This window comes from Hakea prostrata, chromosome 3 (assembly GCF_041222555.1).
Source record: "Hakea prostrata isolate BN-2017 chromosome 3, UWA_Hpros_2, whole genome shotgun sequence".
Lineage (NCBI taxonomy): Eukaryota > Viridiplantae > Streptophyta > Magnoliopsida > Proteales > Proteaceae > Hakea > Hakea prostrata.
Genome location: NC_142602.1, coordinates 28,386,711 through 28,530,889, shown reverse-complemented (window position 1 = coordinate 28,530,889; position 144,179 = coordinate 28,386,711). Strand labels below are relative to the sequence as shown.

General features: G+C 38.2%; 6 protein-coding genes and 2 pseudogenes across 14 annotated transcripts in view; 5 read left to right on the top strand and 3 right to left on the bottom strand.

Moving 5' to 3' along the window:
* Window positions 1-10,286, bottom strand: part of LOC149021992 (serine/threonine-protein kinase GRIK1-like) — a 21,373-nt gene extending 11,087 nt beyond the window's left edge. For 2 of the 6 annotated variants that reach the window (XM_089150201.1, XM_089150196.1), the window contains exons 1-5: window positions 9,950-10,108; window positions 9,638-9,844; window positions 9,043-9,328; window positions 2,221-2,295; window positions 2,095-2,139 (exon numbers count right to left, since the gene is read on the bottom strand). In XM_089150201.1, coding sequence (XP_089006327.1) covers window positions 2,095-2,139; window positions 2,221-2,295; window positions 9,043-9,234 — 312 coding nt within the window. In that variant the 5' untranslated portion in view covers window positions 9,235-9,328; window positions 9,638-9,844; window positions 9,950-10,108. The other 4 variants (XM_089150198.1, XM_089150197.1, XM_089150199.1 and 1 more) reach the window with 4 other exon arrangements.
* Window positions 10,287-28,039: 17,753 nt separating this feature from the next.
* On the bottom strand, window positions 28,040-31,357 carry LOC149021991 (serine/threonine-protein kinase-like protein CCR2). The gene has a single exon (XM_089150195.1). It carries the CDS (start codon window positions 30,700-30,702, stop codon window positions 28,390-28,392), a length of 2,313 nt encoding a protein of 770 aa, XP_089006321.1. The 5' UTR covers window positions 30,703-31,357; the 3' UTR covers window positions 28,040-28,389.
* A 37,956-nt stretch (window positions 31,358-69,313) lies between these two features.
* Window positions 69,314-72,886, top strand: LOC149021990 (cationic peroxidase 1-like; annotated as a pseudogene). Its single transcript, XR_016172388.1, has 3 exons — window positions 69,314-69,716; window positions 69,865-70,056; window positions 70,135-72,886. The product of XR_016172388.1 is annotated as a cationic peroxidase 1-like (transcript).
* Window positions 72,887-73,933: 1,047 nt separating this feature from the next.
* LOC149021989 (ABC transporter F family member 4 pseudogene) lies at window positions 73,934-76,405 on the bottom strand (annotated as a pseudogene).
* Window positions 76,406-80,290: 3,885 nt separating this feature from the next.
* Window positions 80,291-123,014, top strand: ATATH8 (Protein kinase superfamily protein). 2 transcript variants are annotated; one of them, XM_089150192.1, is made up of 16 exons: window positions 80,291-80,845; window positions 82,763-82,938; window positions 88,077-88,242; window positions 88,459-88,511; window positions 88,661-88,804; window positions 88,928-89,032; window positions 89,180-89,305; window positions 92,120-92,320; window positions 92,601-92,707; window positions 92,954-93,116; window positions 93,312-93,377; window positions 93,999-94,092; window positions 101,055-101,167; window positions 119,983-120,065; window positions 122,049-122,202; window positions 122,326-123,014. In XM_089150192.1, exons 1-16 carry the CDS (start codon window positions 80,545-80,547, stop codon window positions 122,764-122,766), a joined length of 2,493 nt encoding a protein of 830 aa, XP_089006318.1. In that variant the 5' UTR covers window positions 80,291-80,544; the 3' UTR covers window positions 122,767-123,014. The 2 variants fall into 2 exon arrangements, with proteins under 2 accessions (XP_089006318.1, XP_089006320.1); XM_089150194.1 differs by having other exon boundaries at window positions 119,983-120,053; window positions 122,326-123,013.
* Window positions 123,015-124,072: 1,058 nt separating this feature from the next.
* On the top strand, window positions 124,073-129,337 carry LOC149021987 (putative pyridoxal 5'-phosphate synthase subunit PDX2). Of its 2 annotated transcripts, XR_016172387.1 has the most exons (8): window positions 124,073-124,290; window positions 124,427-124,554; window positions 124,795-124,882; window positions 125,004-125,077; window positions 125,202-125,393; window positions 126,253-126,350; window positions 126,439-126,990; window positions 127,083-129,337. XR_016172387.1 is itself a non-coding variant. In XM_089150191.1 (7 exons), exons 1-7 carry the CDS (start codon window positions 124,239-124,241, stop codon window positions 126,560-126,562), a joined length of 756 nt encoding a protein of 251 aa, XP_089006317.1. In that variant the 5' UTR covers window positions 124,073-124,238; the 3' UTR covers window positions 126,563-129,337. The 2 variants fall into 2 exon arrangements, 1 of the variants encoding a protein (XP_089006317.1); XM_089150191.1 differs by having other exon boundaries at window positions 126,439-129,337.
* A 2,101-nt stretch (window positions 129,338-131,438) lies between these two features.
* LOC149021986 (uncharacterized) lies at window positions 131,439-133,007 on the top strand. Its single transcript, XM_089147226.1, has 2 exons — window positions 131,439-131,896; window positions 131,988-133,007. The coding sequence occupies exons 1-2, from the start codon at window positions 131,569-131,571 to the stop codon at window positions 132,725-132,727; spliced, it is 1,068 nt and encodes a 355-aa protein (XP_089003352.1). The 5' UTR covers window positions 131,439-131,568; the 3' UTR covers window positions 132,728-133,007.
* An 11,046-nt stretch (window positions 133,008-144,053) lies between these two features.
* Window positions 144,054-144,179, top strand: part of LOC149021985 (uncharacterized) — a 1,489-nt gene continuing 1,363 nt past the window's right edge. Inside the window, exon 1 of the mRNA XM_089147225.1 lies at window positions 144,054-144,179. This exon is cut by the window's right edge and continues 333 nt beyond it. Coding sequence (XP_089003351.1) covers window positions 144,104-144,179 — 76 coding nt within the window. The 5' untranslated portion in view covers window positions 144,054-144,103.

Here is a 144,179-nt window from a genome sequence, read left to right as displayed (position 1 = left end):
ACACATTATGTTCTTTACTTAGCATGATTGTGTTTTAATATTCACTATGCTAGTTGTAGCTCAATACTCTTACCATGCACAGCTGACCAAAGTAAGGTGAAAGGCAATTGTAGGGATGGAACAAATTTCCACCGAAACGGTCGAAATTTTGATCAAGATATCTGCCTTTTTCAAAATCGAAATGAGACCTGTGAGATCTCATTTTGTTACAATGTTTTGCATGAAATGGTCCATAATTTCAACTGAAACAAGTCAAAACCTTGTTTAGACCAGTTTAGGTCAATTATTCCTTATAAAATCCTCTATCTTGGTTGAAACTTGTGATATTTTGCAAGGTTCAACCTTTCTGCCCTGGTTTTGCAACTTAGGTTTTGACCTATATTTCCTAATTTCTCGTCTTTTATGATTTCTACCCCATTTTCACCCACTTTCCACAACTATTTTGCCTTCAAACAGCTCTTTTACTCATCTGCCTTCAAACACCTCTTAAGTCACAACAGTTATTCATGGGCTCAAGCCCAAACTACAAGGGAAACTTCGATGCTCAAAGTGATATAAGGCCTCTACAGGCACAAAGTGTGAAGCATGAGCCCTACCCAACAATTCCAAACTTTCCATTTTTTATTTTTGTTTTGTCAATGCCTTAAATGAGCCGTCATTTGATCTAGTTGGTCATTGTATTTTGTTGACATGTTGTGTATGTAACAATTTTATCAAACAATTCATGTATGTTAATGATTTTATGCTTGTATGCAATATAGTTTGTACTTCTCAAAACCAATCATTTGTTAGTATATTTGAATGATAACTTTACTTTTGATGTATCCTCTAACAATTCTCATTGTGTTTCTTATGATGTTGAATCGGTAGGAGGCAAGAAATCAGATTGAAATGGAGGGCCTATAATCCCCAAATCCATTCTCCCCCTTGATCCTTGTCCTTTGGATCTTTTGTATTGTTCTCGTCTTTTAATTGATTAATTATTCATCCAAAAAAATTCATGTATGTTAATGATTTTATGCTTGTATGCAATATAGTTTGTACTTCTCAAAACCAATCATTTGTTAGTATATTTGAATGATAACTTTTTACAGATTTTTTTTTTTGGCAAACTAACAATTCTATTGTGTTTATTATAATTTAAATAGGTAGGAGGCAAGAAATCAGATGAAATGGAGGGCATATAATCCACTAAATTCTAGGGAAGGAAACGTTTGATTTGAAGAGTCCTATTGTATTCAACCGTTAAGGATTAGATTGAAGGTCAAAACCTCAATTAGGCTTTAATTGGGTAACTGTTGAAAGAGTCCTATTCGAAACCGAAACCTCGAGCCTTGATTGTATGGTGATCTAGAACAAAATTAGAAGAGCCCACTTTTTTTTTTTTATCATTCAGTTCAAGGATCGTACATATTAATTTTGGAGGTTATAACTATGATACAATTCAGTACTCCGTTCAGTTATCTTTTGAGGAATTCATATGTTGCCAATGACATATTTGATGATCGCTCAAATGTGGGAGTGTAAAGGAAGAGAAGTAAAAGGCCACCAGATAATCTATAGATGTATATGTCTTCCTCTGTTATTTGTCAATTATACTTTTCCGCTGTAATTATGATTGCGAAGATAATTTGGTGTTTAAGGAAATATTAACTGTCAGAGTGTCAGGTTCCCAATAGGATTTAAGTGTTCTGGGGCCCATCAGAAAAGACAGTTGGAATGCACTGGCATAATTTGGAATCAAGATGCGAACACTAGGCTTTTGCTTGTTAAGCAATTCACCTTCAAACCCCCTCTCCAACCATGAGGGGAAACTCTTACAAATAAAGCAAAATATTTAATACTAATATTACTCATTCCAAACAGATGGATCAAATTATAAATTATAAATCAACCAAAAATAGAACATAAAATCCAAAATCAACTAGGACATCTAGATGCTGAATTACTTTGATCAAGAAAAATAAGTATAAATGACAAACAACATCAACCAGGCTGAGATAAAGACAACATGAGACATGCCATGCATGATATTTTCATATAACAGAAAACATGAGATACTGCGCATGATTTTGCTTAAAAAAGAAAAATTACCTTAATGGCATAACTCTTACCATCAACATTGCTATGATATAGAACCTGTCAAATTGCAAGGACAGTATTTGTGAGATTTATTCCATTACAAAAGGAAATGTCTGAATTTATTCAAACTATGGTTACCACTTTTCCGTAGCTTCCAGAACCAATCCTACGCACCCGGACGTATTCATTAATCATTCTATTCCCATTCTCATCCTGAAAATGTATCCAGCAATCAGTAGAAGTTACAGAAAATTCCCTATGAACAAGGCTTTAGTTTTAAATGTGCATGTATGCATTACTAACGAACAAGGAAAATGTAGAATGCAGGCTTATTCAGTAAAAAGCAATGCTGTAAACACAGACATATCGAAGAATGACAAACAACAGCATTGAACATGTGCCAATGGTGGCATACCTTAGATATTTTGATAGTCAACATGCTTATTTTAGAGGCCTTATACAAGTAACATACCATGACATGGATCTTAGTAACAGTAATTGAAATTACAAATGTTACTGGTAATATTCACAAGAATCAGCTAATCACGTAAAGGCCAATGCTTAACCCATATCACAAGTCAAACATTGAATGGGACCATGTTGAAGAAGAAATACTTTCACCAGATTTGTTGCTTAGGTTAACATGCAACTAAAGGCCATGTTAAAGGAGATCTCCACATCTTATTGGCCCAATTTCAACCCAGAATGAGCACAATGTGATCTTAAAAAACCTTCTATAATTTGTTAACACTTTGAACCATATTTTTTTTATTTTTTATGATCAATATCAGCCCTATGGGGGGCTGATCCCACATCAGTTACAATTGGATTGGTCTGGGTTGATTGGTATTGGGTTTCCTTTCCTTATAAAACAAATTATGGGGCTGAATTCCCCCAAGGTCTGTATCAGTGGTATCATAGTAGCTGATCCTCAACCGCAAGCCTCTCACAAAAGGAATGACGTGGTGCAGTGGAAGAAGCTGCTAGGAAGGGGTCTCAGTCTGTTGAGGCCGCCATGAATGTCAATCGGAAAGCATGCCGATATGTTAAAACCCACAACAGTCATGTGGGGGGCTTTCTCCCACATTGGTTACGAAGGGGATTTTGTGTGTGTTGATACGGTCTAGGGTTCCGCACCTTATAAGTCAATATGGAGTTTAAATTCTTCATAAGATTCATATTCTGCCAACAATACACACTCATATTGGACAGGACATATGCAAAAAAAAAACCCCAGCCCTAAATTAGGGTTTTGTAGATTATACAAGGATTATGGAAATGGTGAAGACATCTGTAAGATAGGTGTCAACAGAAACTGGATGTTGCATTTTAGCACAGTAATGGAAAACAGCCAGATAGTTGATCCAGCAGCTGCTGTGATTGATGGTAGAGACGATGACAAGAAGGTTTTTTTTTTTTTTTGGGGGAAAGGAATAAATTGAAGAAGAATAATAGTAGGAACATCCACTTAAGGCCACATGAATCCATCGAACACATAGAAGATAATCCACTGTTCAATTGAGGAAATTAATCCAAGACCAACTCAGCCTTTCCCCAACTAAATGGGTTGGCTAACTGAGGAAATTAATCCGCATCTTGCAAAACCCATTTAGCCATAAGAAAGAAGAAAACATCTGAATTTTATTTAGATAAAAATAAATAAATAAATAAATAAAAACCCACCATGTAGTGCAGACCTTAGAGGAGTCTTCTATGGTGGACTTTCACAGAGGGAGAATTAAAAGAGTAGAAAGAAGAGTAAGAAGAAATCACATAAAAAAGACAAGGGAGAAGAGTTCACACAAACACAGCCACTCAGACTCTCTTACATCATATACTCAATCTATCGTACATAATGGGGGATTACATTATATATAAGGCAAATTAAAAGACTTATAAATTAACCAATAATTCAAATAAGGAAACTAAAAAAAAAGAGAGAAACAAAATAGCCTACTAATTCAACTTCTAAAATAACTTAAATAAAATAAACAGAGAAACTATTTCCCTAAATAAAATATTTCCCAATATTCTACCAGACCATGACCCAAACTAGACCAGTTCATCCCTATCTGGAAAACCAGTTGGATTTTGGGCCAAGGCAGTGTATCTGCATCAACTCTCTCAATCAGGAGAAAAACTTGCCCATGAATCCTGTAAAATGAGAGAATCAGCACCATCTGATCTGCATCCACAAATATAAACTCTGATGAGGTGACAATCCAATGCATCCCATGGTCGACTAGTTGATGGTCATTAGCAAACAATATGCCTAGACCAGTTCATCCCTATCTGGAAAACCAGTTGGATTTTGGGCCAAGGCAGTGTATCTGTATCAACTCTCTCGATCAGGAGAAATACTTGCCCATGAATTCTGTGAAAATGAGAGAATCAGCACCATCTGATCTGCATCCACAACTATAAACTCTGATGAGGTGACGATCCAATGCATCCCATGGTCGACTAGTTGATGGTCATCAGCAAACAATATGCCTTCAATGGGAATATGATCATGGAGAATCACAACCGAAATTGGACGACCTAACAATTATTCAATTTCAACTTCGATCAGCCCGTGTGCATCAATTTGATCGTCGCTTTCATGGGTCACAATTTTGTTGACGTCTGATTCCTCTTCCAAAGATTGTAACATGCTTGACATCATGTTATAGAAATTGTTATTAATATTGTGAAGCTAAAAAGAAAAACTGTCAAGCTGGAAAGTTTGGCTTGCTTTTTACGGAACCCATCATGAATCGAAAGGTATAAATTGTCCTAATAAATCTCCATGTATGAAAGCCAATTAGAAAAATTGTTGGGGTAACGTCACGTAGGAAAAATGCCCCATGGGACTCTGCTTGTGCAGAAGAAGCCTTCAGCACTGAGTTTGCCCTTTTAATAAATCCTCCATGTAGCACACTTATAATAACAATGGCAGAATTGTAAATAAGTAAAACAGTGTAAGTGGATCATAGGATAATAAATAATTAAATCTCAATTGGCAGAATGCAGAATTTTCTAATGCAATTAGAAGTCTATAAGGGAATGGCAGATTTGTAATTAAATCAGACTCTATTAGTGAATGGCAGAATTTGTAAATAAGTAGCAGTGTATAAGAGAATGGCAGATTGTACTGAGTTTCAAATAAAACATGATAAGGTCTTTATGTATGAAAGGGGGAGGTAAACTTGGAAACAAGATACAAAATGGGACTAGAAAATAATAAAAAACAGGGGAGATCAGGAAAGAAGAAAACAGAGGAGAAGAAAGAAATAGGAATCATGTGTCAGAAGGGAGTATACTACTGTCTCTGGGGCAGAGAAAAAAAGAGAATGGCCGACTATGGAGATGCATCTGCTACTCCTATGAAAATAGGGAAGATCCAGCGACAGTCTATGATGTAGCCTCAAGTGAATGATGACCAGGTTTCCAAGATCTTCAATGAAACAGCATAAAACCAGACTTCCGAACAAGGCTGTAAAGGGATTTTGGGTATTTCTAATGATTAGATCTAACTAAAACTTTAAGGGATTGGTATGCAGGTCCTAAAAAGGGTATGGTGTAAAAATTGGCTAAATCTGATGGCTAGTTTGAGAGCCCTAAATTAAGTAGAAGTTTTAATCTCAGAAGAACTTCTATGGCTAATGGGCTTAGAGGACATCAATGGAGCTGCAACCTGGGGGAAATGTAGACCTAATATGGGGGAAAAGTTCCTCCAAGTTTGAACCAATTCCAACGGTCAGATTGGCATAGATCTGACTTCAACATTTTGATGCTTAAGGGAATCCGAAAATTCAAGAAAAATAAATAAAAAGGTGAGATAGAAAGGGGATGGATATGTTGGCTGCCACTTACATGGAGGTGGGAGACTTATTCAATATCTTGGAGATGTGGACTAATCTGAATGCAGGCTGAATCCACAGCTGTATAGGTATCTCAGCTTGACTTCAGTAGAGATCCTTACAATCGAGCACCTGGAGATATCTTACCATTGCTGGAGCATGTTATTCTCTGAGAACAACCAACACATAGGTTGCAATAGTTACATTATTAATCATCTGAACTGTATGGCTATACATGCGATGGATGGCTATTTATAGCTTTAGCAAATAGTAGTTCCTAATAAAATAGGAATACTACTTGTACCCTAACTTAACTGAATTTTAAAACAAGCTCTGATTGGATTTGGGTAGTATAGTTCAATCCAACGAAGGCCTGATATCAATATGACTCAACCCTAGGCCTATTCCTAGGAAAAAGAACCTAAGTTGGGGCTGGAACAGCATCAGTCAAACTTCTGAAATCAGGTACATACACCTTTGCTGCTCCTCTCTACTTCTATTCTTCTTTGTTTTTTGGAATTGTATCCATCTTCTTCACTGTTGGGGTCAACTATAGTTTCACAAAGAGAGAGAAAAAGGGAAGGTGGTGGAAGGAGAGGATCATTTGGCACAGATACAAGTTAATGCAAACCTTAGAGGGGTTTGCCATGATGAGCTTTCCCAGAGGAAATCTCATCAAAAGAGAAGAAAGAAAGAAAAAAAAGGGGGAGGGGGGGGGGAGGGGAATTAGCCTTACTCTCTAAGAAACTAATTCAAATTTGGAGACTAAAACTTAATTAGAAACCAAATATTCAAATAATCTAACTCCTAAAATAAATAGAATAAAGTAAACAAAGAAATTATCTCCCCCAATAACATATTTCCGGTAAGTTCTAAACGACCCATGACTTAAATTGAACCCATTCATCTCTACCTAGAAACCTGTTGGGGGCCCAGGGCAGTGTACCAGCACCACCATGTCCTTGAAAGTCAAGGAATAAAGTCTCTTTGTAATATTTCACTAAAGTGAACAACTTCAAAACCAAACTCAACTCCTAGTCATGCAGAATTCTAAGACCAAATAGAAACTCAAATTGGCCTAAACTTTCCTAATTCAGTAAACAACAAGAATAAATGTGCAGCTAAAACCAGAAGTAAGTTTAGCCCCAAAATATCCACAGAACTAACTTAGAAAGTAAGGACACATAGGGTTTCTAGCCAACCCAGATGTGTAAAACCTGATCAAGCTGGGACCAAGAGAATCTTGTAAGCAATTGAGACACTGCTGCAAAATTTGATTCAATTCCACCAGTTGTATTGCAAACATACCATCCACACCAAATAGTAACTAAGTTGCCGCAGACCAAAGTAGCCAGTAGAATGACCCCAAATTAAACTCGAATGATAGCCTGTTCACTTGGAAACCATGCTGCAAATTAGGTTGAATTCTGATGGTTAGGAAAGCAACTATGACAGAGAAGACATTAGAAATTATGGCCTTTCAAGGGGTTTCAATAGGTGAATGAATATACGGGTAGATGATTGAAGGGGAAGTGAGATTGAATCGAAGTTTTAAAACCCAACATAGTTTAATGAGTGGAAGAAAGGTGACGACGATCTAGAGGTTGCAATAGACAACCAAATTCCGAGCAGCAACAACAGCTGATTGAGTGGGGGATCATCAACAATGTCAGGACATCAATTGGTGGTCTGGAGATTAACTAGAGAAGTTTGATGGCATTTTGTAGCAGTAGCCGCAGCAGATTTAATAGAAAGTCAAGCAAATCTGAAACTAGAAAGGACAGATGGATTTAGGATTTGATCCATAACAGCAAGTTTCCTTCAGAATTTAGCCCTCTCAATGAGACCCTGGCCCTTCTTATCACCCAAACATGGACAAGAGAATACGGGAACTCAGAGCAAAGCTTCACTTGATTTAATTCAAAATCACTGAAGGTTGTGAGAGGGCAGTTTACATAGATAAAGAGAAAAGGATTTCATATTTTCTTTCATTTTTCTTGGGGGGTGGGGTTGGAATATGTATTATATGAAGCAAAGGTTTACTCAACAAAAATAGAAACTTTCTACTACTAAAGTAGAAACTAGAGTTTGTGTGAGCTAGTTATCTAAGATATTCTGCAACAACAGAAATATGAACACTAAAATAAAATTAGGGACACTTTGCTTAGAAATATGAATGATTCTCTCAGCATAAGATAGAAACAACCAAATATGGAAATTAAATAAAAAAATTTTACTCTCCAAAGATGCAGTTAAATCCATGTAGGGCCAACTGAGATCTTGTAGGAATATTCTCACCAAATCAAAATATGGGTAGTGACACTGTTCACGTGAGCAGTGTTTCAGCCTCTTTTACTTCACAATTTGTGAACTCTTCTCTTGATACTTCTTGCCAAACAGCTTGGCATCCACATTAATCATAGAAACTAAGAAAGTAATACAATTCCAACCATTTTCCACCCATAATATAGGACAAATGAAGAAGCCCATTGCACTGAAAACACATTAACACGTAAGACCAATGAAAGTACAGTTCACCCCAACACATATTTTTACTAAAATAACTATCTTCTGTGCTGCACTTACACCAGAGACTTGAATCATGAATCAGTACAAACTCTATACCATGGACCCCTTACGTTTACCATTACCTACTAGCTGGAAACTAGTGAATTTTACGAAGTTCACCAACCTCTCTGAAGGTTATATTATCTACTGAAAGGTATCCAAACTTGTATACATTATAATTCTTCACTGTATGCAAGTAAAAAACTTTAGTTCACATCACACAGTACAACAGGTTGCCAAATTTATTTTGTGCGGAAAAACAAATTTGAGGTTTGACCATTTCGAGATTAGATAATATGCATAACAAAATAACCAAAAAAATCTCCATCTGGTTACTAATTGCTTCCATCTAAGCCACTCGACTGTGTTACATGATGGGTTATTTCTCACCAGAAAAATAGAACATGATGGGTTACTTGTTACCTCAGAAAAAACATTAAAGTAATGCAACTTTCAGTGGCACTTTTATATGAAAGCAAATGAAATAGTTCAAGTTCGCAAAAATCTAGAAGTTCAACAGCAAATCTCTCTTTTTGCCCTTTTCTTTTACCTCTGTGCGTACAAGATGATGAGTTTCCTTTACAGGGAACTCCCTGCATATCTTTCCAGTCCCTGCATAGCCATCTTCATGGTTTTCTTCCAGTAAAAACTGTTGAGATAAATGAATTCCTGAGCGAGCCGGAAGTGTCAGTAGTGATCTTTTAGGCTTCCTGGTGAATCCAAAACAACTACAACATCCCATTTCTGAGGCCTTGACAATATAACAGCTCTTCCAAAGTATTAAGATCTTCAACAGCTTCCAAGAAAATAGGAACACAAAGAAGAAAAAGGAACCCCTGAACCATGAAAATCAAAACTAAAAACTCAATCAATGCCTAAATGCTAACGAATTCCAAGTACGACTTAAAGTTCAATTATTTTGTCTGAGAAATAAAATAGAGGGCTGATTGTTAAAATTCGGAATTCCATACGCACCCCTGAAACCTACGATACCCAAATTGAACTAAATGAAGCCCGTTTTGAAGCCAGAAACCATGGTGAACTAAAACAGTAATGAGAATTGGGGCAATGGTGCCTTCTTAAGCGCGAAGATGTGGTGTCACAGTTAATGATAGAGCCTCTAACAATCAGAAGAGAAAAATTACCTGCTTTGGAAGAAGGTAGGGGCATCAAGCCCTAAACACCTTGGTTATTCTAAAGGATGCCATTCACACAACGGAAAAGAGCAGCTGAGAAAATTGATGCCGGTGCGATTCAACGCTAACATCTCGTAAGCTCCAGCTTATAGAAATTGACGTAAGGCCAATCGTCGTCTCCCAGGTAATCCCATCAACTGTTAACAGTACCTTGACCTTCCTCCCCCATCATACGAGAAATCACGAAATTCAATCATCAAAAATAGATAAATTTGGCCTAGATGTACTACAGAAAAAGCCTAAACTTTTTTAGAAACCTACCTGTGATGTACCATTTAATAGAAAAGGTTTTCTGAAGGCATTACTCGGAGAGAGAGAAGAGTGCGCGAACCTACCTGTCAATCAAACCAGCAAATGAGTAGTGCAGCAATCATGAAGACAACGAATAATTCTTAAACTGAACCTCAATAAAAGCGAAATCATGCTACATTGAAAGGAATGCTGACAATATAATACTCGATTCTCGCATATTTTGTGGGAAAAGTGACAGCGACTTCGCATAGAGCGCAAGAAGAGAGAGACAGAAGAGGGTCGGAAGGGGAGACCACAGATTGGAAGGTTAGAATGGCTTGTCACGCATGGGCCGTAGACTGGAAGCTTTGGCCTTTGGGGGTGTTGCACGTGGAGTAGTAGTCGATCCTAGCTGAAGATTGATGGACCATGCTCTATTAAAGTTTAGATAGGATGGGTAGAGGTTTGTGCTTTGTTAAGGCCAGGATGCGAACCAGAGACAAACCGGACACAAATGGGAGATTTTACTGGCGGAACCAGATTCAGAAACGAGATTCACAAATATAAATCGAGATATGGGGGAAACCGAGATTTCACCTATCAAAGCGAAAGATTGAACCAAATCAATAAATATTTTTAAGATAAATCTAGAGATTCATCCAAAATTCAAACCAGAACGAACCAGACCAGAGATTTGAGCGTAGATTTGAAATCTCTAAATTTTTGAAATCTATAGACTCAAGTAACCAAACAGGCCCTTAAACATTTTTATCATACAATCAAAGGATGGGGTCAATGGGGTCAATGGTGTCACCACTAATTCATTTTATTAGCATTCAAAAATAGATTTTACTCAAGTTTGATGTTCAATTCAAATATTTTTTTCTTCCTTCAGAGTGAGTGCTCTTTTTTTCCTCCAGAGTGAGTGTCTTATTTCAAGTTTGCCAGAATCCGATATTTCCCTGGTTTCTCATGGCTCACCTTCGACCTCCGATGAGGGGTAGAGGAAGAGGAAGGACTATTCCACGCCGAGAAACATGGTGAGAAGACTACACTGCAGAAAGTTCTAGCGTGGTTTTCTCTGACGATGAAAGTATCAACGTTGATGATACTATTGAAGAAAGGGCAGCTATTACTAAACTCAACACGCTGGTCGGAAAAGTGTCAACCGGAAAACCATACCGAAAACAGGCATTGTATGAGGCCCTTCTAAGAGTCTGGAATCTAGTGCTACAGGTAGAAATCACCGAAATGGAAACGGATCAATACATGTTTCAGTTCAATCATCATCAAGACATGTTTAATGCTATAGAAGAATCACCTTGGTCGTTGGCCGAGAATATGTTGATGTTAGAACCCGGGAAGGTGAAGGAAACTGGGCGTTTACACATGCTGATTTGTTGTGCCAATTTCATGGTATCCTGATGGAGCTCATAACCCTAGAGTTTGGATTTCATCTTGCAACATTGTTGGGCGAACCCGGAAGTGGTATGATTGTGCGAGGAATGCAAATGGGTGAGCGTGTAAATTATTTTCGTCGCCGGATTACAATGGATTGCCGAAAGCCACTTCACCATAGAATCAATTTGTGCCCTCGCTCAAGTTCACAATCTGAAGCCCTAGTTAAAATAGAGAAATTACCATTATTCTGGCTACACCTGTGGGATTATAGGCCATGAAGAACAGAGATGTCCCAATCTGTTTGAAGAAGCAGTTCGGCAGGGAAGGAGATACCGTTTGGGGCCCCAAGTAAGAGGAAGCATACCAGATGCTCGACTAGTGTACAACGCTCCAACGATGCACTATAGTGAGTCTGACCACTTCAAAACACATTGCAATATGACAGAAAAACACCTGCTAACACCGGCACACCTAGCGAAGAAGGCCCTGCTATGGAACAAAATCCGGCAACTTCCATGATTCCGGTAGCTCAAATTTTTCAGCAGGTGAACCAGAACTTCCATACCGCCTCAAACGGAATCGCCAACAACCCACCTGGGTTTCCTCTGTCAGAAAACCTACAGTGTCAGGCGACCACTCTGCCAGGTCAGAATGTACAGGAAGATATGCTCCCTAACAACCTCCATCCAACACAGCTCCACAACCCTTCGTCTCTGACATACCTTTTGCAACAAAGCCCTCATCTTCCGATCCCCACCTCTCCATCGCCTCCTTCAACCTCAGACATCCACCGCCTTCTACTCTCTCTCCTCCCAAACCTTGCAACAATATCTCTATTAAACCCTAACACCTTAACCCATCCCCCTAACCCAAGTTCCTTTAACCTACACGATACCTCATCTTTGGTCAACTCTTTGATCACCCCAAGCCCAAGCCCACTACCAACATCACCGTTTTATCCCAATAGCCCAACCCACATTCAAAATGGCTCACAAACCCAAACCTATTTAGATTATAGTAATCTAAATATGCAACCCTCACAATCCACGTCCCAAAGCCCAAAACCATTAAACCCATCTTCCCAACTCACCATACACCGCAACTCCCACACCAAAAATCAGGACCCACATGAGACAGGTTGAGCAGGGAGGGGGAAAAAGTTCAAAAAAACGCAGAAGCTTTGAAGCTACCCTTGAAACTGATGATACGAGTATGGAGGCTGAATCTCATTTGCATTTTTTAATGCAGAACCCTGTGGAGGCTGGGGAAGCACGGCCCCACGGGCAGTCATGATCATCACAAGTTGGAATTGTAAAGGTCTTGCGAGCCCCTCTACAATCCACACTCTGAAAAATCTCGTAAAACAGAGGCACTCGGATGTGGTTTTCTTAATGGAAATGAAAATTACCCAAAAGAAGGTGGAGCAAATTCAGAGAAGACTTAAAATGGATCAGCTGTTTTGTAGTAAATCCAGATGGTTTAGCAGGGGGACTAGCTCTGATGTGGAAGGAAAATTTACAAATTCAAATACTATTCTCTTGTCCCAGGTATATTGATGTTGAAATCTATTTTGATAAAACTCATCATGCTTTTGTGACATTGGTTTATGGTGACCCAATTAAGGAGAAAAGACAAGCAGTTTGGGATGAATTGGAACTTTTGGGAGCAGCGGAGAATAGGGGATTGGCTAGCAATAGGGGACTTCAACTGCATCTTATCATGGCAAGAAAAAAGTGGAGGGAATCGTAAAGGAGGGAAGTAGGTCCGAAATTTTCAAAGCATGGTGGAGGCTTGTGGCTATACTGATTTGGGAGCTCAGGGTGCAGCATTTACATGGAGCAACAAACAATTGGGTAGAGGAAATGTGCGAGAACGTTTAGACCGTGCTTTAGCTACAGTCGGATGGATCAACTCCTTTCCAGAATCGGTAGTATATGTAGAAACCGTAACAACCCCCGTAATTCTAACCCGAGATCCGTATTGGAGGTCCGAGAACCCGAAGGTCTAGTCGGGTAAGTTTGTGGAGTGTTCGGATATCCATGATCCATACCCTGAACCCATGGATCTGGATCCTCTGTCTGAAGAGCCTGCCTTGCTTGGTAGTTGGTCTTCTGGAAGACAAGTGTTGTTCGGAGATGTTCGGAATGAAGGCAAGATCTCCCCCATCTCTTCTTTAGGGCTAGGTTGTACTTGGATATCAACCCCCTAGCAAAAGCACCCTTGTATGGCAAATTACATGGGGGCGGTTGCTAGTGGCGGTCGATTAAACCAAGCGACCGCTTGGAGCGACCGCCCAGTCTTTTTTCGGGGTTTTGCCCTATTTTGCCCCCTGACTTCTATAAAAGGTAACCCTCGTCCAACTTACGAATATTTTATTCATGGTTACCGTTTTGGAGGTTAGAAGGCTCCGGAGAAGTGCCGAAAGTGGATCCAAGCTGCGCGGTGATTTGGAGATCGGTCCTTCCCTCAACTGCGGTGGGGTAATGGATTCACCCTTCATCCTTTATCTCCATTGTGTTTAATTTCGTGTTAACCCATTCCCTCATCATTGTGGTTACCCTTTTGATTCATTTGTGACTCTCTTTCCAATCTTCTTGAGGTGATTCATCCTAAAACGAAACCCTGCTTTTGTGAAAAGGATAATCCAGACAAGGGGAGAGCGGTAACAATGATGGTAATTGTTAGCATTCCTTCACCCTTTGGCTTTAGGAGTGTTAGATTCGAGATTTAGGTTATGATCACTCGAAATCCAGATTGAAAATAGGTGATCAGAAGCCTGAGTTTCGGATTGAAACTCTTTGTTTTTGGGGCGATCACTAGTGGCGGTCGCTCAACCTAAGCGACCAGCCCAAGCGACCGGAACAATGACCAAATGACTTTTGGTTTTGATCCACCTTGATTCAATTAACTTATATATTATTGTAACCCCGTGTTTAGGTATACCGTTTGAAAGGAAAGTCTTGTAATAGTTTACGGGTCTCATTTTACGGACAGTTTACTTATATGCAGGTAAGGACATTCAATCCTATCTTATGAATAGACTTGAACATGCTAGTCTAATGTCTGTTAGCATTAGCCTTTCTTTATATATGCTGCTGTAGTCATGTCTTATATATTAATCTTGTTATATTACTGCTTTTTTTCTTGTTTACATATATACTTTGTTGGTTATGATTGTAATATACTGATGATACATAGTGTGAGGTTTTGATGGATGAGGTATCTTAGCTTGGGATATCAGAAGGTTGTGGAATGGGACACATGCCTGCTGATGTCTCCAGCACTGTCATAACTGTTTGATGACATTCTTAGGTAGAGTCTAGAATTGCATGGCTAGGTACCCCATATGCTACTACCCTTTCGGTAGGGGGATTGAAACTGGATGACCCGTGATGACAGTGATGTGACATTGGTCTACTGTTAGTCATATAAATGGTAGGGTTGCATATGTTAGGGTTGGGCTCATGGACGTCCAAGGAACGGACCAGGAGTCGTGAGGAGTCATGAGAGCTTCCGCCCCAATAATATATGGATGACCATAGGGTTAAGGAGTGGAGTCCAACAGGTCGGATCCGTGAGGATTCTCATTCCTAAGTTGAGAAGGATACTGAACCAAGTTGGTTGGTGCCATAGGGGATGTATCTGGACTTCATGTAGACATGTTACATGTATGACCTTGCATTGGATTAGAAACCTCGACATGCGCCAGTAATCATTACCAATGGTCGTGGTGAGAGAGTGTTGACTTAACCCCAGCCATGGTTTGAGAGCCAGGTGTGGACTTTCCCTTTTTGCCCAGGATCCCTACAGAGGTAACTAGTCCTTCCAGGATCAGAGTGACTAGACTTACCCAGAGGAGAGCTGGTGTATATCTTAAAGCATGTCAACTGTTAGAGACTTGCATAGTTAGAAATCATAGTATCATTCATACCTTGCACTCATTCATATCATTTATGCATTTATGCTTTGTTGGATAATTGATGGGAATTGTAATTGTTCTTACTGAGTTCTCTAGAACTCACTCCTTTATTTTGTATATGTTTATTAGCCTGCACAGATGAAGGAATTGTACCGGAAGATGGACTGGTTTCCTATGAAGGAACCATCCCGATGAAGAGGATGTGGCAGCGACGATGGGAAATGGAGATATCTTGTGCGGGAGCTCTGCGGGTGCATGGAGTGCGCTTATCGTACCTATTGATGGTCAGAGACGAAAAGTGGTTAGACAGTTCGCTAGCGAATGGAGAAGAACTGGAGGACACCCTATCTTGAACTTCATGAAAAACACTATTTAACCTTAGAAAAGAAACGGGAAAGAAACTGATATAACTCTTTTGATTGCTTTCACTGAACTTGTATTCATTTTAATTCATTATTCTTTCTTTTATCATTTTTATTGGAGTATTTGGGCTCCTGTAATTCTTTAATTCATTTATTGAACATTTATTGCTCTTGATTGTCTATATTTGTATTTATTATTGTTGATAGACTAAAACCGTGGATCCTATGACGGATCACTCCCACGGGTTGTCGAGCGGGTAATCGAGACCAACGGGTGGGGTGTGACAGAAACAACCCTGATGTCAGATCATGCATCAATCACACTGGATACTGAAGGATTACCATCATCTGGACCAAGGCCATTTCGCTTCGAAGCAATGTGGTTGACAAATACAGGGTGTACATAAATGATTTCAGCTTCATGGAAGAAGGTAACAGATCCTCATGCTCCATCAATTCTCTATAAAAAAATTAAATATTGTTTAGACAGAATTAATTACTTGGAATAAAGAGTGTTTTGAAAATCTGCATCATAAAATTTTTGTACTTCAGAAGGAATTAACATACTTACAAGGACTTCTAGTTCAAGAAAGAACTCAACAGAGAGAAAATGAACTTGCAACTGAGCTTGGTCTTTTGCTAGAATCAAGAAATCTTTTGGAAACAGAAATCCCGAGTGTAGTGGCTAAATGAGGGGGATCAAAACACTGCTTTCCTCCACGCTTCAACATTAGTCCACGCAGAAGAAGAAGCCGTATTTTGAAAATGAAAAGTTCAAATGGTGAGTGGTGTTCACAGGAAGTTGCCATTTACAAATTATTTTCTAAATGCTATGAAGACTTGTTTTAATCTGTGGAGATAGATGATTTAGAACTGGAGAAGGCTTTACACGATCTACCCAAGAAAGTAACCACCTCTGAAAATGAAGCACTGCTTGCAACACCCACTAAGGAGGAAGTTAAGGCTGCCCTCTTTGATATGAGGCCTTTAAAAAGCCCTAGTATTGATGGTTTTCCACCCCTCTTTTTTCAACATTTCTGGGATTTAACTCATGAGGATTTGCATAGATTTGTTGTAAACTTCTTTGATACAGGCTTCTTCCCAAAAGGGTCAAATGATACGTTGGTATGTTTAATACCAAAGAAGGAGCGTCCGGAGCAAGTTGAGGACTTCAGACTGATAAGTGTATGCCTTGTTGCAATCAAGGTAGCTACCAAAGTGATGGCAACAAGACTACATCAGCTCCTCCCATCATTAGTACCAGTGGAGCAATCGGCCTTCGTTAAGGGCAGGGAAATTTCAAATAACATCTTTAAGGCACATGAGGCTTTCCATTACCTGAAGAAAAAGAAGAAAGGTAAGAAAGCCATCCTTGCTATGAAGGTGGACATGAAACGTGCTTATGACCGGGGAGAGTGGAAGTATATTGCTGCTATAATGTCAAAATTGGGTTTCAATATGAAATTGGAGGATCTTATTTTGAATGTTCTATGCTCAGTTCAACATTCTTTTATCATCAATGGAGCAGAGAGATTTTCCATAGTGCCAGAAAGAGGTATAAGGCAAGTGATCCTCTATGTCCTACTTTATTTGTAATTTGTGCACAAGGTCTATCACATTTAATTGCTCAAAAGGAAAAGGAAGGGATAATTCGAGGGATAAGTATCAAGGGCAGAACCCAACCTCTCACTAGCCTCATGTTTGCAGATGATGTTCTCTTATTCTCAAAAGTATGGCTTCAGAGTGTATATGGGTTTAGAGACTGTATTGAGGACTATTTCAAAGTGTCAGGACAAGCCATAAATGAAAAGAAATCCTCCATTAGCTTGAGTCCTAACACACTCCCCAGGATCCGGTGGTGGTTTTCAAAGATCATGAAAGTCAAGTGTAGTGAAGGTCTAGTTCAATATCTAGGTTTACCAACTGACTTTGGGGTTTCCAAGGTAGACATCTTCCATTCTATCAATGATAAAATCGCACACAAATGTGAGGGATGGACAAGCAAGTTGCTGAATCATACCGGAAGAGAGGTGATGCTGAAATCTGTTGCTCTACAAACCTCAAATTACATTGCAACTCATTTCAAGATCCCAACTACGATCCACAAACAAGTAAGATCAAAGGCTGCGAGATTTTTTTGGGGAGGAAAGGATGGGAAGGCAACTATTCATTGGCTATCCTGGAAGAGGCTGGTAAAGCATAAAAGTAAAGGGGGACTAGGACTAAAGGAACCACTTCTATATAATAAAGCAATGTTATGAAAAGTGGCTTGGAAATTATTCTCAAATCTTGAGGTTGATTGGGCAAGATTCTTAAAGCAAATCTACTATCCCAAAGGTAATTTCCTTGAAGCAAAGAAGGAGGCTAGTCCATCTTGGGCTTGGAGAAGTATATTGGAAGGCCGAGAGGTGTTGAAAAAAGGGTTGATATGGAAGATAGGTGATGGCCGAACCATCAAGTTATGGGATGATCCATGGATTTTCGGGCTTCCTCACTCCAAGATCTCAACCAAAAAAGAACAGCAGTGCAGTCTACAGTGGGTGGCTGATATCCTTGATGAAGACACGCGAGAATGGAAAGAGGACATCATTCGACATTGGTTTTCCCCTATAGAAGTAGCTGCAATCTTAAGTATGAAGCTCTCTCTCTTTCCAACAACAGATTCATTAATTTGGGGAGGCAGCTGATAACTCTATGAAATAGAGTTAAGATTTATAACTTTTATACTTGAGATGGCTTGATTTAGGAGTATTTTGTCTTTGTTTTAGTGATAGTATTCATTAGGTGTTGTTTTATTTAGTCTCAACATGTTGCATTTTGTTTAGTTCATTTTTGTCACATTGCATGAATTTCCCTTCTTTTTATGGATGAATTTGACTGTTTCTCTTTCTCTTGAACATGTAGGTGAAGATCATAAAGAACATGTCCCTAACTTGTTGAGAGTTGTGCGCATGCACAACAACGGAGCGAATATTCTCGATCCATTCAAATGGAATTGACCAAAAAGGGCTAACTAAGTGGACTAAATTCTTGTAAATACATGATGGTTTTCAGCCCTTGATCTCAGGAGGAAGGTTCTAATCCTATGGCCAGAATCTAACCTAATGATTGAAGACATTTATGAAAGAAAGAGAAGAGAGGCAAGGAGGAGAGAAGGAGACATCGACCAAGGGTGGAAGAGAAGACTTGGCTGAGAGGAGGGAGGTAGAGAACGAATCCCGGAGCTCTTGTGGAAGCAAGGAGCTGGAATTGTTGAATTGCTGAAGAAGAAAGTGGAGCTCATGTGGAAGCATTGAAGCCTTAGTTTATTCTTGTTTTTATAACTCTATCTTCTTATATTCTAGTCTCATGTCAACTATACTTGGTTTTATGCATTTGAATTCGTATGGGCTAAATCTTAGGTGTTGGGATGATAGTAGTACCTAAACCTGAATTTTGATATGTAATTAATCATGTGTTCTTTAGTTTTATTGCAATCCACTTTATTGTTAATGAATTCAGCATGTTATATTGACTAATTTCAGTTCTTGAATGATCTTTCTTGAATGAATGTTATGATTTCATTAATTGGAAAATTAATGAAGTCTAGGTGTTTGTTGAATTGTGTGAGTTAGCATCATCTTTAATTAGGTTGTGTTAATTAGTAGGTTGGGTAGGAATACCCAATTACCCACATTACCATTGATTGGATTGGGTTTAAATTGCATTCTTAATTCAATTCTTCATAGGAATATGCGATGTTGATTTAGGATGCTAGCTTAGTGTATTGGAAAATACCATATTGCCACATTCCAAGTTCTTGATTTATCTTGGGGTTGTAGTATTGCTTTCGTATTTTTGTTTTAAAATTGGGGAAGGGAAACGATCCAACACACTTGCACCATAAGTTTCTCCATTGCTCAAATCTACATTTTAGTCCTTAGTTTTCTTCCCGCAATTGGTTAATTAGTTAGACAAATACCAATCAACCTTGTTAATTTCATTTAAATCAATTTTACTTTTACATTGAAAGTTAAGGATATAATTCTCCGTGGGATCGATTTTGTACTTATCATTTATTACTTGATTGCGATACGTATACTTGCGTAATATCTTGAGATACAAGCAACAGCAGCAAAAATGGGAAATTTTCTGTTAAAACTGCTTATATACTACAAGAACAAGAAAAAGAGTTAGAAAGTGCAGCAGCTCCCTCCTCATCCTGACTCAAAAAGTGGGAGACCATTGATGCATCTATTTGGAAGGAAATTTGGAAGTGTGACACGCTGCCAAAGGTGAAAAACTTCATGTGGAGAGCAGCAAATGAAGGACTAGCGACAACCCAAGGTCTCACACAAAGAGGTATGCATCTAGATACTTTATGTGGTTTATGTGGAGAGGGGCAGGAATCTATAGAACATGTCTTATTTCATTGTCAATTAGCTCGGCAAGTGTGGTATGGATGTCCTTTAACATGGCGTATTCATGAGGAAGGAGGATACTCGATGGAACAATGGATCAAAGCATGGGGTAAATTTGAGGCAATGGGAGCACATGCAGCAGTGAAATTGAAATGCCTTAGTGCTTTCATTCTATGGCAGCTATGGAGGGCGAGAAATGATAGGGTGGCTGGTAATCAACCATGGACAACAAAGCAAGTCATTCAACAGGCATTAAAAGCCCATGGGGAATATTGGACTCATAAGAAACAACCACCGGTTGCCAAACCCAACTTCAATAGTGCTGTAATTATTGTTACAGCGGAGGGCCATCTTCAGAGGTTAACCATGAATCCCAACTCTATTGTGCTCAATATAGATGCCTCTTGGAGACCAAAAGCAAGAGAAAGTGGTTTGGGAATTCTACTCAAAGGAAGAGATGGGAAGCCGTGTCTAGCTGTCTCTTCACCTCAATGTTTCTCATCACCAATAGAACGTGAAGCATTAGCTATGCGAGCTGGACTTTTGGAAGCATTGGGAGATGGTTATGAATATGTGGAGGTTCACTCAAATTGCAAGGATCTAATTATGTTTGTGGTGAATGGGTCCACCGCTCCCCCATATATTCTTCCGATTCTCCAAGACATACAGTACATTGCTTCAAAATTTTAGCATTTTAGTGCTAGGCACATGTCTAGGAAATCCAATGTAATAGCGGATATCCTTTCCAAGAAGGCATCCAACCTCTCAAACCGGGTAGAATGGCCTATTTCCAGCCAGTGGTTATTAGAGCTTTGCTCGGCCATTCTTCAGGTTTTTGAATAAAGAACTAATTACCAAAAAAAAAAAGATAGATTTTACTCCTATTGTGTGATGAAGAACTGTGAGATGAGCAAGACCTCTATTTTGACTGATAGAAGATCCAGATTTGATCAATAAATGATTCCTTCATTCTCATAATCATAGCCAGACTTGATCAATACATGATCTCTTCATTCACACAATCACAGCTGTTGAATCTTGAAAATGTGATACCATATTAGTTACTATAAGGGTTATATAATCATTTCGATATCGTGTATTAAAACCATCACAAGGTTGCTCGGTTGGTAAGACCAACACCTCTTAGTGAAGGGGTCGTGAGTTCGATTACATGGCTCAACTTCAGTGATGCGTACACGGAGTGGTGCAGGTCGAAATTTCGACCACTCATTCCGCATATATATAGGCAGGTATGATTGAAAAATTAAAAAATAAAAAATAAAACCCAAACGGGTGGTCTAGATTTCGACCTTGACCACTAATTCCATCCTCATTGTATGCAGCTCAGTGATGTGCATTAATTGCGTAGCACTAAAGCTCTTTGCTCAATTATACTCAATGGTAGATTATGTAATACTCATATTTCCAATATATAAATAAATTGTGAATTCCTATATATAAGAAGAATTAGATCAAAATACAAAGAGTTGGGGGTGTTGGATACTACTGCACTGGCTTTGACTTGAGCATTTAAAGGAAGATGAAAGATTTGATTTTATAGTGCTTATCCTAAGTAACTCAGAGCTTTGAAATATCTTTCCAGTTAATCAATAGTGTTCCTAATAAGTAATAAGTAGACCACACACCATGGAACTTAAGCTAAACTCAATTTCTCAAGTCCCCTCCAAGCTCTTGACTTTTGGGAACTAGATCAAGAAGAAGAAGCACAAAGTTTATGACAGCTATAGCTTTTAGTTATGTAATTATTGGAGATGAAGAATTAACAGCGTTGTCTTGCTCATATCACGAGAACCAAGAAACCTGTACTAATCGGCAAAGACTTTAGCATAGGATTTTGCTAGTAACAAATAGAATGCAAGTGTCACTTGGAAAAAAATTGATAATAGTAGATGATAAGGGCATTATAGAATGAACCAAACCGGTTTGGTCCGACCATGTATGGCATGAACCGACCAAACCCTTGGTCGACCAAGAATGGAGTCACGAATGATCTACAAAGTAATCTTCGGAATAATGATTATATTTAAGTTAGGAACTAGAGTCCTAGTCAAGAAGGGAAGCTCAGATTTGTCTCATAGAGTCTGAAATGTACTCAACAGTGGGAGTCCAAGTAAACAACTATATACACGAAAGAGTCCTAGATGAACTCATAAACTACATGGATCGGGTAAGTTTCATTATAAAAGGACATACCCAAGGGAGAAGAAGGTACGCTCAAAAAAGTAATCACTCTAGCTGATTAACTATTTGTTGCAACCTACTATTTCAGTTCCTATTAAGGAGATTTAGTCTAACTTGATCTTCGAAGGTATTACTCGACCAACCCGGTTGAGCACATTCTTGCAGGTACATTTGATCAAGAGGACAAGAAGGATTCTAAAGCAATAATTGGCGCCGTCTGTGGGAAACTAATAAAAAAGTCATCATATAAACCAAATCAGGAAGAGTGGTTGGAGATAATTCCAACAAAGGCGAACCATAAATCAACATGGAAGATGTGCCCCCAGGAATCGCAAGAATTCCTCGTCGTGACATCCCACTAGAACAATCGGATCAATTCGTTACTATGGTTCAATTCAATGAACTCTAGAAGCATATCTTAGACCTTACAAACTTATTAGAGCAAGCATTTGCCAGCAAGTGGCCGTCCCTGGAATAGGTTAGTAGGTTAATACAATTAACCCTAACAAAACCAAGGAAGGTCGAACACAAAAACAAAAGGAGGTTCAAACATCAATACCCGACCACTCAACATGACCATCCCAAAAGAATCAGGAGAAAGGAAAAGAGAAGGTCGGAGAGAAATCTGGACCACCAAGAGAGGCAGCATCTAAGGACCCTCCTCCAAGTGATGACCATGAGGATAGAGAAAGTAGTACTCATTATTCCGACGACCATCAAGGAGAAAATAATAAAGGAGTTCCTACTGAGCAAGCTGACTATGTCAACAAGCAATTCGAAGAACTTGATGAAAAGTTGAAGAAATTGAAGGATTCGGACAAAGATGCTCTATACTTTGTTCTAAAAGAAGATCCCTTCGTTAGAACAATTTCTAAAGCAGAGATGCCAAAGAATTTCAAATGTCCAACCTTCACAATGTTCGATGGAACGAGATGTCCAAGGCATCAAATCATGCACTATAAATCTATCATATCATACAGACATAGTGAAGTTGCCATGTGTAGGATATTTCTTGCTTCATTGATTGGAGTTGCATCTAAGTGGTTCCTTGGACTTCAGAACAGATCAATAAGGAATTTTGACCATCTTGGTTGAGTATTCCTATCACGCTTCCAAAGCGGGGTAAGCACAAAGAAGAGAGAAGACACCTTGTTTTCTATTAAATAAGATCGGACATAATATGTAAGGAGCTATCTTCGGAGATTCAATAACCTAACCATCCAAATATTGAGAATTTATATGAGAAGATAGCTTTCCATGCACTAAACTAGAGGCTTACTCATGAAGGATTGCTTGAACACCTTTTATTGGATATGTTGGAGACATATGTCAAATTTCTCTAACAATGCCATAAGCAGGCAGAGATATAAAAAACGGTAGAGTCTCGATAGAAGGAGCCGACCATAGAAGCAAAGGCAAACAAAGAAAAGCCCCAACAAAGTAGAAATCCAACCACAAATCTAAGCAATAGTGGTTAGCATGATCCAATAAAGCAGTCAGAAGAGGCATATACTCCCTTAAATACTAGGAGTTCAAAAATCCTGATGCAAGTTAAAAACCAAGTGATACTCAAATGGCCAAACAAACTTCACTCCCTATCAGAAGATCGTGATAGAAGCAAATATTGTGAGTTCCATAAAGATCACGGACGTTAGACCGACGACTGCAGGAAATTGAAAATAGAGATTGAGAAATTTAATCTCTCAGGAACAAGTGAAGAAATATGTCCGAGCAAATCAAAGGACGAGGTTGACCAGCAAAGAAAGGCCTCAAAACTCTAGCAGAAGCCAACCAAAGAATGGGGATGATGATAGAAAGTGCTCCCCAATTTATACAGTATTTGGTGGCTCAATAGAAAAATCAAATCGGTAAGCTAAAAGGAAGGCTCAATACATAGGGAATGTTGAACTTGATAAACTAGGAGGGAATCCAACTGGAGAACCGATCACATTTTCTTCAAAAGATATGCAAAGGGTGAGGACTTCTCATGATGATGATCTTGTAATACATGTCATCTTAGCTAGAACAGAAGTCCACAGAGTCTTGGTAGATATTGGTTCTTTGGCAAATATATTGTCACTGGAAGCTTTCATAAAGCTAAAATTAGATGAAGATATGATCATTCCATGTGGAGCTCAACTTTATGGGTTCTCAGGATCTTCAACCCGAGCAAAGGCAACCATCAAGATAGATCTACCGATCGATGAACACCCAAGAGACAGGGTAGTCAATCGAACTTCATGGTTGTTCGAGATTTGTTACTTTATAATGTAATTTTAGGTCGACCAACCCTCTGTGCTGTAGAAGTAGTAGTGTCATCACTACACATGAAGATGAAATTCTTGACCAATAATGGAATTGGGGAATGTAGCATGACCAAAAATCTAGTCGACAGAGCTATGTGAATTATATGAGAACAAATTGAGTTTGAAGATGTTCGAGATCAAGGTAAGAATGCCCATGTGTTGGTTTAAGTTAAGTTAGTGTTGGGGGTCAACCGGTTGAGCAAAGCACCTAAGTATTAAAAAATATTAGAGTGCAGTTGCTTAAGGCGGTTGATTGACCCAACCAACCGCCCCAAACAACCGGCCAGGTCTAATTGTGGGATTTAACCCTAATTTGCCCACGTCCCTCTATAAATAGTCATCCATGACCTAATTTTTGTATTATTTTATTCATGGAGGCTACTGTGGACGGTTAGGAGGTAGAGTACACGTGTTTGGTGGTGAAGAATGCTCAAATCATAGTGAAGCTTTGATTCTTGATCTGTCTTGCGAATCAATTGGAGGTAAGTTAATCACATGCTCTCCCTACTTATCTCTCTTTAGTAGTAATGTGCTTTTCTTCTCTCCATGATTCTATAGATATTGAGTTTGATGGTTAGAATCTTTCCATCGATGAGCACGACTAGATTACACCAGAAGATGGATTCTCACATTTGAATCAAGGGTTGATTTAGTTGAAGGAGATGAAGTGGATTGTAAATCTTCCTCCTTTGTAGTTTAAAGATTGAGATGGACTCTCTAGTATGTTAAGGATGAAATTTGGATTTGGATTATCCCAAAATCAGATTGAGTATGGATGATCAAAAGTTGGAATTTTAGACTTGAGAGTCTGCTTGAAAGGGGGGGGGGGGGTCGGTCAAGGCAGTTGATTGACCCAACCAACCGCCATAAGCGACTGGTTGGGTCACAATAGCTTGGTCTGTCTGAGTTTTGCTCTATTTTGACCTCTGACTTAAATGAATCTTTGTAACCCTAATCTATGTGATCATTGAGGTTTATTGGACTTATTATTTTTGAACTCTGATTGCACTTTCAGTAGTTGTTCCACTTCAACAAGTAAGGTTACATTCTGTATATATGATATGACATGTAATATGATGGACTGTGTATAACTTTGAATGCATAAGTGATTTTATAACTTGCTGTTAAAGTAGTTTGAATGATTCATTGATAATAATATGTTGTGTATGGTAATTAAATGTACTTGAATTACTATATGGTCTTGAATGATGGGATATTGTAATTTGTTACTATGATTGAGGGTATCCTTAGCTTGGGATATCAGGGACTATGGTATGGGGACATTGTTCTCTGATGCCCCCAGCATTATCATGGTTGTCAGATTTCATACCTAGGAGGTTTAGATTGTAGGGTAAGAAACTCATACATGCTACTACCCTTTTTCTAGGGGTATTGAAGCCGAGTGACCCGTGATAATGGCGATGTGACTCTATTTCATCCTACAACGGTATCTAGTCCTTGTAGAGACTCAGTGGTCCGCTGTTGATCATGCATTGGTAGGGTTGCATATGTTAGGGTTGGGTTTCATAGGCGTCAAATAAGCGGCTTGGGAGTCGTGAGGGGACATGAGAGTATTCGCCCCAATAATATGTGGATGACTATAGGGTTAGGGAATGGAGTCCAACAGAGCTAGTCAGTCCGTGGGGATTCTCATTCCTAGGTGAATAAGGATATTGAATCGAGTTGGTTGGTGCCATAGGAGAAGTATTTAGACCACATGTAGTATGTTACTATATGATCTTGCATTGGGTCAAAATCCTTAACATGCACCAATATCATGCTAATGGTTGTGGTGAGAGAGTGTGGACTTATTTGACGAGAACTAGACCCCTTGCCTAGGATCCCAATAAAGGTAACCAATCTATGAGGGATCAGAGTGACTAGACTTACCTAGAGGAGGGTTGGTGTTATATCTTAAAGCATGTTTGTCATACTAAAGACTTGAATGGTTAGCTACTAGATGCATCCATACTTATGCATATCATCTTTCACTTATATTATCTACCACGATATGATGTTGACATGTATATGAGATTTGTAGTTTTATTGAATTCGTTGGAATTCATTCTTTTTGTGGATTATTGTTATATTATTCATATAACAATACTGAAACGAGAGAAATTCCGTATGACTGGGAGGACCCCCATGAAGAGACTCTAGAGGTGTCAGTGGGAGGTAGCAATGTACAACACGAAGCCACCTACGGGTGCATGGAGTGTGCTTAAAACTCCTATTGATGGAAAAAGAATCCAGGTGGCTCACCATTTTGATAAATCAATAAAGGAAGGTTGGATGATCCCGTTCATCAAGAAATTAGAAGAGAAGATCGCCATCCTTGAAAAAGAACAAAAATAACAATTGAACTTTGATTCCTTTTTGCTTCTGCCGAGATACTCTTTTTGGACAATGTTTATTTCCTTTGATTTTGGACACATGTATATCCCTTTTTATTTAACTATTAAACTGTTCTTGCTCTTGATTATTTATTATGTACATTGATTATCACTAATGGGTAAACCATGGATCTTGTGGTTGTGGATCACCCACGGATTGTCGGGAGGGACCATACCGGCGGGTGGAGTGTGACAGGACTGGATCAAGAACCGAGTGAAGAGATAGTGTAAGCATGAAGAACCCAACAATTATAGAAAGAGACGTGATCCCGTCAAATTCGGGTTAGGCAATCATGCTTTACATGGAAACTGTAACTAACTCAGATGGTAGGGGAAAAACCCTACAATCGGATGGCCACAAAGGAAAACTATGAATGAATCTAATGATCGAGAATAAGAGGTGAATCCTATATAAACTAAAGTATCACACAGATTAGAGTTACCCAAATTGTTTCCCTCCATTATTGTTTTCAATTAATCTCTGGCAACTAGCCGAGCTTTGTGGTGATTCACTTGTTGACTTAGCCTTCGGAGGTGGCTTCCCGACCGCTAAGTCGGCCCAAATCTAACGTTGTTTTGCAAGAATCCGAAGGTTGATCAATTTTTGGACGCATCACTATTAAAACTTAGGGCGGGCGCGAACCGAGATTGAAACCGGATCCAAAGGGAGATTACGTTTGGTTGTGTGAATCTAGATTCATGAAACTAGAGATCACATTTCACTAAAACGGAACGAGATTTATGAGATGAGGGAACCAAAGATTCACCCACTATCAAAGCGAAAGATTTGAACCATAATTCAATAAATATTTTTAGGATAAATCTAGAAATTTCTTCCAAAATTAAAACTAACCAACAGTAATTTTAAGAACCATGACTCTAGAGATTTGAAGTCTGTAGATTTGAAATCTCTAAATTTTTGAAATCTACCGACTCAAGTAACCAAACAGGCCCTAAAAGCATGGTTCAAGGTTCTTCTATATTACATAGTAGTAGAGAAGTAACACAGTGGGTAGACTACCTTGGGTTCAAACATAATAAATTGAGTAGCTGGTGGTTTTGGATGCCAAAGTGATGATTCAAGAAACTTCAATGATACAGATACAGTAGGTAAAGCTAGAAAAATCTAAGAGAAGGTTGGCAAAACTTTTATTCAATAAATAGAGAATACATTTTACAGAAGATGTGTCATCTGCAACCATCACAGTGCTGTCACTTTGTGTGAGAAGAAACTTTTACAGATATAACCGAAAAAAATACATTTGGAAAGAGCGAGCTTTCGTGGAATGCCAAGACAAAAAGGCAATAACCCACAAACAGATTCAGAAACTTGACTCAACAATGACCATCTGCTTCACTTTGTGAAGTAGAAAAAAAAATTGAGTAATGAAATATACAACCAGTTCATAAAGAATGTACAGTATAGGAAAAGTAATCTGCAAAAGCTACTCTGGCTCAATCTTCACTTGATCAACCAACATTCACCACTAAAAGGTCAATCCACTTCTCACAAGTTGCTCCAACAACAAAGCTACATCAGACATGGAAGGGCGCTCAGAAGGATCTTCCCTCAATGCAAGCTCTGCAATATCTGCAAGTTTAAGCAAGGGTTCTACATTCCTTAGAAGAGCTATATTCGGGTCAATGATTGCAGCTGCTTTACCCTGTTTAATTAGGGGCACTGCCCATTCAACAATGCCTGCTGGAGTGAAATCATTGTCATAATCTTTCCTCCCACTGAGAATCTCCAAGAGTACTATCCCAAAACTGTAAACATCACTTCTGAAGTCTGAATTTAGGTCCTTGTCACTAGAGGTCAGAAGCCCAAAATCTGCAATTCGTGCAGTCCACTCTGAGTCCAAGAGAATGTTTGAAGTCTTGACATCTCGGTGGACAATGGGAGGTGCAGCATCCTTGTGAAGATATTCAAGCCCCTTGGCAGCTTGCATTGAGATCTTCAATCTGAGGGACCAATTCAAAGGTGAGAGTCCACCATGAAGGTGGTCATGAAGTGTGCCATGGGGCATGAATTCATAGACTAGAAGCCTCTCCCCCATCTCTACACAGTAACCCAGCAAGTTCACAATATTAGGATGTCGAATCTTGCAAAGGATCTCTAGCTCTGCTTCAAAGTCCCTGCTGTTTGTATGGATTATTGTGGCGGCATTAGCCCTCTTGACTGCTACCTGCAACCCATCAGAGAGGACTGCTTTGTAAACAAATCCATAGCTTCCCCTTCCAAGCTCATTGAATTCCTTGAACCCATTAGTAGCATCCTTCAGGTCTGAAAGACGGAACACTTGGGTTGTCCCAATGGATGAAGCTGTGCTCAGAGGGGGTGGTTCATTGTTGATCTCGGGTTCCTCTGCCGGTTTGCTTAACCAGGGCATACATTTGGTCTTCCCCTGGTGTTGCTGTTCATTCTTAGATGCAATAACCCGGTAGAGAAGGAAGCACCCCATTAAGATCAAAATGAGACCCACCACAGAAGAACCAATGCTGATGATCATCAATTTCATCTGGTGGTGCCCATTGTTCTGCTGCGCATCTGAAGATGCAGGGAGGCCACAATCATCCCAACAAGAGCTATTCTGGCAAAGAGAGCAAGCAGTGCACACTCGATCGGCATTCTCGTCACAAAAACTAGACGGGAAGAAGCCCTCTGAACAGTTGGATCGACAAGGCGAGCATATCTTCAGCTCTTTCTTGAGACACAAGCTTGTGACCTCTGGCACATTAAGGATGCTGGCATTGAAAACAAAACTACCCTCTCCACAGGAACTGTCAGTACAGAGACCTGGACTGCAGAGCTGCAATGGAGGGCTGAAATCCGGAGACGACGGGCCATGAACCTCCCAGCAATCAAGTATGAGCTCATCTTCCCTAACACCACAAGTAGTGTAATCAGAAGAAGCAATGGCCAGAAACCCAGAACCTGTAGGAATTGAAGAAGCATCGAAGTGCCCCCAGCACTCGATCCCATGGTCTCTCTCCCGAATCCCGCAAAAATGGCGTGCGCCAGCACTTAAGCTCACAAATCGAGTTTCATTCGGAAATAAACTGAACGAATCAGTTTCGCCCCAACAAAAAACTTCCCCAGAGTCTCGAGAGATCCCACACACAGAATCCCTACCCGAAGCTAGATGCGCGGAAGTATTAGACACTGATGGCATCTTCAAGCTGGAGGCTTTGGGTCCCCAGCAAGTAATTCCCCCTTCTCTTCCTCCACTGCCGCATGTAAAACCTTCCCCAGCAACGATATTCCTCAAAACAAGATTATTAACAGATGGATCTGAAAACGAGGAATTGTAGACAGAAACCAATGTGCCATTCGAACTTGATTGCACTTCCCAACAGTCGACAGAACCCGAATCACTATTCGAGTAATAGGATCCTCTAATGGCACAGATATGATTCTTCCCAGCAGCAATGAGAGAGTATTGAATGTTTCTGTAGTTATTAGGGACAAGATCCGTACCTGAACTGATCGAATTCCAACAGAATGCAAAAGAGGTGTTCGCTTCAAGGCCACACATGAAACCCTCTCCCCCAGTGAGCGCAGCCATTGGAGGTAAAGCACTGAAATACACAGCGTCAGTTAATGAACTGTTCCTCTCCCAGCATACCACATCTTGTTTCCCGCTTGCATCAATCGCACAGAAGAACCCATCTTCTCCGAATGCAGCAGCGATCGGACCCATTGAGCCGAATCCTGCAATTCCAGTTGCCATTGATAGTAGTTGTAGAAACAGAAGCATGGACCATGTTGGCAATGAGCGTGAAAACCCAAAGAACCCCATCTGGAGAAACAACTCTGCTTGCTGGGGGTTTTACTGGGGTTCCTCATTTAATGTTACTAAATACCTCTGGAGATCGACAAGTCTTCTCTCAGAGTGAACTGAATCCAGAAACTCCATTTTTACAGTTCCGGTGGAGACCCAAGTCAATCAAGCTACAGTAAAGAAGCTCAGAGATCATATCCAAAACAAGGTAGTTACTGCAATTGTGAGGCAGTCAAAAGACAGGTAGTTGTGTCGATTTTATTGAAATGGATTGGAAAGGTGATTCAGAGTCATGTGTGTTCATGGGTTGATACAGAACATGGAAAAGAACAGACATGTGTAGATGTTTCCTTATTGGTCAGTAATCAGAATACCAACAAATTCTTTTTCTCTGTATCGACATTTTTATTTGTTGAAGCTCCGTCTTTCCTGTTAAAATGTCAGAGTTGCATTGGAGAATGGGGAGAGATCCAAAGACAGTTCATGCTTCTCGTTCACACTGAGACACGAGCTCTGCACTGTGCAGGGATTGGACAATTACCCTATTATTATGAAATCATCATTCCAACCTGTATTATATCATACGAGAGATCTCCAACTCAAACAAAATCCCATCAGTACTGTACGTTGGACGACTTTCTACGCTATTAAATGTTAATCAACTCTTCCACACACTTCCATCATTATTTATTTTCTTTTTCGAATGAAAGAACACTCCTGAAGAGTGAAGAGCATGCTTTATTATGTAGCTAAGATTGATAATCTAATGGAAAAAAAACTTTGTAATCTTATGGAAAAAAACTTGGTGAAGTGTTGGAGAAGTGAAGAGAGAGAGAGAGAGAGAGAGAGCTTAAATTCGAAGTAAGGTAAGAACAGGCTGGAGAAGCGTTAGGAGAGGTGACATGACCTTAGTAATGCCAAATTCAGAGTGAAGTTAGATCTCCTCCCTTACTTTGTGTTCCCCACCAAGCAAGCACATATGCTAATTAAACAATTGACCTTTTCCTTTATGCTTTTCTGGATTATAGTTTTAGCATTTCTACCAAGAAACGTACATTATAGTTTTAACATATAATATGATTTTGTTTAATTATTTCTTAATTCTTCCTTAAGTTTTTATTTCCCATAAGCTACACCACTAAAAATGAATAACAAAAAAAGAATACAGAGTGTACTAACGATGTCAAGCAGTATGATTTAGATACAATATAATAAATGAATACCTAAAACCAAAACTATACCGTATTTATTTTGTATCTATATTTACAAAAGCATTACGGTATTGTCACGGTATGATACGATTACAGTATAAAAACAGTATAGGTAACTGGTACATATATAGTATTAAACAGTACTGTTATATTGTGACTCGAATTCTTGTACCCGATATCAAGGATGGATCCCACCGACATATTTTGATGGACAACCCAAATAACTCAATTCTGGAGATCCATGATAGATGAAGCATAGGGCTTGGGCCAATAGCCCATCAACGGTACAGTACAACCTAACCAATGGATAGACTAATTTACCCGATTAAAGTCTATATATATGTACCTTATGTTATTCTATGAAGTCATTGAGAGATTTGAGACTTTTGCCTTAGGGTTTGTAACATTGTTTTTTAGTTGAGAAGTCTCTATTTTGTTTTCTTTCTTCATAGTAGAAAATTCTTCTTCTTCAGCCATGGATGCACGTTAAATCTCTGTGTACTTTTGTTTTGTTTCTGTTTCTATCAATGATTTTTTTATGTTGTTCTAACAAGTACAATACAATCGTAGTATATAAACAATATAAACAGTTTTATGCGACTAGAGTTTCAATATATACAACAAAATTGCAATCAAAACTGTCATTGTACTACAATATAAACCATTTTTAAGAACCATTACAAAATCGTTTTGAAACAACCCAAGACAATACAATTTTATATAAGTGATCTCTATTTCAATACCAAATTACACCCTTAGAGGATGTTAGTTCACAATACTTTTGTCACCAAGTCTCTTCTCAATTGACAATTTAAACAAAAAAAAAAAAAAAAAATCTCAACTAAAATAGTCAACACCATATAGATACATCATAAATGTACATTGCAAAATTTATGAGGATTCCAAAGTAGTAAAAATCTTTTTTTATTATTATTTAGTCAAAGCAAGGCACTATTTCCAATCAATTTATTAGTTTACGGTTAATTAATTTCATTTCTAAGGAATCCACCCATTTCTAATTACGTTGAAAAGGATATGATTCACTCTCAATTCCTTTTAGTTGCCTTGACTTCCACTCCTCATTTATTAAAACTTCAGTCAAATCTTCAAAAATCCTCGAGAATCTAAGCCCAATACTAATTTTATTTATTTATTTATTTATATTTTCCCTGACCTTTTTTCTTCTTTGAAGAAAACTTGTCATTAGATCCCCTCCTCTTCATTCTTTGCTCCTTCCTCTTTAAACAAAAATGGCCCAAGAGTTTGGAATGCCATTAGATACTGTTGATACGGAATCTTGCTTCATCCTTCCCTGTTATGTTCCTGCAAAATACTTGTTCAACCTTGGGTAGTTGAGGTATGTCTCCGACGAGCAAGTCAGTACCAATGATATGATCTCAACTATTCAATAGCGAATTCAAGTAATTGATCACACAGAATATGAATGCTTATCCTCTTCTGTTTACCTGAGGTGTTTATATAGTGTTAAGTGGTGGAGTTATATTCGGAACATGACTCTAAGATGAGTTATTATAGGAAAGTAACTCTACCAGGAGTTCTTTACATGACTTGTCTTTCCTTGAAGATGATAGATGATAAGAGTTTTACCTCTGCCAGGTTCCCTAAATACACTAGTTGGACCTACCATTATTCTTATGATCGAGATAACCATAACTGAACCAACTAGTCGGACCGGTCATAGTAAATATGACCATTTTAGTCATTAATAGATACGTTGGAGCTGACCCCTAAAAACATAGTTTTTCGATCCATTGGCAAGGCAATGGATCTTCCACTGCCTTTACTCATGAACCATGGATTTTGGGTATCAAGGGAAATTCTATTCCATTCTCTTTAAAGTTTAAATTCTTCACCTTCTAATTTGCTGGAAACTTTAAGAACTTTCAAATTCTCTCCCCACTTCTAATTTTCTGAAAAAATTGTTGACATCCCTTTGTCCCAGTCTGAGGACTATGGTCATGTCTCCTCTCTCCTTCTGGCAAATTCTCTAACTCAAAAGCTTTCTTGAAGTTGTCCTCTCATGCTTCAATGAATCTTTTAAAAAACTATTCTCCCCAAATATAAGATTTTCTTTTGGAGGCTTCTTCACTTTGGTTTATCTTCCTAATTCAACGAATTCTTTGAAAAAACTATTCTTTTCAGATATAAGATTTTCTTTTGGAGGCTTCTTCACTTTGGTTTATCTTCCTAATTCAACTAATTCTTTTAAAAAACTATTCTTTTCAGATATAAGATTTTCTTTTGGAGGCTTCTTCACTTTGGTTTATCTTCCTTAGGAAGAACTGATATATGGTGGCCTTTGCCCATTTTGTTTTATTGAAAATGAATCATATTGACATCTTTTTATAGCTTGCACTTGGACAAATCATATGAAGCTAAAACGACAAAGAATCAAGGCCAAATATAAAATTGAATTGATAATGGAGAACTTTCTCTTAAAAGTGTCATAAAAAATAACAATATTCTTGCATAGGTCGCACAAGATAAAAAGTTCGAACATTGCGTAGCGGAGGGCGCTAGGTCGCCGCTACTGCATCCCCTCTATTGAAGTACTGCTTACCAAAAAAAAAATTAAAAAAATTACAATATTCAGCTGCCTTAAAAAATATTTTTTACGCCCAAAACATGATTTCATTAGTGCCAAGAACCCTAAAACAAAAAAATTATACAAAATTACAAAAATACCATTAAAAACAGAAAAATGCCCAAAATGTCCTCAAAACGATGTGTCTTTCTCACAAGCTTGTTTCAGGTCAACATGACAAATTTCATCCCATTCCGAGTTTGGGACATTGAGTTACCCACCCCATGTGCATCATCATATTTGGGTAATTGGGTCCCCTTAGTCTTCAGCCTTCTTTTTCCAATGATAGATCTTTGCATCTCTACCTGTGATAGTTACAAATGCATAATTGTTTCTTTAGTGTGTTTTGTTATACCTTGCTACTACTTGTGGGATGCCTATAACACAATCCTAGTCAAGCATGATAAAGTTTTTATAATTTCTGTTCTTCACAAAAGATTTCACCGGCTTGACATTACCAACACCATGTTGGATTTTGGTTTTAAAAATCAAATAATGTAATATAATATAATATGTTATTTAGATAAGTTTCAAAAACATTAAAACTCTATCTTCTTAGCTTTGTTTGAGGACTCTTGTTTAATCTTTACTCTATAGGACTCTTCTGAATGTAAAGATTCAAATCCAAGCATTTTGGTAATTTGGCATATGTAAGGTAATGTAATTTACCATATTCATTTAGTCCCATATCTGATGGAGCTAATTATAATATCGATTATATAACATTGATTACTCCTAAGTGGGGTGTATGCCGGTAGATAATTTAATATGGATCACGCGCATGCGCCGAGTAGGGCCGAGTCAAACGTGGTTGCGGCCGTGGTCTATGGATCTCGATCTGATCAGTCCTTGGGACACTATAATATTATTTGAATAATATTAAGTGTCTTTGATGGGACTTGGGACTTGGATTATGATCCAACCCATTTTTTGGTTTTATTGTAGGGAGGTGACTATATGATCAGTCACAACTCTTTCCCTTCAAAGGTGACCTTACGTACAGATGCCACACTCTCTGATAGATGTGTCCATACGAGTTTAAGAATATATATGAGAAATAAAGACAAGATTCTTCTTCTCTGGTTTTTTGAAGTAAGAAAATTTTGAGTTCTGATAAGTGAGAAATTTTCAGTTTTGTTTTCTTCCTTCCCGTGCTATATACTACTTTCGTATCTCTTCTGCAAGTAGAATCTGTTGAAGTGCTAGCCATCAAAACTAAAGGAGTTATTGTATTTTGGAGGTGAGTATGCCAAGGTCAAACCTGATTTGCACTTAAGGGGGCGTTCAAATACCTTAAGAAAAAGTATTGATGGTACGCTTCAACTCACCTTGTTTTAGTTCGCTCTGTACTGTTTTCGCTTTTCCTATTTCATAAGGATAAGTATTTCTAACAAAAGATTTTATTAATTTGTGAATCTATTTCGTATTGTCCAATATTAGTTTGTCTATACAGTGCCTCTGGAATTTTGATTCAAACACACCACCCTCCCCTTATAGTTTTCAAATGATCACCCTCTCTCTTTCTCTGCTTACTAAAGCAAACTTATTCCCCAATAATTGGACTTTATAAGGCTGATCTCAAATTTGGGTGGCAGACTGGCAGGTTCAGAAGTAGAAAGGACAAAAGGAGGAGGTTGGTATTTTTGTTGGGTTACAAAGGAGCTTCTGTCAGGACCAAAAGTCAAGCACTTTTTCATGGAGATCTACATTTCTAGCCTGTCTTGTTACCCATGGACTTTTTTATGCATGCAGGATCACTTTTTTGAAAAACAGCTTGTAAATATTATATCTAGTTGTCCTAAATTAGAACTCTTGTTTCTCTAAACCAAAAATGACTTGGCATTCGTTACTTAATTCATGATGGATCTTCTACGCTCTTATGGCATGATCCATGGTTGCCGGGTGGTGTGCTTAAAGATGAGAACAGTGTGCTTACTTCAGCTGTTGGTAAAGACCCATTTATGAAGGTTCATGATTTAATCGAGGCGGGAAGTGCATGGGAGAACCACCTTAATGATAATTTGCTTCTGTCACAATGGGGAGATATTTCTCAAACTCGTCGTTTATAAAAGAGTAGTAGTGACCAGGTTGAGTGGATGGCAACCCCAAGTGGAGAGTTCTCTTTAAAAATTGTGATGCAAGCAGTGTGTGGCTCTAAACCGAAAGCTTCCTAGGCTCAAGTGGTGTGGGTAGCAAAGGGTCAAACCACCTTTCTTTGATTTCATGGTTAGCTATCCTCAAAAGACTTTCAACTAAGGACCGTTTAATAGGTTGGGGTATTCAAGTGAAACTCCACTGTACGCTTTGCAAGGTTGGTAATGAGAGTTGTGATCACTTGTTCTTTGAATGTGGCTTCTCCAAAAAGGTTTGGTCAAACATATTGATTGTAATTGGCCATCCTAATCACCATATTAGTCGGTGGTGTGAAGAATTACAGTGGGTTACGTCCCATTTTTTAGGTGACTCAATTATGAAGTGTGAAATGTCTCAATTTTAATGCCACTGTGTACTGCATTTGGAAGGAAAGAAATGACAGTCTCCACAACCAAGGTGAGCAGTCAGTGGAGCAGGTGACTCGACGGATCGTGAGGCAGGTTCAATTACGGTTCATGGAAGAGCAGCCCATAGTGAAGGATTCAACTGCCAATCGGGCGATCTTTGATAGATGGAATATTGGTAGTAGCTTTGTGTTGACCACGACATCAGTACATCATTGGTTGAGACCCCCAGAGAGGATGGTTGGCAATTAACAGTAATGGTTGGGTGGCTGCTGGTAAAGGCGGGTACGGGGCAATTGGGAGAGACCACAAAGGGAAGGTTATATTTGCTATTGTTGCTGATTCGTTGGAGGACAATATTCTCATTTGTGAGTTACTTGGCATCCGAGCTAGGCTTCAAGAAGCAATATGGAGTGGGTTCCATAGTGTGGAGGTTCGATCTGACTCTCTCAATGTTGTCCAGATTGTTTATGGTGAAATCAAGATTCCATGGTATGTTATGAGTGTTGTTGAGGATATTTGGAAGTTGAAGGGTTCATTGGTTGAATTTCACGTGCTTCAACAAGTCCATGAGACGAATTGGTGCGCTAACCTTTTGGCGAGCTTGATTTAAGTGCCTATGGAGATTCCGTTGGATTCGAACGATTTGCCTTACAAGCTTCACAAATTGGTATGTGAAGAGGTGCAAGGTAGACGGTTCTTCGGTTATTAATATTGTAATCCCTTGATTATTATATTTATATTATTCTCGCCTTGGTCCAAAAAAAATGACTTGGCCATACCATCTTATCCTGTCCCTCAACTAAGCTATTAGCTTCTCCGGCCTTGTGCGATATTTCCTCCTCCCCTGTGCTTTATATGGCTAGTCTCACTGCTAAGGCTTTAAACTCTTAGTTATAGAGATCAATATGAGAAGCGTCTATGAATACCTAACTTGAAACCTTGATCCAATGGAAAAATTAATTTTTTCATTCTAAGAGATCAAGTATTTTGTAAAATCATTTTTACAAGTTTCTGTACCGAGAGGTTACTCTTTCTTTGGAAATGAGCATTTGTTAAACCCTTTCAAAAATAATTCTCATCGGGCCTACAACCTGAAAAATCTTATTTTCAAGTAGAGTGGGAAAGAAAGATAAAAAAGGGGGTTGTGAGTAAGGCAGGGTGGGATAATCTTGTGAGACCTTCATCTTGAGACTATTATATCAAGTTTTTGTTCCCCTATAAAATCCCCTATAAAACATATTCTACAAAATTCATTCTTCAAACCACTTTTCTCAAACGAAAAAAAGAACGGTTTTAATAAACAATTCAACCACCGCTCATTCATGTTCTCCCAGAGCAAAAAACACCAAAACTATTTTTTGAGACTGTTACCAATCGCATCCAAATAAATCCAAATTAATGTAGGTTAACTGTTGTGAAAAAATAACAATGCAAATGTATCTTGTTGTAACAAGTAATATAATGATAAAAAAAATCACTCCCTCGAAGACTATAGAGTAAGTATGAAATTAATTATACCAATTTAGTGAGCAATGCATATCTATTTTGCACTTTACTAATAACAATACCATATCAGTTCCATGTATAGATATTTAGTTTCTCGTTCAAAAGGATACTTATGTTAAACTCTTCAGACTAACTGATTTGAAGTTAAGATTAGAGCTCAAATGTCTAATCTCCTAAATAAATAAGGTTGAAACATGCCCAATCTAATGACTGGGAGTGCCCATTAATGGCTTAAACTGCAGTAAACTTAAATCTAGAGATACCGAGAACTAGGGTAACTGAAGCAAACGAGCTAACAAAAGACCATCCCAAATCTCCTTTTAACTCAAGAATGAATGTAGAACGAGCTATAGGAACCCAAAAGTCCATATTTAAGAAATATTACAAGCAAATATATTACAACACTACTACTACTGATTCTGATACGGTGCACTAAAACCATTTAATGAAATACAAATAAAGAAATGATAACTAAAATCATGGACCATTTCTTTGTCTTCACCTTTCCTGTGTCTACATGCAGATTAAGGACCATTGCTGTTTTCTTACTCTTTCTTGTCTGGTGGATCAGACTCACAATCCAAGGTACTCTGATATTATTTTCGCTTTAATTTGCAGTTAACACAATGTAAAATAAAAATAATTATGAACCTCCATTGAATTAGACCTCACTTCACTGTCATGTCCAGCAAGGATTTCTCCTTAGGTTTTATGGTGGCTGCATTGGAAGACTTGACCCTCACTAACCAGAGTTTGATAGTGATGCAGTTTCACTTGTTTCAGGCTCAATCAAGGTATCTCTAAAAGTAAATTTCTTATCGTCAACATCAAGCAAGAGATGGGAAAAAAATAATTTCCAGGGAGGGGGGGGGAGAGGAGCGAGGTTTGAACCGGCCGACCCCTATGTTGCCTCCCAAGGTAAATTGAATGTCTAGAATTTTTCGGATTCATTTTGCAAATCCTATAGAACCAATGCTATTGAGAATAATTTTTAGAATTATAATTGAAAAATTATTTGTATACCTTTGTAAATGTATAAAGGATGACTAAATGATAGCTTAGCCCCGATGAGTGCAAAAAAAATCCCACCTTTATATATATGTTCATGCATGTATAGTGGTTGGTTGTATCTTAATGCATGATCATATTCCCAAGCAAATAATCCACTTTTATCTTTAAATTATAAGAACAATAAAAAATTCAACCTTTTATCTTCCTCTTAATGGGATACGCTTTATGGATCCAAACAAAATTAAGTAAAGATCATGAGTTGAAAGGGGCTGAGGGCTAAAGATTCTTCAACCTTAGAAGAATCAACTGAGCATAGAGAGGGTTAGTAAGGAAGGTTCTATCCAAGATTAATTGAATAGGAGTGCTTGGGTTGTTAGGGATCAAATTTGAGTCCTAAGTTTCCTAATTTAGTTGTCCCTATGGGGAGTATGAGAGAGGAGAGAGAAAATTTCGATGGTACAGGGGATTTTGCCATCTGGAAGAGGAAAAGTTAGGGCACTCATGGCCCAACAAAGGTTGCTACGTGCTATTGGTGATCCTGAAGCCTTCATTGAGGACAGAAGTGATAGAGAATGTCATCGGGTGTATGTTGTGGAATGTCACTGATGATGTCATAAAAGATAGATCTTGGTAAGGAAGATGATATGATAGTGAAGGTTTGGCCTGCACTTGAATTGATTTCAGGAATAAAATTTTTAGGTGTGAAGGACTAAGACACATGCTTGTCAAAATATAGGCAAATTGGAACCTGGAAGTCAAAAATCATTTTTGTAAGTTATCTCGAGGGTGTAAAGGGCTATAAGCTAGGGATAGTGCCAAAATTTTTCTTAATGGAGATGTAATTTTTAGAGAGTCTATATTCCATTGTTTAACTGTTGATGATACTAGTTTGTCCTTAATAGACTAAGACTAACATATTTTATCCAATTTGAGCTTGGACAGTTCCAGTTGTGATAGAAAACTCTAGTGTAGTTTTTTTTTTTTTTTTTTTTTTTTTTTGATAGTAAAACAAAGCTTGATATTAATTAAGATAGCAAATACATAAGGTAGTAGGGTCTATAATGTTTGACCTTCTAAAGTCTAAAGAGGACTTAAATGCCAAATACAAAAGCCACTGGTGGAGTATGGTGTCAGAAAAACTATTAAGGTTTGCATCCTTAATGTTAGTTAGTATGTTTAGCAAAATTGGGACTTGAGATATTGGCCACTTGATGTGATTAATTGGCATGAGTAAATCACGAACTTTTTGTTGTTGCACCAAATATCTTGTATTTTAATATTCTGGTGCAATGCATGATGTATCCCTTCCTTTAATCCAATCAAGAGTGCGTCAACGATGTTTCCATTCCCTAATCCTCCTGTGCGTAGAAGCTTTAACTTCCCTTCATGCACTATTCCCATACTCCATCCTGTGTTACCTAATTCTGCATTATACACCCCTGCACACAATAAGGTTGGACAAAGATTTAAGTTAATTAAAGTATTACAAAAGCAAGTATCTGGTTCAGAAGATAGGGTTTGGAGAGAAATAATACCTCCTAGAAGGTATATGGCCAATGTGGGTGCTCTTGTTGAAGAGGCAGCATTAGAAATGGGTTTTTATGAACGATGTACTTATGATAAAGCCCATCATTAACTCAAAGGATAAAAAACTTTGGTTAAAAGCTATTGATGAGGAAATATGATTCTATACTTAAATATCAGACTTGGATGTTTGTAGATAAGCCCAAAAAATAAAAATAAAACTTTACCATGTAAATAGATATTAAAGGTTAAGGATAATGGATCTAGTAAGAGTTATAAGGCTAGGGTAAGGAGCTAAGGATTTTGTACAAAGAGAAAGAATAGACTTTAATGAGTTTTTTTTTTTTTTTAATATAAAACTATAAGATTGATAATATCAGTTTCAAGAGGAGTAAATATGACAGTTGCTTATACTTTTCTCATTACATTTAGCACATACACTCTTGTTGTTGTTAATTGCATGTTCAAATCCTATCATGATTGGTGAATTTAAGGATCGATAAGCTTAAAGAAGAAGTTACAATGAAAGAATTATGACTTGCTAAGAGGATTTTGGCCACAAAAATTCATAGAAATGAGGGGGAGGGGAACTTGCCTATCAATCAAAATTCTTATTTGATTAAAGTTATTGAAAAGTTTAATATGATGGAGTCTAAGTTAATTGAAGTCCCTTTAGCTACACATTTTAATTTTTCTAGAGGTTGAAGTCCTAAATGACTTTGAAAAATCTGAAATGTCTCAGGTTCCTTACTCTAATATGATTAGTTCTATTATGTACTTCATAATTAATATGTATTACGTCTGATAGTGTTCATTCTATTAGTATACTTAGTAGATTCAAGGCTAGTCATGGTAAAATATGGTTTGAAATGGTTATTAAGGTGCTTGATAAGAACTGTTAATAAAGAAGAAATTGCCTGGAAAAGTTTGTTTGCATTGTTATATTAATTCATATTATGCAAGTAATAGGAAGTCATTATCATCATTTTCTTTCTTGTTAATTAAATAGAAACTACATTAATTGGAAAGCTCAGTAGTTTACTGTGGCTTTGTCAACCCCAAAGGCTTAGTATATATTTCAGCTATTGAGTGTGTTAAAAAAGCTATGTGGTTGAGGGGTCTGTTGAGAGTTTTGCATGTTCTTGAAACTAAGCCTATTGTGTTTATTGATAATCAAAGTGCAATTTTCTTGTATGAGAATCTTGTTTACCATGATAGGACTAAACATATTGATATAAAATACGTCTTTAATAAAGAAAAAAGTAGATGATTGTGTGTTATCAATTGATAAAATTTCTATTGAACATAATCCTACTGATTATGGTACTAAAGTGTTACCATTTGCTAAGCTTGAGCACTGCCTAGCTGCGTATGTTTATCTTGTGTCTTTTTTTGGTGCTTTTGAATGTTTTTGATTGTAGGAAGAACTTAGGTGAATTATGGCAAGTTGCTGGTTTTACAAATTAAGAAGGAGATTCTTGAGGAGATAATCTATAAATTCCCCTGCCAGAGACTTATATTTGAATCAAAAGAGGGTTTGGTTCACTTGCTTTGAACTATTTATGAATAGGCGCATTTCCATTATGTTGGACTGGGTGTTTAAAGTCTCTCGTTGGTTCATCTTTGCAATGATAAGTCAAGGCTTTTGTGGTCTATGTGTTAGGCCAGGGCTTCTCTTTGTCTTCTTCTTCTCTTCACTATGATGTGATTTCCCATGGTTTTACTTGTAATCTTGCAATTCTGGTGTGGTTTTAGGTTCTCAAATGTGAATATCATAGTTTACACACTTGTATTTCTATCTTTTGTTAGATTACAAGGCTTCTGTATAGTGCATTTAGGTTTGAATCTGAGCCCTGGAGATGTAGGTCTTGTTAAGATCGAACTCCATTATCAAATCTCTCTGTCTATATGGTTGATTGGATTTAGAATGCGGAAATGAGAACTAACCACTCTAAATACACCCCCCCCCCACACACACACAATTAACTATATAAAAACCATACCTGAACACCCTTTGAAAAGGTTTTGACGGAGAGAACAAAAGAGGAAGAGGAAATCCGAGGCCAAGGAGGACCACCATCTTGTTGAGAAGACACATATTCGTTCTAATGGATTGTAGCCCTATAGTTCAATGATTTAAGCCTAGATTTAGGGTGAGACCATGGGGCTCATGAAAGTAGGGATTGGATATGCATTCCCATCACTAGAAGGAAGACAATAAGACCTAATTGCTTTACTAATGGTTGGTTTGGGCCAAATCCCATTTTAGGATGTAAATTGCTAATGACCTAGTCATGTATACCTAGAGAATTTTATGCCATCATGATGTTATCCTTGCCTAGAAGCTACAAACAGGGAGAGCTAAGTAGGGTTATAGGAAACTTCATTGTAACTTTTAGATTAAAAGCCTCCCAATTTACTGCATAATCCTAGATTCTAACATACTAATCCCATCCCCACCTTGATGTTGTTTAATACTTGCTTGATTTGGAGTGCTACCTATGGAGTAAACCTTCTAGTTTATTACATAAACCCCTATGCATGGTGCCCACGAGTTAGTACACACGTATGTATATACCCCTTGCACTAAGCCCTGTTCTATGATAGTAGCACCCGCCAATTGATTTACGGAGGAATCAACTGGTCAATTGGCTATTGACTATCGATTGACTGGCTAGGTTGCTATTTAGAACCCAATCCAAATTTTGGGGTTTTGCTTCCCTAGGTTCCAATGAGCTTCTCCCTATTTTAATGCATCAATACTTTGGTTTCCTTAGTTTCTTTGCCTCCTAGACTGATTTTAATTGCATGGATATGCTTAATTAATCCATAATCTATCCTCTTTCATCCTAACCATGGTTCTAGGTCAATTCTTGCTATTAACACAACATTTTGGGGTTCCTTGAGTTCCCCTCAATGAGGAGATCACTTAGCATATCTCTATTCCCAAAAGCCCTTTGATTAACCCGATTAATGTCCCCAAATCCATTGGTAGGTGAAAGTTAAGGCAAAAGATCAAGGATGGGTTCAAATGGGTCAAGCAAGACAAACACTAATCCCATACCCTGCCCTGGATCCTCATTCATGGCAAGAATTTCTTGGCCTTGACCTACCTTCTGGCCAAAATCTTGAGCCTAGCCTTATTTGGGCTGAAGGTGGATCAAGGACCACCAAGGCTAAATTTTCAACCCAAATCCCAAAGTTATCTTTTTCTAGGGGTACCCTTGTAGGTGACTTAAGTGCAAAGAATTTAGGTGGGCTAAGCTGGTACAAAGCTTGTTCAAGCATATTGTAGCTCATTCCATTGACATTAGTGTGTAAATTTGGCCTTGATGACCTGAACCACCCTAGCCTATCCTAATCCAAAATAGGCTTGGGTTGGTTTTATCAGTTCTGATGGTGGAGTAAGTTTGATAAATGCAAGCCCTAAGTCAAGATTGGGCTAGGAAATCCAGTCCAAACCAATCCTAATTCTATCCATAATTTTATAGTGATTTCCACTTTGGATCGATGGTCATTTGAGAAGTTTCTCCATCCATTATTGATTAGATGCATTTTCCTAAATTTTCAAGTATGTAGAGATAGTGCCAAAGAAGGATAGTCAAGGTTTGTCAAGACAAAGTTAGGCTAGAAAAGTTAATTAGGTCCAAACATGGCCAATCAAGCCCAAGCTAGCCTGGTCAAGGTAAATCAAGGTAGGTTTTGGTTGTTTTGAAACCTACAAGATTGGAAATGGGTTGAGATTTTTCAACCGTAAATAAAGGTTAGGGTGCACAAATTGAATTATGGGTTGCTAGGGTTTGTAGAGTTTGAAGAAAACTGGCCTGTTTCATCTCTAGTTGACATAAAGCTAGTGTGGCTAGATTTGTAAATACGAACCTTTTAGTGGCAAATTTTTTGTTACTTTGAGGTGAAGGAACAACTCCATTTGCCCTAGCCTATATAAGGTCGTTTTGAGCATGATGGAGGTCTCCAATTTAGACCTAATACGGCAGCTCCTGTCGTCCTTGTTTTGTATTGATGAAAATCCCCATTGTTTCAAGCATTTAGACGATCACTTTTCGATTCATTGTTTTCTTCCTCAAGCTTCTGCACAAAGGTAAGAATCATTTCAAGTAGTTCCTTTTGTAATTCGTTTTCTATGATTCATACGTTGGTACATTTACCATAAAGATTACAAGCTGCGATAATCCTAAACTATTTTCTATCCCAATAGGAATGACTTCCCAATGAATCTAACCTGCTTCATTGTTGTTGCTATTAGTTCTTGGAGGAAGAAGTCCATTAAAGTGCACATCATTTGTCTTAAGGTAAAATTCATTATTATGCTTAGAAAACCATCCTGCGAAAAATTATTTGAGTTTCTTTTATTTACATTTCTTTACCTTTATTCTTTAATTGTAGCTAGGGGGACACCATTTTGGCGATTCTCTTTTAAGGAAATTTAGGTTTCCAATTGAAACGAAAGCAAAAGTTTTATCATCCTCCCTAGAAAGGGGATAATCGTTGCAAAAATTGTCTTTAGTTGGATACTTGGATTTTATTTCTTTCTACCTAATTAGCCTATGATTCTTGTCTTGCAGATAATTTGAAGACAAACAGAAATGGGGGCCAATCAATGTATTGACTTAGATATTTTACTTGTGGTTGAGGTAGACTTTCCTAGAGATGTACCACATTTCTTGCATTATAGTTATAAGGTATTGGCTTCTCTCTTTAAGCTATCTTAAATCCTTTCTCAATTTAGTCATGGAAATGATGATGATATTTCCATCTCAGTTAATCATCGATGTGAAGGACGCAAATCGGATCAATGATTTACCAAGGGAAATAAGGTTTGTTCATTCTATTGTTAATTTATACTTTTTTTGTTACAATTTACTCTCTTTTGATCTGTGAGTACTAGAACATTGAGATGACATTCGATAACCCTATTTTGTAACATCTGATAACTTCTTTTGAAATAGTTAACTTTCCTATTGTATGACAACAAAACTTCATTGAGTAAGATTTTTAGGATATATCTAAAAGGAGGCAATGGATGCACTTATTATTATTATTATTATTATTATTAGTATTTTGTGAAAGCAATGGATGCATTTGGATGGAATAACATGCCGAGTAAATTATTATGAATGTTGTGCATATCGTTCATGGTAGTAAATAAAAAAGCATCACTATTTAGAGAACTTCAAGAGTGTTAGAAAATTGCAACCATAACACAAATAAATATTCACCAATCGTATAGTAATATGATACCATCTCAATTTGTCTTCTTGTATTTTCCTTCTTAGATTTCTCATTGATAGAAAAAGTGGAAAGTTACAAAATAGACATTAAAGAAGAGAGTCCTAACAACTAAGTCCAAAACATAGACGAATGGTAGTACTATGTACAACGTTGCCATTGGAAAACTAGTATCAGTCCCCCTAAGTGAGTTTGAATTTGGGTTGAGATAGAAACATATATACCTCCTCAATTTTTCATTATATGATAGTACTTATTATAAACACTTATCATTTTGCCTAATTAAAGGTGTTATATATATATATATATGGAAAAAATTGAGATATACTATGTTATTACATATAAACAATACAAAGAGAATTTACAACCCCATAAAACTTTAAAACTTCCACCCCAAGGCCTCCTCACCCATGCATTTATGAAGAATCTCAGGGAGGTACATATGATTCAATTGAAACTCAACATCGACTGGCACCGGCACCTAGGACGCCAAAAAGTCCAATGTACCTATTGGTCTCACAAACTTGGTAAGACACCTCCCACTTTTGAAAATGCCTCCTCAGACTCTAGATATCCCCCAGAAGACCCCAGGCATAGGCACTCCCTTTCTTGATTAGGTGCTCTGAATTCAACGAGGCTGTCCAAAACCTACACCCAGGGAACCCTTGAGTCCTGCTTCGCTGCAAGCCCACCTCGGATGCCAAGCATCTCATAGATTATAATATTATCCTCCCTCATCCCGTTGGCCACTACAAATACAATACACACCCTACAATCCTGACCAATAGCATCGTATCCACCACACCCACACTAAACCTATCCATTGGTATTGACTACTTCCCAGCCATCAAGCAGCGGCCACCAGTGACAAACCGTGCACATATTAACTGACATCAATACCCCACTGTTGGAAAAAAATCACAATTAGTGTCATATCCTCAACCAATCAGAGAAGCAACTTATAACCCAAGAAATAGTCCCCCGGATAACTTGCATAGGATTGCTATTTTGGTTCCTGTTAAACTCTGCCATTTCTTACGAGCCAAATCACATTAAAGCTAAAGCACTTCATGGCTTGAGAAAGATAATCTCCCCTAAAATGCTCTATTGCCAATTCAACCTTTTTTGGTCAAGGCATCGGTTGGCCCTCTAAATAACCATTTAAAGAAAGAATAACTAACTAGATTGTAGCAGAGAAGGCAAACTCAAAAGGATAGATGTGGAAGATCCTCATCCACTAAACCAAAAGAAACACATGAAGCTTGCACCAGCAGTCCCCAAGCTAGTAGATGATCTTTAGTTTAGAGTCTAGCCAATACCGCTGGCCAATCGGTGAAAGAAAACCTCTCCATTGACTTCCTTGCCCAACCCAATTTGCACTATGCTATAGTAGGACGAATCTCACTAACAAGTCTAAGAGCTGACTGAATAGAAAACTGCTTGATTCCAATTCACACCACCTCCCTATGATGGATTTGAGTAGACACCACCTCCCTCCATGCTGTTGCAAAAGACAATCCCTAAGCATCTTGCACCACCCTCTATTCATATCATACAAATCCTTCACCCTAAGTAGTGGTTTATGCCCAATGCTTCGAAACTAAATCACCTTCCCCTTTGATTACACTTCCAACCAGCCATGGGTTGATATACCAAGGCATTAGAGTTGGGACAAAGAAGATCTCTTTCCCCCCTTACTACCATGCTCCTTACATTCAATATGGCTATAAGAGAGGTTGAACAATTTGAAGGGGTAGGCATAGACCAGATTGAGACGTCCCAAATCCAACGACACCAACAAACCCAACCCAACAAGATGGTGAGTTGCTTGCAAGTAACCAAACTTGTTTCATATGGGCCGCACTATTCCATTCATATAACCTATAGAGGTCATGGTTTATCTCTTCTCTTGGCATATAAACTATCTTCCAAGCTACCTTGATGGCCCCACAATCACTAGAGCCCCACCAAAGAAACTTGGCCACTAGCCCTTCCAAAACCCAAATTATTAGCACCGGCAAGACAGAAGAAGCTGATTCAACACCCCATTATACCACCAACAACCGAGCGTATGAGAGTTAACCTACCAACATATGACAAGGTCTTGGCCCTCCACGTGCTGAAACAAACCTCCACCTTCACCGCCAACCCGGCATAATCAGAAGGAGCATGCCTCTTTTACGTTAAAGACACACCCAAGTATCTCAAAGAAGAGACCTAACTACAAACCCCAAGGTGAGAAAATAAAAGTTATAGATACCAAGGATTGTGTTTTCAATAGCAATGGAAGACTTTTCCTAATTCACCTCCAACCATGACTACTATGAGAATCCAAGTAGTAACTCATGTAGAACAATTGCATTTTCTCTAGTTTCCCTCCTAAAGAAAAACAAATCATCTACAAAACACACTAAGGTAATGAGAGGCCCCTCATAGAAAGTGTGATAAGCAGCTCCCATTGAAGAACTTGAAGAACCATGTTAAATAATAAGGGGGACCTAGGGCACCCTTGTCATGAATCCCTATTGGCATAAAACCATGGTGAGTGCAGTCCATCAATAGACACCACAAAAGGATGCTCGGATGATACATTGGGTGACCCACCTGATGAACAACGGATGGAAATTAAGGAGAGCAACATAGTGAATAGAAAACTCCATTGCACCGAATTTGTACACCTTCCTCAAGTCCACCGTGGCCACGAAACGGGCTGCTCCCTTGTGTTGGTGATACCCCTACAAAATCTTCTAACACAAGAGAATCTTGTCAGAAATATTTGTCCCCGTGACAAAGGTAGTTGGATTAGACCCTTCTATGGCAGTGCCATATCCTTCATCCTGTTAGTGAGGAACTTTGCAATAAACCTGTAAATAAAACACCCACCGCAATTGGCCTATATTCTCCTAAGGTTTCTTGAACTTCTCCTTTAGGAATTAAAGCCAAACTTGAATGTTTGACCTGATCAAGAAGGTAAGGCACTACAAAGAAATGCAGGATTGCCTTGCAAAGGTCATGCCCTTCAATATGCCAATATTTTGTTGTAGAAGCATGCCCTAAATCCATCCATACTAGTGAGCTATTATCATTAGTGCTCCAAATCACAATCCTAATCTCTTCAAGTATAAATATCTAGGCCATCCAATCCATCTCCATCACTTTCAATGGCCTATCCATAGGAAGGTGACCTAGGCCAATACAAACAACATGTGGTGTTCCCATAGTTGTTTGCCATAAAAAGAAGGCCCCCTAGCTTCTAATAGAGTCCATATCAGAAATCCACTCCTCATCCCTATCCTTCACCACGGCAATTCGGTTTGCATTTTGCCTTCCTTAGAAAGAATGATGAAAAATTGTGCATTACCATCTCCCTACTTGGCCAATTGCACCATGGCTTTTTGACGAAGTTCAGATTCACGACCTTGCATAAGGGTATGTAGCTACTAACATAGCCTAATCTCATGATCAACCAAAGCGTTCAACATGCTCCCATTGTCTGACATCATCTAAGAAATAAAAAAAAAAAATCCATTGATCTAGATTGTGGAAGTGACTCCAACCCTTTAGCTTCTTCTTCAAGAGCTTTAACCAAGTCAAGAGGATAAACATAGGGTTGTTGCCCACCAAAGTTTGCAAAACAGCCTGCACTAGGGGAAATAACTCAAGGTGTTCTAGTGATTCAAGAAGAAAAACCGATGCCCCATTGAGGAACCCTGAACTCCAAGTGTGAACATCATGAAAGAGTGATCCAACACTCCAGGACTCAAGAACTGAGCATAAGAATATGGACACGTGGACAAATTAGGGTTGGCAATCACCCTATCCAACTTGGTTAAAATTCTTCCATCCCCCTCCCCCCAGTTTATGGATCCCGTCCATTGAAGATTGACAAGTCATGCATTAGCTAACAACTCCAATGAATCAGTTGTAGGGATTTTCTTAAATAGTGAACCCCAACCGGTGACTCATCCCATAGAGCCTAAATTCTCCCCCCACCTGAAAACCCATGATTAGAAACTACACCTTGGGCATAAAGGGATGGATCATCTCTTAGAAATTATCGGCCTGTACCCAAGTCTCCATTGGTTTAATGAAACCGGATAGTTTCAACTTCTCAACCTCCGGTCTGATCGCCTCATGCTTCTCGAGCGAAAATTTTCACCTTCTTTGAATGACCGGGATTGCATCTCTTGTAATCCATAGAGTATGTTCAGCTACTCTTCTATCAATTCCGGGCATATCTTTAGCCGACCATGCAAACACATCTAAGTTGTTTTGAAAGAACTCAGTTAGCTCCTTCTTGTACATCTCGGGCTTCTTTGAGCCTATTATGGTTCCTCGCTCAGGAAGATCCAGGTGAAGTTGTATTTACTCAAGCTTCTCCACTAGTTCATCTCTTTACATAGCCTATTCATCTTGATCATCTCAAACTTTGATGGTCATTGTATTGACCTCTCGGACCTCTTCTTTTGTTTTAGATGGTTGACATAGCACTGCCTTGAGACTCTTTGATCGGACGAGCATTTTCCGACCCCTGCTTTGGTGGGAGTTTCAACTTCATATGTTTGGGAGAAACCAAGGGGACTAAGAGTAGGTCTCGTGAATATAACATTGTAAGCTGAAAGATCCCAAACCACCATGAAGGTCGATTGAATGATTGCATCCCAAGGGGACATCTCGATCCTTAAGTTCAATTGAATGGTGCCTTCGGCTATGGCAGACAACCCAGTGAACCCATATAGATGGGTCTTGCATGGGGTCATAATCTCATCTTCAAGTTTAAGCCTCTTAAACGCCTCATATGATAAGAGGTCGGTCGAAGACCCCGTATCCACTAGTACTTGGTAGACTCCCTGATTAGCTAACTTCACTTTGGTGACTATGGTGTCATCATGAGAAGTGGTTATTCTCTTAAGATCTTCATCTACGAAGGTTATTGGATCTGGACATAGATCACTTCTCCTCTTTCAAGGAAATTGCACTGATCCCACAAACCGAGCTTGTTATTTAACCTTCTTGATTGATTCTTCGGTCAATCCCCCCCCCCCCAAAATGGTGTAAATTGGGGTCTCTCGTGATCATCTTGTTTCTTCTCAGGATGCTTCTCTGCTTGATCATGCTGTTTGACCTTTGTCTCTTATGTTTTTGGCTAGGGACCTTCCTCGATATTGCCCCGCTCTTCGAACATACTTCCTGAGTTGGCTTGCTTGGATAAGCATCTCAATTTCCAACTTGAGATTCCTACAATCATCCATATGATGACTATATTCTTTGTGAAAATGACAATACTTAGTCATATTCCTATCTTCTGGACGACAGTGTAACTTGCTTAGCCATATTAAGAGGTTCTTATCTCGAATTTACATTAGGATCTCTGATCACTTGGTATTTAAAGGAGTGTAGACTTCTTCAGCCGGCTTACTTCTCCAATGTCCACCTTTGTCATTCTTCCCTCGAACATTGGAATTTTAACCCCAATCTCCATTTTTCTTCTCTTTCTCACCCTAGATGATTTCTCGTCTAGCCTCAATGACCTCTACAACCATTGCCTGCTTCTGACACCTCTTGAGTAGGGCTCCATAAGTCTTAGGCTTGTCTTGGAGCAAAGTCACTAGCAACCAAGAGTGTGTAATTCCACCCCATAATGCATTGTATGCCACTGTGTCATCTAGTTCTTCAATCTCGATTGCTACTTTGTCAAATCTCAAGTGATAGTCTTAGATGGACTCATTTGTCCTTGCCTAATGGCGAAGAGGCTATCCACCATCTTCTTACTTCCAATGCAATTTCGGAACTGGGCAATGAACTTCCTCCCAAGTTCTCAAAAATTTTGGATACATCCTGGCTTTAGGCTAGTAAACCACTTTGTTGGGCCTTTGAGAGAGACCGGGAATGTTTGACACAACAACTCATCCTCTCTCCCAATTATTGCCATTACTGATTTGAAGTAACTAATGTATTCTCTAGGATTGGACTTACCCTCAAAAGGAAAAAGATGACATAATGAAGTTAGGTGGGACTGGCACTCTCATAATTTCTCTGGAGAAGGGTTCTTGATCAACCACATCATAATCGTCGTCTCTGTTTCAAACATCAAGCTTCTTCTCCAACTCATCTGTCACATCCACCCAGCCGGTACCCCATTTGGAATACCCAGGATGTGATCCACAGTCCAAGGATCAATGATCTGAGGTCCATGCCTCCCACATACACGGTAACACAATCATGAACAGTAATAATCAATGGTAAAAACAGTTAATACTAAATATCATGAATAAGATAAGACTAAATAAATCAGAGTGCGGAAGGCAATAACATTAAAGCATAATCATAAGGGTGAGAGAAGGTATGATAACCACTCTCTCAGAACAACGGAAAAGAAGTGTGATAACGTCAAATACATGTCTAAGTGTCAAAAGATAAACTCAAAGATAAGTTAGTTACAAGACCAATGGTTCCACAAATACACCGGGGAATGGGGCACTATGCTAGGGTTTCTTCTATACTAATAGTAGTCTCCTCAACAGACGGATGAAGTAAACCCGCGCGCCGCTCCCCACAACGTGGGGCTAACCCCGGGCGAATAATAATCCTCCTCGGCTCCAATATACGAATCCTCACCGACGCCACACCCGGAGGGAGTATGTGGAATCATAGTCCGCCTCATAGGAGGTGCCACGTAATCTTCGGGCACGGAATGTAATCTAAAACATTTGCACAAAAGGAATGAGTTCGAAGAACTCGCAAGGAGGTTATTCCATAATTAGAAATCATACACATTAGAACATAAATAATGCAATGTGATATGGAACATATGATGCGAGATAGAGCCTAACCTATGAATGTGGTCTCTAAGGAGACATGCAAGCAAGCACGACTTCCGGCGCAGCACTCTCACCATATCGGGAATGCCGGGAAGATCGGAAAGCACAAAAACCAGGTAAGGGGAATCGGCACGCCTCCACACACCATTGGTCAAACGGCGCATGTCACGAAAGCCAGCCCAAGCAAGTCACTACTCGGGGTCAAGCGATCAGATACGCACCGCCCGGACCCGATCCCACACAGAGCAGCGAAACCCGGAGGACTCACAACCCTAGGCACCACAAAGAAACGGGAAGCTCTCACGTCCTCTCACGGATTGGACCGGCGAGGCGAGCCCAAGTCATCCATAGCAACCACCAAAAATGGCCCCCGACCGAGCAGGAGTCCCCACCGGATGGCACGGCCAGAGCGCCCACCAACCAACACACCACGGGGTCGGCTCAAGCCCTCGATCGGGTCCGACACGACAAGGATGAACCAGCCACACAACAGACACTCCAGAGATCCAATAACCGGGAAAGTGCGAAGGCACCACGGAGAATATCCCAACACCCTCCGATGCCCAAGGACCGAAGGCGAGGACACCCCCAACCCAAGTCAACGAAGCAACACACATCAGATCTCATCACTCAGCATCCAATGCAATTCATAATAGTACTCAAACATGATATGAAACGAACATTATAAACATAAGCAAATCAAAATGATAGAGTAACACAACAAATGTATAAAGGTTAAATGGCAACACATATGTATCAGTATCATAATGATTGAAAGAAATAGGGATTTCATTCCTGAATAAAGCATAGTTCAATATTGATGACATATGATGGATATAACCATCCTTACCTGGATGAGTTGATGATGAATTGAGAATACCAAGAATAGTCCAATAGAAGTGTAAGGCCCTAAACAAACATCAATAATAAGTTAGAAAAAAGTCGGAAGATCGGATGTCATGAGTCAAAACCGACCAAGGTTGGCAGCAACAACTTGGTCGATGGTTGGTCAATGGTATCGACCAAAATGACGACCAAAATAGTCCCGCGGAATAGGGAGGGGAGGTCGAAATGAGTCTGGGGGATCAACCGGAACTTGGAGGCATACAACAACAGTAGTAGGACACATAAATTAAGGAATAACCCAATCCAATGGCAATTAAAAGCCCCAATGAGCTACAAGTTCAAGTGATAAACATCATGGCATGAGTTGGAATTGATGCAGATGAGGAATAGCATGCAAAGCTAGATGAACTAATAGGAATGAGGAATCATATGGCAATGTAAACAGAACATAATACACTTATAGCTCAGGATATCAAATGGTATGATGTTAATAGGTAAAGCATGGAATACATATGCTAGGCAGAGATATAAGCATTAGCACAATGAATGGCAAGAGAATCATGGATTGAGCATGAGTAGGCACGGAGTGGTGGTGCAAGGGAGAATTCCAAGTCCCACAGCAAGATGACAAAGAAAGGAGTAGAAAATGGTAGGGTAGAGAGGGAATGAAGAGTCTACCTAGTGTAGAAGATGAAGGCAAGAGTCAAGATAAACTAAGTGCGATGAGATACCCTCACACTAACCAAGGAGGCGGGAAGCCTCCCACGCCAGTAGAAAAATGATTCAAAAGGCCAAGGCTCGAGGTCAATAAATAGAAAAGGAAACCAGGAATCAAACGGCAGACCGGGACAGGTCGATGCGGTCGAGGATCGACCAAAATGATCGACAAAGACAGAAAAACGAGAACAGAACCAAGAGGGGTTGAAAGGCAACAAGGTCAAAGAGGAGGTTCTCCACAATCAACAAGAAGTCAGTTGGGAAACCGGATGGACGGAGGTCATGGACAAACCATATAACTCCCGATGCGAACTCAAACACGACAAGCAAAGCAAGGGGTACATGCAATCCAGGGCCGGCTCGAATCAAGATCATCAACGAATGGCCAAAATTTTCCTCCGTTTGGGTCCTTGGACCGTACAACATGGTCAGTCGGTCAAGGTTAGAATAGGGCTGGATATTACATCTACTCTTCTCGTGAGCCCATTTGCATCAGATGCCCCTCTTAAGGGGACCGAATGCTCTCACGATTAGAAAAATGCGATGAAGTTGGTGGTGGTTCTCAAATATGGACTCCTTGATTTCTTTCTCCAACATTTTAATTTAGCTACCTAAACCTAATTTCCTAATCCTGCCCTTCTTGAACCTCGTTCACTAAAACGTCGCCTTGCACGCACAAGCCGAATGGCCTCTCGCAATCTCCCCTCTCGAGTATTCAAAGAGGGTCCTCGTGGTACTCCAACTTGATGGACCAAACCTCTTACCACTCCTTGAGGTTCCAACATTTGTTGTTGCATTTGTCTTTGCATATTTTGTAGATCAACTACTGCTGCTGGTACCGATGGTTGGTTTGAACCTCCTTCTCCAAATGGAGTTGGTATAGTTCTTGGGGGGGTTCTTTAGAACCCCTTCTTGATGTCGCTCTTGATTTTGATTTTGCAGATTTGGAGTAAGAACCTGTTCTTGCACGGTTTCCTGATTATGCATGGTCTCGGTTTGCTTCCTCATGCTCAAGTGGTAACTCAATTTGCATTTTGAGCTATGTGATTATTTGTTCTTCTCACCATGGCTCTTCATTAGTTTTCCACAGAAGGTGCCAATATGTTGCCTCTAGACCTTCTTTGCATCACCTGAGTCATTGGATGCTTCTTAAGAGCTTCTTCTACATGACCTAAGTAGGTGTGATGTCTGCACTCACAAAGGAAGTCAAAGAGGCCCAACCTAGCATAGGTCAGCAAACCGCTTCCAACGCTCAAGTTAGTCTAAGCACAACAATAGTAGGCTCTTAGAGGAATTTTCAGAGCATAAGGAATAGTGGTAGGTAATTCTTCATACCTTGTCAATCCCACGAGTAGGGTTTATATAGAGATTACCTTGAGGTAGTTTCTCCATAGATTTCGCCCACTTAGTGAAGAGTGGGGAGTTACCTTCGGAAGCACGTTTCCTTTCCTTAGTGATTCTCTTGATGGACTCTAATGGAACCGTTACTCTGAGAGTCACTCCCCCATGTTTTTTATGGGCATATTGGGCGGTTATTTCCATATATGGCCCCTTTGACTTAGCCTTTCTTAATTTGAAGGCTTCTCCGAATTTGGTTCTCCAGATTCGGAGTACTTACTCCCTGACATGGATTCTTCTCGATAGGGGGTTCTTCTTATTGATCCGGATGGGAATCCTTCATACTTAATCCATTTGGGGTTCTTCGTACCTTCCTGGAGCGGGTAACTCTTCATGCTTTTCCCTGAGGGGGTAGGCTTGTCATGCCTTTTCCTAAGGAGGTAGATTCTTCATGCCTTTCCCTGAGGGCACTCGACCATGGGGCACTTGAGCTAGTTGTCTACCACTAACTATCATTTATATAATTTCATTAGGAGTTTTATTTGGAATACATACTTCAACTATTTAGTATGTTTAAGGCTCCAAGATAATTGTGCATGATGCATGGTGCTTGTTTAGGAATAAGAAGTCATCATTTCAAAAACCGTTTTTAGTGAATGCATCGTCTTGCAACTCGAATTTCAGGATCCATGCATTGACCTTGAGTTGTAGATAATATCATAAGAAATGGTAATTTCATTAGGTAATTGGAATTTCAGGATCCATGCATTGACCTTGAGTTGTAGATAATATCATAAGAAATGGTAATTTCATTAGGTAATTGGAGTAGAGCTAGGGTTGCTAACTTGCTATCCAACTACAAAAGAATAGAGCTATGGTGGCAATATATTAAGGGACGGAGCTTGTGATAACATTTTCCCTGGTAATAAACCAACTACATTGTTGAATTTGATATTGTTGTTCTCAGTACAAATAGGGTAAGGAAGGGAGTTTCCAAGTTATGGATTGAATGTGATGCAGTGGCTATTACCAGTGTTTTCTTGTCAAACTGGCTTTCTTGGTCTGTAATGCAGGAATGGACTGCTCATGATGCATCTAGATCCATTCCACATTTTCACCAGATATTGTAGGTTAAAAAGTGCAACAAGATGATACCATTCCAGAACTTCTACATTATCTATAGCCATAATATTCTTCATTTATTATATTAATGATCTTAACATTAAGAATAGGGTTTTGGGTTCTTAATGTCATTCTTAAGTTTTTGTCTTGATAATCATCATCAAAGCCTCCATTTTTATATGTTCAAAAGAGAATGATAGGATCTCACAATTAGATATTAGTTGTTGTTTCATTTCTAAGCTCTAAGCAGTAATCTAGATAGGTACATTGTATCAAGTTCCAAGATATGTTGAAAATATTATTTGTTGGTTCATATTTATCAGATTTGCATATTGATGTTCAGTTTTAACATGTTTACCAATTCAACTTATCTATTGAAGTTGATTTGCTAGGTCTCAATCTTACCCACCATGGATGCACCAGCAACTACTGAACAGCTAAAGTGGTTTGACTCAAATGAATGGATGTTGTTTCCCATCTTGTTATGATTGATCTCCAAGAGGGCAGTCTAGTTGCATGGCAAGCTGTTACTTTATGGGTTTGGATTTATGAACTTGGGATCCCTAACTTTACAATGAAGCAATTGCCAACATCAAATGCAATACTCCGTTTTCTGTTGAAGGAAACAATGGTATGCCTGGAATGGATCAAGACGGGCAGAATTGCAGAAAATACCCCTTGGTGACTTGCCTTCTGTGCAGCTTCTTAACAATAATGTCATTTCTCTCCAGTTTTTTCAAACTAAAAGAAGGCACCTACTGGAGGGCATGCTTAGGGTTATTGACAATATCTGTGCTAGAACATTTTCAGATATTGAGTGGCAGAAATCAGGACTAAAACCACCAATTTAGCTGCCCAAGAAGCAATGACTCAAATCTTGAGTAGATCCAACCAGGAAGCAACTCATAGCAGTAACATGGCCAATGATAATGCAAAAGATTCGTGATAAGACCATTTGGTGAGGGACTGGAGTTGGAGAAAGACAAACTAGGCACTTTGATGAAGATATTATGAAGATTTTTTATTCTATTAAACCAGTGCAAATCAGCCCCTTTGGTGATAAGGCCATTTGGTGAGGGCAGCAGTAGAGGGACTGGAGTTGGTGTAAGACAAACCAGGCACTTCAATGAAGACAGTATGAGGGTATTTGATTCTACTAATCCCGTACAAATCAGGCCCTTTGGTGTAAGTGCAGAAGGATTCATGAAAAGGTCATTTGATGAGGACAGCACTAGAGAGATTGGAGTTGGAGAAAGACAATTTGGGCACTTTAATGAAGATATTATGAAGGTATTTGATTCTACACATGAACTAGTGCAAACCAGGGCCTCTGGCTATACTGCGGAAGGATTCTTGATAAGGCCATTTGGTGAGGGCAGCAATAGAGGGAGTGGTGTCAGAGAAAGACAACCAAGGCCCTGTAGTGAAGATATAAAGAGCGCATTTGGTTCCACTAAACCAGAACAATTCAGGCCCTTTGGTGGAAGACAGATGAGTCAAGCCCTATTGCCACCTTTTACTGAATCAAATTTGTGTGTTATCACAAGAAATCCAAAAATCAGGGATAGGGAAGAGAGAAGCAGCAAGTTCCAAAAAGGAGTAGGTGTGAGAAGCTCGTTCATGACATTTTCACAAGGTTATCCAGTCTCACTGAGGGAAGTACAAAATTTTCTTACCAAATTATATGGGGACTGCATCAAATCAATTTACATGCAAGGGGTGGTTTCCCCTAGGGTGCAGGCATTATTTGCAGTGATGATCTTCAAGCAGGCTTCAACAGTTGAGAGAATTCTTATTTGAAGGGGGACAGTGAATTTCATCATTAATGGAAAACATGCAAAGGAAAGACACTGGAGCCCAAGGCGATCGACAGCCTGATTCTAGATCAAAATTATTCTGCTTCGGAGGAAAACAGCTCTATGAACCTCACACTGGTTATTCTTCACAGGCAGGTGAAGGGCGGTCTCACCTTGAATAGTCAACTCTCCCATGGAGGATCCTACAATGTTGGAGATAATTAGAAGGCTTCTTCAACAATATATAATGGAAGATCTCACATTACTACAGGGAAACAAACATGCTTGCAGACCATCTAACCAGAGTTATCAGCAAGACTAGCATCCTCAGAGGTTGGCATTTAGTGGTCCAGTTCAATACTAAGCGAATTATAGTTGGATGCTTCTAGCCGGCCAGCTTTTGGTTCTAAGGCTCTTAAAATCTGATGTAGGATGTATGGCTAGTGAAGTATGTTTTTCCTAGTCTTCTTAAAGATTATTGAGAGAGGAACCTGTGAGGTTGGGTGTATTGGATGCAAGTGATGTTGTGGGCTGAATGCTATTGGTTGTGATTCGTTGTATAGTATGGAGTTTTTATGTTGTATTATTTTTTCGCTTTAATATAAATGACCTTTTAGCAAACAAAAAAAAAAAAAGATTGGAAGCAATTAGCCACCATAAGAGTGACAGTCAAATTAGGGTATCAGTTTTGCTAAACTATGTTAAACATTATAAGTTAAAGAGTTCTTACATAAGCCCACTCCATTTCAACTGGAAGCACGGTGCACCTCCTTCAAAACGGAAACCTTATAGAGCTCCCTCCAATCTTTAAAGCAATGCCAACGCAAAGCTGTTCTAGTGGTGAAACCAACACCTCTTAGTGAAGAGGTCGTGGGTTCGACTCTTGGTAAGGCATATTAATATCCCCATCCCCCGCTTAATAAAGCCCCTTTGTACAAAAAAAAAAAAAAACTTCAAAGCGGGGATGCAATAGCGGAGGTTGCAATAGCGGAGAAATTCATGGTCTCCAAAATAACAAGGGACACAATAGCAAAGAAAATCAAAATCTCAGATTGTAGATTGTGGTTTTCAATATGTTGTATAAGGAAGGAAGGGGGCTTCTCTGAGGTTCCTCTCCCCACCTAGAATGTCTAATGCCTTTTAATTGATAATTGTCTCTTCTTTAGATGGATTGTGTCATTTTCCTATGTGTTTGTTCTCTCAATTCTGAAACTTTGTCTAGTCATCTTCAACTCTACGGTTATAAGTGACTTCCTTATAGAGGATGTTCAAAATTTAAATTCAAATTTGAATTTGAAACAATTAATCAATCAGATAGACTTACCAGAGGGTGGAGACACCAATGAATGAACAAGGTTTACCTATAGTGGTGACGTCAATCAATCAACAAGGGTTACCTAAAGTTGTGACGTTGATGAATCAACAAGGTTTACCTAAAGTGGTGACATCAATTCAAATTTTGAACATCCTCTATATTCAATGATTTTTGTATTGAATAGGCTATTTTCATGTTCTTTTTTGACGTGGAACAACAAAGTACTTCAATTCTTCCTCACGTGAAACCCAAAAAGGTGATTTGGGTTTTTATTTTTTTTTTTGGTAACCAAAATCTAAAAAGATGTTTTCTACTTATCTAGTTATCTATAAGAAAACGGCGTTTTCATTTCAACTCTTCTATGGCAGGTTCTCTTCTACGGCAGCAGCAGGTTCTCTTCTGCTCTTGTGTGAAATGAAGAACAAGCTCACTGTGGTGGCTATTCCCAGAAGGGATGTGCTTCGTTTTTCTGAAGTGAAAAACCAGGCGAGCAAGAAAAATGGCTGGAGTTGGTCCGTTTACGCAAGATCCAGTTACCACCTTTAACGAGCTTTCAAGATCTTTGAAGTACTATGTGGACAGCCCAAGATATTCATGACAAGTAGATACAGAAAGCAATGTTGTGCTCAACTCCACCATTCTCAACTTTGGATAATAGCTGCATAGCTATGGCAACTGGGGTAAGTATTTTGCATGTTTTGGCATTTGCAAGAACTGGAGACAAGTTGTATTGGTTCGGAAAATTGTTCTTATGGGATTATCAATCTGATATACTCAAATGGCTATTTCTTCACTCTCCAATCTCTATACAATGTGATGATATGTGAGATCAATGGACCTCATCTGGTAGTAGTAAATATTGCATGACATTAGATTTGTCAAGCGCACTATATAAGATCACAACAAACTTCAAGAATATCAATCATAATGTTTCGAACTACTGGTTTAAATATTTGCAAGTTGGATTCAAGCAACCCACAATGGGTGGTGCCTCAAAGTTTGGGAGATCAAGTAGTATTTGTTGAAATTTCCAAATCATTGAATGTGATTTTTCATTGAAATTTCCATTGGTGGGGGATATAACATCTTTGTTTTCTTTTTTTGGGTGAATAATTTACTGTATTAGACGAAAGTATAGTAAGCAAGAGCTCTTAAGAGAAGAGCTACAAGCTCGAAATGCTACAAGACACAGCATGTTGAATAAGGTTAGAAACAGTAATATATTCTCTGTGCAATTGAAATCTCTTGCATTTGAACATATGATACTACTACGAGCTCCAAGTGAATTTTTATCTTAATCTTAATGTATGCAACTTAACATTCCACTTGTGTCTTGCCCTCAAAATATGGTACACTATCACAGTAAAATTGCACTACACTGCATTTTCCTATGAATTCGCTTTTAATTGATCTCCCAACTCCTCCTAAAATAGTGAAATCCAGTTCTGTCAAGACTGCATCTATCAATGACTTACTTTAAAATTCAAAATGCCACATTATAACCTTAACCCCCCAAAAAAACCATTTATATAATTCTTGAGACAAATTGTTGTAGTAAAGAATTTTTATTACAACTATTCTCTTATGTAGTTGAAAGAAAAAAGGGATATGTAGTTGAAAGAAAAAAGGGATTCAACTCTGATCCCTTTCATGCTCATTGTATTGATGACATAAGGTGATTGATTTTCACTTGTAGACTTCTACTTTATGTATATTACCTTTGAATTTTTCTCTTTCTATTTTAGCTCTTATACCACCTCTGTCACACCCCACCCAACGGCATCGAACTAACCCGGCAGCCTACAGATGTGATCCATAATCACACGATCAATGGTCATGATTCCACAATCAAAACAATCAACATAAAATAATAATCAAGAGCAAAAGTATAAATGTCATGTATAGTTAACAAAGGAAATAGAGTGTCACAGAAAAAGGAAAGGAAATGCATATCAAGGTTTAATTATATCTTTAATCCAGTTTAATAAATAAAACTCCATCCCAAAATGGTGTCACATATCCCCAAACAAATGAAATGAAAATCCTAAGGAAAGACTACACTCCATGCAAGCACACAATCTGTCATGTGGCTCATACATCTCCACAGCCAGACACATGATAAGTCTCCACATAAGTAGAGATCTCTTGCTCAGTGGGACCATCATAACCTATGCACATATATGAAAGAGAACCCCAAAAGGAGTGAGTTCCAATAGATCTTCCGGCGACAACAGAAACAAAAACTTGTGAATGGAGTGCAGGAATGCAATATTGATGTCATAGGATGCATTTTAGTATGCTAACCATGCCGGTCTCTATCTAGGTAAACACGCTTTAAGACGCTACCAATCTCCTCTAGCTAGGTCCACACTCACATCGGCCCCTCGTCGTTTGAATGGAGTGAAGATTGTGACAAGAGTTTTAAGGAGTTAAATCAAATATTGGTAACAACACCGGTATTAACTTTGCTAGATGGAACTGGTGGAATGGTAGTATACTGCAATGCCTAAAGACAAGGACTAGGATGTGTGCTAATGCAGAGAGATAAGGTAGTAGCATATGCATCACGACGGTTAAAAGATAATGAGAAGAACTACCCAACCCATGACTTGGAATTAGCTACAGTGGTGTTCACATTAAACATTTGGAGACATTATCTGCATAGCGAGAAAAGTGGAATTTATAGTGATCATAAAAGCCTCGAGTATTTCCTCACCTAGAAAGATTTAAATATGAGACAAAGGAGATGGTTGGAGTTGATCAAAGATTATGACTATACTATCCACCATCATCCCAGTAAGGCTAATGTGGTAGCTGATGCTCTAAGCCGAAAATCCCAATCATTGTCGTTAGCTTATTTGATAAGAAATGAAAGATTAATTGAGGAACCAACGAAACTAGGATTGGAAGTTCAACAACAATTGTTGCATTTTTGAGGATTTGACATCAATAGTGGAGAGAGTTAATGAAAAGCAAGCTATAGATCCAAAATTGAGGAAGTCGATCAAAAAGATAAGAGGTGGTAGTCAAAAGATGGAAGATTTCTCCATAGACTCAAGTGGTATATTGAGGTTTAGGGATAAGTTGTTTGTCCTTGATGACAAAGAATTGAGGAGATAGATTCTAGCTAAAGCTCATACTTCCCCTTACTTCAGGCATCCCTGTGGAGCTAAAATATATGGAAATCTGAAGAAGTACTGCTAGTGGATAGGACTAAAGAATGATGTAGCGGATTATGTAGCCAAATGCCTGACTTGTTACAAGTTAGAGCTGAGAGACAAAGACCCCATGGATTACTACAACCTTTACCTGTCCCCCAAGTGTTTAGTGGGACAATATGACTACACATTTCGTGTTAGGGTTACCTCTTACTCCATGTGGAATGGATGTTATTAGGGTGATTGTGGATAGATTGACAAATTAGGTAGGTCATTTCATACCAATGAAAACCATACACCTTGTGGATAAGTTGGCCAAGTTGTATATGGATAATGTAATTTGACTACATGAAAAAAAATTGAAACAATCAAATAAGAAAAACAAAAATGGAAAAAGACAAGGCATATCTTAGTTAGAATTAAGTTAAGAAATGCTTCATCTCGATTAGCATTGTATTGGACAAAAATCCCATATTTACCTCTAAATTTTGGGGAAGTTTCCATAAGGCAATGGGGATGAAGCTCAGTTTTAGTACAACTTTTCACCCACAGAAGAACAAACAATCAGAAAGAAGTGTTGGAAGATATGCTACATGCTTGTGTATTGGATTTAAAAGGAAGCTGGGATGAGCATTTAGGACTTATCGGAATTACTTATAACAACAGCAATTAGACCTCGATAGCGATGGCCCCTTTCAAAGTTCAATGCAGAAAGAAATGTACTCCTTTGTGTTGGGATGAGCTAGGCGAAAGAAGGATATTCTGACCTAAATTAGTTCAAGAGGCATGCGAGAAAGTAGATCTTATTAAAGAAAGGATGAAAGCGGCACTATCAAGGAGGAAAAGCTATGTGGATAATAGAAGGAAGGAGCTTTGCAGTTGGGGATAAGGTGGTTCTCTAGATATCCCCAAATAAAGATTTAATGAGATTTGGAAAGAAAGTATGCTTAGTCCATGGTATGTAGGCCCCTATGAGATCCTAACTAAAGTTGGAAAGACAACTTATCAATCAGCCTTGCCCCCTTTTTTGGCTTCCATTCATAATGTCTTCCCTATGTCGATGCTCCAAAAATATGTTCCAGACCCAGCACATATCTTGAATCAAGAGTTGCAGGAAGTGGCCCAAGATTATCTATCATATCCAAAAGAACATGTAGAGGTTGCATCAGAATGAACAAAAGATGTGAAAAATTAGGGGAGAAGGAGACGTAAGACTTCACTTTTGGGGGGGGGGGATTCAAGTGTGAAACTTTTAAGAGGGGAGTAAGCGTAAATAAAGAATAAGAATAGGGAGGGAGAGAGAGAGATTTTCTCAAACTACATTTATACTCCTAGGTTTGCAAACTACAACGCTTACATTCAAAATTTATTCTATTTCATTTACCCTTATGTCTCAAATTATATGTCAAAGCCACCTCTACTGTCAAAATAATAGGGTTAAGTGATGAGTGGTAATCTAATGTATTTTCAAATTTCCAAATTATCCTCCTCTAACCTTAAACCTGTTTTGATTTTTACTAGAAAGAGAAACCAATTTTGATTTTAGGCATAGAGGAATATTCGTAATATAATAACTTTGAAGAGATGCAAACGTAATAGTTTGCAAACCTCTCTTTTATTTAACATGTTTAGGAAATTGGTGCCATCAAACTTTCAAACAATATTCAAACTCTATAATGTAAACAAGAAGATTCAAAGTTTGTTTGAAATTTAATTCTATGTATGGACAAATCCACTAAATTAGGACACTAGCCAAATACTACTATAATAAAGGAAAACTGTTTTCCACTATCTTTGTGTTCTCACATGGTTTCCTCCACCTTAAAGTTGGAATTTCCTGGTTCACAACAACCATTCAAATTATTAACGAGGTTACACTTTATCTCTACCAAAACTAATAATAGGATAGTGTTGAAGTGAGAGAGTAGTTGTATGAGATTGACATAAAACCAAAATCCATAGGCATGCTTCCCCAGTTGGGTTATGGTTCACTTTTGATCCTTCCATAAGTAAAAAGAAGAAGAAAAAAAATCTTTTAATTGGTTTTTTTTTTGTAAAAGCTTTTAATTGGTTTTAGTTTCTCATTTTATATGAGTAGCTCTTTTTTAAGTCAATATACCTTTATGGCGATTGATCTCATATTGATTATCTAATTTCAAAGGTAGGCCCCACACATGATTGTGTGTAGAGAGTGTACAAGGGTAGCATATAATGTCATCCTCGAGAAAAGCTCATTCACATTCATTTGGTATTCTCTACATGCATGCTAGGGTCAATGAGAACACACATAAAAGCATTATGGAGGGACAATATACTTACTTTAGTATCAATATATTGGTGAAATGGTACAATCTTCAATGACATAGGAGAACTTTTCTCCTATATTATATGACAAATAAAACCCAAACCAAACTCGAAATGGAAGCAAAATAATGCAAGAAAAAATAATAATATCAAAACCAAATTGATTGTTCTATATTAGGTATCATATTTTGAAGTCTCTCCTTCTCATACTAAAAATTGAATCGAATTGGTCTAGACTAACCGATTGACACCGCTACACATACCCTTGCAAGAAGCCAATTTTTTCCTTTTTTTCTAAAGAACTCTGAAACTACCAATAATTGGGTTATGGATGTCACAAAATTTTCATCTACATAGGAGAGAAGGACTTGCAAGCCGCAATGTTTGTTTGGGTGGGGGGAATTTCTTTTCTTGGTAACTTATTTATTTATTTTCATCGAAAAGAAATTTTCTCTTGATTTTAGTAGTCATCAGAGCTTCCTCATTGAAAGCAGCTGACTAGCGTAGCCAGATATGCTTCCGTAGACCAATTGTAATCCAATTGTGAACATTTCTATCTCTCCCTCTCTCTCTGCGGCTATAAATAAAGGGAGTCACGCAGGCTCTGATGCCCCACCCCCCCCCCCCCGGAATAGGGTGGCGGCCGGGGTGGACCCCCTCTAAATGTGTGGTTGATCCAAAATCAGACCTAGATGAAACAGCTTGGCGTTGGGTTGCATGGCTATTCTTTGAACCTGGTATTAAGATGATCCAATTTAATAATATGAGTCGAGATCTCTCACCCCTTGAAGGCGTAAGAGGGTTAGACCATATCATTCATATGATGTAGGCTACACATCTTCGGATGTATATGATTTTTACAACTCAAAAGAGAGCCCCACCCTATGTATGGCTAAGATATCAAAATATGGACTTGGTTAATATCATAAAAATTTCTCTAATTAATAAATGAGATAGAGAGAGATGTGAAGAAGGTTAACCATCATTAAGAGCTCTAATTATTTTCACATACATTAATTATGAAAAGATGTTTAGCGATCATATTGATTTAAAAATTTTGGTAGATTAACTCTAAAAGTATAATTGGATTGAATCAATTAAGCAAGCAAGTTTATCAAATACCTGATTTTGTAGATTGAATTTAGTCGAGTTCCTTATAGGAGAAGATTTTCATGCACATTAGGTGAAGGAAAACTACATTTATTTAAAGTCATTCATAATCTACAGAATATTATGCTAAGTTCTCATGCAATACAAGATGAATTATACTACCTTAACACCCTTAAAAACCTGAATTTAGATCAACTTAACTAATTTTTTCTAAGGGAAAAAGCTTTTATGTACTATAAAAGAAAAATATATCCACCTAGACTTGTTACTCATTAACATTCTTTTGCATGTCATTGGACACCCCAACTGTTGCAGGCAAAGAAGTTGTGTGTGAATTTTTCCTACAATTTGCAAACTAATACGTTTACACTCTCTGGAATTTTGTCTCAAATTGTATATCAAACACACCCTTATTGATAGATTAATGAAGTTAAATGATAGCATCTACTATATATTTTTAAAATTTCCAAACTACCCTCCTTTCTCCTCAAACTTTTTTCGATTTTAGGTGCGAAGGAATGTTCGTAATATAATAACTTTAAGATAGATATAAACATAATAGTTAGCAAATCTAAGGAATGTATATGTAAACTTAATTTTTTTTTTAATTAATTTAACATTTTCATTAACTCAATGTCATTAAATTTTCAAACAATATTTTTTGAGATCAAATATGCCAACCACTAGTGCAACCTTGGATTCGAGTGTAAACCCGTTGAAAGAAAGGTTCAATTTGGTGTGGAGGCATGACAGTTTTGAACCGGACACAAGGAGATAGGGGGATAACGTGCATCAGCTGTGCTATCGACAGCCAATCCCCGAGGCCCTAGATCACGTGTTGGGCAAATGCATGCTACTCTGTCACATTGCACTCTTCAACCATTGTAATTTGTCCTACATGGAAAATCAGATGAGAGCATTCACTGTAGACTAGGACATATTTACCTTAATTGGTAGGATGAATATAAATACCCCCATCAATGCAAGGCAAAAGTATACACTCTCTGTCCCCACACGCTTTCCTCCACTTCAAAGTTGGTTTTTTCATTCAAAAGCTTCTTCATAAATGAAACAATTTGGTCCAAAATAAGAATGCAATGAGAGCTTCTACCTTCCCTAGTTGTTTTGGTAAACTTGAATCCTTACGAAAATAAATAGTAGCATAAAACTTGAAGGTGACTTATAACCTACATCTACTAAGAAAGAAAGTGTAGGTAGACAGTTGTTGCATGAAAATGACACATAACAAGCTCACTTCCTTAGCTGGGTTGGTTCACATTCTATCCTTCCATAAATTAAAAGATAGAAAAATAGTTTTTAAATTGGTTTTTGTTTTTCATGTAATATGAATAGCTCTTTTTCAAGTCAGTATACATTTAGGGTAATTGGTGGTGGTGCCACCTTGAGAGTGTACATAAAGGGTAGTATATAATATCATCCTCGAAGAAAAGTGATTCACATTCGTATGATAATCCCTTTATGCACGCAGTGGCCAATGATAACATGCATGGAAGCATCATGGAGGGATAATTTAGTACTTTTACCACAAACGTGTTGGTGAAATGGTAAAATTCTTGATGGTATCGAGAACTTTCTCTCCTATATTTATATGGCAAATGAAACCTAAATAAATCCAAAGTGGAAGCAAACTGGTGCAAGAAAGTAAAATAACAACTCCCAGGGGTGGCTTAGTTGGCAAAGACCAATGCTTCCACACAGGAGATCAGAGTTCAAATTCCCTTGGAATCAGGGCAAATTTGCCCCTTCTATATTAATTATATAAAAGCTCATGAGGATGTAGTCGTGGTGCATGTAAACTGGCCCGGATGAACCTCAAATAAAAAAAAAAGTTAAATAACATCAAAACTAAAACCCAATATTTTTCTCGTTTGTATCGATCTTATGACCTAAACTCTTTTACTTAATATTATTGCTGATTTTTTGTTTTGGCCAAAAAGATACCATATTTTTAACTTTCCCTTTTCATACTAAAATTGAATCGAATTGGTCCACACCAGCCAATTGACACCACTACAAGTATCCTTACAACAAGCCCCAAAAAATAAAAATAAAAGGTAAAACTAAAACAAATTTCAAAATTACCAATTGGATTATAACTCATATTAAGTCCATTTCTGACAAGAAAATGAACCATTCATTTCGTTGTAGATGTGTGACATGTGTCTCAACATCACATCAAATGGTTGAAAATTATTTATCAGTCACATTAAATAAGTGAATTTCAACAATTTTATATGACGTTGAAACACATGACACACATTTATAAATTCTTGCAAGAAAATGGACCTGATAAATTCCCGATGGTTATGGGTGTCAAGAAAAACCAAGTTTTCACCAACACTAAATAATGGTGCAAGCCACCCAATGTGCGTGAGGGGTAAATTATTTTCCTAATTTTCATTCATTTATTTATTTTTGTATAAAGGAAACTTCCTCTTACCTCCTCAGTACTATATCCAGCTATGGTCAGTTCTCTCCAGCTGTGGTCGGTTGTCTCTCTCTCTCTCTCTTTCTCTCCCTCTCACACACACAGTAAAAGCTCGATCTATAAATAAGGGGAGCCTGAGGTAGTGTTCTGCAACTAAACTACTCAGGAAAAGCTCGATCATTCCAGCTTCTTCAATTTCATTCATTCACTGTTTTAGTTCTCTTTGAGTGTAGTCAAGACTCTTAATCATGGCTTGTTCTTCCTCATTTATTGCCATTTTCTCAGATTTCCTGGTTCCGGGGGTGGCCTCTGCTTAGCTATCCCTCCCTTATTATGGACCCTTCATGTCCCAATGCTCTCTCAACCATCAAAGTCTGCTGTGGACGACCTGGTTTTCAAGGACCCTCTAATGGGTGCTGACATTCTCCGTATGCATTTTCATGACTGTTTCGTGAGTGAATCTACCCTCAGTCGAACTTCTCTTTTTTTCTCTAGCTAGCATTTCTATTCCATTCCTTCTCTTTCACCAGTATCGATTTCCTTACCTTACAGCGCAGAGATATTAACAGCAGTTGCATTTTTACATGTATGTGCTACAGGGTTGTGATGCATCGGCTCCTTTGGACGACACGCTAACCTTCACGGGAGAGAAAACTGCAAAACCAAATAAGAATTCAGTTGAAGGGTTCGACGAGATGGACATCATCAAATTCACAGTTGAGAGCATCTGCCCCTGTGTGGTCTCTTGTGCTGATGTTGTTGCTGTTGCTGCTCGCAACTCGGTTGTCGCTGTAAGCCCTCATCACTCGTAGCTATATGTGTTTCATGTGCATTTTGTGCAACTATTTATGAAGAACTATGCGTTGCAGTTGGGTGGACTTCCAAGGACGGTTCAGTTGGGCAGAAGAGATTCAATTACAGCAAGTTTAAGCACAGCAAACGCTGACCTCCCCTGCCCCAACCTTAAATCTTAGTGACCTGATCTCGACTTTCTCCAACAAAGGTTTCACTATGGATCAAGGAAATGGTAGCTCTCTCAGGAGCTCACACCATAGGTCAAGCTAGGTGTGCCGCATTTAGAGCTCGTCTCTACCATGAAAAGAGCATTGATAAAGATAAATCCTTTGCTTCATCCCTGGTGAGAAGTTGCTCAACCACAAGCGGTAACGATAATCTCTCTCCTCTTGACACTATAAGTAGAACTAGTTTTGATAATGCTTATTACAAGGACCTATTGAGCAAGAAGACTTGTGACACTCTGATCAACAGCTCTACAATTGTGGCTCTACAGATTCTCCGGTTATCACCATCGGCACAAACTCTTCGGCTTTCTTAACTGATTTTACAAAGGCAGTGGTAAAAATTTGGAAATCTCAGTCCTCTCAGGGGTAGTTATTGTTCTTCTTGCATTTGACTCTGATCTCTCTATTAGTAACCATGAGAGGACTAGGATTTCCCATTTTCAGCATTGCCTTTGCAAAATCAGTCAAGAAAGCCGGTTTGTGCCGTAGGTGGTAATCTGAGAATCTGTAGAGCCACCACTGGAGAGCTGTTGATCAGAGTGTAACAAGCCCTTCTTGCTCAGTAGGTTGGTCCTTGTAATAAGCATTATCAAAACTAAGCATTACCAATAATAGTTGTATAAAGTTTGTTGTCTACCAATAATGCGATTGTAAGTGAATTGAAATATAGTTAATATATATTAAATTGACAGAATGATTTATTAAACTGTGTTTATTGCTCCCAGAATATGCAACAATTTTGCAGCAAAGCCAACTTGTCAACTGGAGCCAATTAGAGGGAGTAAGAATTTGATTTGCTAAAAACTCCAGATCATCTAGAAAGAAAGGCAAAGCCCTAGAAGTTAAGTTAGACTCTGCATCTTCTATTTGCATATAGATCCATAAATTGGGCTCAATTGCTGAAGACCTCTGGATTAAATTCCAAATTTGAGTATTTTTATATTGAGGGGTTCATTTTCGTTTTCTTAATGAATAAAGAATTCATAACCAAAAGCAAGGAAAAGGGGAGAAGGGAGAATACAAGAGAGAGGAACAGAGACGAGACGAGCCTAGCAAAGTCAGAAGGCACAAAAGGAACAACACTTCAACTTTTTAAAATTTTCCAAGCAGTATCTTAAAAAGTCTCCTAAAAGATTGACTGACTTTTTATGTATATAATCCACCAAATTATTTTTGTGATTCTCCTTTTTTCCCTCAAGGGTTATTGGTCAAATCAAACAAAATTTTCTTGTTCCTCTCCTCCGCTTGGCTCTTGAGTTCTATGGAGAAAACCAGAACTGGTACACTTGGGTCGGTTTGTTCCTGATTTCTCAGAAGAATATTCCTTTGACATTGGTACTACAGGTGAATTTCCCTGTCAGATCAATGCAGGAATGAAATATAAGAAGTGGACATCTTCCCATATTCAAATCCTGTGTTATTCTAGGCATGCATTCTCTCTCTTCAAAGTGGCCATTTTTCACTCTCTTTCATGCTGCCACATTTGAATGTTGAACAGTGACTCCCCATAATGCAGCTAAAACTCGAACTGGAAAGTGGCCTTGCTATCTTCTTCCATGCTGCCTCTTTTTAAGGCTTGAGTGGCAAAGCTCCACATGATGCAGCAAAAACTCAACCATGGAAAGTGGCCATTTTTTTTCATTTTCTCCCCACTCTCTTTGGTGCTGAACTTTGATGGTGCCTATGTGGTAGTCCTGCTTTCCAAATAAAACAATACAGAGCTTTGAAGCTCTGAAATCACAAATGGCCATTTTCTTTTTGCAACCAATCCCTCCTCAGCAAATTTTCTACCTGAGGAAGCAACCAACTTCCTGACAACCCCAGCCCCGCCTCCCCCCAGAAAAAAATCGAATTATTTTCTAAGAAACCAATATACAAAATCGAACTCATCAAAGAGAGCCATAATCAGTTTAGTTTCTATTTTAATATTTAGCAGTACTTTTAGTTTGTATTTATGTAACTTCTTGTCCTAGAATCCACCACCGCATGTAAGGACCTACACTTCACTAGTTCCAGAAATGCCTGAGAGCTCAACCCCATGATTTTAATGAACGAGGTTTGCTTTGTCTTTGTACTAGTAGCCGTGAGAAACAGTGGTCATGAGACTTTGTCAGGGTTAGTTAGAGACTGACAAAGGCCTTGAACATATCCCCCTATTCCTCCCTTCTCTATTGCTTCTATTTATTACTACTGTAAACCTGGTTATATGGAGTCTTTGATACCTGTTACAGCATAGTTGTCAAGGCAACACTCAGATGCTCAAACAGCAAACTGGTGCCTAGGAGTTCAGTGTCACCTCGGCAACACCTTGTCACCTAGCTGGTGTCACCTAGCTGGTGTCACCTTAGTTTTATTCCAACCCCCACCCCCAAAAAAGAAAGAAGGGGGAGGGCAATGCCTATAACACCATGACAACTATGTTTACAGCAGTGATGTTGCTAGCTACTCTGTAAGTAGACGTGTTGACATCATCCAGCAACTACAAGGTAAAGTCATTGTATATCTTCTCTGACATGCGGCACCTACTGTGGAGTTATCTTAGAGCAGATCTTTCAGTCCTCCACAACTTCTGTTCTAGCCATCATAATTGACATTGTTTTTTTGGGTGTAATCCTGGATTTGCAATCTTCCACTAACCCCCAGCTTCATTCACATCTAGTGATTGGAACTTCTCAAAGTCATTGTGTCTTAACCTGACCATTAGATTGCAACCATACTCTTATAGAATTGTTCAATTATACTGGGGTGATGTTATAGCTTAGTTTCATTACCACCAGACATGGTTTCTTTCTAGTTAATGCAGTTTCATGTTCTCATCTTATTCAATATGCCATATGGTTTTTGGTTTATGTGGTTATTTGTTACTGAACCTAGGAACAAATTAAGGAAGAGGAGAATTACCTGCTCACAAGCATCACTTTAGGCATTTGGGCGGAGAATGAATTCTCTTCAGAATTCTCCTCTTCATCTTGAAGTTCCTCCTTTCTTTTTCAACTATTGTTTTGTTTCCATTGTTGTTTCTTTTACTTTTTAAAAGTACGTATGGTGACAAAAATGCATGGTAGTCTATCACAATAATGTGTTCCATCTACCAAAAGGCTTTTATAACTGGGAGGAAAATCAAGGCACACAAACGGTAAGGAACTCACATGCCCAGGTGCTGGAAAATGCCTTAATGCAAAATCAACATCTGGACAACAACATTCTCACAGCATTTAAAAACTCTCGAATACACAAGAGTTAAACAGAATCCCATGTATGAAATCTGAATCCACAGACCAAAACAGTAAATGCCTCGCATGTACATAGATGCAGGAACTTAGACATAACATTCCTATCTCCATCTAACAGCCAATAAGGAGACTATTAGACTAACCGATCCCTTAATTAAATAATGAAATAATGCCAAAAACAGAGAAAATGGAGAGGAAGAAAAAAGCATCCCCAATGTCCAAATCTCTCAGAAAAACTTCATCAATTATTAGTAGTTAACTTTATTTAATTGGTGGCATCAAATCAAAGACATAAAACAGAATCACACATATTGAACACATACAGAATTTCAAAATGAGAAATTGCATAATTTGAGTACAAATACATCAGAATTTCAAAATGAGAAATTGCATAATTTGAGTACAAATATATCATTATGAATATTCTCATCTGATTAGATAAACCCAGAAACACAATTTTTGGGCTTTGTATTCTACATTTCCTCGAGATCAGAGAAAAAGACTCTAATATAACACAAAGATTCAACTATTTTAGAACTCTCAGTAATGTTACCCAAAAACAGAGAGAACGATCTGAAGAAAAAGCTTATTATATGATTGAAACAATAAATACCTAGTCTTAAAAGCTGATTCAATCATCCACCTCTGCCTTGATCTCTTTCATGAGCTCGTCTTTGTAGTCATCAAAAGTCCCTAGGAAGCTTCTCACAGTCCCATTTTCTACAACCCAGATCTCACTCTTTTCTTCATTATCACAGACCCTTGATATTAACCTAGAATCATGACTGACCAATACTACTCCACCAGTAAACTCATCCAGTGCGTCAGCCAACGCATCAATACTTTGCATATCCAAATGATTCGTGGGCTCATCCAATAGCAAAATGTGAGGCCTTGACATGGAAATTGAAGTAAAAACAACTCGGGCTTTTTGCCCTCCTGATAATTTTGCAATAGGAGTAAGGTGGTTATGGCTAGGGAGCCCAAATTTTCCAAGCTTTGCGCGAACAGCTTCTTGTTTGCTTAAACCTTCTTGATCTGGATGAAGCCGGAGAAGATATTGAACTGGGGTCTCATCCATAGTTAATAGATCCACAAAGTGCTGTGAATATCTCCCAATCCTGAGCTTCTGACTTCTTCTTACTTCTCCCTCACTTGGAACCAAATCTCCAGCCAAAAGATTGAGCAGGGTCGATTTCCCAGCTCCATTAGGCCCAACAATGGCTACACGGGTTCCCATATCAATACCCACATCAACATTAGAAAGCTTAAAATCCTCCCTATTTGGATAGCTAAAAGTAACTTCAATGAGCTGCAAGAGAGGTGGGGTGAGTTCAGTCGGTTCAGGGAAGTGGAACTCCACACTGTAATCCCTCCATTTCTGAGGAACCTCGGGTGGGGCGTCGTCTTCGTCCACCTTCCCCTTTGACTTGTTCTTTGATGCTTCCTTTGCCGCAGCAAATTTAGCTCTATCCTTAACCTTCTCCTGCTGAACCCGATTCCCAGACCTCCTTGCAGCCCTAACTTGCTTCTCGTAGATCTCATACTTTTTGTTCGTCTCCTTGCGGCGCTGGTCATACCCAGATTCAAATTCATCAAAATTGCCTCGATAGAAATGGAGTTTCATATCATGGAGATGAATAATATCAGAGCAGACGGTGTTGAGGAAATCTCTGTCATGTGAAACTACAACAAGAGTCTTCTTCCACCTGCACAAGTACTCCTCTAGCCACAGAACAGCTCTAAGGTCAAGATGGTTTGTGGGTTCATCAAGCAACAGAAGGGTTGGCTGCACAAACAAAGCCCTAGCCAATGAAATTCTCATCCTCCAGCCACCACTAAAGGACTTGGTAGGCCTACCTTGCATCTCCTTTGTGAAACCCAAACCAGCAAGAATCTTTGATGCGTGAGCCTCTGCCGCATCAGAGCCCATCAACTGCAACCTTTCATACAAATCTACAAGCTTCTCACCTGCAACTCCATCATCGTCTTCTTCTTCTTCTTCTTCTTCTTCAGCAGAAGCTCCATTCTGTAGAGCAGCAACCTCCTGACGAAGCTTCACGAGTTCTTCATTGGCTGAAACCACAGCTTGAAGCGCCGTCTTCTCATCACCAACCACCTCCTGTTCCACCAAAAGCACATCTATGTTCTTTGGCACCGGAATCTTCCGCCAAGCAAGAAGCTTTAACAGGGTCGACTTCCCCATCCCATTAGGACCAATCAAACCGTATCTCTTGCCATGAGAAATCTTCACCGAAGCATTTTTCAACAACTCTTTCCCTCTCGCCGACACAGAGAAATTCTCAACCGTGATATCCTTTACATTAGCATCTGCAGAATCTTCACCATCAAGGACCGAAGCCCGGCTACCAATTACAACAGTGAAGGCATCACGATCGTCTCTAAGGGCTTCTTGGCGAGCTTGTTCTACAACATGGGCAGCAATCATATCCTTCTTCTCTCGCTTCTTTAATTCTTTCTCCGATACAGAAATATCAAGGTCCTTTGGATCGAGTTTCTGCTTAAGGGCTTTCTTCTTTTCTTCTAGTTCAATATCGATTTCTTCTTCGTCATCTGAGGGAGGGAGATCGACACCATCCGTGTAAGAAGAGACCTTTGGGGCTGATTTTGATTTTGAGGAAGAAGTGTTCTTGGTAGGTTTATCAGATTTTTCATCCATGCTTGCGAGCATGGCTGAGACGGAAAGCCTCTTCCCTTCTTTGGGTTTTGAGGCAGCGCCCGTTTGTTCAGCCTTCTTCTTTCCCATCTCACTCTTCTTGAACTTGAGAGCTCTCTATTTCTTCTCTAGGGTTTGTATCTACAGTTCTTTCTCTGAGGGTTAAGAGGTTGCAGAGAAGAATTTATGCGGATAACCGATTGTTCAATCTTTTCGTTCTCTCTTATTTTGTTCTATAGATTCTTTTCAGTTTCAAAACCGAACGAGCAAATGCACGCGTGTATATCTAAAAAAATATATAAAATATTCAAATGAAGAATTTTTAATACGTTCGAAGATACGCAAAGTGTGCCACATTACACCAAAATGTAGTACTTTTTTAAATTATGGATACATTGAGGATGTTTAGAAAAAAACAAGTTGGTTGTACAACTAAAATTGGTTGTACAACTAAAATGATTAAGGTGCAATATAGGATTTCAAGACCACGTGCTCTAACTTGGAATAAGCCATCTGCGGAATGGATTTCTCTCAATTGTGACGGCTCTGTCATGGGGAATCAAGGAGGATATGGGATTCTTGAAAGAAATGAAATGGGTGAAGTTATCTTCGCTGCTGCTGGTAGATGTCTGGAAACAAATGTTATTTGCATGGAGCTCACGGCCATTTGTCGATGGACTAGTACTAGTTTTGGAACATTCTATCCAGGAGAGTCCAAATTTGTTCTGATACATCGAGTGCTATTGCTATGATTTGATGTAGGTTTACCATACCATGACATGCAACTAGAGGATGTCTGTGACATCCAAGACTCATTGAGACGGTTATGCCAATATGGGCTTCATCATGTTGTCCATGAGCTTAATGCTGGAGTAAATTTTTTGGTTGGGCTTTACCCATCTATACATGAAATTTCTGTCTCGTATTATAAAAGATGACGCTGAAGGGAAGACTTATTTCAGACTGTAACTTTTCTTTTCTTTTCTTTCTAAAAAAAAAAAACCATATATAATGATTAAGTGCAATTAGTTGAGCATACAAGACTAATCTGTTAATCATCTAAACTAACACATACACTTATAATTGCAAGGAAATCTAAAAGTAATCAAGAATTGAGCAATTAAGATGGAAAAAATTATTGTAAACATAACCAAATTCTTTTTCTACAATGATATATGCAGGCCAAATGAAGGTGTGCGGGCCAAGTGGGCTGATATGGACAGCAACACCAAAAGGCCGGAGAAAGAATCCAATCAAATAAAGAAAACTCAAGAATCCCGAAGGCCACAGAACAACCCCACGGATGGCATCAGGTCGATTGAGCCGATTGGAGGAGAGCCGACCGACCAAACCAACGGTGGGATGCATTGGAGACTCTAAGTTGCCGATTGACGCAAACACCCGTTAAGTCGAAGGAACCGAGTGATTCAAACCTAAGTAAAACAAAAGGAGAGCAACCCGCGAAGAGGGAGGACGAGGAGCGGGAAAGCGGGGCGAACCAAAGACGGGGACGGAGAGAAGCGGGAATAAGTCTCATCCTTGAACTCCCTCGACACGCGGACCAAACCGTTTGAACAATAAGAAGGCTGTGAAGGAAGTCTGCGACGAAGAAAGGAAGAGAAAGAAGAACAGCGAGAAAGAAGGGAACAGGGAGGGTTAAGAGAGAAAACGAAAAGATTGAAAAGAGAAAAAAGAGTTGGAGAAAAGAGAAACAAAATGACAGCACTACACAAGGAGGAACCGAACAAGAGCATATCAGGTTAGTTAATGATAAGAACCAGATCATGAATGTAATGGGGAACGAAATGGTACAGGACCAGCAGAGAGCCGGGGTGGGGTGGGCCCGCGAATTGCAAGACTGCAGGATTGTGTCCGGGCGAAAACAGGAGTGTATGAGTAATAACGAAACCAGGGGGACCCGGGAGGGCAGGCCGAATCACGACCGGGCATGCGTTTTGTTTATTTTCTGGCATATATGGAGTGCCTGATGCGAGTGGGGACCGCGGGGACCCGCCCAAGTGGGGGGCGCGGCGGCGTTGTAGCTACGAGATGTTCTAATTAATCTTGTTTGGTTAAGAAACTTCCTTGAAGTGAATTTTTGAGACCGTTCCCCCTCTGTGTCAATGGAAATAACATATTGAATAACAATCAACAAAAGTGAAAATTTTAATTTGAAAATAAAAGACCTTAGCAAATCGTTGAAGGTGAAAGGTCTAATTTGAAGAACCAAGTGTGGTGTAGAGATCCTTGTAAGTTTCATACTTCGGGCTACTTGTCCTAAAATACATTACTTAATTTTAACTAGTGTCATCCTCAATTTTCATTATATTGATCATTTCTTATAGGTTTAAATAATCAATATAGCAAACAAAAATATTTATTTTCAGCAACCTACTTATCTATTTTGCCAACTGAACAAACTATAACTGAAGTTCTGAAAAAAAAAAAAAACTAAAATTTTGTGATTTTCTTAGAAATCACTGAGAATTCTGAAATACTAAACACCCATGAAGAAGGTGGTTTCAACTAAAACTGCTACTCTTTGTGGTCTCTGATGGCCTACTCTAAAATTGCTTAGGGTGTTGAGTGTTGGCTTCCACAAATGTGTTAACGTACTCAACTTTGCAAGGAATTGTTGTTATTGGGTATGTATTTTCATTCACACTTGAATAGCTTAGCAGAGCCCAAAAGGACCTGTTTCATCTAAAGTGGGCATCTTATGTATAGCACGCACAACCCTTTCACTCCTCACTTCAAACTTCAATCTCAGTTCCAGATTTTACACGACGCTTAGTGCTTTTCTTGCTTGAAGATGATGAAGAATTTACAAACAATTATAAAACACTATACTAAAAAAGTTGGTATAAAAATCACTATACTAAAAACACAAATATGAACTCATTTGTTTTTTGATAAACAGTTGAGATCTAGATGGACGTTACAGGTAACAATTATTAATACTACATAGACTAGGATCCTTTTGTTCAATGAGATACACAATCCTTGTCAAGTAGAACCTTTATCTTTACTCACCGAAGTAAAAAAAAACCCTTACTTTTTATTTATTTATTTATTTATTTTTTTTTTTGGTATCTGTAGTTCGTCCAGGGCCAGATTGTGCGCATTTTGATTACATCCTCATGGGGATGCTTGTTGTCTATAAGGGTCAAACCCATTACCTCTCCATTGTTTTTGTATGTATCTTACCACTCTACCAACCCTGCATTGACAAACCCTTTACTTTTTATTACTAGATCGCATATGGTTGGACATATCTAGATTATGCGTGTTTCTTGCAATGGATTGATAAAATACACACTTAGCCCGAAAGGATTCATTAATAATATAAAATACTTTTTTAAAATAATTTTAAAAAGATATATCATTTAATATAATGGATACATGTGGAATATCATCATATATAGAGCAAATTATACTGTCACCAAAAAATGGATGCTTTAAAGCACTGACACCCACTTTATATTTAAAAAACACATAAGTCCTATTGTTATAATGGTTAGTGATATTATTATAAATACTATTATACCCTTCTAAGAAATCTTATTCTCATTTGGAAAAAAATAAATAAATTTAATGAAGACATTGTTTTTAAATTTTTGTTTCTCTTCAGATTTTAGTAAGAATATTTTTGAAATTAAAAAAAGAATAAATAGTGAGTTAACTATTTCATTTAATGAAAGTGGGATATGAGTGCTTTTGCTGTATATTATATATTTGTAAAAATACAATTTGATTGGAAATGGCTATAAATTTTTTTTTTGGACAATTCCTTTTATTTCCTAAAATGTTCTTTTTGGACAATATTTTTAATTTTAAGATCTAAGGTTTATTGACCAAGGGGGGCAGTCCGGGCGGCTCTCCGGCCGAGGGTTCGCTCCTGCGTGAAAGCTTGAAAGTGTTAGTTTGGTGCCAACCGAGTCACTCGCGGAATATTTTTCGGACAATATATTTTTTAAGTTTAAAAACGCATTTTATATTATATAAAGGATATTATAATATTTCCTTGAAAATTGAAATGCAAAACGTGCGTTCGTTTCCTGCCATTCGTTTATATGGTTTTATTGGTTACTTCATAATTTTATTTGGTTTCCTCCTTCGAATCTCTGTAACGTTAACTGTATAATCGAAGTCTCCTGTCTGTAGAAAGCCTCAGAAGATGATAGAATCTTGGGTAGTAATCAGTTAACGTTTGAAAGTATTTTAATCAATTCAACAACGAGCTTCCGAGTTCCATCCATGGAGTAGGAGTAAGAGCAGGCCAAGAGAGTGAGGGAAAGGAGGCCCTTAATCTACTCCGTGTTTGCGCGGAGCTTGAAGGTTTCTCTAATGGCGTCTGTGACAGCGTCACTCCCACTTTCTGCTGTTTACTCTAGTCGCCTATCCTCAAATGTTAAACGAAAGAAACAATTGACCATCGCCGGGAACTTCAATCACTTAGGTCAGATTGTTCGAAAGGACATAGAATTCTTGAAGAAGGGTATCAACAAGGGAATGCGCTGGGTCAGTGAGTCGCCTCGCTTTCAACAAATCTCCAAGACATTCGACGACCTTCTTTGGCTTCGGACCCTCGAAGACCCCGAGGCTTCCACTGCCCCGTTTCCGCCCTGGCCTCAGCCTTGCTACCCAGGTTCTTCCCTTCCTTGTTCATTTCTCCTTTTTTGTTTCTTTCGTCTTATCCTTTATCAACAGTGTTGGGAAAAGAACGGAGAGGGGTTCCCTCAGTTTCCCCCCGTGTAAAGATCGACAGAGAAAAACAATAGGCGGGGGGGGGGGCGCCGCGCCCCCAAAAACCCCGGGGGGGGGGGGGGGTAGTTCTTTTTCTTTGGTTTCTGGGTTATGATCGCAATACCTGTTGGAAACTTGCAGTGTTGTCTATTAAAGAAATGATAGAAGGAAAAACTCACGAGATTATTTGATGGAAGAAAGTAGAGTGATCATCATCTTCTGATAATGTGATACGCAGTTTATAAATCATGCAATTCCTAAACTTGCAATAGATAATTCAGCTAATGCTGATGGTGTCAATGCACAAAATAACGCAGGGGTCATATATGCACGTCAAAATGAACCCAGTTTTTTTATCAACGCGTTTCAAGTTATCTCCTGGAGCATAATCTACATCCAAGTTCTCTTAGGAGGGTTACTAATGCTTGATGTTAAAATGGGCAATCTAGTGGGCACTGTAATGATTGCTGTGACATGTCGTTTTTTATGAAGTTCTGTTTGTTCTTCTTGTGTTTTAAAGGATTGACCTTAACAAATCTGGATAATCTGTATTTTGACACTTCTTACTATTAGAAGGGGGTTTCACATTCACAGTAAAGCTCGATACATAGTGATATCCTATAATAAATGGAAAGAAAATGCTAGTACAGGTAAATTATTTTTTTGGATAAATGATTGTCTTTTTATTAGGAAAAAATGGGGGGGGGGGATACGGAAAAGGCAATCTCCTGCAACCCCAATCGCAGGAAGGAGATTCCATCAAAGGAAGGCATTCTCTCCTACCCAGGGTTCCACACAAGAAAATAATCCCAAATTCTGTTACATTCTGAAGTAGACCTGAGTTTCTGCATCCTTCTGAATAAGGTCTAGCTCTCCTAGAAAATCACTAGGTACCCACTCCACCTGGCTCTCTCTCTCAATTGGATGCCAATCAAGAAATCAGCTGTTTGGTTTTGCTTCCTCTGCACAAGCACAAATTCTCTTGCATGAAGGACAATTTTGATCTGTCTTATTTCTCCTTCAAAGGTTGGATTGTCCACAGCCCTTGGATTCTCCCATTAATAATATCTATTGCCAACTTGGAATCAGTCGGATAGAAACAGTCAACAGTCCTTTTGATATGCAGATTTTCAAGCCTTAATAGATTGCTTTTGTCTCCGTGGCTAATGCCTGAAGCTGTTCTCCCTTACTTGCAAAAGCCAGGATAGTATCTCCCCCTTCATATCACACCTCCATAAGAAGCTGCTGGGTTGATAAAGCCCCATCATAATGCAGTGGAACCACATGTTTAAGAGGCTTGAAGAAGGAACAAGGTATAGGCAGCATAGACTTCCTCCTCAACTTGTATATTCCACTTCTCAGCTGTGTAGGAAGACAGGTCAGTTCTTTCAAGAGGGTAGGGATTGGCAGCCCACATATGCTTAACATCATGTACTACTGTTGCTACAATTTGGTCTGTGGTCCTTGAATTGTTCCGGAAGATCCTGATGTTTCTCTCAGTCCAAATGTGTTAATGTGTTAATTGCTTTGCCGTATCTGCTTGTAGTGTAAATCTTTCTTAGGACTTTGGCTGCTTGCGCAAGGAAGGTGTATGAATGCTGTTCTGGGTGTTGGATTGATTGCCAATTAATGTTTCTTCTCTTATTTAAATAGTTGTTATTGAAAAATTTTATACCAGAGATAGGGAGGGGCCAAAAGGGGTGTTGCATTTTTCTCTCTCAACTTTTCCTCATTTTGTTTGTTGATAATTCATCAATCTCTGTGCTTCTTTATTTTGGTAAGCTTATAATGACATTAGAATATGGCATTATTCTGACAGAACTATCAGGCGTGGATTTATTTATGGCTGATTTAAAAGCTTTGGAGGCTTATGCTAGTTACGTTTACCATCTGTCCAAGATTTGGTCTAGACCTCTTCCTGAAATCTACAACCCAGAGGAAGTTGCTGAGTATTTCAGTTGCAGACCTCATTTGGTGGCTCTTCGTCTAATTGAGGTAATTGCTTCACTGTTGTCTGATTTGTATTGAATGATAATGTTCTTCTGGATTTTGGTCCTTAGATTGAAAAGTTCAATGAGTATGGCAAATTCTTATAATTGGACACTTTCCCCTGAATTGTGATTGAGAACATTCCTCTTTCTTGCATCTCTTCTATCAGAATTTTGGAAAATTTTGGAAACCTATGCTGTTTGATTTGGTGGTTGAGAAGGCTTAATCTAAACACTATAGCAGCCTAGCATTTGGTCCCTCCATCCCAAATGAATTTGGCAATTCCTCATGGGAAGTTGATGTAGCTGCAATAGGGTGAGCGCCAGAAAAACCAAGATCAAATAGATGAACAGCATTCAAATTAGGGTTTACTAAAGCCAAGGCTGTTAGGGTTTGTAGGGCTTCTTGGATGGAGTTTCATGTCAGATTTAGGGTTCAGGTTTGCATTTAAGAAATCTGAAGTATTTTGTTTGTATTTTCAGATTTCAGATAGGGTTAGCTTTTGGTGATTCTAAGATATCAAGGTTTTTAGGGTTTGGAGGGGGAAACAATCGAGTAGTGATGGGAGTAGGGGAATATGGATCTAGAAGGGTGGGGATTCTGATGGAGGGTTTGGGAGATATGGAAATTAGGGTTTAAAGGGAAAGAAAACGAAGGCTTCAGGCTAGGAGAAGGAGAAACTAGGGTGGGGAAAAGAGGTGGGAATTAGTCTAGGCTAGTTACTTACCATGACTAGAAGCCTGCGATGGGGATGGTGAAGTGTAGGCAGCCAAATGATGCTGCCAAAGGAGAATTCCTTCTACTTGAAACCCTAGGAGCTCACTTGATCTCTGGCCCAACAACTGTCTCCAATAAATTTATTCATCAAAACAGTCTTACCACAAGCGCAGACTGTCTTTTTCTAGCCACTTAACATTAAATACCTAATTCAAGTAGGACTTCTACTTATCTCATCCTAGACTGACTCAATGAAAATTTAAAAACAGATTTGAACTCCTATCAAACTCCTAATTACAATTAGACCCAGCTGGGCTTGTTTGGGACCTCCAAATTACCAAAATACCCCTGTTGTGAAATATGCTTTAAATGATGCTGGTAGTACCCTAGTCTGCTGGACAGCAAACCTATTTATTCTTGCAGGCCTTGGAGTCTTCTTGGGGTGTGTGTGGTGACCTACAGCAGAAGTGGCTTTCACTATTCTCTTTTCTCGTTGTCTTATATAAAGTGGAAATAAGAGGCGCTGTGTGGTGTGGGGTTCATTTTCTGGGTTTATTTTGTCCCCTCGCTGTCATGAGTTTTTGGTGTGGATGTGAGACCATTTTGTTGTGGTATCGTATCTCTTTAGTGTGTGTGGAGAAGAGGGAAGGAGACAAGGAAATGTGTTCTTTTGTTCCTTATATGTGGATTGTAGGGTAATGGCTCAATGACGTTCTCCCTGCTGAGGGAAGAAAAAAGGTATCAGTTTGCTTGTATTGAGGTAAGGGTATTGTTCGTATGAATCCACTTATTAGTTGGCCACTTTATTTTGTTCTCTAATATTGCTATTCCTTTTAATGACTAGCTGGCCTAGAGTTGGACTAGAGAATATTATAATCCCATTATTTCTTGGGTAAATATCACTTTCCTCCCCTCTTAGCTGGACAAATAGCACTTACACCCCCTCTTAGTTGGATAATATCACTTACCTCCCCTCTTATCTAGCAAATATATCAAACACCTCCCCTTTGTTAACTTTCTCGGTTAAATTTAACTTTTACTGTTATATATTTTTCTAAAATCCCAAACTACCCTTGACTAAAAATATTTTTTATATTTTAAATCCTAAATTACTATAATCACCCTTACAGTTAAAATACAAAATTATCCTCAATTAAAATAATTGTTAAAAATCAAAACACCATAGTTAAAACCCAAATTATCTTTAATTATTAAAAGCCCAACATACCTTTTTTTAAGAAAAAAAAATTATCAAACAATTAAAGAAAACCCAACATAGCATTATGTGTTTAATTTTATCAAGAAACCTTTTTTTTTTACTTGCATTTTTAATTTTACTTGATAGTAGTACCTGTTTTTTTAATTGTTTGATAATTTTTTTAAAAAAAAGAGGGTATTTTGGGTTTTTAAAAATTAAAGATAATTTAGGTTTTTACTATGGTGTTTTGGTTTTTAAATAATTATTTTAATTGAGGGTAATTTAGTATTTTTACTGTTAGGGTGATTACGGTAATTTAGAGTTTAAAATAAAAAAATATTTTTAGCCAAAGGTAATTTGGGGTTTAAAAAAAATATTTAATGGTAAAAGTTAAATTTAACTGAGAAAGTTAACAGAGGGGAGGTATTTGATATATTTGCTAGGTAAGAGGGGGGTAAGTGATATTATCCAACTAAGAGGGGGTGTAAGTGCTATTTGTCCAGCTAAGAGGGGAGGTAAGTGATATTTACCCATATTTCTTTTATTGGAAGTGTTTTCTGGATTAAGGCCTATGGTTTTCACCTCACAAATGGAAGTTTTTCCCTTGTAAAAATTAATGTATTGTTTTGTAGTTTGGGTTAAGTTTTATTTTTCTGCATTATTAAATTTGAATATATTTTGTTTTCTTTCTTCATTAAGTCGTAGACAAGTGGGAAAAAGGTTTCTATATCCAACAGGTAGTAGTAGAACTTCGTTTTGTATTTTGTCCATAAACAATAAATGGAAAAATTATGACATCGGTGATTAGATTCGAAAGGGAGCAACTGAATAATTTGATAAGTAAAGATGAAAGAGTTATTATACTTTTACAGATTTTTATTTATATGCATGTACTGGTAATAAGACCCAAAAAAACTGTAAAAAGTGAACGGAAAAGCTTGGACCTAAAAGCAGTTTGCTTTATTTGGCAATGGTTTTGTTGTATGATACAATTTTCCATCATGTATGCACAGAGATGTTGATGTATTCATTTTGAAATAAGCAAGTAAAGGGTTGTACATAAGGAAGATTGCCGACAACAAAGTTTTCTTTTTATATCAGAAAGCTTGAAAACCTGAATTACAGATAAAGAAACTCAGTTGAGGATCATTTGAATGGTTTGCAGTCTTTTTATGAACAATCTCTCCTCTATGAAGATTGTGCCATATGATGGCAGGCACGTCTGGTGTTACTGTTCCTCGTGATGTGAACAGGGTTGACCCCCTGCCTGAAACCCTAAGTTGGGCCCAAAACCCACAAATAGGGGAAGCCTCCTAGGCTGGTCCAACCATGGAGGGGCATTTCTGTCTTTATTCCCCCATTCGACTAATTAATCCCTAATTTCAGCATGTGTCTTGAGTTAATTAAGTTTTAATTTCAGCCCTACATCCTAAGAAGTTCAGCTTGAAGACAAGCCCCTTTCATTCCAACAAAAGTTAAAAGTGAAAAATTCCCAATCCAGGAGGTTTTGCGAAGAGGAGGACAGCACCATAAGTGACCACACAGGCAAGGCGAAACTCCCTCTTTTAGACAGCAGGCCTCCTCCATCAAGCCAGAAGTTCCTCCAGAGGTAGTGCCACAGAAATTAGATTAGTTTAGCAACTTCAGAGACTGTGATGGTGAAGATCACTTAGCTGGAGAGCAGCATCAAAGAAAGGAAGTTGCTGTCCACCAAATTTGCCAATGAACCCATGGCAAAGAGGCCCCATAGGCACCTCCTGAGGCAGCCCTATAAGAGTTCACTGATAAGGTAGTACACTTGGACCAATGCCAAGGTCTTAGTAAGATGACAAAAGAGACAAAGCTGCTGACCTTGACAACAAGAGCCATACTAGAGGAGTTTTATGGTGACCCTAAGGTTGAAACAGTGGAAGACAAGAAGGAGGTACAAGTCCTTGATGTCAAGACATAAAAGTTGACAAAGGTGCCCCAACATAATGTAGAAACATGGGCAAATCGGCAACACCAGTCAGAGATTAAGTTATGAGGTACCCACCTCACTGAAGATCCCATATGTCCTTGACACTAAGGGGAAAATAATGCTCCCACAGACACTAGGGCTTCACCAGCCCCTATTCCTGCGAAACACACCCTCCCTTGGGTCTCAAAAATTTTTCTTGGAAGAGATACTACAAGGATTCTCCAAGCTATAGCTATGATACTGACAGAAGTGGTGACAAGGAAGGACTCCAAGAGCATTCACTTCATTTTTCCTCCTTGGGCTTTTGACAAACAGGCTCCGAGGATTGCAGACTTCATCCTCACTAGTCCTACCATACCAGAGTTGTCTTGGAGTAGGAACTAGAGGCGTTGGAGAAGATCCTGAGATCATTAGCAAAAAGGAGGTGGCTCAGGTTGAGGACTCGGCATTTTGGGATGTTTCTCTTCCCTGTAACAATTATTTTGGGGTGAATATTCCTACAGTTTGACTAGTAGACTTAAATAACTATGTAAAAACTGACTCATAGAAGGCTACTAAAAGCCAAAGACTAATTACAAAGAAAAGAAGCAGTTTCTATTATATATAAAGGTGATTGTTTTTCAGGATATGGCCTTTCATCTTCAAGCCAGTATTTTTCAATGGTTTTCTTCCCTCTTCTTCTTCTCCTCTTTTTTTTTTTTTCAATTCACTTCTCCTTCTTCTCTCCATTACTGTTACCTTTTAGCCTTGATACTGTTACATGTTTCTAGAAAGCCTATTACCTGAATCCTGAAATATGCTTACTGTCTCCTGTCCAATAGTGTTGCTTCTTCAACTCAGTTGTTGCCACTTGCCAATATCAATATTCGATCCATGCATTCTGGAATATAAGCAAATTCACTAGGAGGTAGGATTCACCGGGTAAAGGTCTCACAGATTAACTATGCCATGGCCAACCGACCACCCTTTAGTGTTTTTCTTGGATGGTAAAATTTTAAGAAGAAAAGCTTTATAAAGAGGTCTGTCAGTTTTGCAGTCATATGATGTCCAGAATGAGGCTGCTTCATCCTTTGGTGTACATGTGTGCTATCGGCTGTCTCAGGATATAATGGAGAAGTATCTTATTGTTTCCTCTTATTGTGCATTTTCATCATCTATGGTTGCAAAGCTTCCTTCTATAACTTTGTGATGCCTAATCAAAATGGATGAGATGTTTCTCAACAAATTCTAGTTTGCTGTTCTTATCACGACTTTATGTGAAATCGGCAGGTCTTTTCTTCGTTTGCTTTTGCGGCAATCAAATTGCGAATATTGGGGACAGTCAAGTTTGATAGATCTGGTGTGGACAAAGGTGATACTGGAAACATTTCAGAATACTATACTGGGTCAGTGCTGAAAGAAACAATGCTGAACCTGGGTCCAACTTTTGTGAAAGGTTCGTGGGATGGTCTAATAGAAGATTGTAACTCAAATATTTGAATGATAGTTATTGTTATCAAGCAACCTTTCTATTTCTTCCTTTCTTGCACTCCATAGTCCTTTTGGGATCAAATCATGTGATCTATAACAGAAATGATGGGAAAGCTTTTCTTTTAAGTTTGAACAATTTTTTTTTTGATTGCTAGTTACATGCCTTTGCTTGCTAATGCAGTTGGTCAGTCACTTTCTACAAGGCCAGATATACTTGGGTCTGAGTTTTCCAAGGTTAGATTCTACACTTCAGAGCATGGTTATGTGTCTACAATTATAGGTGGTCTTTGAATTCCTTATTGCAGTATCTGTGTAGACTATCCTGCTATCAGATGCAGTTGCGAGATTATAATACCTAAATATTTCTTTTTGTGCTATTTCAGGCACTATCTGAGTTGCATGATCAAATCCCTCCTTTTCCAAGGAACGTTGCCATGCAGATAATTGAGGAAGAATTAGGCTCTCCTATAGGAACATTTTTCAGCTACATATCCGAGGAACCTGTCGCTGCTGCTTCATTTGGTCAGGTGTTTCTCCCTTTACACATATCTCATGCTACAACATTTCTTTGACAATTCTCGCTGATATAACTATTGATTAATTGATATGTGTTGATACTTTATATTTGACTTCACAAAATTTTGTCATAGGTGTACCGTGGGGTTACACTTGATGGGATAAATGTTGCTGTAAAAGTTCAGCGTCCTAACTTGCTTCATGTGGTTGTACGTGACGTATATATTATTCGGCTTGGGGTTCGTCTAATCTATACTTTTTGTGATTTATATATATTGTATCTCTCCTCTCTCTCTCTCTCTCAATCTATCTCTCAATCTATATATGTGTGTGTGTGTGCGTGTGTGTGTTTGTTCCCAGATAATTTTATCTTTTACCTGTTTCAGCTGGGTCTATTGCAAAAGGTGGCAAAAAGAAAAACTGATCCCCGGCTCTATGCTGATGAGCTTGGAAGAGGCTTGGTTGGGGAGTTGGATTACACTATAGAGGCCACCAACGCTTATGAGTTCATGGTACTTGTTTTCTTCAATATTTCAGTTGGTTGCACTGTTTTCCCCGATAGGTACATAAATTTGCAAAAAAGAAAACCATGATTGAATAAGGAAAAGGAAGAAGAATATAACAAGCTTTATGTAGTTTTAAATATTCAGAGTGATGCCTATACCAATGAGTTGAGATGTATGTTATCCTTTAATAGGTAAAAAATAGGTTTGGAAAGACAGAGAATTGCTCTTCCACATGGTCAAAATTGATTATTGTAACCTAGAGCAAGAAACATGAATAGCATCAATAGTTGTTAGAAAGGTTGAAATTGAATGTCACCAAAAATCAGTGTTGTCAAAGTGTCCGCCTAAGCGGCAAAGCGGTTTTTCAATCGCTTTGTTTTGAACTGCTTAATTGACGCTATTTTTTTTGCTGCTTTGTCGCCTTGTGTGCCTTATTGCCGCCTAGACGCTAAAGCAACCCTTTTTTTGACATTTTCTAAATAATATTTTTTCTGTAATTTTTTTTTAAATCAAAGTTTATTCTACAAAACCATATATTAATTTAATAGGTTAGTCATTTCGGAATTGAGTCCCAAATTGCAAAGGAACTCTGAGGCCCAAAGTGACATAGGTCCTCTACAAGCTCCGGGGCGCTGGCACCACACCCCGCCAGGGCAACCTCCCCAGACCTTGTGCCTGTCGGCAACAGAATGTGAAGCATGAGCCATACTTAACATCGAGAATCAATGAATCATTAATGGACAATGACTTGGAAATCGGAATAATGAGATCTATGAAGTATCGTGTTCGCTCTGTGAGTACATAGTCATTGTTATGATGCTTGATGAGATGAACTTATGTTTGTGTTCTTTTTTTTGGATAATTGTTCATAATTATGATTCTTGAATGCTTTCCTTTTTGGATGAATGTGACTATTGGATGTTTTTTTAAACTTATTATAGAAAGTAGTTGTATTGAAAAATTTTGACCCAACCACTTTGGTTGCCTTATTGTCGCCTAGGCACCGCTTTGTTGCCTAGGTGGAGCCCCAATCGCTTTGGTCACCTTGCCGCCTTGACAACCTTGCCATAAAGTATTCTGTTTCTATATTTGGTGATTGATAAAAGTGCTATGATTTTCAACAATCAAAATGGTCCTTTAGTTTGATAGAGATTTAATGGTAGTAGTTAAGGTTATGGAGACTAAAAGTATTATTCTTTTTTAATTTCATAGTCCTTTAATTAATATGATCAACAGTGACTGTTATACCTGTTAGCAAAATTTGAGAATCATTAGGTATCAAGCTTGCCGTTGATGCCAAGCTCTTGCACCTATAGACTGTAGTATGATTGCCAGTGTTATTGGATTGCCTTCCAAGACCAAGCAGCCAATGTTCTATTGCCAGGGATAGTAAATGCTGAGTTCATGAGATTGCCAACTTTTGAAATATAGCTACATTCTATTACTGTTTCAGTTCTGTTTTTTGACGTGTCTAATGTTACTAGATGCATTGCACTGCATAGATATGCATATGCTAATTGTGCTAGATAAGGATTGAGTAGTCCTTCCATATTTTTAAGTATAAATAAAGTGTGGCTTGTGTCTTTATAACAAGCCAAAATCATTTCCTCTGTTCTTTTCACAGCTTGGTATTCCTCAACTTCAAAAGCTTTTTTGGGTTTTCTTCCACCACCACTAATCCTTCAAGCTCAAGCCTTCCCATATTAAACATGTGTCTGCTAACAACCACTAGTGGGTACCTGTGTACTATGATCTTCATTCCTCCGACCACCATGGCCCACTGAACACCAATAGTTGTCATTCCAATGACTCCCACCAACATTAGGGGCTACATCCATGTTTTGTGATTTTCTCAGGGCTTCAGTCCCTTTTTATGTCAGGTTGTGGGCCAGCCCACCCCTCTCATGCTGCTGGGCTCTCTTGCCCTTCCTGGACCTTCCATTCCAGAGGCCCCCTTCTGCTTCCTTCCAGGCTTATGCACCCATGTTGCTGCTTTCTAGAGGATCCTACCTTACCGTTGCTCCCTTCCAGGGATTCCTGCCTCCCTGCGGCTGCTTTCCTGGGATTCCTGCCTCCCTGCGGCTGCCTTCCTGGGGTTCCTGCCTCCCTGCTGCTGCATCTCCAGGGACTCCACCCGCATTGTTGCTACTTCTAGTTCTTCAGCTTTTCAGCCACTTGGTAAACTCAGAGTGGACTGAAATTCGGCAGGTGAGAAGAGGACTTTGGGTTCCATAATTTGCATTGATACACAATTTCAGCCCACTTGAACTGCCACATAGTAATTATTTGATTATTGAAGGGCATGCTATTATACTTCTTGGCAAGGGCAATGCCAATGCCCTGCTCTTATATGTATAAATGGATGTTAATGATATTTATGTTCTTTGTCTTATCTTTGGACACACTTTTGAGTTCTAACTATTTACTATGTGTTAAAATTTATGAATGAGATGAGTGGGGTTTCCTGCATAACATGGACTGACCCAATGTGTGGCATGTCATAATATTAGTCAAATCTATCTTTTCCTGTTTTGAAATTATGCATAATCTTACCTGCAATGTGCAGACATGGATATTTTATTTCCATGAGGCTAAAAAGTAGTCTTGAAGTTGTATTATTTATTGCTGGCATGGTGATGATGCTTTAAAAAGGACAAGTTTATATTCTTATCCTTCGGAACAAAAGGGTAGTATTCAAGTTTTAATAATTATTGCTTGCATGGTCATGATGCTTTAAGAAATATGAGTCTATATTCTTATCCACTTCTAGGATTATATTTCATTGACCCCTTTTGGTTTTTTAATTTTTGTCATTTACAGGAAGCTCATTCCTCCTTCCCCTGTATTTTTGTTCCAAAAGTTTTTAGACATTTGACAAGAAAAAAAGTTTTGACCATGGAGTGGGTGGTTGGTGAAAGCCCAAATGATTTGGTTTTTGCATCTTCTGGAAGTTCATTGGACCATAAAGCCTGGTATTCGGAAAGGCAGCAGCTTGAAGCTAAAAGACGTCTTCTTGATCTGGTACGTAATTACTACTGTGGCATGTTAGTAGTCTATTTGGTCTTGGGATGAAGTATATCTGGGTTGACATAAGATTGATACTGCTAAACATTTGAACTTCATCTTAAAGTTCTCTGATTATTACAACAGTGGTTGCACGAATGTTTGTTTTAATTGTTAGAACTAAGTGGATTGGCAGAATCAACCTCATGAATATTGTAGGACATATTTATTTGTGTTTCTGTACCAGTAATACCCTTAGAATGATGGATTTAACTAATATTGTCTTATGTTTATGAAGGTTGAAAAAGGAGTGGAAGCAACACTTATTCAGCTTCTTGAAACAGGGTTATTGCATGCTGATCCACATCCTGGTAACTTGCGTTACATGAGTGAGGGCCGAATCGGGTATGCCTTTCACCCTCTTTTTCACCATATATTTTGCCACTGGGTCTCCCCTCACTTCAGCCCCTTCCCTTTTTAAAGTTTCCTTTACATTGCTCTACATTTCTACTAAAATTTTAGAAGAATGGAGTGGTTGCCGGAGTTGAACTTATGAGTTTGTATCTTGGGGGGAAAGGTTGTGTGCTTCTAATGAATGTACCTTTCTTGAGAGTTATACTATACCATGATTTTTTTCTTTGTCTGTTATAGGTTTTTGGATTTTGGTTTGCTTTGTCGGATGGAAAAAAAGCATCAGTTTGCCATGCTTGCATCCATAATTCATATAGTGAATGGGGACTGGGCTGCACTGGTCCATGCTCTGGCAGACATGGATATCGTAAGACCAGGGACCAATGTTCGGCGTGTAACAATGGTATTTTCATTACGATATTACCTTACAACTATATTGTCATGCGTATGATCTTTCATTCTTAACAGTACCTGTCCATTTGTTCTTTTGGTAATCTAGAGCCAAACATGTTTCATCTTATCAAGAGGTGCCTGTAAAACTTTCTTTCTGTGAAGCTTTTGGTGGTAACTGACAACCACATTGAAAAAATGTTCCCAGGATTTGGAAGAGGCAATAGGAGAGGTAGAACTTCGAGATGGAATTCCTGATATCAAGTTCAGTAGGGTAAATATCATGTCTTGATCCCACTCTAGTGATTTCCTCTCCCTCTCAGTTTTTCCTATTTGATGGTCATGAATATTTACTCAATTGAAGACCAATTTATGAACTTTCGAGTGATTACTTCTTCCCGGAAGAAGATGGAGGAAGTCTAGGACTTTTGAATGTTTCTTTCTGTCATCTATATATTTTAAATGTGGTATATATAAGAGACTGGGGATGGATAAAGGATATCCTGACAAGGCCAAGAGCAGCTGACTAGATGATTGTAGCGTCAAATTCATTGACGTGGTCGTAGAAACTCTTGAATTTTATTTTAATTAGTCAAGGTGCTTAATCTTCTGTGAATTTTAACTCAAAATTTTTATTTGGAGTTCTGTTTTTTGGTGACAACAGACCCCATTTATGACAGAAGGCAGGAAATTCTATATTCTTTAGAACCACTAGTTTGGATGTCACCGAGAAACTATTATTAGTTGCAATAAACAATCTGGGATGTCTTAATAGGTTGTAATTTATTGGTCCTTTTATTTTCCCCTGCTCCAATGTTCTAGTCTTGTATGTGTGTCATCTTCCTTAAAGTGGCTGACTGATGTGTTTTTATTCCCCTAACCCTTTGTACACAAGGTTCTTGCAAAAATCTGGTCTGTTGCACTCAAATACCAGTTCCGCATGCCACCATACTACGTTCTGCTTTTACGGTCTTTGGCATCCTTTGAAGGTAAGATGCTGGATGATGCCGTATTTGTTATTATGGTCCAAGTTATCTCTTCGTTGGTATTATTTCGAGTGCATTCTCATTCTTTTCAATTAAAACTCTTGATAGCTAGAATCATGGTCAGACAGGGAGAGCATATGGGGCAGTTCCACCCCTCTCCCCTCCTATTCCACCCCCCCCCCCCCAACCCAAAAAAAGAAAGAAAGTCATATGGAATGGCAAGACCTCATAGATGTGAATTTCTACTCCAGATACCGCCTATGCCCTCATCAGCTCTTTAGGAATGATGATTTGAGACAATTCTTTTAATGTACAGACTACAGATTAAACCTAATGTCCCATCAAACTATTACGGCTATTATAGTTGGTTATTCCAAACACTTGACAGACAGGGCCATTTGGATTTGCACTCCTATAAACTTTAATACCTAAAATCTTATGGCATACCATGTGTTGAATCTTTTCCCTAGTATAGCCAGGTATTTAAATGACTGAAGTCAATGAATAGGTTGTACTGTGTGTAAAGCTCTACATTGCTTAAATATACTAATAGAGTATGGATCAAGAAAATATTGAATAAGTTTGAGCACCAATGGGGAAAACAAAGTACCCTGAGATATTGGTGCTCAAACTTTGATTCCAACACCAAGTTTAAGATATAAAGCCAAAAAAATAACTTTAAGATTCAACTCACTACACAGTGGGGACACTCCCCCCTATTGTGGACAGTTAAGACTTCCCTTCTAGCTAGAAGATATACATATCAAAAGGCTTTAGCTTGAAACAAGAAGAATCGATATTAGAAAGTGCATGAGTCTTGAACATATATGGTGGTCATTGACAATGGTGAGCACAGATGAGAAATATTGTAGTGTGGAATAAACATAGGATAGACTCCTGCCAGTGATGTTTAACTAGAAGTAACTCCTTTTATACAATCAGATTCAGCAATAAACTGCCCTCAATAATGCTTAACTAGAACATAACTGCAATCAGATTAAACAATAGGTTTGTTGGTAAGCTGGTTTTGTGCCCGACAAACTCTTAACCTAATATAAAATAAAAGTCTCATATAAAAATAAATCATTTGACCTGTCAAACTTCTTAGAGGAAAAAAAAAAGTCTCTAAATTGAGAGCATTATGAATAATTAAAGATAAGATCACATTTTCTTGGAGTAGAATAAGCCAAATGCGAGAATAGGTATATAATGACAATCACCAATTTCAAGAGCACAATAGTTTGCATGTTTAGTTTCTAGTCATATGTTGATTTTTTGTGAGTTGATGTGGCGAAATATTAATTTTTGATGATTTGATGTGGCTTAATATTAATTTTTAATGAATTGATGTGTCTTGATGTTTATTTTTGACGATATAAGGTATATGTTGATGTATACACTTATGCTACCCATGCCTAACATTTTGAGCTTTTGGCTGAAACAGCAGCTAACATGGTATTGAAACAGTGAGATCATGTGTTTGAACTAGGGAGTGCATTGAAAGGATTCTTTTCTTGACATTTTTTCTGCGTGTCATGTGGTTGTGGCCTACATGTGCGAGGGAATGTTGATTTATATACTTACGGCTAAGAATTGAGCTTTAGATAGAGTTGCAAATGAATAACCGAAGTTAGTTTTTGAATATGCATTTGTATTTATTTAGTAGAATCTAAATCCTTCCGAAAATCATGGTTTGAGATCCCCATCTTGATAGGGACCTTGGTCCTCCAAAAACTGAGATCTTGGCCAAGATGTGGTAAAAAACCCCGGTCAACTCGACCCAACTTGAGGGCCCATCTTAGTGGGTATTAGAGCTCAGTTTAGGCTGGAATTTGGTATGTAGTCTTCTTTAGCCATTTAGAGTTAGTGGTGGCCTTAGATTTGTGAGAAAACAAGTGTATATATGAGTTCCAACTCGATCTCAACTTTGAAACCAATGCTCCGAAGGAGTGGACATGCAGACATAAAACATGATTTAGACAATTATTACTTGATATAAATGAAAACATAAAGGTGTGAAGTCAAATAATACATCCAGCATGTTCAGTTGTTCACAATTTCTCATTACAATATCAATGTACTTATATGTTACACCACAAGAGTACAAAAATAAAATCAATGACTAAGCAGCTCCTCCAGCTTCTGCTCCACCAGCGCCACCTCCATCAGTGGAACATAGTTTTCCACTTTTCCCAAAAAATGAAGTTTGGGAAGAACACTCCTGTTGCTTCAAGATTTCCTTTTGAAACAATAGATCTTTGTTGCAGATGAGCTATGAGCTAAACAGCTTGTTGATGCAGCCTAGGTAGAGATTTGACCAACTTCTTGGCAAAAAGTCTGGCCAAAACACCAAAACTAGCAAAGGGGAAATAATATCTTGACTTGTCTCAATCGGGATAGGGTATTTATAAATACTAGGTTGGGCTGAGATCTTGGACAGAGATATTGTACTTTTTTGGTAGCAACTCAACTTGCATGAGATCTCTTCTTGAGGTCTCAGAAAAAGATATCTTGGCCAAGATCTTCGCGAGACCTCGAACCATGCCAAAAATAGTCGAATATGGATATGGTAGTTCTCCTTTCCAACCGATTATTGTTTGATTTGGTTATTATCTGAGTAACTTACCAATACCCATGTCATATCCAATTAGTTTACTAGGTGATCGGTTTTATATTTAATCAAAACCAAGAAAATTGTAACAAATCAAACAGTAAAAAGCATAGAAGAAAAGGTGGTTGCTGAATTTTTGAGTCTCAACCCTAACATCCATCACACACACATAGCACACACTTACTATCTGGTTACTGTCTGAATTTGTCCGACATCCTGTGGGATATCATCTGAATCCGTCCTAGTAAAATCTGATACCACTATCCAAGCCAAAGCCAATCTGTAACGTAAGTCGACTTTGAGAACAGCAACAGTGGAAAAGAGAGAATTGATGAAGGAGGGAATGAAGGAGTTGCCCAAGATATAAGTCTCCCCCTTAGTAGTATATTATATAGCTGAAAGTGTTTTGACTAGAAAGGATCTTCAAATATCTTTCAAGATTAGAAAGATCTTCAAATATCTTCCGATTTGACTACAAGTGCTGAAAAAGGAAACAAGTATTACATTCCTAAATCAAACTTGCTTGACATCCAAGCAACAAGATATAAAATAGGAAACAAACTGAAAATAGAAAGAAACTAATAAAGGCAACAATGAGCATATGCATGACCCATGTGCACCCCCAAGGTACACAATGGTCATTCCCCTTACAATACTTATTCGGAAATACTCCCCCTCTGTACATATCAAATGCTTCAGCTTGGAATATTAAAGAACTTCCTCAATCTCTCAAGTAGCAACAGCAGACACTGATACATGCTGAGAAAACTTCACCCAGAAGATAATCAACATCAACTTCAGTAAATGATCTTCATGTAGAATGAATTATCCAACAATGAGAACAACAAGCGGCAGTGAACATTAAACACATCCACAAGCATAGCAGCAACAATGATATCATGGACACTATTCCTTCAATGCCAGTACTAGTAAGTAGCAATCGTCTAAAAAATGTATCATCTCCAATTCTTACATCATAAGGGGCAGGTGGTAGCTAGAAATCTCCAAAAGAGAAGACAGAAATGCAGCTCCAATGTCCACATAAGTAGATAAACGTGCAGCTCCAATGACCACACAAGTAGGTAAATAATGCAGCTCTAGTATTCAACATAAGCTCTTTGTAAAAAGGCAAGTAGTAGGTAAAAGAATGGGTAAAGGGCACTATGTGAACCATGTAGGTTCGTAAGTGGGTTATTGTGGACCAAGTAGGTAGGTAAAAGGTAACATGGGGTTACTATAGACCACGTAGGTAAGTAAAGATAGTATGGGGTATTGCAGACCAAGTAGGTAAAAGATAGTCTGAGTTATTATAGACCAAGTAGGTAGTTGCAATGGCTGTAGAATACCAGCTTAGGATAATAGTCTTGAGCAGATGTAATAAGTGTCCAATCTCCCTCTCACATGTAGCTTTACACGTGGACAAAATAAAACTACAAAAGTAGCATTGTAAACAGATTTTAGTAATTTCTAATGCACCTCTTCATGGTAAAAATGATCAACAAGTAATTAGATCCCAAGTGATAACTTCCAATCTCTCCTCATGGTAGCCATAATGTGGACACATGTGCCTAACTTCAAAAAATTGGATCCCCAAATTGATATCATTGTACCTAGTGAAGAAGTATGTCAAAATAGCAGTGACAGCCAAGAATAATATTTAAAAAAGTCAAGGGAGAATGCTGGAATATAATATGATGATGGGTTTAGTTTTTAGTAAAATTTCAGAATCAGGGACTTTGGTGTAATAACAAGAAACAGGGACATGTAGGTAAATAAGAAGGATACATATTATAAAATCTGAAATATGTTAAGAATGGAGGAATTGGGATTTCAAATATTAATAAGGGCAAGCTTGGAAGTTAGAGTATCTAAAGGGGTATGATAAAATTCTATGTTAAAAAGAAAGAAGGTAATGTTGGGAAAGTAAGGGATAGAAAAAAGGGTTGATCACGATTGAAGATTTATCTTCAACCTTTAAACTCACCTAGCACCTACAGAGAACTTCAACTTGCAACAGGGATTTTTTTGGCGCAATGGAGACATAAACAAGGCTCTTTTTTTTTTTTTTGGGGGGGGGGGGGGGGGGGTGGGGTGTTCCATAAAAAGGAACAAAGCAGGATCTGAAGAATAGGTTTCCACTTCAATGCTTCATCAAATAGATCACAAAATTGTGATGGCAGAGACAATGATGAGTTCTATCAGAAATAAAATCAAGACCAATAGGTGGTTCAGTATTCAGCAAGTAATCAATAAACCAAATAGTAAAATCGAAGACGAGTTCTGGTTTCAGGTAAAAAATTAGTAGCCATGCCCAGTTGTACTAGAGATCTTCCTCTTCTAGTCACAGATTCAAACAGATGTAAACCAACAATGTCTTCAACCTGGTTCAGCAGAAAATAAACCCCCAAATATGAAGAACATCAGCTGGATCAATGAGACAAGAATTAACCTTCAAGAAATTCTGGAGGGTGAGAACGGATTGCAGGCAAGATATTCAGATAGTCTGAAACACTGACATGTGCTTTATGTAATTAGGATCTTCAAACCTTCATACCCTTGTTTAGAAGAAGGTCTAGTTCATGCTTATAACACAAATGACTTGGCACACAGTAGTAGATAGGCAGCATTCCGTATATCCTCAGAGACGACTCTTGAACCAGCAACTTTCTAATTCAGAACAGGATCTGTAATCACTGCTCTGGTACCATGTAACAAAAGTCGACTTTGAGAACAGCAACTGTATAAAAGAGTGAAGTGGTGGAGAAGAAGTAAAGATGGAGAGGGAATGGAGAGTTGCTCGAGATACAATTCTCCCCCTTAGTTGTATATTATATAGCTGAAAGTTCCAGACTAGAAAGGATCTTCATATATCTTCCAGATTAGAGAGATATTCAAGTATCTTCCAGTTTGTTCACAGGTACTGAAAAAGGAAACAAATATTGCATTCCGAAACTAGACTTGCTTGACATTCAAGCACCAATACAAAAAACAGAAACAAACTAAAGTAAGAAAGAAACTAATGAAGGGAACAATGGGAATGTGCATGACCTATCTGCACCCCCATGGAATGCAAGGATCATGCCCCTTACAATAATTAGTTGTTCACAAGATCCATTTACATCCCTACTTTTAGGTGAAGCAATAGTTAATAGTATATACTATAACATACTAAATAATCTTAAGGAGGGAAAAACTTAATTGCAGTTGAGAAGTGTGGTTGCCTGGACAGATGCCTTGTCACCTAAGCGCTAAACACCCTTCCACCCCCTTGAATCACTTTTACAACCATGCAACATTTCTAGATGAAAGGTCTCAGTAGGGAAGGTCAGAAGATGTCTCAAGAGAGTTTGTGTCTTGATCTTCTGAGATGCGGATGTTAGGTTGTAAGCCTGTAATATTTTTATGGATCCTCAACTAGGAGATTCTGACTAAAATGTGCTTGCAGAAAAAAAATCAGTATAGGAGGTTACCAATAAAACTCATTTATTTCACAGGTACCAGATCTAATATGTCTTTTGAAATTGGAGCAATTCATCTGGTTTTGGAGAAGCCTAAGCAAAACTGTAGTTATTGAGGCTGCTTCACAGAAGTTTCATTTCAAATGCAGGCAAGACATATATACACCGATGTGGGGGGCCAATGAGTGTGCATGCAAGAGCATCAACGTAGGTTGCTCTTGACCCCAGACATAGGAGTTCACAGAAGTAATTCCCTAACCCATGCAGTCAAAAACATCTATGCTGATGCTCTTGTGTGCATTCTCATTGTCAGCCCAGACTTAGGAGCATGCAAAAGTACTTGCCTGCACCCTGGGCAATCGAAAACAGAATCTATGTACTGGGTATATTACTGGAAAATGTAACATTTGTACTGAAACAACTGATATTTTTCAGCCATTTTTGCATTTTGATTGAAAATTCAGTTAAATTTTTGTAAAATGGTTTTCCATTTTAAGCCAGTTCGAAACTTAATTTTTTTTGTAAATTTCTCTTTATGATTGAAAATTTGAATCTTGTACTTAAACCTCAAAAACCAGGCAGCTGTATTCCCTATCTGGTATGGAGGTAACTAGTTTTATGAGAGTGAACCTAATTGATACCGGCATGACCGTCAAATAAGGATGCATTGTTCCTAGAACATGTATTTTTTCTACAATATATATCATGTTTTGCAAGAAAAGTTTGATATTCTGCACAAACTCTATGTGATCTTCTCCTTAGCATTTAATCTTTAAATTAAAATTCGCACTTAATCTTTAGATTACAATTATTCCACTCTTGTTTTCTCATGTTTGCCGCTTACTTAAGGCTCATGATTTCAGTTGGTATTCTTATTTCATCTATTGGCTTTTCAGGATTGGCTTTAGCTACAGATGAAGGTTTCAAGACATTTGAATCTGCCTATCCTTATGTCGTACAAAAACTTTTGACCGATAATTCATTTGCCATGAGGAGAATTTTACATTCGGTATCCTCTTACTTAAAAACCTTTTGTTATGAACTTATGATTATTGGATTGCAATAATTTTTTCAAAATCTTGAGATAAAAAAATCTTTGCTTATGATTATTGGATAAAGAACCTTAGCTTATGATTATTGCATTAAGTTAGGCAATGGTTTGATATTGAACCTTCTTTGTGGGCTATGCCTTATTGTTGGTCTAATAATTGGAGAAAATCTGTAATTAATTGGATGATGGTGATTTCCATTTATGGGTAGAAGGCATACATATGAAATCAAGAGTGACCATTGGGGTGTGGTCTGACTTGGAAAATATGTCAATACTTTCCCAAGCAATTCATTGGAACTGAAGTCCTTGTAGCTAAACCAAATTAAGAAACAGGGTTGAGGATGATTTTCTAAATCTATCACCCATTTTAGCTTTATTCACATGGGAAGTATCCCATATATCCTTTATAATGGATGGATGTATAGTGCTTTGCTTTCCAATATGGGAAATAAGGCCATTAATCGGTCCAAGAATCAGTTTCACTTAGGTAGTGACCTGTTGAGATGGAATGAATCAGTAAAATTCATAATATTACAGCCAAATTATACAGAGTATTAATCAGTGAATTTTTTCTTTTAATATCAATAAACTGAAACATTTCCATTATTCTAGAATTTCCAAAATGAACTAAAAGTTAAAAATATTTCATTTTCTCAGAGAAAACATTCAATGATTGATTACATAATCATTTGAGAGTAAATAAGAAATATTCTCTAAATTCTTAGAAATCATTAAATGGTCAAGGTTCATTAATAGAGAGGGTTTCCTCCATCTCATGAACTAATCTCTCAATGTCATGCTCTTTATATTAATCATTTGGGGGAAAATATCGGGGGTAAGTTTCAATAAACTTAGCAAGATCAAATCCAACAAGATATCATATGAGTTTGAAACATTGTTTTAAAATAATACAAAAGATAAAAGTAGATACCGAAAAATAATGACCATATATTCATGTAAACATTATTTCTTTCATTTTATTTGGACCCAATATGATGCCCCATGCTGTTACATGGTCTGTGCACGTCACACAACCTTGACATGTCTATTGTTCCTTAATCTTAGTTTCACCAATTTCTTTGGGTTCAATAGATCATAGTATCATACCCCATGCCGTTACATGGCATGTGTGCGTTACAGAACCTCGATATGTGTCTTGGTCCCTCCATTAGTACCATGGGTTTTTCCCAATATGGGAGATGTGATGGATCACCCAAAGAAGGTCTGGGGAGGTTACTAGTACCTTGCGGCCCTGCCAGCCATGGTGGGAGATCTCGCGAGATATCTCATTTTTTTGGTTAATCGAGACGAGATGAGAGTCGAGTTCTGCGAATGGGATATCTCGCTCGAGATCTTGCAGATCTTGCTATATCTCGCCCCAGATCTCACCATATCTCGCTGGAACTCTCAATTTTTGCCAAATTTTTGTGTGGATTTCAGATAAATTTTCACTTGCAACTACTCTTAGCATATCAACAACACCAAAGGATAATCAATCATTCCTTGCTTGCCGGGAGCACAACGCCCACGCACGGCCCACCTCGGCCCGAGGGGCGCACGGGGCAGCACCGCGGGGCAACGCGGGCAATGGCGGCCCAGGGCGGACGTTGGAATGGGAAGGTGGTTCATCATGATGGGCCGGGCACGTCTCGGGGAGGCTCGGTGAATAGACTGCCGTGAAGTGCGGACTACCTACCAGAAGACCCTATGAGCTCCCTGTTATGCCTTATGAACTTATGAATTAATGACTTATATAGAACTTCTAATGGTTGTATAATTTTATTATTCTATTTTCGAGAGTTGAGATTGTGATACTCATATAGTCATATGGATGGAATTTTGATGACGCTTAAGTTATTTGATGTATTTGATACACTTGTTTTTCATATATATGCCTTAAAGGTTCTATATTACATGGATAACCTTGCATTCTTCAATCCTACAACATTTTGGTTTCACACTATGGGTAGACTTATAAATCATACTTAGGGTTGTTTTTTCACAAATGCAAGACCAGTAGTGTATTCAAAAGGCCTTAAATAGGCTAAATACCAAGTTTCAATCCAACTGGGACCCTAAAACCCACCAAGATGGGTCACCGAGTTGATGCCAAAAAAACACATCTCGACCTAGATCTCGCCATCTTAGTCGAGATCTCGGTTTTTGAGGGTGGCGGGATCTCGCTCTCGAGCGAGATCTTCTACCATGCTGCTAGCCACCCAGAGAAGTTCGGCCAAAATAGCGACGTTTTGGTCATTTTGGGTGCCCTTAGTCCAACCCAGTGTGACTTAAGTAGAACCAGAATTTTATTAGAATTGTAGTCCTACTCTTATTTTGATATTTGAGTTAGCCTTTAACTAATTATGAAAGAGTCCTAGTCAAGTTAGGAGTCCCAATTAGAGAGGGACTCTCTTAGTTGTATTCCAACTTATGCAAGGAGTCAAATCCCACTCTTGTTTTGTAATTTGAATCATCCTAGGATGAGATTTTTGAGCATTCTTAGTAGAGTGGGAGTCATAAGAAAAGTAGAAGTCCTTTGTTTTGGGTTTCTAAGTTGGAGTCCCATCTTTAAAGGAATTCCTTCTTAAATTAGAAGTCCTTATGTGTTTGCATTTTTATTTAGGAGTCTTAGTTTGTTTACTTTCCAATTTGAGTCCAAGTAGAGGTCCTAGTCTGGTTCACCTTCTAATGTTGAGTCCTTGTATGAGTGCATTATGTAAGGCTAAGGACAGACTTGGTTGATGAATAAACTTAAGATTCGAAGGTGAACTAGTGGAGTCATGGTTTCCTGAGGAAGGAAGCCTGTGGTTGCTGTTGTGCTTGATTTGCTGCAAGTTTTAAACTCCCTCTCTCCCTAACAATGAGTGCATGCTCCCCACCCCAGCCCCTATTCTTCTACTCCTTCCCAACTGCAGCCCCTCTTCTTCACCTTGCCCCTTGCCTGTGTCAACCCTCCCATCCCCAAAACCTAGTTTTCCTAAATCCCAATCCTCCACCCCATCACAGCCTCCATCCCCCTCCCCCCGGCGTCTTGCAGCAGTCCTAGTTCTTCACTAAACCATATACCCTAGATCCGACAAACCTCCTACCTAAATCCCATTCCTTTTTCGGAACCTCACCCCTTCCCTCCCCTAGTTTTCGATCCTAACCTTAGTCCTAACCATCCCCTTAAACCTTAGGAAAGCTGAATCCTTTCTTCTTCCCCTAAACACTGATCTGCATATATTTTTTTTCTTCTGGAATTTTAGGACTTCTCTAAAGACCTAAAATTAATTTTCGGACTTTTTTAAAGACCTCAAATTCAAGGTCAAATCTATGACACTCCAACCGTTAGATCTGTCCCAAACTGTAGGGATCTTTTCCTCTCAAACCTAGTGACCTTCTCTCTCAATTTCTGCCCAATTGGACCAACCAACCCCTAGTCTAAACCCTAATTCTTTTGCTTCCTGAAATTCCCAAAAACCCTAGAAACCATAGCCTTCTTTTACTTGAAACTTTCAAACCCTTCACAAAAATCCTATTTCCTTTTATAATTATCATCCCCAAACCCTTTGTTACCTTCGACCTTAACCCTAACCCTAGCCACCCCATTCTCAAACCCTAAATTCTAAGAAACCTAATCTTCCTAAACCCTAGACCTGAAATTTCAATTCTAAATTTAAAATACAGCAAGGTTCAGATTTGAGATTCATCAAACCCTAGCTTCTAAACCGTAACCCGAGACCTGAAAATTTCGATTCTGAATTTAAAATACAGCAAGGTTCAGATTTGAGATTCATCAGACCCTGGCTTCTAAATCATACCTGACTCTTGTTTACCATATCCACAAACCTAGAATCAATCAAAGGCAACCCTACACCACAACTGTAGGGTTAGTAAAACCCTGTTTTACTGCTGGTTCACATGAACTGATCTTGAAGACAAACCCTACATTTGGGATTTACATCAGGATGTAAGTTGATCCATGCCCTTATGTGGTGGCTTGCCCACGTTACACGGCTTTGTCAACCCATCCAATTCATTATTGGACCATGATGCATGGAAAATTTATATATCCGTCTCGATAATGTATCATCACATCAAATATGAAATTCATGCAATATCATTTTCAATCTTTATATTAATGATAGAAATAAATTTTCAATTATCATGGCAAAACAATTAGGACATCTTAATTCATTCATATATCTACAAATATTATGTCAAAATCTAAATTACATATACTTAATAGTTGAGAAAATATGTAATGCAGTTTAGATTAAAATAAAACACAATGATTCAAACTTGTAGATATAATGTGGGATTTTCACTTGCCTTTAAGATAAATTTAGAATCACAAGAATAGCTGATAAGCCCCTGTTATTCAAGTATACAAACGGAAGGGCAAACAAGGGAAAGCAGCATGTTATAGCAGGGCCATGAGAGAACGTAGCACCACTAGCATCTGAAGCAGGGGAAGGGACAGGTGGCAACTCATTATTGGACAATAACCATGAGTCTGCTGTAGCCAGAGCTGCAGAGCAGACACCCCAGCTGGCAGTAGACGATTGGATAGAAGAGTAAAAATCTGTTAGAGTTTGTTACGTGAAGGGGAGTATGAAAGGGGGAATGGGAGAGGAGAGAAGAGGGGAGGAGAAACTGAGAAGTTGCAAGCAGAGCTTGCTGGAGAGAGGGGAAACTCTCAGGGATAGCAGTGGGTCTGTGAGGACTATCTGCTACAAATTAGTTATGTAATTTTCTTATTCCAAGAACTGATCTATCAGTGAATAGAAATAGAGTTGTATCTATTCTCTTGATAATCAAACTGTTTGCAATGAAATGAATAGTATTCTGTTGCAATTTCCTCTATCTGAAGTCTGTAGATATCGATAGATTGCTGTGTTTATCTTTGATATGGGAAGAGTAAGATCGTGATTCAAGGGGTCCTTTCAATAGCAATGTCTTGAAAAAAACCAAATTCACCACGGACATGAATGGTTCAAGATGAACAATCAAAATTTAATGTCTAATCTGTGATATCTAATTCAAGAGAAACAATATAAATATAAAGTAACTATTTTTTTCCCTTTTGAATCTTAATTCGAAAAGATAAAATCCCTCCCCAATTTGTATGCATAAAGGATAGGTAATGATTGAAATAGTAAGTGAAGATTTTTATTAATAATATTAATTATATGGATTAAAGTACTAATTAAATTATACTAATATCTAACAAGTATTTAGTTAACTGATTTCTAATTTATTTAAATATTAATGGAATTGGAAGAACATTTTATTTGTACTTTTGCTTTGTTTTCTTCATTCTCTTTCTCTTAATTTTTTTTTTGGAGAAATTATAATGGTATTAAATATAACCATATTATATGACAATGTAAATATATATAAACAATATATATTTACATTATCCTTTTTTCACATTCCCATTCAAATTAATGCTGGTTGGACAGAACTATTTTTGCTTTTAAGATAACGGGACATGACTATCAAAAGGCGCATTTGCGTGTTACCTTTCTCACACTGGTTGACAGCACAACCAAGGGTTGGGATACGACCAACGGCTTCTCCACCAAAGGGGCTATTCATGATCAAATTATGTAATTTAAACAGTGATCATGGATTAGTATTCAATGTATATCTGATTGTGTGATTCACAGTCAAAAGAATCAAACCACCACCATGATATCGCCATTTGCTTGTTTACCTTGCCTATGACTCTATGTGGACTCGCGCTCTCTCTCCCTCCGAACCCCTCCTGCGTTTAGAGGAAACTTCTCCACCTCAGACCCCTTGCTCTTTTTTCCACCTCCATCTGATCTCTAATGGCTCCACCACGTCCTTATGGCTTAACTATTGACATCCTCTCGGTTCCTTTACAAACTCTTGGGTCCTTGTATGGTCTATGCCTCTTATATCCCTAAATCTACTATACTCTTTGATTTCATTTCCAATAGTTCTTGGTCCCCTCCCCTTTACCCTGCCCTTTGAATCTCACATAGGTATGAGTTTCTCTCCCCTCCCACCTCTTCCCTAACCTACTTGGCTCCACACCTCTTCAGGCATCTTCCCCCTCTTCCTTTGCTTGGAAGCTTTCCTGTTCCCCTTGCCAAATTTTCCCTAGGACCCTCTAGTTTGGTTTAAAGGCCACACCCTTTGCCATGCTTTCATTGTCTGAGAGCTCCTGACTATTGTCTCCCCACCCAGTGTATCCTCCTCCGCTGCTATATCCCTACCAATCCCAACTATTTCCTTTGCTAGAATGTTTCCAAAGATGTGAATCACCTTTTTCTCTCTTGCCCCTTTTGCTCCATTTGAAAGAAATTGTGTCCTCCATTTGGCCCCACTCTAGGCTCTCATTTTGGTTTGCTCGGGGTTGGTTATGGATGGTGAAGTGCTTCCCTGGTCCTTCTATTTGACAGTTTGTGACCTTGTTGGTAAGTTGGTGTCTAGAGTTGTTGTCTCTCACTTATGGTTGGAGAGTAACCTTCTTTGAAGTGGACCTCCAACTCTAGGTCTTTGGACATGATTTGAAAAGCCATCTACTCTGATATCTCCTTTAGACTTCAGCTTTTGCCTCACTCTCTATTTTGGATACCCTAGGGATATGCTTATTGTTATTGACAGGGATGTTGGCTCTTCTTTGCAGTCGCGTTGTTGATTGTTTGCTGCTTCTCCCCCCTTCCCTCCCTTCTTATTTTCTCCTTACCTTGTATATATTTCTCATTTTCTTCCCTATTGGGGTTTTGGTAATGATAATTTATTCATCCAATAAAAGGGAAAAAAAAAAAGAAATAGTGTACCTTCCTCTCTACTATTTGATTTACCGAAATGCAAGGAGGATTACAGCTACCTTAGGTAAAAGGCAAAACAGAAAAAAAATACAACATAAGACAACTATATGCTAAACTTAGTGCCTAAAGCCACCATTATTTACATGAATTCTAACTGCCCTTCAAGGCTTTAAGCTTGAAAGTAAGCTATACACCCTTATTTACATGAATTCTAACTGCCCTTCAAGGCTTCAAGCTTGAAAGTAAGTTATACGTTCCGAGCTGGCATAACAAGGTACTAGCTGATGAGAGATGAGCCTCGTGGTAAATATCATTGGTCACTTTCTTAACAAAAAAAAGTACAAATGTAGCCAGAGTCAATCTTCTCCTTGATGAAATGCTAATCCACCATATGTTTTGTCCTATCATGTGCACAGACCGTGTTATGTTTATAGCAACCTTGTTATCACAATAGTCTCAGGTACATTAGTATCAAATCTTACACTTGGACAAGGTGCAAAATGTCGGGTTTTGCTGCCTGGTGAAACCATTGAAACCTCGGCTCTTCGTCAAAATTTTGGCAAATCTGGAAGGTTTTGGTGGGAGTTTCGCCCCCACACAACGGGACAATTGCAAGAGTCCGTGATAATCCTCCTTTTATGCTCTATCATCATATATTCAGGTTTATTTTTTAAATATAGAATTTAATTCTCCTTTGGAGTATGTGGTGGAGGAGACATCAGAAAAGGTTATCACGTCTTAATTTCAACAATAAAAGTTCCTATATAAATTTACCCTAAATTTCCTTTAAAAAGTAGTTAATATCGACATCAAGAAATATCGATAGTACTTGATAGATTCACCCTAAATTTTCTTTGAAAATAAATTCTTTAAATTTATCATTGAAATTTCTTGGTGGGATTTTCAAGGGGTATTTGAGGTTATTTTGGCTGGTTTTTGGTGTCTAGCCTAATTTGAGGCCAATAAACATAGATGGAGTGCTATTTTGGCCTAAAATATCACCTAAAGTGGTGTTCTTAATCGGCACATGCCAAGCTGTATGTGGGCAAAACTGGAAGTCTAGGTCATTAGTTTAAACCAATGTGAATATGCAAATGATGCAAGAAAATTCAGAGATCTTCATTTATTTGCAAGAAAAAGACAACTAAAATTCATTACACAACTAAATAATCAAGTAGTCAAGTATATATGATGTACAAGAAGTACAACTATACAGGTGTAGAATACGAAAGAAGAATAACCTCAATTCCAAGTATTGTGCCTTGGTGGATCAATCCCCTCTCTTAGGACCAAGTGTGTCGCTATGATAATCTCGTCATGCCAGTTTACTTAGTGATCCCATGACATATGAGGCTGATGGCTGTCGAGGTAGTCACAAACTGCACCTTTGTAGGTCCTGTCATCACAAAGTGCAAGAATAGTTCCATCCAGAGGGTAATGAGAATGGGGATACAGAAGAGGTTCCGTTGGATGTGGTGGTGCTGGTGCATATGGTGGTGACGTACTATATCCGAAGTATTCCTCCACAAGTTTGGTTGTTCTTGAGGACGAGCCCAACTCATAATCACTGAAATTGCCACCGGAAGGGATACATGTACCACTATGTCCATGATTGGGAGTGACACCATAAGGACCATAACTGTAAGCCCCATAAGTAGATGTGGAGCCTCTAAACTCATCCAAGCTCATGGATCCATCACCCTGCCTATAGTACGAACTCCTAAAAGACATATGCAGACCATCATGTCCATGATTATGAGGGACATCATAAGGACCGTAAGCCCCATAAGTAGATGTGGAGCCTATGGACTCATCCAAGCTCATGGATCCCATCACTCCTGCTTAGTTGTCTGTCGGATCTACAGAATGGTACAATTTGTACGATTCGTACGATCGGGTGTCATCACCATAACCATGCTTGTGTTGCTTCCCCTGGCCCTTCCCCTTTCGGTTGTAGGTCGTAGTATGATCATGATGATACTCAGCACCATGATCCTGATCTTTGGTGGCATGTGTGAAATAAGACTTCCCGATATATCTCTTTGGGGGGGGGGCATCTGTGTCTCTTGTAATGGAACAGCCGAACAGGTAAATGCTCCTAAAATCCTCCACCACCATGACCATCATCATCATCCCCATCAACTCCAATTTTATGATCCTCATCATCACCACCATTATTATAATCATCATCAAAGGAATGCCTTTGAGCCGGACTAGGAGCAACTGTGTCATTTGGATTATCGTCGTGCGTGCCTAGTGCCATCATCCAATCCTCATCCAACAAGCATTACTCCAACTCATCAATGCAATTTTAGATAAAAAAAAAAGTTTCGACTGAAAACTAGATTCAGATAAAGACATTTCAACTGAGAATCACATCTTATTTGCTTTGCAAAGCGCAAATGTACCAACTGCGTCCTGTGCATTTGCATGCCCATCTTGAGCTGCCATAAAATCATCCCCATCAACCCCCTCAGCTTGAGAAAGCTTTGGATTTGGCCTCCCTCCAGGCTGGTCTGGCACTGGCTCACCCCTATCCATCAACCATTGAGTGAGGGGATCCTGATCCTTTACATCCACCTCGAAGATATCGTTAAGGTCGATATCCTGCACCCTACCCTCAACTTGTTCCTTGGTGTGCTGTATCTTCAACCTCATGTTGTAGTGGAAAAACACTAGATCATTAAGGCGTTGGCTCCCCAACCTGCTCTTCCTCTTATAGTGGATCATGCTAAATGTGCTCCAGTCCCTCTCACACCCAGAGGTTGAGCAAGTTTGGGAGAGGATCTTGATCGCCAGTTTCTTGAGGTTCACTACACTCTTTCTATAAAGAACCCACCACTCAGCTGCATTATCACAAAAACATTAAGTTAATACTTAAGTAACTTAACATATAATCTCGGTAAAAGGTAATAATAATAACAATGCATCTAACATGGATCAGCGTTTTCTCGTCCCCTAATAGCAACTTCTAGACTAAAGGACCCAAATGCGTCCCTGAAACAACTTTATCTACAATCTTTTGTAATGATGGTTAGCTAAACTCTTTCAAAAATCAAATGCAAGTCCTAAGTTAAACATCCTTGCTATCTCACCTCGTTGTGGCAAAATGATTGGAGCATCGGGTCCGGCTCCAACTTTGTAATCACGTGCATCATGGCATAGAGCTGGTCCATGTCCAACCCCAAATGTTTCCTATACTGATATTTAGGGTTGAGATAATATGTTGTATAATTCACAAACTCACAATTAGAGTTAGGGTTGAGTGAATTATTTACCAACCTGATGCAACGAATACATAAAATGATCAATCCAACGTCTATCAACAATCTTTAGGTAACCCTGGCAGTCTTTGGGGTTTCTTCTCTTTATGGCTGCCTTCATAAGCTCAAGGGCTGCATACAGGTGGGGCATAGTGGGCCCCCTCAAAGAGGAGTCCATCATACATAAGACCTTAATGATGGGCTCTAAGGTCTGCATCACAATCCCCACATTTCTCCAAAACTCATCAAATGCAACAATGTCCTGTGCCTTCCGCCTGTTCGGGGTCTTGAGTTATGAGTTTATAACAAACACATTAAATTAGTAGATATTAGATAGTATAATAATTTGTAAGATGAAATTATTGTATATAATTTAATTATTTAACCTGAATTCAACCTAATCAAACCAATTCTTCGATATAAACATGGATCTCAAGCTTAACTTCTTCTCTTGCATACTGCTTAGGGTGACTAAATTAGTCGTGGCTAACATTGGACTGGGTCGCACCAACTCACCTCTATATGTTCCCCTAATCATGTCTAGAGCGGTGTTATGATTGTAACTGAAGTTTATTACCTATCTAACCCTCTTCACAGCATTATGGACAATGTTGATCTTCCCAATGTCCTTCAACATGAGGTCGATACAATGGGCTGCACTGGGTGTCCAAAAGAGATGATACTCAAGTAAACTCATCAACGTCAGGGAATATGTGTGGTCTTTCATATTACTTGTAGCATCCACCGATCTCAAGAATATTGTCCTTCTATCACAATACACCACGAAGTTGATGATTGTTGAACCAATTCATCCATTAGACATAATGGTGCATCCATATGTATCCCAGAATGGTCTCATACTATCAGCATATTGCATCAACTCCTCCTTCTCCTCTTTAAGGTGGGTGGTCATTAACTCTTGAGGGGTGGGGCCCTCATATCCAAGACCTGCCTCTACAATAGTATCTATCATATACTTCTAATATAGACATTGAACTATATGTGCTGGAATGGAAATGTATAGCATTCACTTTGCCACTGCACTTCTAACCGTTTTACCCATAAGGAACTTGTTATCTTTGGCTGCTTGGCCCAATAGGATCCTGTTCTAAGATCAGGTCTCGATGGCATTGATAATCATATGGTGTTGGATTTGCTGGAGGAGTGCCTTTAACTCTGTGATCTGCTAAACGTGCCATATATACCACCCCTTCCCCTAGATTCAAATGCTCTAGCCCCAGATCTAGATGCTCCAACTCTTGTAGCCTTAGAGGGATTAACTCCTGTTGCTCTAGCTTTGGCCCTCTCCTGATCTTGTTAGTGTGTGATGCTCTGCTCTTTGCCATCATCTACCTCAAATCCCTCTCCTCTTGATGTCTACTCACCTCAACGATGTCAACATCCTGATCAGAATCAAATCAACCATGTATAATAACAGACCCTACACCGCATCATCTAGTGCTTTGTCCACTCTCCACTTCTCCTTCTTCTTCCCCTTATCTCGACGTAACTCTTTGATTGCCTTCATTACATCCGGATGGGCCTCTGTGCATGTGGCCACATCCTTAGAACTTGGTGATGTGAGCCTTGAACTTGCTGATGCCACTTAACTTTAACTTCTTCCCACATAAATTACATTTTGTTTTGTTCTTGTTTCCATCAATAGCCACACAATATTGCTATACTGGGTCAACCCTCCTTTTTGTTGCTGGTCTCTGTGGCTGTCCCTGACCCTGTTGTCCACACTATGGTTGTAAACCACCTGCCCTCTGACTCTCACCAACAGCATAATAATCGTTGCATCGAAAATGATTGCATAAGTCAGTGAACAACTCCAAAATAATTTTCTTTAGACAAAGAAGCAATCATGTACCTAGGTAGTAATTTTTCCCTTGCCCATATTTATTTTTAAATATAAAATGAACTTTTAAAAAAAAAATTTACAATAAAATAGGCTGCCCGTACTAAAACTGGCGGTGAAACCACATAGGCAGACTTGAAAAACACATACATTAGCTATTCCATAATTTTCAAAACCTTTTTCCTTATTTTTCCATCATTATTTTTATTTTTATAAATATTTTATTTATTGGGTGCAAAGATATTTCAACTCCGGGAAACCGTAGATCGGCCTGTGGAGTTCCACGCATGTTTATTCCATCACTATACATGACTATAGAATAAATTTCAATCGAAATCATTGCATTTTCGGAAATCGAAATGAAACCTTCATGATTTCGAAATCATAGGTTTCGACATAAATTTTGCAAGTTTCGACACTCCAACTTGTTTTTTCTTGGTTTTTGTTGATTTGCTATCTAATTTTCACCCAATTTCCACAACTCCTTTGCCTTTAAACACCTCCTAAGCTACAACAACTACAAAGGAATTCTGGCAGCAATCGAATGTGAACCATAAGCAATACCCAACAGTTCCAAACTTCCCATTTTTTATTTTTGTTTTCTTCATGCCTTAAATGATCTTCTATTGCTTTGAAATTATATACGTTTAGTCTAGGACTATGATTTATGATTGTGTGTGGTGTTGAACTTTTTTTTTTTTAATTATTTGTTACTTAAAAAAAAAATTCTAAATTACTTCAAAATACATATGTATACATGATATATGGGCTTCAACTAAATCTATGTGCAGCACCATCTCTTGATCTAGTTAGTCATTGTATTTTGTTGACTTGTTGTATTTGTGTAACCATTCTATCAAACAATTTATGTATGCTGATGATTTTATGCCTGTATGCAACACAGTTTGTGCTTGTTGGAACCAGTCATTTTTTTTTTTGGATAATTAAATAATTCATTACCAAAGAGAAAATATACAATAACACGAACAACAAGCAACCGACAAACGAGATATAGCAAGAAAAAGCCTCAACTAACAAGCAACCTAAGAGGCATTGAGCCAAGCAAGAATTTAAGGGCACTAATAATAGCAAACTTGTTACATAGCACAAGAGATCCAAAGCCATACTTTGCACATGGACCAACTAGCAACAATGAGCCAAGCAAGAATTTAGGGCAAACTTGATACATAGCACAAGAGATCCATAGCCATACTTTGCACAGGGACTAGTGCAGCAGCATCACAATTGCAAGGGTAATAAAGAACTAAGAACAGATTTGACTCCAAATAATTTGAGAGTTCAAGATCGATAGCATTCATGGTTTTCCTCAAAGCCAGAGAAGCCGTCAATGGCTGAACTCTAGAGTATTTGAAGCCAATCCCAGAAACAAGAAGGAAGAGAAGGAGAAACAAAGGGAGAAAGGGCAGGGAACAAATCAGGGTTGGAATAAATTCGGAGATATCAACAATGAAGGCCCTCACGGCTTCCCCCAAAGCAAGCGAGACAATCAAAGGCAAGAAACCTCAACGAACAAATTGAAACCATGAAATAGGAAGGGACGGGCAAGAGAAGATTCGGAGAAAGAAGCTATAATGGCCCTCACGGCTTCCCCCAACACCAGAGAAGCCATTAAAGACAATGGTTTTTTTTTTGGGAAAAATACTAGTTCCTTTGTGTTTATTATGCTTTAAATAGGTAAGAGGCAAGAAATTATATGAAATGGAGGTCATATAAAGTCCATAACCTAGGGTAAAAATTACAAAAGAAGTACCAGGTTTCTGGAGATTTCGGTTTTTGCTTGGTAAGTTTCGACCAAAATTTGCACCATGTACAAGACGTATATCATGTAAATATGTTGCATTTTTAGTGTAGGAAACTACAATTTTTTACGCCGAAAAAAAATTACTTTGCGAAAAAAAATTCCGACACCGTGGGTTTGTAAATTGGCCCATGGTGTTCAATATACTTTAAATTCATACCCATCCAGCAACATTATGTGAAAATAAGTTTGGAGAACAGTGGTTACCTTTGAGATAAAGATCTCTAAGAATCGAGGGAAATGCCGCTTGATCGACGTGATGCACGTGATTACCGGCAAGAATCATGCAAGAAGCAGTGCTAGATGTTGAAGATCGAAGCAAAAATACCCCCCCCCCCCCAAAAAAAAAAAAAAAAAAAACCCAGAAGTGAGAAGCTCTAGATGCTCGAGTTGAACTATTGCCGAAATAAGGCGAAAGTTCAACTAAAGCTTGGCATAAATAGCAAGAATTGTGCAATAAATCTCTGAAAAAAAGGACTAAAAGGCGATATATCACCCAACTAGGGAAAGTTGTTTTTGCTGGTAGTTTTGGGTTGCTACTTGGCAATACACACCAAAAATTTGCCTAGTTTCAGCAAAATTTCACCCATATTTCATAGCATGCTCTTGGATCATCCATCTTAACCATAGGAGTTTGTACACTCTTAATTCTGTCTCTGTGCTTGATCAAGCATGTGACCATATTAACCACCCATAAATGTGCAATACAGGCAGATTGCTTATCAGAAATTGTTTCAGCCCAATCAGCATAAATACACAACATTAACATCCAAGCCTTATCCCAATCAGCATCAGTACACAACATTAACATCCAAGCCTTAACCCAATCAGCATCAATGATCTCACTTGAGGAGGATGTATCTTAGGAATTAAGATGTGGATCCAGAGAGGACTCTTGGTGGGTCTCTCTTTGCTTGTTGACTTGTCATTCTTTCTCTTGTAAACAAAGTGGGTAGTCCTTCTCATTACCAGAATTACTACTTGAACCATTAATATCAACATAACCCCCCCTTTGTGTTTCCCAATGTCAAAAATGGAAAAGTAAGCAAAGGTGGGAGGAAGGAGATATGAACAGCCTCTTCACTCTCACTATTCTCCCACCTTCCCTAAAGAGGATGCTAAAGAGAAGAATAAAAAGGGAACAGCCTCAAAGAAGGTTATGTCTTCGGAAAGAAGGCATCAACGCGAACTGGGATGATAGCACTTATAAACCTTTGAATAGGAGAATACCCAAGAAATATACATTTAGGGGCTTTAGGATTAAGCTCAGTCTTAGCAGATTTAATAACATGGACATAGCAAACACACCCAGACACCTTGGGAGGATTGGAGAGTGCAAAAGTTTGGGAGACAATGTTTCCGAAGGGGATTTGGAGCCAAGAAGTTAGTAGCATTTCCATTGCTTAAAAAGGCTGTAGTAGAAGGGCGTCAGACCAAAAAGTCTTAGGTACACATGGATACCCAAGAGGAGATTTCCAGATCCAGCAAATGGCAAATTTTCTCTCTGCTAGCCCATTTTGTTGAGGGATCAACACAAGCAACTAGATGAATAATACTATGGTCTACAGAAAATTGTCGTAGTCCACCAGCCATATACTCCATCCCTTCATCAAAATTAACAATTTGAATTTGAGTGCTAAATTGAGTCAATTAGTAGAAATTTTGGGAGGCAGTGTAGACATCACTCTTTTGTTTCTTCAAAAAGTTCCAAGTGGAGTAGTCATCAACAAATGACACAAAATATTGATAACCAGACAAAGGAGTAGTGGGAGTGGGTCCCCAACATCTGGGTGCACAATATGAAAAAGAGCACCAGATTTACTACCATGATAGCATCGTTGTCAAGGTGCTAGCCGAACCAAGGCATTGGAGAAGGTTAAAATAAAATGCCAAACCAATAAGGCCAGTAAGGCATCCAAGGTGCCCAGGTCAACTAAGCACTTGGATGCCAAGGTGCCCGGCTAGGCTACCCTTGATAATTGTGCATCATAAGGCTAAAGAGAACACCAATGTTTGGCAAATAAGCCGGGTTCATGCTGAAAATATGGAAGGAATGGAGGTTTTGTTTTCATAACACCAAAAGAAGGGTGATGTAAAATTGATGGCACATCAGGGAGTCAACATAACTATTATCACTAAGCTCATACACATAATACTAAACTATAGGTGGGGTTGAATGTTCTTTGGTCAAAAAGTTAAGAGTCCCTTTATATCATATCCATTGCCAGTAATCCTCTTGGTCTCCAAATTCTGAAATACAAAATGAGGACAAAAAGATGACACAACAATTCAAGGATTTTCTTTGGTGGCTCATAGATTAGAAGTTACTCTGAAACTCAGGAACTTGAAGAACAAAATCAAGAGAGAGAGATCCATCCCAAGAGAGAGAGATCCATACCCCAAAAAAAATCATTTTTAGTTGGATTCTTCACTCATTTTGCATCTCTCCTATATGGTATGTTTCTTAGAATCACCCGTCCACTTTGATTACCAATATCAATACTTTAGCCTTGGCACCAAGTGTCTAGATGATCCACTCAGTCAGCATTCACATGAGCATAAACACATAGCTGAAGCAATGAAGAAGAAGAGAAGAAACAACCCTGTGTCAGCCTACTTTATAAATAGTGAATAATACAATAAACAACAGCGCAATGTAACTGGCAAGGAGTAGATACAGACTAGCTTTCACTATGGACAAACACGAACCATAACAAGACGAATCACACTGAGTACATTAAGACTTCCCACGATCAATTATCTAGTAAGAATGTCCAGCTTGTTTAGAGTACTTTACAATTTAAATTGACTTCCCTAGGAGTATCTATCTTCTTGTCATTAATCAAGTAAGCCAATTAATGAGGTCCTGAGTATATTTGTGTTGGTTAATAAGGTAAGCACAATTGGAATGGTGAACCTCTAGACCAAGAAAAAAGTATGATTAGATTGGGGCAAGGTTGTCAAGGCTGCAAGGAGACCAAAGCGGTTGGGGATCTGCCTAGGTGACAAAGCGGCGCCTAGGTAGCAATAAGGCAACCAAAACAATTGGGTCAAATTTTTTCAATGCAACTACTTTTAATAAATTTCTATTATAAGCTAAACAAACATTCAAGAATCACATTCAAAACAAGCATTCAAGAATCATAATTATGAAGTATCCAAAAAGAACACAAGCATAAGTTCATCTCATCAAACATCATAATATATGACTATAAACTATATCAAATTGTAAGTATGAAAATGAAAGTAGTAATTTTACATGTTTACTTACCTCTATGATAGTGTGATGCCAAATAAGTGCCTTATCCATTTAATGATTCATTGATTTCCGATTCCGAAATGACTAACAATTAAGTTCGTATACGGCTTTGTAAAATAAAATTTGATTTTTAAAAAAAATGTGAAAAAATATTATTATGTACAAAATGTCAAAAAGACAACTGTTTTGGCGTTTAGGCGGCAATAAGGTACACAAGGCGGCAAAGTGGTAGCAATTAGGTGAAAAAGTGGCAAAAAAGCTGCATGTTATCGAAGTGGTTCAAAACAAGGCAGTTGAAAAACTGCCTTGCCGCCTAGGCGGACACTATGACAACCATGGATTGGAGCGCCACTCCGCTTAGAAAATATGTGATATGACCCAATCCTTCAATTTGAAGGAGGTGCTCAGAAAAACCATCAGTGGTATCACCTTTTGTATCATTTTCAGTGATGAGATTATCATCCATGTGTCATAAGCAGAATGTCATTTACTAGAGAAGATTGTGTAAATTATGGAGTCATGAGAACTCTTTGGGAATCACCTCTTGAAAATGTAAGTTAATGAAGAATTATGATAACTTTTGAAGAATCACCTGATGAAAACATTCAAACCAAGATCTAGGAGCCTGTTCAAGCCATGAAAAAAATTTCTTTCTAGACACCACAGAGCGATCATGTGAAAACTAGGAGGAGGCTGCATCCAAATAGTCTCTTTCAGCCAAAAATTGTTCACTGATGTATGACTAAAAGAGCTGAGAGTACATGACCATTTTTCATCTTAGTAACATGGACAAAAGGTCTCAGTACAAACAGTACCATATTCCTATTTCCTATAACCTATTATCTTTAATGAGCATGGAGGTGAACTTTATAGAAGTCAATAAAACCATCAGATTTGAATTCACAGGATACATTTGATAACAATCAATGACTTGACTGTTTAGATTAAGCATAAAGTTCCCAGTATGATTATCTAATAATGCCTGAGGTTCAGAATCCATTGCCTCTTGCTGATAAGGGATACAAAATGCCTACTAGTAAGATCTAGGAATAGGAACAGGATTGAGAGATACAAGAAGAGAAGTAACAGGATCTAATGGAGCATATAAAACAAATGACATAGAAAGGTTAAGTGATTCGAGCAAAGTGGTAGAAGTGATGGTAGAAAACCTACTCTAGCTATGGGGTTGACATGCCCTTATGTAACAACTAACAACATAATACAATGCACAGGAGGCAGGATCAAAACTTGCAAGAAGTTCTTAGCTTGTTTGGTACCATGCCAATCAATTAGAACTGAAACTTTTATTCTGAAAACCAAAGACAAATACAGGTTGGAGGGGTGATCTCCTTCACTGCTGGTTCTAACAAAATTAAGCCTTCATTTATATGTAAGCTGTACCATGTACAAGTGCAAAATAGCCTTATAATGGAAGGCAAAAGATATGGGGCAGCAAGTATATATAAGAAAATCAATTGCTCCTGTTCTTTACGAAAACAACCCTGCTGGATGATCAGAGCAGATAATCTATTGTACTCTTTTGGAAAACTAAAACCACTATGGTGGATGTTCATAAAGTTATATTGTAGCTTCAATATCCTGCTGTGCTGATTTCAATTGATGAGTTTCTCAGCTCTGTTCATCACCTTGTATTATCTATTTTACAGATTACCAATTTGGTCTAATGATGTTAATGACTACATTTTCTCCATTGTTGTTATGGATAGAATCTTCAGAAAAAATCTTTGTTGTCTGTCTGTTTAATCTCTTTAAAACTACTCAGGTCGTTTTCAACAGAAGGAAGGAATTCCAGTGGCAGAAGCTTGCTCTTTTCTTGAGGGTAGGCACAACTAGGTATGCAAATAGGTAATGTCATTGCATAGTGTAATTTTTGTTTGATCTCGTTCATGTCCCACTTGTGCATTGTATGATGACATTAGCAAAATCTTTTCATGCTTGATACATGATTGTTGTAGATGGGTTGAATTTGAAGTAGATGTAGGTGCATCTGTATTCATAACGTCTAAATCTTTGAATATCAGTCATGCAGTAAAACATAAAAGCCTAAAAAGTACAAATACATGTTTATCACCTAAACCTACAGTAGCATTTTCCCCCTTGAAACTAGGCACATACATTATCCACATGTCATGCAGCCTCAAATAATGCTGTGAGGGTTATAACTCCTGTTGCTTTGTAGCATGTACTTTTTGGCATAGTTCATAGCATTGGGCAACCTTGCCAGTTTGGATTAGGTATCGTTTTTAGTCTTCCAAATCTAGGCAGGAGTATTGAGGAGATAACCATTAATGATTTTAGGATCCATAGAGTTGATATGGTATGACATCATGAGAAAATTGGATTTTCTTTCATTTATCCTGGGTGGAACAATAGTAGTAGTAGGTAAACAGATGTTCTGGCTATGTTAGAAAGACCACGATAACCAATAGCCAGAAAACAAGTCCGTAATCACATCAGATGCTTCCATAATTTAGTTCCACTGGCAGGGAATGGAACAGAAGTGATGCTGATTTGCTCCTTCGTGGCTAGTTGATGCAATGGAGATCTCTTTATTAGTCATGGTTGCTGATAGAAAAATATAATCAACAGAAAGTATCCTTGAATAAAGCAATCAGCAAATGCCCTTGATGGGAGATAACTCACCACCAAGGGGGAAGAGAGAAAGGCAATAGTGCATTGAGGAATCACTAGAAAAGAATGGTAATGGCTGGTGGCGGTTGGTGAAGGAGATGGCACCCTAGGGTTTTTACATCACTTCAGCACAGTGAAATGGTGGTGAGTAATCGAATGAACAGTATGGTGAACAGTATCAGTGGCAGTGAACAATGGCAAGTGGATTGGGGCATCAGGTCATCTCAGAGGGGAACTCCCTCTTAAACCATGTGGATATTTGGAATAATGGCTTGTGTCTATTAATTCACAGCAGCAAAGCCTATCTTTATTTAGTATTCTATGAGGAGCATTTTAGATACAAGGACAGAGACACTCTTAATAACAAAAACAGCCTTAATGGACATAATTTTTCCCCCCATTTTAAATCTTGGTGCAAAATTTTATTTTTCTCCCTGGAATTGCCAATTTTGACAATTGCTTGCTTTCTGAAGAGCTCATTGTTTTAATGTCAAAATTAGGTGGCCTGGCAGTTAAACAATAGATCTTCTAGGTCCATGATTCACATTGAAAATCATCTCAGTTGCAACTGCGAAGAGTATTGCATAAATAGGTTGGATCTACATGGATCCAAGTCTATCCAAATGTATGCTAGGTGAACCAGATGTGATTAAGTCTTGTGTGTGTAAGCACATTAGACCGGATTCACTATCAGATTTACTTTTGATCAATCTGGTTTGAATGTGGGTAGGTGTGGGCTTGTGTTCCATCCTCCTGGGATCTGGTGTCCAAGCAAGCCCCCAAATTCCCTAACCGGTCCAAGCAAATCTGTAAATAGCCTGAATCTAGGACCTAAACCTGGCTAGGCCTGATGGGATCACAAGTCTAACAGTTGACCTGCTTTACCTTCTGCTCCAGATGGGTAGATTGAGCCTGCCAGCCTCTTGACTTGCATAGCCCTATATTGGGGATGACAACCTTAAGGAACTTAAGGATCATCCTATTGTTGCTCTAATTAGAAAAATGATTGCTGGCAAGTGGGCTGCAGTTAGTGGAGGGTGATCTGATTTGCATTTTACTCAACAAAACAACTGAACACCCAAATATTTTGTTTCATTTGCTCCTGATTGATTAGTGAGGGTAGTTTACTAGTCAGTTCTGTTAGGTTGCATGCAACTATTGTTTGAAATTTAATCTTTCTCTGATATATGAATACAGGAAAGCCTTGCGTCAGTTTGTAGTGCCTAGTAATGATACATCTATCAACTATACTCCCAATGGGGACAGTGGCATAGTTGATGTTGCAAACTTAGTTTTAAGGCTTTTAGTGTCCAAGGATGGTGCCGTTCTGAGAAGACTCTTGATGACAGCGGTAAGACTTCATATCAAATCTCTCCCTACTTATTCATTTGTTGGTTTTTATGGCAAAAGAGAAGGTTCAAGAATACTTTGCAGTTCTTACATTAATAGACCAATATTATCGGATACTGGACAGGATGGAGCTTCTTTAGTCAGAGCAATGGTTTCAAAGGAGGCAATTTTATTCCGCCAACAATTAACCAGGTCTCTTGCTGATGTGATCAACCAGTGGCTGAGTAAGGTTCTTGGATGGAATAATATAGGAGGCAAATACTATTCAGGCACTAGATATGCTAATGGACCTTATGGCAAAGATGTGGGTCCAACAACAGTAGTACCCAGTGCAACCTATGAGCATCAGTCTATTCTGAGTGATCGGCGGATGAAAGTGATCCTTTACAAGATACTAGTTTCTGTAAGAAAGCATCCTGTATTGATGGTCAGATTATGCTGGTCTTCCTTAGTAATGTTTGTATCAGCATCAGCCTTGGCTTGTCATATGATTTTCATTTGCTGGTCAGAAACATACTTGGGATCTCTGTCATTTTCCCCAAGGCAGTATGCCATCAGCAGTTGATGCCTTTGTTTTTTTGAAGGCTCAGAAGCCTGCTTTGAAATGGCTTCGTGTATTGTAAGGTTTCATGGGGAAGGTTCAACTGCTGTCCTCTCTGTATATAATATTTTTCACTTGCAAGTTGGTATACAAGTAGGTGGATTATATCTAATAATAGAAGAACGAATCCAATGCCGAAGGCTTCTGCACAAGCATAACCAGGAGGCAATGTCTCTTTTTATTTGCAAAGTACCTGATTCAATAGATCAAGATGATGCAACATGGAATAACAATCCAAAAATCTATTTAACTTCTTATTTTGCTCATCTGATCTGTTCAAGTTTTTGAGATTCAACAACTCAGAGTAGTTGGCTACAGAGATGGATTCCTTCCTGTTAAGAGTTTGGGAATCATTAAGGTACATGTCATAAATCCGATGAGATTTTTTATTTGGCTGCTTTAAACATCAAAGAATCTTTCGTGGTGGAATATCCGATATTCCATTTGGAATAAAATGTAACGCACCAAACACTTTACCAAAGAACCCACTAATTCTATTACAAAAGCTAAAAGATGAGCTTATAAAATTGATCACCTTTTTCGGTAGATTGATTACTCAAAATCCGTTTATATAAACGGTTCAACTAACTTGACATGAAGGAAATTATTTACATATATCCCTTGGACTTGCAATTAACTACAGTTAGTATCCTTGAAAGGAAGAAAATCAATTACAAACAAATCCTATTGTTTAAGTATTGGATTCAAGTGATTGGGTAAAGAGTAGTAGGATGGTTAGGAACCTGACCTTTCAATGGAGAGGTCATGGGTTTAACTCCTAACGGTGGCATATGTAATATCCCTATCCCTATACAGAAAAAGCGCCTTTGTACCTAAAAAGAAGAAAGTGATTTGGCAAGATTCTTCATCGAAACAAACTGTTTTAAGATATTAGTGGTCCTTCTACATTGGTAGGCTTTTTAATACTCATCACACTATGGACAAAACTTTTAACTTTTATTTGTCATTTTTTACAAAAGAAATTTCAGCATCAATTTGGAGTTAACCCTTGGAGTTATCCCTTAGTAAGAATGTTAGTATTTGGGCAGATCTCTTATTAGTAACAAAGTTATTATTCTTAAATTTTTACTTATTTATTTTTAATATTACCCTTATTTCTTAAGCTCAAAAAACTGGGAGACGAAGGGAAAAAAAAAAAAAAAATTTGTTTGATCAAGAAATTGAATAACTCAGGTGTAGGCTTGTAGCCATGATTTTATTTTTACGAAGAAATGAGGAGGTGGCGCTGAAAATCTCTCTCGCCTTTATTTTTTTTAAATGGAGGCTGCGTGACGAACTTTTCTCCTTTTTTCTGGCTGAAGAGGATTTTTTTTCTCGTTATATAGAAGAGCCTTACGAAACTGACGGCTCTGCCTTCTCTTCCACTTCCACTGCGTTAGTTTTTTGTCGGCGAGACCCAGAAGGACCTCTGCGACATGGCCGTCGGGGTTCTTTCTTTACAGGGATCTTTCAACGAACATATTGCAGGTCTCTCTCGTTGTTACCTTTGCTTTCATGTCTCTGTGCATAATATACTTGCAGATATTAAAAAAGAGTAATGGTTGATCAATTTTCCCCCCTTCTGATTCGGTTTTATTTTTTTTAATTTTTTTTTGTTACGCAGTGCTCCGAAAACTTGGAGTGAATGGTGTGGGGATAAGGAAGCCTGAACAGCTTCAGGATATAACTGCCCTTATCATCCCTGGAGGGGAGAGTACCTCTATGGCCAAACTTGCTGAATACCATAACCTGGTCCTCTCTCTCTCTCTCTCTCTCTCTCTCTCTCTCTCTCTCTCTCTCTTGTGTGTTGTATATCACCTGCATAATGCGCATGCAACAATAAAAAAGGAAAAAATGATTCAAGAGAAAGCTTAGGAAGAGGATAACCTTAAATTTTTTTGTTTGTTTCTTGTTTTCCTGTCCAAAACTAGATTAGTGGTTTTGTTGAATGGATTCTTGCTTTGCTAAACGAACAATCCTTTGTTTTAATAGTTTCCTGCTCTAAGAGAGTTTGTTGAAATGGGAAAGCCTGTGTGGGGAACCTGTGCAGGGCTTATCTTCTTGGCAAACAAAGTAATAGGTGGGTGTTGTTTATCTGTTTGTCTTTCTGTCCTAATTATATTGAAGTCAATTTAAAATAAAGAAAACCCAGAAAACCCTCCAAACCAGTATCTAACAAGACTTGGGATGTTCTTTAACAGGACAGAAGGCTGGAGGACAGGGCCTTGTTGGGGGACTAGATTGTACTGTCAATCGGAATTTCTTTGGCAGTCAGGTAACACCTATAAAGTTCTAGTAGAGATTGCTTCTTGTACAACAGAGATAGGATGAAATTAAGAAATTTTAGTTGTGGTTTATTTGACATCTTATCTTGGGAACAAATTTTCTTACGTTTGCAGCTTCAGAGCTTTGAGACAGACCTTTCAGTACCAGAGATTGCAACAGAGGAAGGTGGCCCTTCTATTTTTCGTGCAGTTTTTATCCGGGCTCCTGCAGTACTGGAAGTAGGGCCTGAAGTTCAAGTCCTGGCTGAGTATTGTGTTTCATCCAAAGGTTCAACAGTGCCAGAATCTAACTCTGAAAATCATATGGTTAGCCATTCTCTATTCCATTTGCTTTTCTAGCCAATTCAGAGTGTATCACATGTTTCGTTCAATGCATTAAATATGATATGCTCTTGTGTACGAAGTATTCTTTTGAAATATAAATTTATTAATAATTTATTGCAAGAAAATGGAAGAATCTATATAAGCAACAGGATTATGTGGTTTGTGTCCTCTGTTTACATGATTGATCGGTGTATTTTAGAAACTGAAATAAGTTGTTTTGACTAGTTAGGTCAAATTAATTTCAAGAAAGAAACTTCTTTTGAAGGAATAGTTGAACTATCAGGTTTTCCATTTCCTATCTACTATCTATTGCATTTAGGCCTCCATCAGTGGAGAATTTTGTTTTTTGATGGGTTGATGGGTTATAGTATTAAAATCCAATGGGCAAGCCATGCAGCTTTATTTCCAGAAATGTATCGACTTATGTACATCATAAGGAAAGATTTTTCTGAGGTTATAGATAAGAACAAATGATTCATCTTAATGGTTTTATGTATAAGTAGAACCAAGTAAATAGAAACTTAGTGACCCTAACCTAGAAGGACAGGATGGCTGTACTTATCTTGTTTGTGACCCTATGAGTGCTTGCAATTTTCTATTATGATGAATTGATTGTTGACACATTCTTGTGTCTGTTACTCTAAATTTTTTGAATGTTTTTCAATTGAAATAAGTATTATATTGTGTGTGTGATCTAATTTCATTACTGTCAGACACTATTATTCCTAATTCCAATAGTTTTGCTAGTAACATGGCCTCTTCAAGTATTTTAGAGGGCATTCTGGCTTGGATAGCATTCAAAAATTTTAAGCTACAGTTTTTTCTTTTTCTTACCTATCAGGAAAAGTCTGTCTCAGAAGATAAAGTGATCGTAGCCATCAAGCAAGGGAACTTACTTGGGACATCTTTCCATCCTGAATTGACTGAAGACACACGATGGTATTATTTTGCATTAAGTATTGTTTTCTTAGGCCTAATATTGTTATATCTTACATATCCTACCTAACATATGATATCTTTTATCTAGGCATAGTTATTTCTTGAAGATGGCAGGTGTGGTTGCTAACCAAGGTAGCAGCTCTATCATCATTGAGGAGCTTTTGACTGAAAAACTACAACGTAACAGCGATCTCCCAATAGTTCAGTGGTAGTAGCAGCAGCTGAAGGATTGATATTTTCCATGTTTTAGGTTTTTGTTGTTGTTACCTCTGAAGGTATTTTATTTGCTTCTAGACATTTTTCATGTGAAGGGAGAAAGAAAAATATTACCTTGCTAATTTTATGAATGAATAAATATCAATTCTCTGTAGTACCTGTAAGTACCAATAAAATGATTTTATTTCATTGGATAGCAGATTTTTTTTTTCTTCTTGTGTCATTGTAATTACTTGGGTTCTTTATTTTGATTAAACTAGCCAATAAAATCATGATTATTATTATTTTGTTCTTTGTGATCCGTGCTCTGCTTGATAAAATCCTTATTACTTATTGGACCAATCTTCATAGTCAACTTATACAGGAGAATACTGAGTCTATTCAAACTTCAAATGAAATGGCTTGTTGCGCAAAGAATTGCCAGGTGAGTTTGGCTTTCCATATTCCATATTTATTAAACTTGTTCTCTTTGACCCTGAGGAAATGCTAAGGAAGTTCTTTATTACTTTGTTGCAGAAGTCACTTCAGTAGAACCAGGAGATACCCATTTCAAGCAGCTACTGGGTGCCACTGTGAGAGTGTCAGGTGAATGCTCAGAGTCATATTAGGATATGAACCTGTGAATTTGTCATTATGAATTGGGTTTTTCAACCATCCAGCCATGGGCTGTGTGTTTTAAAGGCTAGCTAGCTTCTCAACTCCCAACTTTGTAAGCTTATTATAATTACTTCTCTTCTGTTTAGAACTCCAATCTTAAATTTACTGGCATGCATTGTAATAAGATCTCCAATGCTCTGCCTTCCGCTCCCTTGGTATTCACCTCTCTCTGGGATGGGAACATTTCCATTTTTCTTTCTCTTCCTTCCATGAGTCAGTTCAATATTTCTATCTCAGGCTTCAGTAAAAATATCTACTGACTCTTGTTCTTCAATCTGTAACTCTATATCCTCGCAAGTATATGAATAGCTCACTCTGTTGTCATCCCAATGATCTATTTCGGAGTTAATCAAACTCAAGAGTATCAACACCCTTGAGTGTTATTTTGTATGTTATTTTCCTCATATTTTATCAGGTTGTTTATTAATGTTCTGGTTAATCTTAGTTTGCATTTTAGATAAGTGTTCTACTTTTCTTTTTTGGGTGAGGGAAAAAAATGGTCATTTGCTGATTATCTTATGATGGATCATTGTTTTCCCATCCTACCAAGTGCTATTTAGTGTGGAAACATAATCTCAAGGTTTACACTTCATCTTTCATGACATTGTATTGCCACAAAGTAAAATTTCATACTTGAGGGGAAAAGCCCTTTTCTCCATTTGATCCAGCTCAAGATGTTTTTTTTGGTTTTGCTAGAGATTGATCTTGAGTTTTGAGGTCTTTTTCAGGCTCTACTATTTGTGACTGGATCAGTAAACCGGGCTTTAGAGCTACCATCCAGTGGACTTTTTTGAGGTCTTTTTCAGGCTCTACTATTTGTGACTGGATCAGTAAACTGGTCTTTAGAGCTACCATCCAGTGGACTTTCAACTCTCATTCTTCATACCTGATTTAAAAACCCATCTCCTTGGATGTCTCCTCCAGCTCCAGCTATCTTTCCCCCCCTCTATTGTGGACACCCTAGGAATAAGCATATTGTTGTTACTTGGGATTTAAATTCCTCCCTCTATTTGTTGTTCTCGTTACAATTTTTTTCAGGTTGTTTAATAATGTTCTGGTTAATCTTAGTGCTCAACTTTTCATTTTTGGGTAATAAGAAAATGGTCATTTGCAATGATTATTTTATGATGGATCATTGTTTTCCCGTCTTACTAAATGCTATTTACTATGGATTTATAATCTTAGGGTTTAACTTTTATCTTTCATGGTATATTATTTTGCCAATATGTAAAGTTCACATACTTGAGGGGAAATCTTTTCCTTCATTTGCCCTTGTTTAAGATGATCTTTTGGTTTTGCTAGAGATTGGTCTTGAGTTTTGAGTTTTTTTTTTCTTCGAGTTCTGTTATTTTTGGCCAGATTGATAATCCATCACCTCTAGTGGTGACGTAATCCTAGGAGGTGAACTTTCAACTCTAAGTCTTTGGACAGGATTTGAAAACTCATCATACTTTCCATTTATTAAAGAGTTATAATAGAGTCCTAAATATTTCGCCCAAGAGGAGAAACACCATGACATCATAAGTACATCAGGGACACCATTTTTATGTTTAAATTACATTTTTTCATGTTTCCTGTTAAGTGATGATATCACTAAGTTATATATTTCTAGTTAGCGAAATTGGCCTTCCTACAAAGTGAACTTACCATAAATCCCTTATGTCTAAGTCACCATATAAACATTTTTTTTCCTCTTAAACATTAGAAGGGTTATGAATGACATTGGAGTGAAGAGAAGAAGATCATAACTTCTGTAATAACAAATCTACGATTGCTCTTTCAAAAAAATCTGATTTATTGTGGTCACATAACGCATACATCATTCCCCCTAAAGTGCCCAAAACAATTCGTTCTTATTGCTTATCTTTTGTTCCTAGAGGATTTGAGATCAATAATGTAGTCTTTGCTGAGGTGATGGCGCTTTTTAGGAGAGCGGATACATCTCCAATCTTAAAGAGGAGGGAAGGTCTCTTGGAATTCTAAGTAATTCTATGCTCACTTATACACATCAAAATGGAATGAAGGAAGACCCCAAAGAGGGGATGGATCTAGCTCTGAACAAGGGAAGCAATGGGCCTAATAAGATAGGGGTGGAAGGATAGGCCCAGAAATGGGCCCATCAAAAGGGTTGGGGAGAGGAAACAATGGACCCAATAGAGGTCCCAATTTATTTTGTTTGTTTGTTTGTTTGGAGTAGAGATTGAAGAAAACGGGAACTGGAAGCGGAGCTGAATTTAGCAGATCAAAAGAGCAAGTAGTTGACAGATTTACAAAGACATCTCCAAGGATTAAATTCCTATAATTCCATGAATCTTTGGGTATTATGAACGGGACATTAAGGTGGAGTTGGAATTTAGAGTTTGTGTGCAATACAATTCTTGTACTTCTTTGTATTTTGTCATAACTTGACTCAATTTTACCTATACAAAAAATAAATAAATAAATAGAGATGGGACTATCAAGTAAATATTACAAATTAATGAAAATGGTTTACCTTGTGAGTAGGGGTGTAAATGGATCGGATTCGAATCGGATAGTGGCAATACCATATCCGCATCCTATTATACTAGGGACGGATTCGGATAAATATCTTATTGGTTTTCGGACGGATTCTATCGGATTCGGATGATAATTGAATAGTTATTTTCTTAAGTAGATTCTTCTAAATGGGCATGAATATAGATTGAATACAAGTTTTCGACTACCTGTTTACATTTCTACCATTTTATTTGTGAGGGTTAGGTTTGAAATTTAAGAATTTAACAACTTTCATGGTTATTTTAGGAGAAATCTAGAAAAATAGTAACATATCATAGGTAAAAAATTTATAAAAAAAAATATATATAATCTAAATAAGTAACTTAATCGAATAATTTTATCAAATGGATAATAATCGATAAGAAAGAAGTATACTATATCCACGTCCTATTAATAATCGGACGGATTTTTATTTATTTTTGGTAAATTAATCGGATGAATTTGGATACCCCTAAACGGATGTAGATGCGAATTCGAAAGCAGATTTCGATTATCCATTTACACCCCTACCTGTGAGTACCACACCTATTTCTATGTTGAACGCTTTCAGGGGAGCACTTTTGCTTTGGTATTGCAACCGTTCAGCGTGACTTTAGGTCGATTAAGTTTGACGATCTGACAGCCCATAATGTCTCATTGAATGGTTCATTGCATTCCAAGCAAAATGATTCAGTAGAATTTTTCCCACGGAGTTTAGTGAAAGCTTTCTTGGAGAATGTCTAGGTTCACAATCTCATGACAGAACTAGACCAACTTGAGATTCTATATGTTGACTTTCATATCGATTTCAGGGAATCCATTAAGGCTGCTTTGAGGAAGCAAAAACTTAGCTGCTAATGTGAAAGCATCACTCTGCAAAGTCTTCAAAAATCCATGATTGTAGGGCTGCTCAACCTCCTCGTTACCAAGCAGATGAGCTGTGGTTACTTCATATTCAGGTAAACTGCAATGCAATGTTACCTAAAATCCAGTTAAAACCCATTAGGCAATTGCAGGTTACCCTCAATGCAATGTAACCTAAGATCCGATCGAAATCCAGTAGAGACAGAGAGAGAGAGAGAGAGAGAGAATCTGTGAAAGTGGCCAGACCATAAGTAGAAGCTCACCCTTTTAACTCGTCTACCAGAATTCATGGAGAAGTCAACTTCTGATCTAGCCAGATCGTCTTCTTCACAGCAAGTTGTCAGAGACTCTTGAAGGAGTCATGGATTGTTAACAAACAAAGGAACCAACTTAACCCAGATCATCTTATACTCGTTCCCATGTATTTTAATTTAAAATACAGTCTTGAACCACCCACCGTCACTTTCTTTTCAAGGTAATTAGATTGACCTTCTCTTGTTACAGGAATCATAGAGAGCTTATAAACAATTCTTAGTCAGATCGTCTTATTGTTGGAATTTGAAGAAATTATTACTAGTTAATTATAAACTCAATGGAAGTATTTACATTTACACTCTATGTAAATTCTATTCTGAGTAGAAAAAGAAATACAAAATCAAGTAAATAAATTAATCTTAAGACTTATTAAGCAACAAATCTAACACCAAATAAGAAATTAATATAAAAATAATAAAAAATAAAAAATATAATTATTTGAAATTCAGCTTTTTAAGCATACAAAAATTAGCAAACTAAGTCAACCCAAATAGGAAGGAAGTTCAAAAGAGTAGCCAATAAGCAAACCATGCAAATCGATGAGGTCATTGATTGTACGAGAAGAAAATGAAGGTGATTAGTCCTATAAAGATCCTTTCAGCTCTCCAATCTTCACCACTCCAATTTATTGATATTATCCCAGACAAAGATGGCCAGGAGAGAGTTATTTCTGGCAGTTAGTTTCTTTATTTTTCTGATCTCAATGGAATTCACCTTTGCCGATAGCAATGGCAAAGGTAGCAGCGATGGCAATGGCAACAGCAACAAAGACGGGGACAAGAAAGACAAAGCCACAGATTACAAAAAATTGTCCAAGGGAAAGAATGGACAGGAAAGAGCTCTTTGCCAGGGATCTGGAAAGTGCTATCAAAAGACCCTGCAATGCCCCTCTGAGTGCCCTACCAGGAAGCCCAAGAAGAACAAGAAGGCGAAGGGATGCTACATCGACTGTAACAAGTGTGAGACCACTTGCAAGTGTAAGATCTATCAATTCCCTCCTTTCTTACTTCTACTACTACTGCTACTGATCTTTTTCAGATACTTAAAAAAGGATGTACTTGTTGACAGATAGGAAAGCCAAATGCAATGGGTATGGATCCATTTGTTATGACCCCAGGTTTGTTGGAGGAGACGGCGTGATGTTCTATTTCCATGGTGCCACCGGTGGCAATTTCGCTCTTGTTTCAGATAATGATCTTCAGATCAATGCCCACTTCATCGGTTCCCGACCCACTGGGAGGACCAGAGACTTCACCTGGGTCCAAGCCCTCGCCGTCGTGTTTGATTCCCACACACTTGTACTCGCTGCTAAGCGGGTTTCTCATTGGGAGGACAGCGTCGATGCCCTTATCGTTCACTGGGATGGAGAAACAGTCCAGTTACCAGCTGATGAAGTAGCTGAATGGCGAAGTAGTGATGCTGACAGGGAAGTCATCATCGAAAGGACTGATGAAACCAACAGTGTCAGGGTCACAGTTGCTGGGTTGGTGGAGATGGATGTGAAGGTCACACCCATTGGAGCAGAGGAGAACCGAGTTCATAACTATCAGTTACCACCAAACGATGCCTTCGCCCACTTAGAAACCCAGTTCAGGTTCAAGAGCTTGTCTGGGGAAGTGGAAGGAGTGTTGGGTCAGACTTACAGGCCAGATTATGTTTCCCCTGTAAAGGTTGGGGTTCCCATGCCAATGATGGGAGGAGAAGACAAGTACCGCACTCTCTCCCTCCTTTCACCAGTTTGCAAGCTTTGCAGGTTCAAGAGACTTCCTTCAGCAAACACTGTCATTAAGCAGGTGGCTCAGTATTGATTGAAAGGGGAATTGTTCTCCATATTCTCTGCATTACATTAATGAATTTTTTTCTTCAAACATTTAGTTATTTGTATAAATAAGGGTTGTCAAAGTTTACCCTCAATGTTATATGATCTTGTGTGTCTCCCAAACTTCTGTTGTTTTTGATGATCATTAAGAGTTTCAAGAAGATATAGGGCTGAAATGTGTAAAACTTCAAACTCTTAAAAGAGAACTTGAGAATATGAAGTTGAAAAATGATGAAATTAAGGCTCTAAATTTTCATTATTTTAAAATATTTGGCATCTATTATCAGTTTTATTTTTATTTAAAATAATAAAAAAATCTCTAAAATATATAATAGACTATTTGTCTATTATAGATTATGATGAGAATATGATGCTTGGCTTTGTTCTCAATTTCGTCATCTACATCTAGACCTCATCATCCGAGAGAGCAATTTATGTTTGTCTGTTTTGGTATCAGTCCCTTCGACCTTCTCTATAGTCCACCCGATTACTATTTCGTAAGAATACCCTCTTGCTTCCTCTGCCTCTTGTTGCTTGCATGGTGTAGGGAATTATCTCCAGAGCAAAAAACCTAGCTAGGAAATGAAACACTCATTGACGAGTGAGACACTTAGCGAAAACACACTTCAGGGATGAGAAAATCCCTCACTAGAAAATACTCAGAAGAAGCACTCACTATCGGAGGAGAAAGTGTAGGAAAAAAATAGCCGAAAAACCAGAAGAATACTCAAAAGAAGCACTCACTGTCAGAGGAGAAAGTGTAGGAATAGCCGAAAAACCAGAAGAAGCTATCGTCACTGTTTCACACCTATGCCGTGAACAAATTCACTAGAAAACCGGAAGCATTTTTTCTCTTGAATGAAAATGGCTGACAACAAGGTAAGATATCCCATTTTTCCGTTGTTTCAAAAGGGGAAAAAACGCATTCCCTGGCGACACGTTTAGGCTTTCATCGTCATTTCCAACACTTCATCACACTTTCTAAATGTACATATTCAAAGATTTGAGAGGTCTTACATGAAAAATGAGGGAATTTAGTCTTATGAAACTTACCCATAGCACACACATCACAAAAAGTTAGAGGACTGAATTTCTTAAGGCTTATTTGGCCACTTTTGTACAAGTGTCCAAGACCCTAACTACTAATGTGGTCCAATCTCCTATGCCAAAGCTCCACCTCACTTATAACACTACTAGAGACTGATGCAACCCCTAAAACTACACTTCCATTCAAGAAGTATAACTCAAATCTTCAAATCAGCAATTAGAATTACACTACTACCCCTCATAACCCTAAGAGAACCATCCCTAGAGGTGTAATGAAAACCCCTAGCATTAGCTGACTTAAAGACAACATGTTCCTCCTAAGTCCAGGCACATGTCATACCTTTTTAAGATCTCTAACAGTTCCATCATTCATTCTAAGTCTAATAGATCCAATCCCCACAACATCACAAGCATGATCATTTTCCATTAACATTTTACCACCTCTAATAGACTCAAAAGTAATAAATCATTCTCTTCTAGGAGTCATATGAAAAGTACAACTTGAATTTAAAATCCAACTATCAAGATTACTACTAGGGGATACTACAAGTGCATCACTTGTAACATCAGCTATATGTGTAGCCTCCATTATTTCATTTTCATTTTCGTTTTATCTCTTTTGTAATACTTCCTTATATGTCTTTCCTTTTTACAATAATAACAGATTCTCTTATTATTATTAAATTTTTCATTATAATTCTGATTATTACTTGCATTACTATTCTTCCCAACAAATCTCTTCCTTTTCTTATTATTATTGAACTTTCTTTAAGTTTCATCAACACTTTTACTTTTAGAATTAACAAACAAACCCTCACTCACTTGCTTTCCCTTCTTCTCATTTTTCAATTCTATATCCATAATTTTCAATGCTTCCATTACATCATCTAGGGTTATAGAATTCCTACCATACTTAATAACATTTTTAACACCAACATGAGAATCACACAAAGAATTCAATAACAAAACAGCAAGAGTATTATCAATTACTTCCTCATCTAAATTAGTTAAGTCACATGACAATTTATAGAATTCTTCTACATTATCAGTAAGAGACTTAGAAGCATCCATTTTGAAACTAAACAATTGTTCCTTTAACAGAATAATATTAGGAACAGATGCAGTCAAATAAAGCTGTTCAAGTTTAAGCCAAACCTGAGTTGCAATCTTACAATCTCTTACCCTTCTTATAATTGTGTTATTTAAGTGCAAGATGATAGTACTATAACAAAGATCTTGCATATCTTCCCTTTCTTCTTCAGTCATAGATGAAGAGACCTCTTTGTTCCCTTTAGAGACTTTAGAAACCTCCATATCTTCTTTTAAGGCCTTATGACATCGATTATGAACAAGAATGACATGCATTATATTCTTCCAAACCATAAAATCACCCTTACCATCAAATTTCTCCAATTCATATCAAGTAGGAGCTATGATAGAAGGATAAAGAATACTTAGTTAGAAAATGGATAACTTATTAAATCAGCAACACACTAAGAAATTATTTAACTAAACAATTTCAGAATTAAACAAACTTTTGAAATAAACAATATAATAATTTCAGTATTAAGTCAAGAAGTCAAGTAACAGATTTCAAATGAACAACAGACTACAAGAGATTTATAATAACAAACAAGAATAGTTAACAATAAGAAAGAACCAAGTTACAAGTTACAAGTTACAATCAATATGTAATTTTGTAAACAGTAATCAAAACATAACCAATTTCAAAATATAATTACAAATCAAACATCAATTTCATATATCTAGCATGTTTAAGACAAAAACCCCAAATCAATTTCAAGAAACCCTAACAGCCGAACCACCTATTGACTCAAACTGGGAATTTGAGTCTCAATTTCAAGCAATAAACAGGGGGTTTCACTTGCAAACAACTTCAATTAGGTTTATATACAAAAGCCCTAAACTAATTTGGTCAAACCCTAAGTTAGGGTTTCGGTCAAAATTAGGGCTTATGATTTATCAAGAACCGAAACACAAGATGTTTGTAAACAACAGCAAGAACAACATGTATCATCTAGAAATCAATAGAATAGCCTTCGATTGAAGCAAACAAGAACATACAAGAAATAATCAATCAAGGTATATACCGTATAACAAGCTCTGATACCAAAACTATTAAGAAAACCATACCTATCGCAGTGGAATAGTAGCATAAACGAAAAACAAACAACAGAACACAAAGATTTACTTGGTTCGGTCACAAGGACCTACATCCAAGGATAAGTTAGTGAACTCATCAAGTCATGTACTAATCAAATAGCAAGATATGGTTCCAGTACTATGAGCTACCCCAACAAGAACCCCTAAGCATGAACCAAGAAGGAGATTACACAACCAGATAGACTACACTTGATTAATCGTAGAACCCAATCTCCTCTTCAAGGCAAACTGAATCCACCAAGTCCAGTGAACTACCCAAGCCTTTAGAAGCACCTTAGCCTCTCCAAAACCATGCTTATATAGTCCATGAAATAGCAGCAGCAAGCACCACCAGCAAACTCAAGCACAACTCTCGCAAAACCAGAGAGAATACGAAAGAAGAGAATGGATCGAATGAGAAGCCCTAAAGCCCCAACTGATATATATACAAACCACTGAAAGGGCACATATACCCTCTCAAACAAATAAATAAGACACTCCTATCCTAACAGAATGAAATGATAGAAATGCCCCTGTACATATTTATAACATTTACTCTTGGAATTTGAAGAAATTATTACTAAAAAATGTATATTTCACTAATAAACCCCAACGGGGGTATTTTTACCCTCTAAGTAAATTCCACTCTAGGAAAAGAAATATAAAAATAAGTAAAATAAACTAATCTTAAATTTATTGAAGAACCAATCTAATACTAAATACGAAATCAATATAGAAAATATAAAATAATAAAATATAATTAAAACAGGAGATTTAAAGGGAAATTCTATTCCACTTGAAAACCCTGAGTCATCCTTTCAACACTTAAACCACCCAAGACATTTTTGAATTTCCCTTTTAAGCATACAAGAAAGTCTACTGCAAAAATTAACAAATTACTCAACCCAAATAGGAAGTTCAAAATGTTAAAGTATTAATAAAATATTTCACATAAGATGGGCTTCATTGATTGTATTACACTCTAATTTGGTTTTCCTTATTGGTCTGATGTGGGTAATATATGGTTTCTAAAATTCTTACATAGACTGATTAGTGTAAGCTAATATGGACTGTTAGATCTTGATGGATGATCTAATCAGTTTACCTCTATAAAGAATGTTAGGTTCCTCCTCTAAACTCTAATGCATCACATTATTTTCTGCAAATAAAGTGTTAGTTTAGAGAAGTTATTCCATCAAGCTAGTGAATAAAGAGGAGTCTAGAGGAGAAGATCTAGTATCAAGTTGATCATAAAATCAACTTCAGGTTCGTTCTTCGTGGGAGACTAAAAAAAAGATTCCACTATGTTCCATCTTCAATGGATCCTACATAGGGTATGTTTCATCATCTTATATTATTATTATTTTATGGTGTTTTTATCAATCTATGTGATCATGGCTAAATTTAATCTTACAAAAAAGAGTACCCAAGAAGCAAACAATGCAAATTGATAAGGTCATTGATTGTATGAGAAGGAAATGAAGGTGATTAGTTCTATAAATACCCTATTGGGAAATGTCATGTCCACATCAACATCTATTAGTTTTGATGATAACAAACAAATTACTAATGTCTACATTAAGTTGTGATTGTCTAGCTCATTACTAAAACAAGTGGACTAAATCCGACTCATTGGACCAAACTCACCGGACGTTCAAGCCCAAGTAAAGCTCAAGTAATCTTGGACAAATAATTAAAATCATGATGAGCGTCAAGACCAAAGCACAAGAATATGGGAATTGAAGTCAAGTTCAAGACGTTGATGAATTAGGGACTTAGGACACATTCAGATACAATCATATGTAATTACATTGAATTATATGCATATCATGTCACTAGACTAACTTAGAACATATTAGAAAAGTGTATGAGGCTTAGGGTTGACCATAAAGACCAAAAACCCAATCAAGTCCAAGTCCCAACTTGACTGGGCACTTTGTGTTGTAGGCGGACGACCATCTGAGCCAGACGAACGTCCATATGGTCATAGAGAGCCATATGGAATTTCCGTCTGGCAAAGGCAAACTAGACGGATGACCATTTGACCAAACGGATGTCCGTCTGGTTCTGACTTAAGCCTAAGGGCTATATTTTAATGGATACAAATTGAGACTGACGTCCGTCTAAACTTAAATTTCACAGAAATTTTCTATCCGTTGGGAGGTTGGGCCATACCATTGAATATCTTCTTTATAAACCCAACCACCCCCATTTGAGAGTCCCTATGTCACACCCCACCCGTCGGTCTCGGTTACCCGCCCGACAACCCGTGGGTGCGATCCATCACAAGATCCAAGGTTTTAGTCTATCAACAATATCTAAGACAAATACGAGATAATCATGAGCAAAGAATATTCAATAACCGAATTAAATGAATTACAGGAGCCCAAAATGCTCCAATATTAAAGGAAAGAAATAAAGAATAAAGGATAAAACAAAAATGAGGGCAGCGGAATAATTCAAAAGTATTTATATCAATTTGTTTCTCTAAGTCAATGAACTTAGACTCCAGTTTAATAAGGTGAGGGGTTCTCCAATTCTTCTCCGTCTCGGCGAACGCTTGACCACCTCGCCTCGACCATCAACCGGTGCGATAAGCGCACTCCATGCACCAGAACCCCACATGCACCACTCCAGGCGGGACATCTCCAAACGGGATTGCCCAAGGGAACCAGCCCATCTCGAGATATAAATCCCTCGATAGGCTAAAAAACATACAAAGAATAAAGGAATGAGTTCTAAAGAACTCAAGAAAAATCATATATCTCATCCATCATCCAAAAATGCCAGATACAACAATAATATGAATGAATGCAAAACATGAATGATGCATGATTTCTAACTATGCAAGCTCTAATAGGACATGCAAGAAAACACCAGCCCTCCCCGGGAAGCTCACCACCGATCCCAAGGACCGTACCTCAGGGATCCGGAAAAAGGGAAAGTCCACACTGGCCACAAACCATGGTAGGGGTTAAGTCCACACCCCACCACGACCATTGGTAAGGCCATGCGGGGTTCAACCAATGCAAGGTCATAATGGTTACATGTCACAGAAGTCCAGATACATCCCCAGGCACCAACCAACCGGCCAGATCCCCAACCTAGGAGTAAGAATCCCACGGACGGCACCTCGGGACTCACTCCAACCCAGATCATCCACAAATGGGCGGATGCCTCATGACCTCACGACACCCGGCCGGCCGGACATCCATGAGCCCAACCCTAACAATGCAACCCTACCATTTATATGACTAACGGGGACCACCAAGCAATCACGCATCACGGGACCGGCAACCCCACCGAAAGGGTAGTAGCAGTGGGGTACCTAGCCATGCAATCTAGACTCATCCTAACAATGTCATCAATTAATCATGATAGTGCTGAAAGACAGGCATGTGCCACACCCCGAATCATCACCAAGATATCCCAAAAGGAACACCCCAACTATCATAACCATATACCAAACCATAATCATAAACATTCACAACACAGGAATTATGAAACAAGCAAAAACAGAGTATATAGAAATAAATACAACTACAGAGCATATAACAATAGAAATTAAGACTAACAACTATCGATTAACATGTCAAGTATATGTAGATAGATAAGATAGGCACTTGCATATAACGAAAGCGTAAAATGGAATCCAGAACATTAGTAGACCAAACAGAATCACCTAAACACGGGGTATTAGAATATATAAGTCACATAAACAATGAATCAACAATCCAATTGGTGCGCGCGGCCGAGGAAGCGACCGCCACTAGTGACCGCCCAAAACAAGGAGTTCAACAAACGGCGAACCGACAATCCGGGAGTAACTCATCCTAAGTCTCGAAAAACACTCCCAACCAAAAGGGTGAGAGAAAATAATCCACACCACAATAGAACCCAAACTCTCTGATGGATAACCATCTCACGGAAGTAGGGATACATCATCCAAGAGAAAAAAGAGGGTAAAAATACCAAGGGGAATCACAGAGACAGGAAAAAGGGTAAAACCAATCTAACGGAGAAAAGAGAGAAAAGGGTTAGTTCAAACAAAAGCCAGAAGAAAAGAAGAAACAACCAGACTCGAAGCCGCCAAACCCCAAAAAGCAAAATAAAGAGAAAGACGGAGGACCAAAGAAGCGGGGCAAAGAGGGCAAAACCAAAAAGAGCGCGACGACCGCCAAGAACGCCCCAAATCCAACAAGGGGCTACAGGGGCGAATCCAAGCCAACCTAGCCCTAAAAAGAGATGGGGAGATCTACCTCACCGGACACTCCAACAACACCGACAACGCCCAGCCAAGGCGGCCTGGATAAAGGTAATATCCATGGGTCCTAGGTATGGTCAACCGGATATCACAGTTCACCCGACTTACGGTCTGGACTGGAATACGTCTCGGGTTAGAAATATGGGGGGTATTACACCCTACCTTATCCATTGACCATTTACTACCTCGCAACTCTCAAAGCTCTCAAATTGGTGAACTAGCATTGATCGTTTGCCTTCCAACTCCATCCAACTTTGATGGACATTCCAAAGTTGTCAAGCAAACTCATTGGAATCAAGCTTGGAGTTATTGAAGGTCATTGAGACTTTATTAGTGGTGCATCTCATATCTTGAGCATTCATTCCTCATTACATCACATTCACACAAGGGGTTAAAGTGTCACTCCTTTTGTTAGGTAATATCCTTCACTTATTCAAATTATATTGATTGTTCAATTCTAGTCTAGGTTGATTAGAGTTAATTGATGGTGTTCTTGCCCTACTTAGAACAAAGATCGTAAATTGTGCTTTTTCCCTACTTAGAACAGATATTTTAAAGGGTGCTATTGCCCTATTAAATATAGATTGTAAAGGGTTTAATTGATATATACACATTGTATTAAAAGATAATCATTAGTGGAATACTCTCTTGAGGCCAAGAGAAGAGTAGACATATACTTGCAAAGTTGAACCACTATAAAACACTTGTCTTGTAGATTAATTACATTTCTTAATTATCAATGAAATCTACAATTAACTTTATATTTGCAATTAAACCGAAAAATAAAGCAAGTCCACAAGTTGCAACCTATTCACCCCCCTGTAGGTTGCCTTAAGAGACCCCTTTCAACTCTCCAACCTTCACCACCCTAATGGTCTAACCACATATAGTGGTTCATTTCAGTTTAACCGAATAGTCTCGGATTTGCTTATGAACCGATTTAATTGATGGTATCATTAAAAAAAAAAAAAAAAAAAAAAAAAATTCAGAATACTATAATTTTGAAGCGTTCTCTTGGGATTCTATGTTTTGGACCCTTTTGGAATCGATGTAACCATTTTTAGGACCAAATTTCACCCATATATATGTGAAATATGATATATCATGTTTTAGTTGAGTGAATAATAAAAAAAAACTGAAATATTATATATTTAATATTTTTTTTATTTCTAGTTAAACCGTAAAGAATTTTGAAGCATTCTCTTAGGGTTTTATGTATTGGACCCTTCCAGACACAATGAACCATTTTTTAGGATCAAATTACACCTCTTATATATGAAACATGATATGACATGTTTATGTTGTTTTCGTAACTTCACCATTGGGCGAATTTTTTAACATGGTTATTTTATTTTGTCATATGGTTTTGTATTGTGAGCATGTTTTATATGATATTATGCAATTGTAAGATATATATCATGCATATCTTAAAAAAATTGTGATTGCCTTTTGATAATCCCGAAGTTGTTTTTTTCAAACAATGTAATAGCATGTGTTGTAATTTTATCGGCAATCTAGCCCCTTGCTATTCAGTTTAAAATTACAACTAATGTCATATTATGAGTAATATAAAGTATATCCCAACATGAGTGTCACACCCCACCCGCCGGTATCGGACCCACTTGACAACCCGTGGGTGTGATCCACAGCCACAAGATCCATGGTTTATCCATCAGTAATAATAAATAGATACAACATCAAATCAAGAGCAAAGAATAGTTCAATAATTAATGTAAACGAATAAAGGGTCCCAAATCCAATGAAAAATAATAAATGTAATCCAAGGAATGAATCAAAGGAAATGTATCCAAAAGAATGTTTTCGGTAGAAGTGAAAATCTCATGATTTAATTATTGTTTTTGTCTTTCTCAAGACTAGCACACCCTTCTTCTAGTCTCTCAATAAAAGGTGTTATAAAACCCTCTCTCATCAACCTATCCAAATGACCAACCACTTGGATCCCCTTTCTGTCAATAGGTGTCATAAGAACACTCCATGCACCCACAAGAGGCTTCCTGTTGTGCAGCACCAATTCCCATTGACATCTCTACAGTGTCTTCATTGGAGTTCTCCCATACATATGGAACTTCTCCCACTTCTATATAGTCATTTGAAGAAAAAGTAGAGACAATCCATAAATATGAGTTCTGACAAATTCCATAAGATAACAATATCATATATACATCAACATCACAAACACATCATGAGTAAGATGAAAAGGTGATAAGCAACAATATGAATGCACCTAGTAGCTAACCATGCAAGTCTCTAATAAGGCAAACATGTTTTAAGATATAACACCAGCCCTCCTCTAGGTAGATCTAGTCACTCTGATCCCTCATATGTACTGGCTACCTCTGTTGGGATCCTAGGCAAGGGGTTAGGGTCCTAGTCAATCAACCTTGGCTGGGGTTTAGGTCCACACTCTCTCATCATAACCAGTGATATGAGTACTGGCGTATGTCAAGGATTTTGACCCAATGCAATGTCCTGCAGTAACATACTACATTTTTACTTCTGTTGCCATTGCCTAAATGATAAAAACCCAACTATTGCAAAACCGTTTTTTTACAATGGGCTTACATGTTCTTTGGAAGAGGGGCTCTATATATGCATCAGCTTGTGGTCCACCTCTGTTTGCATGGTGGGACTAAAGAGTTTAATTACTCCTCTATTATAAGTTACCTCCAAGGTTAAGTTCTTTCAGTTCAATCAAAGCTTTATAAGCTAGGACAGCAAGATTGTGGTGTAAACCTTACTTCAAATCCCAAATTAGTATAACTTGAAATTGTAGATGTTGAGATTGGATTTTAGAGAATAAAAGGCACATTAGTATTGCACTTGGTAACGTTTCTATCCTAGGAGATCAGCTCTTTAAGTGCTAAGAAATTGCCCGTTTATGGAAATGGGCATTTGATAAATCTATTTTAAAAATACATCCCAATTGGGCCCACAATCTGAAAAATCTAGTTTTCAAAGGAGGGGCCGAGACAGAAGAGCATGGTGAAGAGGGTTCGCAAGTAAGGACTGGGGAGAGGCCGTGAGGGTTGGTCGTCTTAACTAAGTTTTCAAAATTAACCCATGATTGTAGGGCTTGCAAGCTCCAACCGATGTCCCATGTGCTTCATCAACTACTCGTTACTAAGCAAATGGTCTGTGGTTACTTCAAATGCAGGTCAACCTCATTTCACTGTTCATTTAAAATTCAACTGAAGCCCTGGATAGCCAGAGATAGACACCCTTTGATGCTATCTTTCTGTGCCGCACTACTTGGCAAGTTGACGGTGGTCAAAACGAAAGAAATCAACTACTCTACCCAGATCATCTTCATCAAATCAGGTTAATAAAAACCCTTTTTCGTATTAAATCATTCATGGGTAGCTAGCAAACGAGAAAGTACTTTACCCAGATCATCGTACGTATACTCTTATAGCCATTAATTAGGGTCTTAATTAAACCTGGTTACAGTATTCAAGGAGAGAAAATATACTAAGAGGGCATCTTTACCCAGATCATATAATAGGATATATGGAGAGCTAGCTAACAATCAAGGAAGAACATCTTTACCTAGATCACTAATATCGGATTTCATTATCAAAGTCTGAAACCACCCACCAAAGCCATTATTTTATCAGTTTTTGATTCTTAAACCTACCCAACCCACCTATACATTTTAGCATTAAGGCATACAAAAAAGTTTACTCCAAATTAGTCAACTACTCAACCCAAACTAGAAGGAAGTTGAAAGAATACAGAAGACACCATGCAGATTCATGAGAAGCCCTTTGTTTGTAGGAGAAGGAATGAACGTGGATTGGGCCTATAAAAGACCCCTTTCAGCTCTTCTACCTTCACCACCCTAACCTTTTCCATCTTTTATCTAAGGCAAAGATGGGCAGGAAAGAGTCGTTTCTAGTAGTCTGTTTCCTTCTTCTGTTTATCTCCATGGAGATTGCCTTTGCCGATA

What these genes read in the sequence shown, in the direction of transcription:
- LOC149021991 (XM_089150195.1), bottom strand. Translation starts at nt 30,702, where the DNA reads ATGGGGTTCTTTGGGTTTTCACGCTCATTGCCAACATGGTCCATGCTT.
- LOC149021987 (XM_089150191.1), top strand. Translation starts at nt 124,239, where the DNA reads ATGGCCGTCGGGGTTCTTTCTTTACAGGGATCTTTCAACGAACATATT. An exon ending in TTTCAACGAACATATTGCAG is followed by an intron (nt 124,291 to 124,426) that starts GTCTCTCTCGTT and finishes TTTGTTACGCAG; the next exon opens with TGCTCCGAAAACTTGGAGTG. An exon ending in TTGACTGAAGACACACGATG is followed by an intron (nt 126,351 to 126,438) that starts GTATTATTTTGC and finishes TCTTTTATCTAG; the next exon opens with GCATAGTTATTTCTTGAAGA.
- LOC149021986 (XM_089147226.1), top strand. Translation starts at nt 131,569, where the DNA reads ATGGCCAGGAGAGAGTTATTTCTGGCAGTTAGTTTCTTTATTTTTCTG. An exon ending in GTGTGAGACCACTTGCAAGT is followed by an intron (nt 131,897 to 131,987) that starts GTAAGATCTATC and finishes ACTTGTTGACAG; the next exon opens with ATAGGAAAGCCAAATGCAAT.
- ATATH8 (XM_089150192.1), top strand. Translation starts at nt 80,545, where the DNA reads ATGGCGTCTGTGACAGCGTCACTCCCACTTTCTGCTGTTTACTCTAGT. An exon ending in TATATATTATTCGGCTTGGG is followed by an intron (nt 89,033 to 89,179) that starts GTTCGTCTAATC and finishes TACCTGTTTCAG; the next exon opens with CTGGGTCTATTGCAAAAGGT. An exon ending in AAAGACGTCTTCTTGATCTG is followed by an intron (nt 92,321 to 92,600) that starts GTACGTAATTAC and finishes ATGTTTATGAAG; the next exon opens with GTTGAAAAAGGAGTGGAAGC.